This window comes from Aulonocara sp. 'chitande type north' Nkhata Bay, linkage group LG7, assembly GCF_057382095.1.
Source record: "Aulonocara sp. 'chitande type north' Nkhata Bay isolate Kocher_YH1m ecotype deep benthic linkage group LG7, A_spYH_male_GT1.1, whole genome shotgun sequence".
Taxonomy (NCBI): Eukaryota; Metazoa; Chordata; class Actinopteri; order Cichliformes; family Cichlidae; genus Aulonocara; species Aulonocara sp. 'chitande type north' Nkhata Bay.
The window spans coordinates 26,125,654-26,269,099 of record NC_141350.1 but is presented as its reverse complement, the minus strand read 5'-3'; the positions used below and the strand labels follow the sequence as shown (position 1 = coordinate 26,269,099).

The 143,446-nt window shown below is 40.1% G+C and overlaps 2 protein-coding genes across 4 annotated transcripts; one reads left to right on the top strand and one right to left on the bottom strand.

Annotated features, from left to right (window-relative positions):
- Nucleotides 1–2,329: 2,329 nt before the first annotated feature.
- ska1 (spindle and kinetochore associated complex subunit 1) lies at nucleotides 2,330–7,502 on the bottom strand. 2 transcript variants are annotated; one of them, XM_086302429.1, is made up of 7 exons: nucleotides 7,404–7,502; nucleotides 6,137–6,222; nucleotides 5,925–6,040; nucleotides 5,367–5,461; nucleotides 4,585–4,710; nucleotides 3,420–3,589; nucleotides 2,330–2,776 (listed from the first exon to the last, which is right to left on the bottom strand). In XM_086302429.1, the coding sequence occupies exons 2-7, from the start codon at nucleotides 6,216–6,218 to the stop codon at nucleotides 2,628–2,630; spliced, it is 738 nt and encodes a 245-aa protein (XP_086158555.1). In that variant the 5' UTR covers nucleotides 6,219–6,222; nucleotides 7,404–7,502; the 3' UTR covers nucleotides 2,330–2,627. The 2 variants fall into 2 exon arrangements, with proteins under 2 accessions (XP_086158555.1, XP_086158556.1); XM_086302430.1 differs by lacking the exon at nucleotides 7,404–7,502 and adding an exon at nucleotides 6,645–6,822.
- A 24,043-nt stretch (nucleotides 7,503–31,545) lies between these two features.
- agbl1 (AGBL carboxypeptidase 1) lies at nucleotides 31,546–127,513 on the top strand. 2 transcript variants are annotated; one of them, XM_086299657.1, is made up of 27 exons: nucleotides 31,546–31,776; nucleotides 40,305–40,378; nucleotides 49,317–49,380; nucleotides 51,213–51,359; nucleotides 52,312–52,443; nucleotides 52,747–52,840; nucleotides 55,768–55,805; nucleotides 90,692–90,900; nucleotides 94,613–94,775; nucleotides 95,493–95,560; nucleotides 95,774–95,890; nucleotides 98,241–98,409; nucleotides 99,493–99,583; nucleotides 100,167–100,433; nucleotides 101,010–101,093; nucleotides 104,124–104,204; nucleotides 104,414–104,562; nucleotides 106,986–107,073; nucleotides 107,910–108,042; nucleotides 111,613–111,766; nucleotides 116,568–116,748; nucleotides 118,425–118,554; nucleotides 119,004–119,135; nucleotides 119,299–119,361; nucleotides 119,758–119,871; nucleotides 123,499–123,653; nucleotides 124,180–127,513. In XM_086299657.1, exons 1-27 carry the CDS (start codon nucleotides 31,695–31,697, stop codon nucleotides 124,463–124,465), a joined length of 3,465 nt encoding a protein of 1,154 aa, XP_086155783.1. In that variant the 5' UTR covers nucleotides 31,546–31,694; the 3' UTR covers nucleotides 124,466–127,513. The 2 variants fall into 2 exon arrangements, with proteins under 2 accessions (XP_086155783.1, XP_086155784.1); XM_086299658.1 differs by lacking the exons at nucleotides 119,299–119,361; nucleotides 119,758–119,871.
- The last annotated feature ends 15,933 nt before the right edge of the window (nucleotides 127,514–143,446 follow it).

Here is a 143,446-nt window from a genome sequence, read left to right as displayed (position 1 = left end):
ACCTGCTTCATGCCCTGGAGGACGGGGCTGTGGCCCCCCCACACCCTCTAGCAGATCATTACATGAAGGAACCTTTTAAATACAAGCGCGCTCACGCTCACAGGTGTACACACGAGTGCTCACACACACAAACTACACCCTTTTTGGCTCCTACCTCAAAGCACACTGTGCGCTGTCGATCTTACGTGCTGCTCAATAATGTTTAATATTTAGTATTTACTGTTATATTCCCATAGATCATTGTGATGTTGTTTATTATACTGCTCTCTTTTTCTTCTGCTTGTTTTCTCTTTTTTCTCTCTCAACAGGTGATTCAGGTGATTGAGATATGTATTTTTTGTCTGCTTATTTTGTTGGTTTTTGTTTTTTGCCCTTTATCCCCATCCCTCTTTTCCGCTGTTATTCTTTCCCTCTTTCTTTCTCCCCTTTCTTTTCCCCAGTCAAGTCTGTCCCGTGTGTAGCAAGTGAAAATAAAATAAAATAAACAATAAAAGCAAAGGTGAATCAAATAGACCATTACGGCAAGGCTGGGATGGTCCATTTGGTAAAGTAAATCCGTTGGGCATCTTTCTTTGCCTTTAGACAACAATTCTGATGGCAAAAAAGCCAAACGGGACAGGCAAAAAAACCCAAAAAAACAAAAAAACATTGACTATGGCCGGGACTTCCAGGCCATACTCACACAAATGTTTCTGTACACTATGCCGGCCACTTGGTTACGGCATTCCATGTATGACCTGCCTGCTAGTATCTTGTACCCTGCTGTTTTGTGTGGATTATCTCAAGGCCAGCTTTGCACAGCCTGCACCTGGGGTATTGTCTGGTGTGGTAGAACCCACCCTCTATGGATCTTGTACTGTATCTTGCGTTTGTACATACTGTGCAGGGGCCTGTCCTTCTATGATGGCTCCCCCTCTTGCTCCTCTTCTTTCTCGGGGTTCTACCACCTGTGGTATTCACTAAGCACACAGTCAGTTGTGGCCATTTTCCTGATGTATTTGTGGATGTTCATTGCCTCATCCTGGACTCACCAGTCCCAGGCCCCCTTCCTTCCGCTTAGCATACAGTCTCAGGATGCTGAACTTGGGGTGAAATCCTTCATGCATGGTGATGAGCTTCCTCGTCTTGATGTCAGTGGCTTCTGTCTTCTCCTTTGGCCAGCTTATTATCCAGGCAGGGCACCTGATCACGGGCAGGGCGTAGGTGTTGATAGCCCTGATCTTGTTTTTCCCATTCAGCTGATTCCACAGCACTTGCCTCACTCTCTGCAGCTATTTGCAGCTTTTCTAGCGGCCTCTTTAAGGTTCCCATTTGCCTAGGATTTCCAGGTACTTGCAGCTGTCCGGTATTACAATCCCCTCAGTTCTGACTACCTTCCCTCTCTTTGTTACCGTCCAACTACACTTCTCCAGTCCGAATGACATTCAGATGTCGTTCCTGTAGATCCTCGTGGTGTGGATTGGACTGAGGGGGGTTCAGGCTTATGCAGAAAAGCAGTGGGGACAGCGCATCTCCTTTGTAGACCCCACACTCGATAGTGACTTGTGCTACAGGCTTGAAATTGGCCTCTAGTGTTGTTTGCCACATCCCCATTGAGTTCCTGATGAAGGCTCTCAGCATCCTGCTGATCTTGTATAGTTCTAGGTATTCCAGGATTCATGTGTGGGGCATTGAGTCATATACATATATAAAATTACTTATTACTTTCAGCCTGTGTGTTAGCGTCCCATTGATGACGTGAATGCCTGAGAAGCTGTTGCACAAACTGAGCCTGACCATAACTTCTGTTCTGAGTATCAAGAGATTGATCACCTTTACTTTAATCAACCCGGAGTGTGTTCTTCCAGAGTTAAGCATGCGAGTTATTCTACCAGTCACGCATTAAAGTAAGATAATGAATGACCATTGGAGCTCTGATACCAGGATTCACCATGGCACCAACAAAGAGAGCCTCCATTTTAATCCAGCGGCCTCTGGAATATAAAGTTTTCAGTGTGGAACAGAATTTTTATTTCATAAACCACTACCAGGTAACCCTGGGGTAGTCCCAGAGCAGACAGTATTACCCTTTGTCTAACCTTGTGGCAGGTTTGTGGTCTTTGGCTCTGATAGCGTCTTGAGAGCGACTATTGCTACAACATCTTCCATTCTTGTGATGTTTGTGTTGCTTACAAATGATATTGCAGGAGTTTCAGGAATGTTGTTGTAATGACCTCACGCACAATAGGTGGTACTTAATTGTAATGGAAAACGACTGAAACGGAGCTGAGCAGAGGTGCTAGTGTAAAAGGGCTATAAATCTCTGAATGAAGTCTCAAAAAAACCACAAAAAGCAATTTAATCATAACCAAGCTTTCAGACATGTAAAGATATTATTACATTATTACAACATAATGATACAGAAGAGAAAATGTGCCATTTATTATTACTAGTATCTATTATTACACTATATGACAATACAACATACATATAGAAGTTTAAGTACGCAAACATATATATATATACCAGAAGCGTGTTAAATGTTTGGTATGTCTACCTATCACAACAAATGACATTTACCTATGTAAGCCATTTACAAATATGGCAGTGTACTAGAGAAAAGGAAAAACTAACTGAAAGAGTCTTTTTCATAGCAGCATGTAGCGGGTGAGCCCTCCCCCTCGGAGCTCCCGCAGGCGCTGGCAGTGTCGCAGCATGTTCAGAATCCCCTGAAAGCGTTTGTCCACCTTCATCTGGGTAAATTCACGAATGTCATCCTCCACCACAAAATACTGACCTGCAAAACATTTAAGCACAACTGTGAAACTTTGTGTTTTACAAACAATCCTTTCTCAGAAACTGACCAATATGGATGTGATAATGTACTTATAAAGAGCCAGTTGAAAAAAGTGATCTCAAATATCTGAGATGTGGGTTTGCATTTAATGATTCGCCCACAAAGCTGAAAGCAAAAGAAAAACAAGCAAGTATAACACCGGTATCCTTCGTTTTTTAATTTTCAGGACAGTTTTGTTTGCTCTGTTTAGTCCAAAATGATTTTTATATCGCTTTATATGACTCATGAATACTTAAAAACAAACAAACAAATAAAATAAATGGCAGAAGAAAGGTCTGTGGATCATTAAAAGCCTATGCTTAGCTGAAAACACTAAAAAGACAACATATCAAATATTGAAGTCTAACATTTTCACTGTCTTGAGGGGAAAAACCCAGAGATGCTTTCAAAGTGATCAGAAAAACCTTCACAATGATTCTAAAATGTGATCTTAAAGCAAGAAAGACTTCTGTTGCAAACTAAGGAGCTTGGTAAGAAAGAAAGCTCTTTGGACTAACATGACCTCTATGACTGAAAACCTACACGCCCATTCTGTCTTCCTGAGACGTACACAAGTAGCACACAATTTTGGCTTGCAGGATACCTTTTGTATCTTTGGTCTCTTGGTCCTTAAAGCGCTGGTGCAGCTTTCGTGAGTGATTGTTGAGTGTTTTCAAGGACTGATGGACAATCTTGTACTTGGCTGCTACAGCAGTATTGATGCTCTCCACTGCTGCATTGAGCTGCTCATATGTCACACGTCCTTTCATGTACCTGTATGAACACACATCAGAAAAACACCGTTTCATGTTATGTCTTCAGCTATTATGGGAGCAATAGTGAGCGGTATGGGCATAATGAGCCAACCATGGTAGAAGAGAGCAGTGTAACTGAACTAGATGAGGCCCAGCCACCAATGACATCTGCTGAGCTGACTGTAGCCAGACTGCCCTATGATGACGGCTGGAAGTCATAAAATCAGAGAACTCAGGAAGGATGTCAGTCACTAACAGAAATGCAGAAGGGTGTCATGACACACAGGTCCTGCATGAATAAGAGGTACAAGAAGTCTCTAAATGAGCTCTGGCGGGTAGCACAAGCACAAAAGCACAAGGGCAGATCCAGCCAGAGCTTAGACGCTTAGTCCTGCAGGCCAGGAATAAGCGAGATATCGACTCACTGCTCCACCACACGAAGATCTAAGGCAAGGATATCGGGATGTCCTTTGGACTGGATAAGTATACCTGAATGACTGCAACGAAACGGAAGGTGATCCAAAGCAAAGGGGTGGAGCTACAGAAAGCAAAATAGTCAAATACTTCCAGAAAGTAAAACAGGTGCTGAGAAGCCAGCTGAACAGTAGGAAAAGATCCAAGCCATCAAATATTCTTTAGCAGATATCAGACACCCAGCTGTAATAAAGAGGAAATGGATGCCACTGATATGAAGACATGAAAACTCCTCATAATGAACAGACAGGTGTCCAGCATATTATATGATATTAACAAGCTAGCACGCACACACACACACACACACACACACACACACACACACACACACACACACACACGTTGCCAGATCCTAGCAGGCAAGGCATACATGGTACCCCATAATCAAGTAGCTGGCATTGTATACAGAAACATCTGTGCCAAGAATGGCCTGGAAGGCTCAAGGTCAAAATGAGATAGCCTCCCTAGATTGTTTAAGTGGGTTTCACAAAGGTTTCATACATAAGGTCATTTTGAATTACAGTGATTGATTATACTTACTGAGGGATGCTCTCAAACTCTGGCATAGTGACAAACTCCATCTCTCTGACAAAACTCTTGCTGCTCTTTTTTTCTGCTGGCTGAACCTCTACAGCTTCTTTCTGATTTATTGCAGGTTCGCTTCCTCTGGAAAATAACAGATCATAAGCATTTACTGCATATTTTGTAAGGTGGTGGGCTCTACAAGCAAGGTACAGCAACAGTTGAAAGCAAACATAATGCGTTTGTTTTTATGCTGAGAAGAGCGGGGGGAAAACAAAAAAAACAACCAAGCACTTTTTGATTAACAGCAGAGTAATGAAGTCAGCTGTCTTAATCCATCTGCAGTTCTGGTAAGCTCCACTTAGCAGCACATGAACTCTCCACCTGCTCACTGACTCTCCACCTCACGATGGATCTCCAGAGAGCAACAAGAACAACTGCTTCTTGCTGCCCCCCATGAGCTGGATGGTAACACCGGGAGTTGTGGTTCAGCATCTGAGTGTTATCAAAGACTGCTACAACAGCAGTCTGAGCAGAGAAGAAGGCAGTATGGAAATCCACGACAGGAAGGACCGGGCTGGATAGTTAGTGCCAATTTTTCAAACAAAGAGAAGTAAAAAATTGAGCACAAACAACATTCTGTTGAAAGGGTAACATAACAAAAAAGGTAAAAATGCTGAAGCGGGTTGCCAAATATATTTGATTCATAGATCATTAGAGAAATACTGCTTTATTCAAAATAAAATCCCCCATTTTCCATTAAAAAAAAAAGCATAAGTAAGCAATCCCGGTATTCTCACTTGAGCAGGCCCTTCTTCCGGGGCATGTGTGGAGGGATGTTGTTCTTAATGTGCTGAACATCCTGTAGATGCTTCTGGAAAACCTCATCAAGTTCCTGAGTGAGAAAAAGAGACTGTCAAACCCTAAAACCCTCCGCTCACTTAATGTTTTACTCTGGATGATTTCATTATTTGTTTTCATCTCTGCCATTTTTCCTGCATTCACAAAATTCTGGCATCCTCAAAGGGTGCTTTTTAAGGAAACTAAATGTTGTTTATCTAGGTTTTCATTTAGAAAGCATTAAAAAGCCATTTTGCTGATCAAACTGTCAGGAGAAAATGAATTTCTATTTTGTGCATGTAGTCACCCCTGAAGGTCCACTCTGAGCAAAGGAAAAGCAAGACATTCATGCTAAAAATTAATATCACTTCAGGGGCTTGACTGGATGGCATGTATCAGTGACTAACTGGTTTATGCAGTAGTTAAAATTAGTTATGGCGGTCACAGCTTATTCTTCTTTATTGGTGTGAATGTTAGACTTGTTTGTTCCAACAGATAAACAAACGCCTCTACTTTACCTTGAGATGCTTCAGGTGCTCCTTCTGCTGGTCAACGCCTTTTTCAAACTCCTCCAGAAGTCTCTCCAGGGCAAACAGTTCTTGTCCAAGTTTCTTCGTCTTGTTTTGAGGCAATTCTGTATGCAGAGGAACATTTTATGTCACAAAACTTAGCAGTGGTTCCCATGGATGCAAACACTATCATCAGTCTCATACAAGTGGACATGTCATACCAATAACTGACAGATCCAGCATGTGTTTTATAGAAGTTATTCTGTCATGAATGTGGTGGCTGATATCCTCAAGGTCGCCCATTTTTCTGAAACAGGGTCAAATTAAAACCATTAACATTGGAATTTAAAATTCTAACCTGTCAAGCATGCAGGTGAAGGTCATGCACAAAACTAAAGTAGAACTTTGATGATATCAAACTGCTTAAGGAGAAGAAAAAGCAACAGGCACGACAATGAAAATTGGATCGAAAAACATTGCCTCTCTAAAACCTTAAACATTTAAGTTGTAGACATGGGACATGTGAGACTGCTGCTCCAGCCATCTCCTAAAGCGAGCGCATTATGTCAGACACACATCACTTTTACACTGATGACCCTCACGGCTCCATTCAAACACTTCGACAATTTTGATGGACCAAGGTAGCATGAATATGACAATGCACTATGAGAGATCTGAAGAGTAAACCAGTGGAATAATACACAAATGGTCAGAGTTTTCTTAACGTACGTTATATTTTGACAGTTTCATAATTATGAACTCCATGTGCTGTTCGTAGTTACCGGAATACGTCCACACACGGATTAACAAACAGGTCAGACACTTATTAAAAGATCAGCTTATAAACTTTAATAGGCGTCAATGAAAGGACAGCTAAAACCAAAGGTCTGGCTCCTGCTTATATGCTGTCAAAACCCATATTACAGTCTTGTTTGTTTATACAAACTCGGCACTTCCGGTAGCTGTTTCAAATTAAAGGGGGGTTACCGTGTCAATGCACAGTCATTTCTTAACCAGGCTCTTATTCTGAAACATTTACAGGAAGTCTGTGGAACATACATAAAATTACGTGTTAAGACAAAGCGCTACACAAGGACAACTTATTAATTCATCATTACTCTGAGTGAACGAGAGCGAGAGCAACGACAGGGAAGAAGAAGACCACTGAAATGTAAGGGTCAAGAGCTATAAAAGCCAGCCACAAGCAGTGCAGTTACAGCTAACTGATGTACGGAAACCTGTTTGCTTCTACTGCCAGCAACCTAACCGTGCGCGCGATCGGTACGCTCGGGTTGTCAAACAAGTCTTTCTATATGAGAGCATATACAGCATGTACACTGTTTAAGGTACGAGCGTATGACAGGGATCTTATGAACCCATGACGTTAGTAACAAGTAGGAACAGACTGAAGGTGGAAGCGTAACCTTTGCCATAAGCGCCATCCCGTCCCCACACCTGTACACACAGTGTATTATTAAGCTCACTCACACATTTAGCTGCTCTCACTTCATCGTAGTCTTCCTCAGTTGCTACTTTCCCGGCTCATTTCAAATGTCACGTCACGAGACGTCACGGCCAGCGCATGCGCTGTTCTAAAACAGCGGAGTCTGGAAGATGGCAGCAGAGTGGTACAATTCTGTTTTGTCACTGTGACAACTGGTCCTGACCAATCTTTTGGCCCTTTTCTACAGTATAAGAAGGATGGACTATGTCATAATGTTATTTTATGTATAGCAAATTTTTTCATACACAAATGTAGATTTACCAAAACATCCCCAGGTTTGTTACTTTCTTATACAAATTGAAACTATATATAAAATCCTTAAGTTACTTAAAGGAAATAAACCACAAAAACTATATGATATTCTTAAGCATCTTCCCACTGAATCCAATAACTGAATATATGCTTCCCCTTTGTTTTTGTTTGTCTGTTTTGTTTTGTTTTCTCTAATAGGCAGCATTTCACTCAATTTTGCATCTTGGTCATTTGTACACATCTATATCGATGTAAAAATTCATTATTTCTGTTTTATATGGTTACATTGTTACTGTAATCGCTGTTCTTTCTGGCAATTCATTGTAATCCTTTGAATTTGTGCAGCACTGATTGCCGTATTTGTATATGTACTTGAAATAATAATAATTTTTTTTTTTTTTAAACTGTCCTGACCAGTGACTGTGAGAGACAGTTTAAACCCTCACTGGTTCCTGCCACGCTAAAATCAGTGCACTTCCTGTCACTGCTACATTTAAAGGAACCTTTTTCTTGCCAATATTGGATTAAAATTATTGTTGCCTGACGTCAGTGTTACAAACATGCATATGTTTTAGCTGGTATTACAGAGAGAGATGACCTTTCATCTGAATGTTAAATTCAAGTTATTAAGACTTGTCTCCTTGTGTGTGCATGTTTTTAACGCAGAAATCTGTTAGGGGAAAGTAACTTAAGCAATTTTTTGTAATGTTTTGTTTTGTGTTTTTTGTGTGTTTTTTTTTTTTTTTAAGGATTTTTGTTCTTTGTTCATGGATGATAAACAGCCATGAACAAAAACCATTTGTTCATCCAGTCTAATTTAGTGGCACTTGTCCAAAGATGTTGGATGACAGATGACTTCTTTTAGTAAATGCTCTGATTCTTTCGTCTTTGGCTGGGAGATAAGGCGACCCTTGTTCTCCGCCTGTTTTCAGTTTCTTATTATGTGGTTTCTTCCTTGAACACTATCATTCTCTCTTTCTCTCTGCTTTGTTTTCGTAGCAGTAGAGGCTTCTCTCTTGCAATGTTGTCAGTACTTGTTCCGCTGCACCTCAAATCTGTTTCCCTATAAAAAGAAATTATTCACTAACACATGCACAGTTGAAGAACAAGACTGCTCAGTTCATGTTTCATAAACCCAACATTAAGTTTACATTAAATAAAATCTTGGGCACAGTAAAGAAAATTTCTACACACAGTAATGGTTAATGCTCATTACTCCATTACCCCAGACAGTTGAATGCTGGAAACCCATCTTCAAAAAACTAAATCTAGCATAGTACATCTTATATTCACTCTAAAACACAAAAGGTGTCTTTTAATATTTGGCCGAAGGCACATCGATGTGTTCAATAACCAACACAGATGACTGACATAGACCTTTCAATTATGTTCACACGTGGTAATAAAAAGTGTTTTATTATTAATACTTGTTATAATTTTCTCCTTCTTTTAATATTTTATTTTTAATCTAATTTATTGATATTTTCTGATATAGTATTTAATTTAGTGAGATAAGATGGGGGTAGGGTTAGGGGGCAAAGCAAAAGCCCTCCGACAACATAGCCCCTGGGATCACTGGGGCACACAAACCCCTTACCACGATAAGGTGGCGATTCACTTTGACCTCCTTATCAACATCCAGCACTGTGTACAGACCTAGCATTTCAGAAAGTGTACAAGAAAAAATATAAGGTTAGACATGGTTAAAACTGAGGAGAAATTGACAAAGCATACACTACACATACATGTGTGAGGCCATTTTCAAGGTCACTCCGACATATAAAATGTAATGATATGGTGAAAATCATTTTGTCTTGGTAACTGTACAGGCTATGTACCAGAAGGTGGCACAAGCACCCAGACCTTGAAATAGCATAAGGCGGAGCACAGTGTAAATGATACATGAAGTGAAGAGAGGTCACTATGCCTACTTACATATCTTACATAAAGCAAAAGACCATCCTAATAAAACAATGTTAATTTTCAAAAGCTGAATTTTTTTAATGGATTCTTATAACATGTACAAATCACATTTAGGTTTCTGCACACAGTCATGTATAAATAGAAATCAAACCTTTCCACACACATTTGAATTAATTTATAATGTTTTATATTCAACATTACCATATATAATATTACTTATCCAAATACTGCTCTGTACTGCTCCTATTAACTTTAGCTAAGAAAGCGCTGTTAAACAACAAAGGAACAATTAGACCAAAGACTCAAAGTTTGCTTGTGTATTTTAGAAGTGCACTGTATCCCCGGAGAGAGGCTTGGGTTTCATGCCTTTTGGAAAGTGCTAATTCAGCCATGTTTGACTGAGCTAGCCTGCGTGTCAATGCAAGCTCATATCACACGCTCTGTACTGACGGAAAGCTGTATATGCCAGAAGAGCAGCTTCCCAGACAGCAGCTTAATACTCACTTTCAACCTGGGAGTTAAACTTTTTGAAGAAGTGACAAAAGCCTACTTTTTCAGAGGCGCTACAGTGTCCAGAGTTGTACGCAGTGCAAATGTAAAATTATTAATAAAGTAATCAACCTCTACTCGAGTAGAGAAAGACGAAACCTATTCCTGCATATTCTCCTTCTTTTATGTGCTCCTCCTGTTCCTGTTGCACACATAATTGTTTTCAGTGAGGTTAAAGTTGCTGTCCCTTTGGATAACTGTCCTCTGTGCACCAAGGGAAATCTATTCTATTCTAAAATGAGTGAGAACTTGTCTCCAAATTATAATGAGATGGTAAAATAGTTAAAAGGGACACTCAACAATGTAACGTGGACTTTCTATACTGCTGGAAAGCTTTCTCTCGTTTTTACTAGCTATCTTGCTCTTTGTGTTGATGTTTGTGGTTATCAGCACAGTAATACTTAAATAAGAGGTAATCAACAGGAAGTACTGAGCCGCACACTATCCCAGTCAGACAGATGCCATCATGCACCCAAAAGCTATTCAAAAGTTGTTAAAGTTACTTAAGAGGTTCAGCTGTGTGATCACATTTTCTGCCCTTTAATGCTTAAAGGTATGATAGCTTATCATATTGAACTTCGGAGTCATTTCAATCAAAAATAGCTCTAATAAAAAATGTAAATTCTATGTCTAAAATAATAAAATTCAGCTGTAGTTGGGCTTTAATGGAAAACCGATAATGTAGTTATGCCACATGTCATATTTAATTGACATCAATTGGCAGGCTCAGTGTGTTTAAGGCCTGCAGCTACTGCTGCTCTATTTCGTCTTGTGTCTCTTTCTGGCCTTCTCTGCTGGGGGGGATCTTTTGCAAAAAAAATTTTTTTTTAAGAATTCTTTTTTACATACAATTACAATTTCATGTCAATAGCACCTTTAGACATATATTAGAAAACTGGCAACATGTTCAACCCCTGTCAGCTATATCAATCCAGACCAGTTTAAAATGCACATTGTACTGGACATCTGAGGTGAACGTTATTAGTCATTTTTTTAAATGGCTGGATACAGATACACACCTTTGGTTCAGTCTGTGTTCTCAACTGTCAGAGCTGGCACACACACCGTTTTATCTGAGCAACTTGAAAAGGGATCCAGTTCAAGTGATGAAGTGGGGTATTTTCACCCAGGACTGAGTTACACCAAAGGCTATTTTAGGCAGTGTCACCTCTGTCCTTCCTCCTGGACTGTTGGACAATAAAACAGGACCTGAAAAATGCTTACACTAGTACAGAAGCATTTTAATTCTCAGATAAGTAAACATGTCTGTTAATATACCATGACGCTTTACTCTGAACAAAAATAAATAATAAGTTCATCTAAATAAATGTGTCCATCTGTACCTTTTATATTCTTGTTAACTGAGATATTTTACTTTTACTGAGAATGCTAGATACTGAAAGTCAGTGGTAGCACTTAAGTCTCCGTCTTACGGCTCCATACAGTATAGGAACTATTTGGTGAGAAACATTGTCACTAAGCAACCCTGTTAACCTGAACTGAGTTCACTGGAAGGAATTATTTTTACTGCTGGGTAACTTTAGCACAGTGAGAAGTATTGGAAACCAGTAGGACACTATGTTTTTCCATTATAAATATTTTAAACACATGGAAAGAACTTGTGGTATTACATCCTACTGTAAACATGGGGATATTTGTTCATGACACAATTCTTTTGGATGTCTACGCACTGCTTTAACTTTAGGTGTAATCTATCATGTCATGCAGCTCCTGAAATTCATGCATTGTGTTTACAGCTTTTAAATCCTACTCTAATAATCACTGCACTTATCCCCATATTTACCTATCATTAATCTAACTTTTCTGACTGAAACTTGAGACGTGTACCTGTTGAGTCATGAGGCAACATGAGACAAGACCAGAGCGTGGTTCACATGCCAAGATGATGTTCTGTTAAGTCTCGGAGATGACAAGCATTCAACTGTATGATTCTCTATTTCAGTAACCTAGACCACTGAAAACTCAAACATAACATGATAAAGTTAAGACAAAAAGCACCAAAATTGTTTGTGCTTTTAGTGGAACACACAAAACGAAACACAAGGTTTTCTCCACTGCAGTGTGATGACAGATGGGAATGTACAAGCCCATAACATGTAGTCTTTTACAAGAAGTTGGTCCAATATAAATCAAAGTTTATCAACCACTGAATTGAGCCAGACTGTCAGACTGACTAAAGGTGTTTTTTTTTTAAATGGTCCTTGAATCTCATATGTTCATGTGGCACATTTCATCTGCAAAAAGTGCTGGATATGTTCCTAGGAAATGTTCTTCATCAATCTGTCCATCCTTTAATTCTTAAAATGTACTAGTTAGATTTCCATGAAGTCATATTCAGTTTTGGTGACCTTACATTGTTTCCTGTAATGCCATAAGACCATAAAACTTGACTATACTATTACATTAGAGTAGGAAATAAATCTTAAAGCAGTTAAATGGTAAAAAATGGTCTGTATTTATATAGCGCTTTACTAGTCCCTAAGGACCCCAAAGCGCTTTACACATCCAGTCATCCACCCATTCAAACACACATTCACACACTGGTGATGGCAAGCTACATTGTAGCCACAGCTGTCCTGGGGCGCACTGAGTTAAGAAGATGGATGATTAGCAAATATTGGTGGTGTATTACAAAGTGCGGTTAATGGGTCAGAGAAATATGTTCAGCTTAAAGTCAGTTTTCAGAGTTACAAAGGTTGCTCTCTTTTTATCTTGCTAGATCACTATAGCAACTTATGCTGAACACAGAACCCGGAACAGGTTATATTCAGGTTGGAAGTCCCAGGGTTACACTGATGTTGACTTACAGTATAATTTAAATGCTATACAGAGTCTCTGCTGAACTAATATGTTTTATAAAAGCAGCCTGTTGAGCTGTATCTAACTAACACTACAGGAGTAAGCCATGCAGCAGGGCCACAGCAGCAGAAACTGCATCACAGGGATTTACACATATTCAGTTGATGAAAATGCATAAATGTTTTCAAGTTTTGCGCTAATCTGCTGCCAAGTCTGTTTGGAATTACAGCTGATAGAGCACAAATAAGAAAGCCCAGTTTGTTGGACATTTTTGACCAAAATATTTTATCAGTAAACTAGCTGGGACCACATCCTCATTTTAGGTTTGACAGCATTTCTAGTAGATAAGGGTAGATGGCTTAAGCGTGAATTGAGGCTGCAGTTTGGGGAAGGCCAGTAAGGGTACTGGTGGCGGCTCCTGGGACTGGGCAGATCCCCATATGAAAACAAGAATGAACAGCTTGTAGTGTTGGAGGGGTCATATATAGACCCACCTCCATGCACCCCCCTTCCGGTTGTCCCGCTCCTGAAATTCAGATAATTTATCTCCAATGAACAATTTTCCGCCAGCATTACTCTTTGATCTCTGTTACTCGTTCTTCTGTTATGTTTCTGATTGGAGTTGACTGGTTCTGTTTTCTGTGACTGGGGTCAAAAAGAAAGCCACAAAGAATTATTTACACCTGTAAAGTCAGAATGTCTCTTCCTGCTTAAGTAGATTATCCAATTTAACTGTCCATCAAACTGATTACAATCAGAACTGATAATAAAATAGCAGTGTTTATAGAGAGAGCACTTCCTAAAGCCACATTACAAAGTGCTTCACATAATGTAGCAACTTAATAACAAGCAAGTCTTATTACAGTACACAACATTCATAGTTCACTCAGGGATTTATAAACAACAGTCTATTGTTTTAACACATTGTTGAAAGTTTAAAATGTATAAACACTTAAAGTTATAGATACAGAAATTTCATTAATTTCGACTAGCAAACATCACCCACAGGCAGTTTTCTGGGCAGTCTTCATAGTGTATTTAATGGTGACAAAATTCTCATACAAATTTTGGTGGCTGTGAAGTTACATATGAGTGATGTGTGAAACAACACAACTGGAGAACCTTTGCAGGAATAATGAATACAAAAATTAAAAGAACTGGGTTTTAATGACTGTTTAAAACAAAACAAAACATATAGATGTGAATAATCGCTGTATGTGTGACAATATCAGTCGAAGGTTTCATTCAGAATGGCCTTTACTTAAATAGGAGATAGGGTATATGCATATATCAGTATAGTAAGATGATATGTGACAGTAAAGTCGAACACTATTTTTAGTGAGGCAGAGTGTAGATGTGCTTCTGAAGCATATTGTATCATGTCTGTTGGAATCACAATGTCTCCAATGGGTGCGATCTACTCCGTCAGTCATGTCATAGTCCTGATGTAGCACAGTTGTGCCCCCATTGTATTCCCAGGGTGAGCAAACCTCGCAACTAAAAACTGATTATTTGACCACACACACGTACACACACACAGTCACTCAGTCACTCTGGTGAGTGTGTGTGTAGCTCTTTGGTTGAAGTACTGGAGACAGGTGCCACGAACTGGAGCAGAGCCTCACCAACTGCAGTAATCAAGAGTCTACAAATATCCAGCTCTGCCACCACCTCACTGCCAGATCGTAGTCTCCAACGCAAATGTGCTTTAGCCATCCTTTGATCTAGTTAGTTATTCAAGGCGGACTTGCTGATATTCCCCTCCTGAAATAACTCTCTCCTCCCTCTTGCAGTGCCTCCAGGCCCTGCTCTCCTTTCCTTCTGGCCCACCCCTTCCACTGGAACCCAGTAATATTCTCAGACCAGTAACCGCAGCTTCTCAGTCTGGACAGTCACTCAGCTTCTTATCACCCTTTGCAATGCAAACCCAGTTATTTGCTACCAGCCTCCCTTCATTTGTGTCTCTTTTTAGGTTTATCAGTACAGCATATGAAGAGGGACGTTTTTAGTTGTTTTAGCCATTTTAACTCTTTTTAACTCCTGTAAAAAAATGAAATCAACCACATTTACCCTTTTATGTATTTCTCAAAGAAGTCAATGGCATTGTTGAACCAAGTATTTCAGTTATTAGGAGCTCCTAACCAAACACATTTTACCGCCCACTTTCTAAACCCTAGTCTGCTCTGTTGTTCATTTTTACATTCAGCTATCATCTGATGCACTGGTAATGTGTGACGTGAGACGTGCCAGCTCACCAAGCGTTTTAGTGCTTTTATGGGTGATTTTAACCATTTGCTGATTGATAGAACACAACTTTTGTCGTCAACATCGAGGACAGGCTGAATTAGAAGACCATCACAGAGGTTGTGTACAAGAAAGGGAGCTCTTTCAATATGTACAGCAAAATCCTGGAGGCTTTTTATCAGGCAGTTGGTGAGCACAGTGTTTGCTGATTAACTGCTGGAGTTTGCTGATTAACTAGCCACAGGAAGGCTGGCTCTGTGATTGGCTGTCAAATGGTGGCGAGGCCATCACTGAACAAACTGTTAGGCATCATAGATATTCTTGGCCATCCTCTGGACCACTTATTGAGCACACACTGATTCAGCTCACAGCCACGTGTAAATACTCTTTATAATAAAATATGTCTCTCTGGTGAAGAGCTATCTGCTCTTTCATTAATATTTTATTTCCTTTTAAAAATTCAGTTGTGGTTGCTTTGACTTTAAAGCAACCACAACTGAATTTTGCCAGCACCTGCTGGCAATCAGCTGTGATGACTGACCTGCTCCTCATCAGTGTTTTTTTTGTTGCTATGAAGTCTGACTCCCGTGAACCCTGTTGTGTGTGTGTGTGTGTGTGTGTGTGTGTGTGTGTGTGTGTGTGTACTAAACAGCCTGCAATATCAGACCGCTGTTGCTAGAACTCTTAACACCTGACCCTCCACTTTGTTATTGCCTTTGACCTTGCAAAATCCTGTAAATAAACCTGTTGAACCTTTACAGTGCTCGGTGATCATTCCATTAGTTTATGACATTAATACTGCTATTATTGTTACATTCATGTTGCTTTTTTATTATTATATGTATTATTTCAGCTGCAGTGACAGTGAGGTTCATGTGGTATTTCATTATAACATTATTTCTACATCATTTCAACTGCTGTGACAAAAGAATATCCCAATTATTGTAAACATGTATCATTTCATATATATACAACTTTCTTTTTGTTTCCTGCCCTCGCCAGGATAAATATCAACTTCTGTATAGCACTTCGCTGGGGACAGCACAACTTTCACTGCTCTCTCTGTGTACGCCACAGTCCATAGAGGCTAAAAACTATACATCACCATTGTAAACATATAGGAGCGCCTTCAAATCTAAGACACAAATCGTTTCAATTTTTTTAGTTTTATTTATATAGAGAGAAATCACAACAACAGTCATCTCGAGGAACTTGACATTGGAAGGTAAAGACCCTACAATAATACAAAGAAACTCTGGCAATTGGAAGACTCCCTATGAGCAAGTACTTGTGTGAAGGAAGAACTCTCTCCGGCAGACCCATGCTCAGTGAGGGCTGGTTGTCTGCCGCAGCGTTTGGGGGTGAGGGGAGCAAGACAAGACAAAATACTTACTGTGGAAGTGAGCCAGAGATTAATAATAACTCATAATTAAATTGAGAGGGGTGTATAAAGACACGGTTAGTGAAAATGGGTGAGAGAAGGAGAAACATTCATTGGATCATGGGAACCCCCCAGCAGCATAAAGTCTATTGCAGCATAACCAAGGGAGGATTCAGGGTCACCTGATCCACCTCTAACTATTAGCTTTGTCAAAAAGTAAAGTTTTAAGCTGTCACAGGGGCCCGGAGGTTGGTGCAATGATTTGGACCCAAGACCAGATTCAAACACGGAAGGCAATAGTACGATATAAGGGACTGGAGTGCACTGGTCCGAGCTGGGAGACATGGAATGTTGGTTGGATGCACATGGTAGCAGGAAGTTTAAGCTTGACAGCCGAATGACTGATTATGGACTTAACCTTGTAAGGACCGATGTAGTGGGGAGCAAGCTTGCGAGAGAGTGCCTTCAGAGGAATATCCTTAGCTGCCTTGGAGTATACCTGTTAGCCAATTGGCATAGTGGTATTGATGATTAGTGGCTTTGAGTAACGCCTTCCGAGTCTAAGCCCAGGCGCGGTGGCAATGCTGGAGATGGTGCTGGACTGAGGGAATGGCGAGGTCAGCCTCTTCCTCAGGAAATAGGGGTGGCTGATACCCTAGGGAGACAAGCCAGTTGCAGAAGATATGAGGGTGTTGTGTGCATACTCTATCCAAGGTAGATGAGAGGACCATGTCGCTGGGATGTAAGTGGTTAGGCAGTGGAGGTTAGACTCCAGCTCCTGGTTGAGCCTCTCTGTCTGGCCATTGGACTACCGATGGTATCCAGAACTGAGACTGACCTTGGCTCCCAGAGTAGTGCAGAAGGCCTTCCAGACATGCGAGGTGAACTGTGATCCCTGTTCCGAAACAATCTCCAAAGGGATGCCATGAAGCCTGAAGACATGGTTAACCAGGAGCTTAGTAGTCTGAAGGGCTGAAGGGAGTTTGTCATGGGTGACGAAATGAGCAGCCTTTGAAAACCTGTCGAATATGGACAAAATGACAGTTCCCAGAAGAGACAGGTAAACCAGTGACAAAATCTATGGCTATGTGAGACCAGGGGCAATGGGGAATAGTTAAAAGTTGAAGGAATCCTGCCGGTTGTTGAGTTCTGTTCTTACTCCTAGCACAGATGGTACAAGCCGCCACATGCTATATTTTTTCCAGTTTTCTCCCCCATTTCTTTTTCAGCTTAGACATCGTCATACTACATATATAATGTAGTAACTGAAATAACACTAAAAGAAATAACAAAGGGCATCCCTTTCCAGGGCCTCCCACCAGAAGTACCATTTTAATAATGAAATGGTCCTACCTACGCCGGGGTGACAGGCGAACTTAGCAGTGTTGATCCAGTTGATTACTGTGGAATGGGCTGAGGAGGGGACAAAACAGCAGTCAGGTGAACCAGTGCCAGGATCAGGTTCATCCTGGAGGGCCTGGCGAATTGTTTTCTCCACATCCCAGGAAATTAAACCCTCCCTGCAGGTGGCGGGTAAGATGGTCTCCCCTTGTGAGTGATCGGTGTTTGTGGCGAATTGGCGGGAGAGAGCATCCGACTTGATATTCAGAGAACCTGAACAGTATGAGATGGAAAAAGTTAAAACCTACAAAAACACAGTGACCATCAAACCTGGCGGGCATTTAGTTGTTTTGTGGTCCACAGGTAAGTGATATTCCTCTGGTCTGTCCATCTAAGAAAAGGCTGCTCGGCTCAATCTAGTGGGTGACGCCATTCCTCAAATACCAGCTTAATTGCAAATTATTTACGGTTGCCTACATCATAATTTTGTTCTGCCAGAATGAAACAATGTGAGAAGAAGGCACAGGGTTGCAGCTTTGAATGTGGCCTGGACCGCTGGGAGAGTACCACTCCTACACCAGTGTCTACCTCTACTGCACCTGTTCACATTCATCCCGACCCCATGATGTGTCATTTGTAGACCAATGTGCTAGAAACATTTTCAACGTTTTCTCGGACTTGCAAATATTTTACTGTTGCTTCACTTGGAACTACACTGCGTTCCACATTATTATGCAAATGATATTTTTCTCTGATTTTCCTAAATAGTCCATTCAAATGACAGTCAGCATATTTTTCGAGTCATCAACCGTTAGAGTATAAGTCAAATGTTACTGAACAAACCTCCCAATGAAAACAGTATGTTTTTCAAAAATAAAAAACTTAAAATGCACTGTTCCAAATTATTACGAACACAGAGTGTCAAAACATTTTATAGGTTATAGAGAATTGAAAATGGCTATTTGTCAAATTTGCAGCATTAGTAGATCAATTTTAGTGAAATCAAAAGCCATTTCAATCAAAAGCATCTTAACAGGTCAAGTTACATATTAACATAGGAACCCTTTATTGATAGCAGTTTCACAATTCTTGCATCCATGGAACTTGTGAGTTTTTGGAAAGTTTCTGCTTGAATGTCTTTGCAGGATGTCAGAATATCCTCCCAGAGCTGCTGTTTGGATGTGAACTGCCTCCCACCCTCATAGACCTTTTGCTTGAGGATGCTCCAAAGGTTCTCAATAGGACTGGGGTCAGGGGAGGATGAGGGCCACACCATGAGTTCCTCTCCTTTTATGCTGATAGCAGCCAATGATACAGAGGCATTCCTTGTAGCATGAGATGGTGCATTGTCTTGCATGAAGGTGATTTTGCTGCAGAAAGCACAGTTCTTCTTTTTCTATCGTGTAAGAAAGTGGTCAGTCAGAAACTCCACATACTTTGCAGAGGTCCTTTTCACACCTTCAGGGACCCTAAAGGGGCCGACCAGCTCTCTCCCTGTGATTCCGGCCCAAAACAAGACTCCACCACCTCCTTGCTGACGTCGCAGCCTTGTTGGGACATGGTGGCTGTCCACCAACCATCCACCACTGCATCCATCTTGACCATCCAGGGTTGCACTGCACTCATTGATGTTTTTAACGAACACCTTTTATTGCTTGTGATGCACAGACACACCAACAGAGGGCAGTAATATCTCTTCAACATACATTGTAAAATTACTATTACAACACTCCCACTTAATTTTACCATGGAGTTCACTTACTTGACTGCCATTGCTTATTTCTTTCAAAAAACAACATTATGCACCTATATCACGGTGTTACTAGAAAATAAACATTTTCTCTTTTGTTTTGAACTCACACAAAAAATGTACTGTGTCCATCTTAGACAAAACTATTATTCTTCATTACAGTTAAATGCTCACTATCTTAACATAAGCATAGTATAGGCATGTTAAGCATATGATAACCCTTTTAAACTGAACACAGTCCAATCTTCCCTCTGAGATACTCAAATTTTTGTCTAGGCAGCGGTTTGGTTAACATATCAGCCTTCATGTTTTCTGTACAGCAGTACTTCAGCTGGATTTGTCCATTTTGCACACATTCACGAATGTAGTGGTAACGAATGTCTATGTGCTTTGTTCTTGCATGATCGACTGGATTTTTTGCGATTGCAATTGCTCCTTGATTGTCCTCCAGGATCACTGTTGCTGTGGTTTCCATTCCAAGCTCAGTTAGTAGTCGTCTTAACCAAACTCCTTCTTGTGCAGCTTGGCTCAAAGCAATATACTCAGCCTCTGCAGTTGAAAGTGCAACTGTTGCTTGTTTCTTGCTAAGCCAACTGACTGCACCTCCTGCAAGTAGAAAGATGTTTCCAGTTGTAGAACGTCGATCGTCCTGATCACCTGCCCAATCAGCATCTGAATACCCAACCAAGGTTCCTGTTTCTGTTCTTTGATATTTGAGCCCCATGTTTAGAGTTCCTTTCAAATATCTCAGGATTCTTTTCACAGCTGTCAGGTGTGTAGTGTTTGGATTTGCATTGAACCTTGACACCACACTCACTGCTTGTGCAATATCTGGTCGTGTGGCCATGGCAGCATACAATAAACTTCCAACCATTGACTGATACATGCTTGGGTTTACAGGTTGACTGAGATCATCACTCTTTCTTAATTTGACATTTGTGTCAGCTGGAGTTGCTACTGGATTGGCACTGTCCATTCCATACTTTTGTAGTATGTTTTCAATATACTGCCTCTGATGAAGCATAACATGGTTTTTGTCCTTGTCTTGGACCACTGAGATGCCCAGAATGTAGGATAGCTCACCCATGTCCTTCATTTTGTAGTGTTTCTTCAGAGTGTCCTTTAAGGTCTTCATGCTCTCTGCTGATTCTGTAATCAAAATCAGATCATCAACATACACAGCCAATATTTCCAACTCCTGACCTGTTCTAACAAACACACACTGATCTGAAGTACTCTGTGTAAAACCAATACTTTTCATGAACTCTGTAAAAGCTCCAGCAACGTGGAGACTGCTTCAGTCCATATATTGACTTGTTTAGTTTGCACACTAGATGTTCCTGCCCAGGTTTGATGTAACCCTCTGGCTGCTCCATGTAGATTTCCTCTTCCAGGTGTCCATTCAAGAATGCAGTCACAACATCCATTTGATGCACATTTAGATTGTTTTGCACAGCAAATGACAACAATGTACGAATTGAACCAAATCGTACAACTGGAGAGAATGTTTCATCATAGTCTGCACCATAAATCTGTGAATAGCCTTTGGCAACAAGTCTGCACTTGTATCTTTCCACTTGTCCATCACTGTGATGCTTAACTTTAAAGACCCATTTTGATCCAACTGCTTTGCGATCCTTTGGTAGATCCACTAAATCCCATGTGCCATTTTCTAGCAGTGACTCATATTCCAAATCAGCTGCTTCTTTCCACTCCTTTGCATTTGGACTTGACATAGCCTCTTCTAGTGTATTTGGTTCTGTGACACAACAGATGTTTGCATAATGATCAACTGTAGCTGCATCAGCAAACTCCTCAAATCCATATCTCTTTGGAGGTCTTCTGATCCGCTGATCTCCTTTTGCAGCCTCACTGGTGACAGTCTCCTCAGTACTTGTTTGTCTTTCACCCGTGTGTAGTGTCACCTCATTCCCCAAACCGAGATCTTTTTCACTTTGTTTGCATTTAAACTCTGTTTCATTGAAGACCACATCTCGTCGAATCAGTATTTTTCCTTTTTCCTCATCCCACAGTCGGTAGCCTTTTGCATTGGTTGCATTTCCCAGGAAACGAACTTTCACTGCCTTTTTGTCCAGCTTCTTTCTCTCTGTGTCTGGAACATGAGCATAAGCAACGCAACCAAATACTTTCATATGGCTAATGTCTGGTTTTTTTTCATACCATCTCTGATAGGGTGTTTCGTTCTTTAAAGCAGATGTTGGGAGCATATTCTGTGTGTAAGCTGCAGTAGCAACAGCTTCTGCCCAGAATGTGTTTGGCAACTTTGCATGTGATAGCATGCTTCTAGCTGATTCCACTAGAGTTCTGTTTTTTCTTTCTGCAACACCATTTTGCTGTGGTGTGTGTGGTACAGTCATTTCATGGTGGATGCCTTGAGCTTTCAAATATTCTTGAAACTCTTTAGATGTGTATTCCCCACCATTGTCAGTTCTGAGTCTTATTACTCCCTGTCCACATTCATTTGAGAAGATTCTTTCAAACTCTTTGAACTTGCTCAGGACTTCTGTTTTTTCTCTTATGAAATACACTTTACAACATCTGGAGTAGTCATCAATGAAAGTCACAAAGTACTTTTTTCCTCCAAGTGACTCAGTTTGAAAAGGACCACAAACGTCACTATGCACTAATTGCAACTTGCGTTTTGTTCGTATTTCTCCCACTGATTTGTAAGGTTTTCTTGATAATTTGCCCTCAACACAAGCTTCACAAAAAATGTCCTCCTCTTCATTTGTAAAGCTAACTCCTTTTACCAAGTTTTTGACCTTTTTCAGATTTGAAGTGTGACCTAGACGCTGATGCCACATACTTGCTGGAACTGAAGCAGTTGACGCTCCATGACAGGTTGTGCAGTTTCCCTCAATATCCAGCTGATACAATCCGTCAGATCTTTGTGTTCCCATTCCATGGAGAGCTCCATTCTTTCCTCTTATGTAGCAATGAGTCCTTTTGAACTTCACTGTGTTTCCCTTCTTGGCAGCAGCTCCCACTGAGAAAAGGTTCATTGATAATTTGGGAACATACAGCACATCATACATTGTGACATCTTTTCCATTACTAACTCTGAATGACATTTTCATTGTTATGTTGCCCAGACCTAAAGCCTCAACTACTCTGCCATCACCGAGTTTCACTGTTTGTGGTTCTGAAAACTCTTGGTAGTTTTGTAGAGCTTCTTTATTCCATGTCATGTGTTTTGACGCTCCTGAATCAATTAACCATTCTTCTTGTTGTGCATCACTTTTACATGACTCATTTACAACAAAAGCTCCCTCATATGAGTCCTCTTTGTCCTTATACACCACGCTTTTAGCCTTGTGGGCCTTGTATTTCTTTTTAATGCTTGGACAATCACGCTTGATATGTCCTTCCTTCCCACATTTGTAACATCTCCATGAGTCGGAGCTGTTTGCTCCCACTGTTTTTGATCCACTCTGTTCATTTCTATGCATCTGAGATGACATCGCTGATACACTACTGGACACAGTGGTGTTGTCAGTAAGCACTCGCTTTTGTTCCTCATTTATCAAGGCTTGTTGAACAAACTGTAGTGTCAGACTGTCCATCTTTGTCTCCAAAGCAGTAACAACAGTCGCATAGCTGGGTGGCAAACTACCTAGAAGGGTGACAATTTGATCTTCCTCTTCAATTACAGAACCTATTGCCCCTAGCTGATCAGTAAGTTCCTTCATCCTCTTTAAATGATCATTGAGATGTTCTCCTTCCTTCATTTCACACCGGAAGTACTTCTTCTTCAGAAATAGCTTGTTAGCAACAGTATCTCTTTCAAACTGTGCTTTTAGCATCTCCCATGCTTCTTTGGGGGTCTTACAGTTTGTTATCAAGTACAATTGGGGTGTACTTACATTCAGTACCAGCACTGAAAATGCCTTTTCTTTCTTCCGTTCAAATTCAGCTCGCGCTTGGGCATTAGCATCCGCAGCTAACTGCTCCGTCTCCTGTACCATACCCCACAGTCCTTTTGCCTTCAACAGGTGCTCCAGTTGAAATTTCCACGTTGCCCAATTCTCCGGTCCGCTCAGCTTGTCAATAAACAGTCTATCTTCCATTGTGAATCCCACAATTCTGTTTATGACTCCCAAAAGAAAACGTGTTAGCAGCTTCCCTTGGCGACCTCTGGGCCCATAACCTGATGTTTTTAACGAACACCTTTTATTGCTTGTAATGCACAGACACACCAACAGAGGGCAGTAATATCTCTTCAACATACATTGTAAAATTACTATTACAACACTCATCACTGAACAAGACTGTTTAAAATTAGTCTTCATGTAGTTCTCGGTCCACTGCAGCCATTGTGAGCATTAGTTAGGGGTGGTTTATGCACAACTGCTAGTCTCTGGAGGATCCTACACCTTGATGTTCGCAGGGCTCCAGAGGCACCAGTAGCTTCAAATATGTGTTTGCTGCTTTGTAATGGCCTTTTAGCAGCTGCTCTCTTAATCTGAAGTATTTGTCTGGCAGAAACCTTCCTCATTGTGCCTTTATCTGCATGAACCCATGTGTGCTCTGACTCAGCCACAAATCTCTTAACATTATGGTGATCACGCTTAAGTTTTCGTGAAATATCTCTGGTTTTGGTTATGTGTCCAAGGCATTCAACTATTTCATGCAACAGCAGAGAGATCCTTTTTCTTACTCATATTGCTTGAAAATGGTGGTCTGCTTAATAATGTGGAACATCCTTCTTTAGTAGTTTTTCCTTTAATTGAGCTCACCTGTCAAACTCATGATCACAGGTCTCCGAGATTAATTCAGTGATCCACAAATCCCTGAGACACAATTCCATCCATGAGTTTAATTGAAAAACAACTTATTTAATCTTTATGACACTTAAACACAATGTGCATAATAACTTGGAACGCGATGTACAGCCAGGTAGCTGCACCTCTCACTCACCTCAAGTCCACCGAGATCCCCCTTCTACAGATCCCCTTCCGTTAAGTTAAAATATCTATTCACCGAATCCCAGAAAACATTGAAGATGTTTCCCAGATGTTGGTGTGGGCCATTACCTCACGACTAGAACGTTAGCTAGGTCTGTCTTCACCTGGCCTCCTGCTAGCATGTAGCCAAGAAGTGACTGAGGGTGAATGAAACTCACATATCTCTATTTTGACACATAACCGGCATTGAAGCATGCTCTGTCTTTCTAGTCCCTGTCAGTACTCTCAAGCAGTGATGGTCAAGTTACTTGAAAAAAGTAATCAGTAACTAATTACTGATTACTTCCCCCCAAAAGTAATTAGTTACTTAGTTACTTATTAAAAAAACTATTTACAACCTGAATAGGTAAAAAAGCAATAGATCTTTCAGCCCAATTCTATTTTTTCTGTATAATCCATCATATAAAATGTAATCAAATGAAAAAGTTTCTTTTTGAAACTAGTTTTATTAGTTTTAATCTTTTAACTTTATGCGTGAAGCAAACATTAAATGATATGCAACATTCTCTGACTGGAAGAAATTTGTTTAACATTTAAACCTTTTTTCTGCATATTCCAGCATATAAAATAAAATGGTTTTTTCAATTCAATTCAATTCAATTTTATTTATATAGCGCCAAATCACAACAAAAGTTGCCTCAAGGCGCTTCATAGATACAGAGAAAACCCAACAATCATATGACCCCCTATGAGCAAGCACTTTGGCGACATTGGGAAGGAAAAACTCCCTTTTAACAGGAAGAAACCTCCGGCAGAACCAGGCTCAGGGAGGAGCGGCCATCTGCTGCGACCGGTTGGGGTGATAGAAGGAAGACAGGATAAAGACATGCTGTGGAAGAGAGACAGAAGTTAATAACAGATATGATTCAATGCAGAGAGGTCTATTAACACATAGTGAGTGAGAAAGGTGACTGGAAAGGAAAAACTCAATGCATCATGGGAATCCCCCGGCAGCCTACGTCTATTGCAGCATAACTAAGGGAGGATTCAGGGTCACCTGGTCCAGCCCTAACTATATGCTTTAGCAAAAAGGAAAGTTTTAAGCCTAATCTTAAAAGTAGAGATAGTGTCTGTCTCCCGAATCCAAACTGGAAGCTGGTTCCACAGAAGAGGGGCCTGAAAACTGAAGGCTCTGCCTCCCATTCTACTTTTAAATACTCTAGGAACAACAAGTAGGCCTGCAGAGCAAGAGCGAAGTGCTCTAATAGGGTGATATGGTACTACAAGGTCATTAAGATAAGATGGGGCCTGATTATTTAAGACCTTGTATGTGAGGAGCAGGATTTTGAATTCAATTCTGGACTTAACAGGAAGCCAATGAAGGGAAGCCAAAACAGGAGAAATATGCTCCCTCTTTCTAGTCCCTGTCAGTACTCTTGCTGCAGCATTTTGGATTAACTGAAGGCTTTTCAGTGAGTTTTTTGGACATCCTGATAATAATGAATTACAGTCGTCCAGCCTGGAAGTAATAAATGCATGAACTAGTTTTTCAGCGTCACTCTGAGACAGGATATTTCTAATTTTAGAGATGTTGCGCAAATGGAAGAAAGCAGTCTTACATATTTGTTTAATATGTGCGTTGAAGGACATATCCTGGTCAAAAATGACTCCAAGGTTCCTCACAGCGTTACTGGAGGCCAAGGTAATGCCATCCAGAGTAAGTATCTGGTTAGACACCATATTTCTAAGATTTTCAGGGCCGAGTACAATAACCTCAGTTTTATCTGAATTAAGAAGCAGAAAGTTAGCGGCCATCCAGGTCTTTATGTCTTTAAGACCTTCCTGCAGTTTAACTAATTGGTGTGTGTTATCTGGCTTCATGGACAGATAGAGCTGGGTGTCATCAGCATAGCAGTGAAAATGTATGCTATGTCTTCTAATGATGCTGCCTAAGGGAAGCATGTATAATGTAAACAGAATTGGTCCTAGCACTGAACCCTGTGGAACTCCATAATTAACCTCAGTGTGTGAAGAGGACTCTCCATTTACATGCACAAATTGGAGTCTATTAGATAGATATGATACAAACCACTGCAGTGCAATACCTGTAATACCTACAGCATGTTCTAATCGCTCTAATAGGATATTATGGTCAACAGTATCGAATGCTGCACTAAGGTCTAGCAGGACAAGCACAGAGATGAGTACACTGTCAGAGGCCATAAGAAGATCATTTGTAACTAGAGCTGGGCGATATATCGAGTTTTTAAAAAATATCGATATATTTTTATACGAGATATAAGATGTGACAATATCCTTTATATCGATATAGTCTATGTTACGTTATAATTATACTTGTGGAGCCGCAAGTTTCCCTCTCTTTCGTCCACTTTCGTCTTTTCGCAACGTTACTCGGACTCGCCTCTCCTTCACTGAACACAACTCCCCCTCCTCCCCCATCGCTTCACCTGCAGGAAGCGACAAGATGGACACGGCAAATCTCCGTTAATGAGTTACTGGACGGTGTCAACGTGTTAGCTAGCTAACCACGCTAACGAGCTAACCACGCTAATGCCATGCAGCCCAGAGGTGCTGCACGGACTAAAATCCTTTCATTTTCTCAAATGTTGACAGCGCGCCTTATGTATGAATTTGGGTTGTGCTTGATGGCCGTGAACCGATTTTATGTAGAACACGGCGCTCAGCAATCTGTCAAAAAATGTTTTAGTACGACTTTGGTAAGCTACGGAGCTGCACCGCTTGATGGTTTGTCGGAGCATTACGGCTGAGCCTTGCGGAGTGATACGTACTGTGCTTCAACGTAATATTACCTTACTGTTAAAATGGCACTTGTTAAGAGACATGGTTGCGAAGCAGATTTCAAACTCCAGGCTGTCAGTCACGCAGTACAAGTTGGGAACAGAGCAGCTGTGAAATCTGTCTTTGTTATTGTGCTCAGCGTCTCTTAGTTTACATTTTGACTGCACAATTGTGAGCTTTTTGTTATGCAGAAAAACAACATTGTTTTCTTTTATTTATGGAGCGTTATTATTTAATAAATGCTCATAATTTATTTTTGAGTAAATTTTATGTAGGGGAGACCGGGGATAGTTGTAACGTGGGTCAGTTGTAACACTTCCAATTTCTCCAATCAGGGCTAAGTTTCAAATGATGTGACTCATCCTGTGCATGCCCAATTCAGTTCTGCTATCACATGTGAAAAATCAGCACATTTTGTCAAACACAGACAATTTAACACGAAAAAAAGTAATTTGTATGCCAAAAAGTAAGTTTTTCTACTTTATTTCAATTTGTAATAGCATTATCTGCTTTGCAGTTAAACTCATCAAACTTAAATTATGTTATTTGTATGTCTATGGGGATATATTCTGTGTAGGTCTTTAGTGCTAATGTTTTAGCCGTTGGCTATAATGTTAGCTAGTTCATGGCTATAGGAGTCTGGGTCAGTTGTAACAGCAACAGTCTGGGTTAGTTGTAACAATAATGCAGATGTTACAACTTACCGCACTATTACTTTAACTTATATTAAACAAGTTGGGGCAACGACATCAGCAGAGAGAGGTCCACTGGTCACTTTTGTATATGCGGTTAATGCCATTGGCAACACAATTCCTCCACTGTTTGTGTTCCCACACATACATTATGCAGACCTCTGTGTCAGAGATGGACCAGTAGGAAGTACTGGTAGTGGAAATAAATCAGGATGGGTGCAAGAAACAGATTCCCTCATCTTTCTGAAGCACTTTGCAAACCACACCAAGGTAAGCCATGATAAAAAGTAATGGAATTGCAATGCTGGTGAACAACTACATTTTTTCAGCTTCATTGTTATGTTCAAAATTGGTGCAAGAGTTGTAGGTTATAATGCCCACTGAGCCAATGAGGCCAAACTCAAGGAAGACCAACCAAAATGAACGAAATATTCAGTTGCAGAAATTTCCATAATTTGTCTTTTTTGGGGGGTTGGAATATGTTCAAAAGCTAGATTTCTGCATTCTGTCACACACACACACAGCTACACAAATGGCTCTAAGTGCATTCATGTGTTGAATAAACAAAGATTACATGTTAATGTTTTGTTAGTACCCTTATTTCATTGCGTTACATTTTACCCCAGGATATGTTACAACTAACCCAGACTATGGGGTTAATTGTAACATTTCACTCTTCGTGTTTGAGACCATACCATGCAATGGGTAATTGTGCTGCAGAGAAAATAGCTGCACTATTTAATAGCAGAGACATGAAAATACTTTGCATTACATTTTGAATCCACTACCTTAAAAGAGCTTCAATTTACAGACAGAAATGTCAAAAATGTTACAACTATCCCCGGTCTCCCCTACATCTATGCTCTATGTTAATAAAAGTGCCTGTGTGACATCTGGGACACAGCTTTGACTAAGAACTCTCTTTTTGTTCTTACTTTATGGCTTTAAAAAATATATCGAGATATATATCTTATATCGCCATCCAGCTAAAAAATATCGAGATATAAATTTTGGGTCATATCGCCCAGCCCTATTTGTAACCTTCACTAAAGCTGTTTCTGTGCTGTGATGAGCTCTGAAACCTGACTGAAACTCTTCAAATAAACCATTCCTCTGCACAATGTGTTGGTCCTTTTGTGTTTACACACACTTTTTCAAATAGATGCACGTAAAACACAGCAAAAAATAAATAAAATCAAAGACTCAGCGGCCCTGTTGCTCTATTTTCACCTGTATAGCAAGAGTGGGGCAGGCGGAAATTTGCCCTGGTGCAGGTGTGTCGTAGCGGTCAGTGGAAGGATCAGGCAGTTTCTCTGTGAATTTCACATTCCCGTGGCAGCTGTCGGTGCTTGCTTGGAAGTTTAGGGGGTTTTTTGCTGTAAAAAGAAGTTTTCTTCCCATGCAGTGAACAGCGACGCTAATGTTTTTGTCACCTTTTACTGAATCAAACTCAAAGTAAGGTCAGTACTTCCACTCTTTAAAAGCTGCACGGTCATACTCTCTCCCGCACTCGATATATTATCCATTGTTGATCTGCACACAGCTGTTGCCACGAAAGTCACACTCGCTTACGTCACTGTCATGGAACACTCTCGCAAAAAAATCACGGTTTTAGTAACGCAGTAATGCAGCGTGCTTACGGGAAAGTAACAGTAATCAAATTACCTTTTTTGCAATAGTAATCCCTTACTTTACACGTTACTTGAAAAAGTAATCAGATTACAGTAACACATTACTTGTAATGCTCTCAAGGCTTTTTAGGGAGTTTTTAGGGCATCCTGATAATAACGAATTACAGTACAGTGGTCTCTCGTTTATCGCGGCAGTTACGTTCTAAAAAATAACTTGCAATAGGTGAAGTCCGCGAAGTATCCAACTTTATTTTTTACAATTATTATATATGTTTTAAGGCTGTAAAACCCCTCACTGCACACTTTATACAGTTTTCTCAGACAGGCAAGAACATTTTCACACTTTTCTCTCTTGTTTAAACACTCTCAAAGTTCAAAACTTCGTAGAAAAATAAGTCCAGTATTATAGAATGAAACCAAAGGCGCCTGCGGTTGCCTTTGACGATGCAAAATGTTTCGTCAACATTGTTGTTGTTTGTTGGGGAGAAAAATTACAAACATACAGTACAGCACTTCAGAGTCGCACTGCTAACGATCGAAGATTTATGTAAATTTGAAAAGCTGAATGCATTCTGTACTGTACAGGAGACACGCCACGAGATTGATTCACAATGGTCTACAGCCAATCAGGACGCAGAACACAATGCGATGTACAAAAAAAAAAAAAAGCATGCAAAATTGCACAAAAAAATCCGTGAAACAGCGAGAAGGGAGACCGCGTTTTAGCGAGGGACCACTGTAGTCCAGCCTAGAAATAATAAACATACGAACTAGTTTTTCAGCATCACTGAAGGATGTTTCTAATGTTAGAGATAGTGCATAGAAGAAATGCACAAGGGAAGAAAGTCCTACAAATGTATTTAATGTGCGCACTGAAGTACATATCCTGATCACAAATGACTCCAAGAAATCTCACAGTGTTACTGTAGGCCAAGGTAATGCCATCCTGGGTAAGACTGCTCACTCAAAGCTGCAGAGAAACACAACAGAAAGAAAGAAGTCAGAGAAGGAACTTGAGTGAAAGACCGGAAATGATGGGCTTATATAAGGGAACAAACAAGGGAACGAGTAAGAAAATATCATGCTGAAAAGAAACAACAAATTCAGCTTGAACAACCTTTAACCCTAAAGCCTGGTGTAAAAAATATAACCACAGAAAAATGAGGAACAGACCAAGTAAGACATGCAATCCTAAAAGCCCAGAAGGTAAAGGCTACAATCCTGAAATCTAATGTTGAGAGTGTGAGATCAATTAAAACGCCTTTGGAAGAAAAACCTTGAAAGCTCTAGCAACAAATTTATCCAAGGGTCTTGAATGGTTTGAATGAAAAGCGTGCAGCATGTATAGGAAATTTTATTCAAATGTCTAGAAATAATGATAAAAAAAAGTAAAGCAAAAATGTATACACACACACACACACACACACACACACACACACACACACACACACATATATATATATATATATATGTAATGATCATCTCCCCACCTCTCTCCAGAGACAGAGGTGTCAGTCACGCACTCAGTGTGAGTGTGGAAAATCAGCATGTATAAGTAATGCAGGTACAAACACATGTGCACACACACACACACACACACACACACTATATAAATTCACCCCACCTGTCCTCTTGCACATACTGGTGTGTTGTTTCACATTTAGGCTACTAACCAACAGCAGTCAAAAGACAGAAGGGCACAAGGGCACCCAATCAGGCGCTTATGAGTGCTACTAACTCCACACCCTCTACCTCCAGTAGTGCACACCACACTAAGTTTCCTTCACACTAACACCAAGTCAGAGGAGAAAACAAGAAAGGAAGGGAAAGAATCTCTTTTTATTTCCCATCTTTTCATTTAGATCCCAGCGTATGTGGATTAGACTGACAAATAAATAACCAGACAAACAGGGCAGCTGTTAACAGAAATCAGTGGAAGCAGTTACAATGTCTGTTTATGGCCAGAATCACTTTACTTGGAATGGTACTCTGAGAGATCTGCATGGCAGCTATACAGGCTTCTGCACAGGTAGGTAAGACTAAGTGTGTTTGTGTACATGTGTATCAGTCACATGTATTTTCATTTGAAATTAAGAATACCTTTAAAAAAAAAAGCCATAGACAGTAAAGTTATGAGGAATAGCTTTTATTTATCAATGGACTTCATGCAAACTGCAGTAAAGAGAAAGTCTTCTGTTACTCCTCTGAGGTTGAAATCAAAACTTGTGGGGTCCATACCATTTATTGGATGTTCTTGTGTCCTTCTGGTGATTCTCTGGGGCTCTTTAAAATGCAGTAAAATGAATCTAGGATTAAATGAAACTTTCTCATGCATATGCAAACATACAGATTGCATGTCTATGCTTACTCTCCTGATGAGAACACGGACAGGGGGTGGGGGCGGGGGTGGAGTTGACTTGGCAGCCTGTGTAAGGTTGGCATGAGTGCCTGTATGCTTGTACACATCAAGACCAAGCAGAATTCTGACTTGGCATTACTTGCAAGAGCATTCAGTTGCAGTTGACACATTTAATTGTGGTGTACTGTAAGGCTTGGAATTCATTACACATCCATTTATGCATAAAATACTTTTTTTTCCACAGACAAATCTCAGTTTCCTCAGTTTCCTTACTTATAAACATTTGAACCAGACCACCAGTGCATTGATATGACTTCTGCTGTGATTGGGTACTCAATAAATAAATAATTTAAATCTAATCTCTTGTTTGTTACTATCACTTATTCTGAAAGAAGTAGTCATACTAACAAACTGCAGCTGTGAGTGTCAAAATGCAAAGAATGCCAGTTATGAAAAGCAACTTTTGCTTCTGTAGTCATGGAAAGGTTGCTTGAAAATATCTAGTGCCTCCAGTGCTAGTCAGACTGGAGTGCTATCTCTGCTATGTGGCTGTTATGTGCTCAATGTTACTGTGCATGCTGTGTCAACTCTCCACAGTAATAAGATGTCAGATCAGAGGCATAACAGAGAGGAGCAAAGTAGCATCCAGTGGGCTAATGACACATAAGTGATTTGAGTATGCTATAGGGTAGTCAAGGAAACTGTCACTCTTATTTATGGTTTAATGTCTTGGTAACGATAACATACTGTTTACTTGATAACAGTCTGAATTTACTGTTTGATATTTCTTTTTATGATCTCAGATCCCTGTGTACATTATAAGTTATCTAAAATCATATGAATTATGTCAGTGACTCATACACTTCTTTCTAGTTAGCAGTTAGTGAATGCAGTTCACCAGATTTTAGAAACCAACAGTGTCAATGAGAGTCTTGTAAAACTACAACTGAAGATGAATCCACTCAGCACACATCCTTAATTCTTATAGATGCAGAACATGAGTCAATAAACATGAGTAAATGTTAACTTGCAAAATAAGGGGCTTTGAGACAATTGTTGTTGTGTTTTAGTGCTGTAGAAATAAAGTTGAATTTAACTGAATGAGTCCATTCAACTGAGGGGAGGCCTTGCAATAGTTTTTGTTCGTTTTCTGTCATGGATCACTAGTAGACTTAACAGAAGATGAAAGAAAAGTCTGGAAAGGTTTAGGGCTGAACAACTACTAACTTGTTCGGCAATTTGAACTACAATAGCTCATTTGTTGAACTGGACCACATGGACTAGCCTTTGCTCGCTAAATGTGTTGGTGAGCCTTGGCCACCAATGATCTTATCACTGGTTTGCCACTTTTCCTTCCTTGGACTACTTTTGATGGATATTATACCACAACTGTAGTTCTGGAGATGCTCTGATACAATCATTTAGTCCAGCGGTCCCCAACCTTTTTTGCACCACGGACTGGTTTATGCCCGACAATATTTTCACGGACCGGCCTTTAAGGTGTCGTGGATACATACAACAAAATAAAACTAGTACCGGTACCGAAAAAAAGAAGATTTATTCATAACACACGTGAAAAGACCCAGGAAAACCGAGTAAACGATAAAAACGATAACAAAATAACGCTGAAAACCGATAAAAACCCTGAAAACCATACATTTCACACCTGAGCCTCAACTCTCGCGGCCCGGTACCAAACGACTCACGGACCGGTACCGGTCCGAGGCCCGGGGGTTGGGGACCGCTGATCTAGTCATCACAAGTTAGCCTACTCAAAATCACTCAAATCCTTAAGCTTGTCTATTTTTCCTGCTTCTAATACGTCAACTTTGAGGACAAATTGTTTACTTGCTCCCTAATGTATCCCATCCACTCAAAGGTGCTGAAATTTTATGCCTGTATATGTATATATATGTTTCCCACTCATCCTGCAAACGGTCTTTGTTGGTCCTTTAAAGACTTGAGGTCCTCTACCAGATGCCTGGGAGCTGAGAGCATAGTATCTTTGTTGTTCATAGGACAGAGATCGATCGATAGATGTCGTTCCTGAGATCTGCTGGAGCCACTTGCCCAGTTTGGGGGTCACTGCTCTGAGTGCCACAGAAACATTGTTGTCTTCACCCTCTACATCTTCTCGAGCTCCTCTCTCAGCCCTCCTCTTTAAAAAAATTCTTTCACTGTACAACTACACCTACCACTATGGCTGTCTTCATTTTACCATGAAATTTTGAGATACTGTCCAGTAATGGACAGTGTGAATAGAAAAGTGCTATGGTAATGCAGATACACTGAAGGAGAATATTGTTTTTAAATAACATTTCATTTACTATTATGTGAAATAAGGCTGTGTAAATGCATATCTGTCCTTTTGCTTCTCCCTTGCTCTGTCTGTCAGTCTGGATCATCTAGCCCGTGTGGATAAGGGTGGTGATTTATAGGTACATTCAATCGGAAAGGGCCTCCTTTGCTTCAAGTTTCCATTGCAGTGTGATTTACATCTGGGGGGAGGGGGCAGGGGCTTTAAAACTGGCATGCTTCAGATGCCGTGGGACTGTGGAACTGTTGAATCATGAGTAAATAAATAAGTCTGACAGTCCACTATCAGCCCCTAGAGGCTGAAGGGCTCAATGCCATGTGCCAATAATGTGCCAATACAGTGCAAAGCAGCTACCTGAACTGTACTCCCAGAGAGGCTGATTATCTTGTTGATAGTTTTACATCTTTTCTGCATACGACATTTGTGATATTATTCGAAGTGCGTTCCTGAGATAGCGACCGATGCCTCCCTTGCGCAAGTAAATCGATTGATTGCTGTTACCTTGTTTTTTCCTTCACGGGAATAAGTCTCTGAGTCAGCGGGGTCTGAGTTTAGACTCCACATTGTGTTTAGGAATCTAAGGAGCTTGGAAAGAAAAGCATCTGGACTTCTTTAAGTTGCTTGAAGACATTTCACCTCTCATCCGAGAAGCTTCTTCAGTTCTAAGGTCAAATGGTGTTAAGTCCCCTCTTAGGGGCTGGGGATGCTTTCCCTAGCCTGGGATGCTAATTGGGGATGGGGCTTGTGGGGTGCGTCAGGTGACCTAGGTGCTGTGCGACTCACACCTGTGTGTCATGGTGGGATCTGGCCCTTTTGGGGCTTGGGGAGGGGATGGATTGGGCTGATCATGATTGCTTCTGCCAGACATGAGGTGACCTTGATGCAATTTGCGTTTATATGTCTGGCAGGCATTGTTCCATCCCCTCCACTGTCCCACCTCCCTCCAGTTGCTTGCTTTCGCCTCACCAATTTGACTGGACCAGTTGGCAGACATATCGGTGGGACTGGTTGTCCTGTACCTCACCAATGTGGTTGTGCTGGCTGGTGTCTTTATTATCCTTTGGGTCTGTTCGCTGTCCCTCTGTGCTGTAGGCCTCAGTGGGGGCCTGGAAACTGGTGGAGACTTTCCTGCTTGTGTCTGGCAGAGCACACAGGTATTCAGGGCTTCTTGGTCTTGGTCTTTTGATTGGAGTAATGATATCTTTACAGTATAACTCACCACAATGCTTGTTTTTGTCTTTGTGTCATTGTGGTACATTTTGCTACTGAAGTGATGGTGATAATGTGGAAGATCATAGGCATAACTTAACAAATGGAGGGAACAAAATGATACATCACAAGTATATCAGTTCACTGATGTCTCAACCTGGCATGTTTGGACCCAAAATGCAGAACTGAAGCCAAACTTAATGAACAAACTAACCTTTATTCATGTGAAGTTGGGAACCAAATGTCCAATGAGCAGAAACCAAACATCCATGAATCCAAAAAAGAGAAAACACATGGCGGAGCGGAGACCTCTGGCAGAGACGAAGTAAAACCAGCAGACGAGGAAACTAGGGGTGCAACGATACACAAAATTCACGGTTCGGTTCGATACTTTGGTGTCACGGTTCGATATTTTTTAATTTGTCATTTATTAAAATTATAAATATATATTTTAACTCAAAAGTACAGTTTTTAAATTTAATGTTGCTGAAACAACAAAGTAATAAAAAAATAAATCTATCTGATTGAGAAATCACTCATCTTTGGAAAAGAGAGTTTATTACAGAGAAATGGCTCTTTCCAAAATAAAAGCAATACTATACGCTTCTTCTGGGCTATATTCTCAGCAGCATATTAAACATATCAGGTCCCCATAAGGAGAATCATGTGCTAACGGCTGTCTAAATGACTCGGGTAAAGTTTGTAGCATGCGTGCTTGTTGTTTTTGTCTGCTTCCACTTGTCTTTGCACTAGGATGATGTCGGAGTAAATGTGCAGTCATATTCATTTTGTTCCCACTAGTGCTGTCAGCGTTAATCTCGTTGAAATGACGTTAACGCCATAACACGGCAAATCTCTGTTAACGACCTACCGCGGATCACCCCGTGCGTGGGGCTGGACGGCCAACACGTTAACGAGCTAACTGCGCTAACACACTAGTTCCCACCAATGTAAATGAGCATTGCGTGGCACATCCGACATACTGTTTTACTGTAGTCCATGACGCGCTTACCTTCAGGGTCATACGTCACATGAAAACCAAAATAGTTCCAAACGCCACATCTGAACTGGGGGGGGGGGGTCAATTTGCCATGTTGCAATAACCGTATGACTGTTCCCACCACTAACACATGACCCTACGCTGTGTTCACTGCATCATTCCATGTTTTGGCACTGATCACCACCTGCACTCATGTATATATCTATCTATCTACTTAGCACTTTTAATTCTTATTCCCATTTTTATTTTCATGTCTATTTAAGCTTAATTTATAACAGTATGTTTGCACTGAAGCACCGCAGCAATTTCCTAATGTTGTAAACCCGCTCAACATTTGGCAATAAAACCCTTTCTGATTCTGATTCTGCAACGAGAGCTTACCTTCTGTCTCGCTAGCTTGCCCTGCGCTCAGTGAATCTGCGTTCGACTACTCCGCCTAGGCTGCACTGTCGAGGGCAGATCCACTGAGCGTTCAACACAGACAGCAACGTAAGAGGGAAAGTTGATAAAATGAATTAAAAATTTTGTATTGTTCGATACATATGCGTACCGAACCAAAAGCACTGTATCGAACGGTTCAATATCGATACGAGTATCGTTGCACCCCTAGTGGAAACCTGTGGCAAAGACGAGGCACGGCCAGCAGGTTTGGAAACCTCTGGCAGCTGCTGCTGGGGCATGGGAACCTGGGAGTGGATGCATTCAGCTAGCTCCAGAGCGTGAATCCCTTCCCTGACTTCATGCAGATGTTTAATAAAATCAATAAAGCCTTACTAATTTTGGTCCTGAAGCCAGTCATTTCATCAAGTTTGGGCTGCCGACACCGGCACCCACAGTTTCTGTGTTGCTGCAACATGTTTTGCGTTTAGATGGTACTGTAAGGTTGAAGTGCTTCGGTGGTATGCAAACTCCATTTTGCACAGTTTGCACAAAATCACGCTTTTATCAAGGCTTCCGTCGAGCAGTCTTTTGCAATGAAATTCGCCTCTGATCTATGGCAAGCCATTAAAATGCCGTTTAATTATTCCGAAAACAGAGTTTTTTCTGCCACTCAGATGGGGTGTTCAAGGCGCCAGTCTGTGGCGTAAAAAAATGGTGTTCTGTTGGGACAAACTGCGGGGTTTTTCAGCGTTTTGAATAATTAAACAGCGTTTTTTACGCCATTTCTTAACCAAACGGGTTAGAAAAGTGGCGATTTTTGGCTCTAATGGCTTGCCATACTGATCAGTCCTAGCGCTTTCTTCTGATTCTTCCATTTTTGAAGCCATGTGCATCAGTGTAATCGGTATACCAGGAAATCATGCATTGACAAAAGTTCCCCATTGCTTGGAATGCAAAGTGTGATTAAATGCGTTGATCTTTTTATGCTTTTTTTTTTTTTTTCAAATTAATTAATCACAATTAACGTATTAAATTCCCACCCCTAATAATTATATAAATGAATCAGTTTGGCACCTGTCATTTAATAGTGATTTTATTCAATTGGAAATATGTAATTTTACTATGACATTTTATTAAGTGGGCAAATAGTGTTTCTTGTTTCTGACCTGTGTGTTATCAGTAATTTATACACTGATTATAATGAGAAAATGAAATAGACTACATACTCATGAGTGTTTTGTTGCATTTTGCTGAACAAGTTTTACCTAGCCATTGCAGTCTTGCAGCAGTAAACACATGTTTTTCTATAATTTTAATTGAAAACTAAATTAGTAAATAAAAAATTAAATGTAATGTTTCTAAATACCATGAAACAGGCTTACTGGGAGAAAATGGAAAAAAAAAAACACCACTGGTTTTACAACAGCAGTAGTGAGTTGTGAGCAGCGTCTATGTGTGCTGCTCTGCTCAAATGAGTTATACATGGAAAGCCAAGACGTGCATATCAGTGTACCAGCCTGCTGTCTGAAGGCATCAGTGAAACTAGACAGCTGGAGCAACACTCAGGGTTCTCCCCTCATTATTGTGGAAATGGAAATGTGCGTGGGTGTGCAACATATAGCTGTGTCAAGCCCGGGGAATCCTCTCTGGGAGAGCAGTATGTCTTTGATTTCACCTGTGGATTAGGAGTTCCTGATGGGAATGTTATGGCATTTTTCAGTTGTTGATGTGATTTTCTTTTATTACCTATGTGTGTGCGCTTGTGCGTGTGTTTGTGAAATAGAGAGAGAGAGAGAGAGAGAGAGAGAGAGAGAGAGAGAGAGAGAGAGAGAGAGAGAGAGCAAACGAGTGAGAGACAGTAACAGAGAGACAGAATGGCACAAGCTGAAGGGCACAGTGGTTGAGAATGTTCATCCTTAATCCCAACTTTCAACCAGCCAGCTCAAAGCCAGCTCTCCAGCCCATATGAACTTTAAAGCATGTTGACTCTTCTCATGAAGTCATAATGCACATATGTTTGCACACACACAGACACACACTAACAAGATAAGAAAGTAGTGACTGAAACAGAGTAATACATAATATATAGATTCCTTCAGGGTAGACGAGGACAACAGAATGAAACCAATGAAAGCACAGGTGTGGATTTTTTGGGTGGGACACAACAACTCTGACCTGTGAAGCAGTTATGGGCTGTGCTACCTAATTAGTCAGTCAGACGTTTATTCTGGTCAGCGGCTCTTTCTCCACAGTTCTTGGTATCTTCAAATGTAGTGCTGCACCAATGGTACTGCAGCCTGCTCCTCCTGGAAACTGATGTGGTTGCCTAGAAACAATGGTTACAACCCGCCATCCTTTAAAAGCAGTAAATTACTTTCCACATTGTCTTAGAATTTTATTTTTCAGAAGAGCTGTCAAAAACCAAATTGTGAACCCAAAAACCGAAAAGTGCTCTGTGTCTGTCAGTCTCCCTTACTGGCTGCCTTTCTGATTTAATTGTGTGTTTAGCATCACTTTTTTGTAAGTAGAATAAATTTAAAGGTGAATAAATTATTATATGGATCAACAGATGAGTACTTTCATCCTGGGAGTTAGTAAGACTGAGTCAGATAAGCAGCATTGAATACACTGTAGTGTTTTTTCTGGGTTAGAGTACGGTGGTACTGAATATAGTCTGTGCCCTGCAGCTGCCCTGCTGGTCTTGTCAAAGCCTTTTTATAGTGGCAGTCTTCTCAGCACCACAGCACAAATGTTTTCTGGAGCTCTTTATCCTAGAGGGGTAGGATTACACATGCAAAGTCACGTGTGCGTACTTAAACACAATAACACACACATATAATCACTTTTCTATAAAAATATTTTTCTTGTATTTTATGGTAGGAGGAATGTGTTTATTGTTATGTTTTTTGCATGTGTTTTATGATCGTGTAAAACAGACTGAGCAGAAATGACACACACTCTCAGGATGACATTAACTTTACTAATACACATGTCCAGCAATGACACACACACCAGCACGCGTGCCCCCTCCCTGGCCCTGTGAGTGTCACTCCGCTGTGTTTAGACACAGTATCGTTACAGCCTGTGCAGAGAGAAAAGCACACTGATGCTATAAGTGTGTCTGTGTGTGTTTGTTTGAAGTACTGCTTGCATGTTGCTGAGGAGACACTTCGGCTCTCAGACTGTCCAAGTCCTCATTGATGATCCCGTTTCATTTTGTCGTTTGTCTGTTTAAAAGTTTGTTCACCTTTCCTTCACTCTTTTGATTCGTCCATCTGTTGACTGGAACAGGACGAGGTCGACCAAGTATGACGGCCACCTTAAGCTCCTCCAGCGGCTTAGAGGTCCTCCTTTCCACTCTGCAGGTATGTGCTCCTGTATGTGACGTGTTGGTATAAAACACTGAAATAACAAATCAAAACAATTACTTAACTTCCATATTAGCTTTAATGTATGCTGAGCCCCTAATAGTCTGTTAGGGATATAAAAAAAAGGAGAAAAATAAAAGAAAAACTAAAATATGTTTTGCTTTGCCTCAGCTGATTTACTGAGAGGAATATCTGAGGTTTGCGTGTTTGGAATATTAACAAGATATGATTTTTGTACTTTGCGTGTGGTATATTTTGCAGGCTCGCATTGGGAAATTGCTGCATCAAACATGTATCAAATATACATCAAGCTCGATCCACATTCATATGCTGTATCATGTTCACATTATTTGGTTTGTGGTTGACACTGGATCCTTAAAAAGTTGAATGACGTAAAAAAAAATGTCAATAATATTGGACATAAACTTGGGTCCTGCATCAGCATTAAACTAGGATCTTTAAATAAAAGACATGTAACTGCAACACACTCATATGGAGCAGTGATGAAAACCTATCTATCTATCTATCTATCTATCTGTCTGTCTGTCTGTCTGTCTGTCTGTCTGTCTGTCTGTCTATCTATCTGCTTGTTAAGGTATTGGTGAAAGGGACCGTGATGGTATGATACAAAACATCCCTGGGGTGCTACAGTTGGATACTGGGGGGTATAGGGGTGGAGAGATTGAAACAGCAGGTGGCATTACTGGCTGAACATCATTCTTTAAAAAGTGGCGGACTAACCTCACATTTTTAATGACAACACATTCTGACTACTGAGTCTGGGCAGTTCTTTCAAATAGTGTTTCATACCCACAGTCCTGAATTTACAGTTCAGTCAGTCTAAACCTAATCCCAGCATCTGAGAATGAACAGATTTCCTGAGTGTGGATGGACTGCCAGAAACCATTCTAACTGCAGATGAACCCTGAGTTGCTGAATCGGACTTAATAATACAATTCAAAGTACAGTTTTTAGTGACTGATCTTTATTAAGTGTTCCTCTGAAGGAACCTCAAAAGCCACGAAAGGTGGTCATATAGGATATCTCCTCTACAGAGAAAGTTTCTTTCAGCACTCCCCTATTAGCACAAAACAAACGAGGAAAGGAATATATTGGCTTTACATTGAACATATTCATGCAGCTCTTATCGATTTTTTGTTACTGCTAAAGGACACAAAGACAGACAATGTGAAAAATGAAGCGCACTACATGATTCAAAAGCTTGTAGAACAACCTTCAGCAGCATTATCCAGAAGCTATCATTTTCTGTAGGACTTTATCAGTCTCTGTGATCACTGAGGAGGAATTTTGTTCCATTCTTCTTTACAGTGTTGCTTCGCTCATTCAGGCTTGCAAGCAGTCATTTATACGCAGCTCTCTGAAGGTCTCAACACAGCATTTCAGCCAGTTTCAGACAAAGTTTAGCTGTCTGACCGATGGCCTCTCCTTTGACTCTAGAATATTTTGGTACACAGAGGAGTTCATGTTAGACTCGGTGACTGCACCGTTCTTGGGTCCTGTGGCTGTAAATCCAGCTTAAATCATCCCCCCTCCACCACCGTGCTGACAGCTGGTATGAGGTGTTTGTGCTGATATATCGTATTTGGTTTTCTCCAAACGTGGTGTTGTCCATGAACACCAAGCATCTCCAGTTTGGTTTGTCCAAAGGCATTGGCCTTCATACCTCAATTTGATTTTACTTTACAAATAGATTTAGAAGTCCATTTCACACTTACAACCAGATGAAGACCTAACTGTGCTGGGAAAGTAAAGACAAATCTTTAAAATGAATACTACTATTACTACCACTACTACTACTAATAATATTAACAGTACCATAGCACTTAATTTACAAAGCACTTTTAAAAACAACAACCGGGCTGACCGAAGTGAGCAGTTTTCTAAAACATCATAGGCCACAAAATGTACAGAATTACACAAAAAAATACAAGGCATGTAAGGAAAACAAAGTGATAAAAGTAAAGACGTAGGCTTTATCCTTTTAATTTAAATATATTTAATTAATCTCACTCGTCTTAACTTAAATGGTCTTATCTTTCTTTCTTTCTTTCTTTCTTTCTTTCTTTTAAAAAATTGCAGTAAGTTTCTCATCTCAGGCTAACAGGACACTTACTTGTTCTCTTTCTTTTAGGGGAAATGACATCGAGCTTTCCTTTTTTTTTTTTATCAGGTGAAGCCTTTCTTTGTTATTTACTTAATTTTAAACGGTCATCACTCTCATAGAAACACTAAGAATGTTGTCCATTTTCTGGCTGAGTAGCTTTTCTACTCAGACTTTCTCCTTCTGTTTTGCCTTAGAGACGCACACTTCTCTCTTACATCGTCACCTCCAGATGAACCTGTTTCTTTGTATAGACAAATGGGGAGGGGTGGCTTTATGCAGATTATAGGCAGTATGTAGGATTTAAAATGACTGTGATTTATTAATATACGCACAGCAGTAAGAAAAAAACTGTGGCATAAATCTAACATGACTTTAATTGCAAACTCTTTTTTTGTAAGAAATTTCTCGTGCATTTATCAGCAAATGAGGCCCATTGTTTCAGAAGTCTTGTGGTTTGTTCAGGTTTCAGCTTTGCAAACCTATGTTACCTTCTGCAACCCTTCCTAACCTCCTTGCTCAGGGTTAACATTTATCATTGCTAATTGAGGCCTGTAAAGTTTTTTGCAGGTTCTCTTAGTATTGCATGCGCTGACCTTTGGGTGAAAATTTGCTGGGATGTCCACCTTTGGGAAAATTGTCAGCTGTCTTAAATGTTTTCCAGTTGTGAATAATAATAATAGCACTGTGGACTTCAAGTTGTTTGCAAATGAGCTCATAAAGGTTCCCAGATTATTGGGAATATTTATATTTTTTGTTACTGCCTGTTAAAGCAGCTCTTGCGGAATCAAACCTGTAGACATGATTATTCAATTTTGTGTTAGGGCAGTTTCTAAAAACTGTCAGATGAGAATCACAGTCTGAGGAACAGACATATTTAATTACTGTCACAGAATTTCCTCCCTTCTAAACATGTGAAACTTCAGAAGGGTAGAAATATTTCATGGGTAGACAGCCTGAGATACTGGCTCATTCAGTTCTCTACATCAGTGTAATGGGTCAACTTTGCTGTGAGTGCTCTTTTTTCACTGAGAGGGTGAAAAAAAAAAATTAAAGCTCATTTAAAATTATGTATCTCAGTGTTAACTGAAAAGTCACACGTTTTCATATATGTCTGGACTATAAGACCTGAGCCAAGAAGCCACTGTCAGAAGCCTCATCATGGTTAGAATAGAACAGAATAATCCTTTAATTGTCCCAGAAGGGGAAATTTGGTTGTAACAGCAGCCAGAAAGAAAGGTTGAGTGCAGCACAAGCACCATTTTTATATGCAGGGTTTAAGTTACAAAAAAGTAAAGACAGTGCAAAAACAAAGCTCCCTCATCAAACATAGGGCCTTTTTTAAAAATAGCTTTCAGGCTGTCACCCACTTCAGACTGGAACATGTGGTTGCAGTGAAAAGTGGCAAGTTGCTTCAACTGGTTAAGTTGACATAACCTGTCTATCCTATTTAAGATGTTATTACCTTTGTGTAGCAATCTTTGCTCAACACAAGCCTGTACTATTTTATTACTTTTCACACTGAATAGCTAGAACTAAAGACCAATGCAATTTGAGAAAATTCCAGTCGAGTGGCGTGTAAAGAAACACAAATTTACGTATTTACCGACTACTACACAAGAAAAATCTCGAGTCTTTCTTGTATAGCCCAGTCTGTTCCACTGGAATACCAGATGAGATCAGTGAGTTTGCAGGAAAATAGATGAGCAGAAGCAGCAAGGCAAGATCAGACTCAAGATTATGAATTTTACAGGGTAATGTGGAGGATTAAACATGAGATGGCCTCCCACAAGACCTCAAAATATTTTTACCTTAAATTTGACCATGAGCTAAGGTTGTTCCAGTGGTTCCTAGTCCCTAGGGAAAGATCCTGTTGCGGAAACAAGACTATAGTTTCTATTTGAACAGGCAGATTGCTGGCCATCTAAACAGCCTGTCTGGATGCAACACATTAAGTTATTTATATCTGGCATCAGATATTCATCAGCGGCCTCATTTGGACATTGGAGAAGGTTTCTTCATACAACGCACATTTTAACGAGGGAGATGTTTGGCCACCTTAAAAGATTTCTGTTGAAACGGCAGAATTTAATCAGCCAGATTGGGTAGTTGATAAGACCAGCAGACCTCTGCTCAGTCGGATCGTTTTGAAAATGTGGGATTAGAATCTCTGAGAAAATCCATCTGCATGTACATGTGGAGTAAATGTGACATAAGAAACATGTATATAAACTAATATCCTAGTGTCCATTAGTTTGGAAATATTGGACACATTTTATGTATATAAGGCCACGAGTCCGTCATGATTGGCTCCAGCTCCCCTGCAACGCTGATAAGGATAAAGGGAAGAGAGGTGTGTGTATAAAAGGTTTTTTTTAAATATGGTGTCATCCACTGGAACTGTTTGTGCTCCATTACATGAAAGGAGCTGAATTTAACAGGAAGTAGGAAAAAATGGAAAAGCCTAAAAATATTGCCAGTGTAATTAATATGAAGACATTTCACAGCCAGGATTTCAACAGGCTATAGAAACATTTCTTCACAGTAACATGTCAAGGTCAGTGCCACTTTCTGCCCTGTCTGCATATAAAGTCCTGAAGCAAGCTATGCTCACACTGTGTTCCAGGACGTGTCAATGCAGGATGCAGAATTTCCATGAAACACATCTACTTGTTCAAATTCAAATTTTATTTGTCTCACACACACACACACACACACACACACACACACACACACACACACACACACACACACACACACACACACACACACACACACACGGGTGAAATGCTTGTAGCTGTACAATGCCCGACCATTAAATGACAGAAGAAAAGTTTTACAATATTTACAATTTACTACAAAAATTTACAAATTAACTTAGGAATTTACAGTAAAGAACGTGCAAATAGCAGAAGAGATTATAAAGATAAGGATTATAAATTATAGGAATTATAGGATTATAGGAAATGTGTGGTGACGTGTGTGAGAGTCCAGTCTTATAGTGACGTGTTTGGGAGAGTCCAGTCCTACACCTGGTTCAGGCCCCGAATAGCCTGGGGGAAGAAGCTCCTCTTCATTCTCTCTGTTTTGGCCTTAAGGGAGCAGAAGTGCTTCCCAGACCTCAACAGTGAGAAGAGTCCATTGTTGGGATGGGAGAGGTCCATCATAATCTTCCTAGCTTTGGACTTGCACCGCTTGGTGTAGATGGACAGCAGGTCAGGGAGCTCTGATTGAATGATGCGTTCTGCCGAGCGCACCACCCTTTGCAGATCTCGTCTATCCTGCTTGGTGCTGTTCCCAAACCAGGTGCAGATGTTTGACGTCAGGACGCTCTCGATGGTGCAGGAGTAGAAGTTCTTGAGCGCCTTCAGTGGCAGATGGAAGTCTAAGTCTTCTGAGGAAGAAGAGACGCTGACGGGCTTTCTTAACCAGGGTGTTGATGTGACAGGACCATGACAGGTCCTGAGTGATGTGGACACCCAGGTATCGGAAACTGTCCACTCTCTCCACTGGCGTGCCACTGATGATGAGGGGTTTGTAATTCCTCGCCTGCTTTGTAGTGAAGTCCACGATCAGCTCCTTAGTCTTGCTGATGTTTAGGAGGAGGTTATTCTCCTGGCACCAGGTCTCCAGGTTCCTAATCTCCAACAGGTAGGCCGTCTCGATGTTGTCGGAGATTGTTAGGTGTGGCTGTGTGCAGGCAGGAATAGGACCCAAGGTGCAGACTCCGGAGACAGACGTGAACTCAAAAAGGCTTTAATTTGGTACTCAAAAATATAACATAACTGAAAAAACTCAAAACAAACTTAAACCAGAGGAATGACAGAACACACAGCTAAGAAAACGGTAGATCACGACACAGACACTAAGAAACACAGGGCTTAACCCTTGTGTCATACTGGGCCCTTTTTGGGTCCCTTTGTGTGTTTGCATGAAAGCCATTTTCACTGTGTTGGGTGTAATATAGCCAAACTTGCCAAACGGCTTCGTTTTTGTAAAATATTTAAAATTCCAGTCTGATTTTCTTAAATCAGCCTAACACGGCTGAGCAGCAAAAATACTCACACTGATCACCCTAGGGACCGTTTTGGGCCCATTGACTTCCATTATAAACGCTATTTTTCACTGCAGAATTATTACCGTTAACATCTGGGTGACGGCTTAGGTTTCGTTTTTGTTTTGTAGAAGAGGCCTTAGAGTTGTAATTTTTTTATTTGTCCACCAGGTGGCGCCCTTGCTCCACATTTGACCCCGGGCTGGAAAACAGCGGGCTGCCGTAACGGACCTGCGGGAAATGAAGCCTGATTCCCCGCGTGCAGCAGCGGCTTCGCCCGCTGATCGGCCGGGACCATTTTCGGGCCCTAGGGTGATGAGAGGGTGTAATTTTTTTTTAAATCAACAGGAAATGACGTATTTGTTGTCACGTGATACCGGAAGTGTGCGCTGGAAAAAGGAGTCCGACGCAACATGCCCCGATCATCGTCGCGAGTTAACCCGGGAGAATGCACTCATTTCGGCCTAGAGGAGGAGCATTTGCCGCCTGGAGACCATTTTCTGGTTCTGGAAAAAAAAAAAAAAGGCGATCGAAATGACTGTTTGTGCCAATCTTTAGTCCATCTAAAGGCCTAATTATAATAACAATAAAATATTACTTCAAATGTTTTTTTTGGAAAATATTTTATGTTTTATGTTTTATGTTTTTGGGGCAAAAAAAGCAGTGCACTCATGTGACGAAACCGGGATATAAAGGGTTAAAATCCGCGAAATGTAATTAAAACTTGACATGAATATTTCAGGGAGAAGTAGTTTTAAAAGACTGACCAATTTAAAGTGAAAAAAAAAATTAATATTTAATATTTTTATTGCACTTTTTGGGCGTGGTCGATAGTGTGCATTTTATGAAATGCGCTCCTGGAAAAAAAAATAAAAGGCGATCGAAATGACTCTTGGTGCCAATCTTTAGTCCATCTAAAGGCCTAATTATAATAACAATCAAATATTACTTCAAATGTTTTTTTTTGAAAATATTTAGTTTTTTTGTTTTTTGGGGCTAAAAAAACAGGGCGTTCATGTAATAAAACTGGGATTTAAAGGGTTAAAACAACGAAAATATAATTAAAACTTTATGTGAATATTTCAGGCAGAAGTAGTCTTAAAAGACTGACTCATTTAAAGTGGTAAAAAATATTAGTATATAACATTTTTATTGCACTTTTTGGGGCGGGACCTTTTTGGGTCCCCAGGGTGATCAACGTAAGTTTTTTAAAGGATGACACAAGGGTACACAGAGGGAGCAATCAGGGAATGAGTAACAGGAGGGAAACACAGCTGGGGCAAATCAGAACTGACGAGACCAAAGAAGCGTAAAATGAACACACTGAGAAAAGACGGAGACCTTCAAAGTAAAACAGGAAACACATAACACAGACTGAACAAAGACACAGACTCACATGCAGGCACTACAGAGGGAACAGAGACGTGGGAACAGGGCAGACACAAACACTGACTGAACACGGGGATATAGGAACTTAAGATACACATAGACGCGAACTAGACAAGGGGATGCAGGTGATAGGGGAGACAGAGCAACTAAAGAAGACAGAGACCTAAGCCATAAGACAGAACTCAAAGAAACCAAAAACTAGACAGTATAAATAATATCATAAACTCAAAAACCCTGGGTCGATGACCCAGGCATCCTAACACTACTACACTCACCGTGTTCCATCTGGTCATAATCAGCTGACTGTGCTCAACTTTGGGATTGCAGGCCTCAGTCCTGACAGCTGATGACATGAAGACAATTATAAGAGATTCACAAAACATGAGAATTTGCAAAACAAATTGCAATCATTCCACTTTCATATAAACACAAGCAAGAAAAATCAGCTTTGTTGAGTGATAAAATCATTCAACAAAAACAAGAATAACAATATGTAGTGACAGTCACTAAAAAAGTGCAAAAACCACAACCATTAGTAGCAGCTGGGTTGTTTGGATTGTATATGGAGTCCACATTCTGATTTAGATACTGTGTGTCATGCTTCTCTGAGGTTCATCACTAACTGTAAATTTCAGACACACCACAGTTATACTCTCAGGTGGGAGGGGCTGCTTTGGCCAGTCGGAGGAACTCTCATTTATACAGTTTTATATATAAGGCAATACTCAGATTGCTGCCTTTCTATATGTGTTCCCTGCTTGCAATGAAACATGCTGATCGTTATTCTCTTCGTCCGCAAGGTTACTTGTTGCTTTCGGTTCCATTTGCCCGAACTGAACTTGGCAAAAGAGCTTTTGTCCATTTAGCACCCTTTGCTTATAACGAGCTGCAGAACGACTGGAAAATGACTGAATTCATTTCATTAAGTGCTTTTGAATCTAAACTAAGAATCCTTGTGACCAATTCCATAACATGCAACTGTTTCAATAAGATTGTTTGTCATTTTAACTGAATTTTAGAATTTTTATTTAATTTTATCTTTATTTATTTATTTATTTAATTAATTAATTAATTTTTCATTTATTTTAGAATGTCTGTTGTTGCTGCCTGTGTTTAATTGAGTAATTTTTGTAACAGTGAGACATTTGCTGCTGCCTATCTTAGGCAGGTCTCCGTTCAAAAATAGGTTTTTAATCTCAATGGGATCTTCCTGGTTAAATAAAAAAAAAGTAGGTTAGATGCATTCTAACTTTTTTATTCTTTTATTTTGTGGGTTTAAATGTCTTATATTCTCTCTCTCTCCCTCTCTCTCTCTCTCTCTCTGTGTGTGTGTGTGTGTGTGTGTGTGTGTGTGTGTGTTGTCTCTGCAGAATGTAGGGGATGTGGAGAGCACCTTAAATATCCTCAGTGTCTTGGATGAACTTCTGTCAGCTGGTAAGATCATCTTCTCACCATTTGGTTTCCATCCTTACGTAAAAAGTTGTTGTGCTATGGAAAATGCCAATAAACACACAAAGCCTTTAAAGGCACAGTCTGTTTTTTTAATTAAATATACTAAAAACTAAGTTACTAAGAACTCATAACTGTACTTAAATTCATGTGTAATTACATCTTCCAACAAGCAGATGCAATCTTTTGAACTTAGAATTCATCCGTTCACTTTTTTCCTCCATAAAGATGACATTTGACGACCTCCCCTGTACCTTTAAGATGAGTTTTGACTCCTCATTATATATATATCAATAAAAACATGACTTGATGATCATTAATAAAGTTTCCAGGTTTTTCCAAGGGTAGCTGCATAGTCAGAAACCTAGAAGCAGGTCTGAAATATGACAGAAACCTCTCAATTCAGAAAAGTTCTTCAAGCATTATTCCTACTAGCCTTTCAGGGAGTAAAGAGTTGAAAATACACAGGAGCGGGCAATGGTTTGAAGTCATCGTGCTGCCTCATCATCCTGAATAAAATAGCCGGGATGAACGTCACTGTTCCAACTAATTGCAATTTATGTACGAGGCTAGAGACCAGCTACAAATATAGTATACCAAGGGGGAAAGGAGAGGAGAACTCGTAGGCATTTGTGCTGGAGAGGCAAATTTTAATATGTGTCTGCACCTTTATGTCACAGTGTGGCAGAAGCAGACTGTGTGGATTGACAAAACGGACCCAAAACACAGATTCACAAAGTTTTAGATGAGTAAAAAAACACAAACAACCAACATATTGACAGCTGAGGTAAATAGTGGAGCCGCAACCCACACTCAGAGTGACAGTCTATGCAGATAAATATCAGCCACAGTTGTTTGTCATACAGCGGCCACTGTAGCTAGGATCACACACTTTAATTGGGAGGTAGAAGAAAACAGAGCTCATTTGACTTCAGCTGGCATCTAGGGCTGGGTGTAGCATGTGCCAAATGAATGGATGACAGTAATCCTATTTTTAGTAATGCAGTTATGTAATGCGTTACTGTACTAAATTCTGTAAATACATTAAAATTAATATTATTTTGTTACTTGCGTTACTTGTTTTTTCAGATATATGCACCAGGAAGGATAGGAAGAAAACAGCATACACATGTATGCTGGGAAGACAAAAAATATAGAGTGGTTTATAGCTTTTGAGAAGTGGCAATATGGACATTAATTTTATTTGTATTGCATGAAAGGACATAAGTGCAATGGTGAAATCCAAACAACATCCAAGACAGAAACAACTGCAGTATACTGCTAACAGAACTGTGGCTCTTAGACAGATTGCTAAGAAGCTAATCAACAACAAGTGATGTCAAAGCTGAGTGTATTCAGACCCCAGCCCAGCAGCCAGAGGCTGAACTTCTGCAGGTAACAAAGGCAATGATGTGTCTATATATAGACATATAATAGGATCAAATGTGGAAACTGGTTACAGCTGAGTACATAGATAGAAAAACAAATAAAATAGGGGAATCGCAAAAAAGGTAAATAAATAAAAGAAGGGAAAAAAAAGAGATTTTATTATCAGATAAGTAATATTTTTCAGAATTAGAAGGTGAGGGCACTTGGAAGATATCTGTGGCTGTCACACCCCTCGTATTCTGAGGATGACTAAGGTTTAAGTCTTCATTTGGAGCAGTAATGTCCTTTGCAATAAATAGAAGTACTTGATGAATGCCCATTTGAATGCGGCTTGTAGCATCCTTTATATTTTTTCAAAATAGTAAAAAAAGGCACTATTTATATTTCAGTCCCTTTCAGCCAAGCACTAACCTCTGCTCTCTGTTCAGGTACAGATCGGCGCATCCACTATATGATCAAGAAAGGTGGTAGTGAGGCTCTGCTGACTGCACTGGTTAAATATGGCCACACTTTCAGTCCCAACTACACTATACTCATACCACTCCTGCACCTGCTAGCTAAAGTTGGACACAAAGGTGGGAATGAACAAAACAACATGTATTGTGATAACTCTTTCTAACTCTTAAAGTTTGTTTAGGAAAGGTGAGATGATCTACAAAAATAGCACAGTGGTTCCTGATTCACTGACAGCTATGTTTGTGTGTGAATAATGAAAGCTTCTCACAGAGATATATCTGTGCTTATTTGTCTGACCAACAATTTAAATCATACTGAGGGTCATTGTATGTTACAATGTACATGGTATGAAGGCATATTCATAACATACCTTCATACCGTGTACATTGTAATATACCCATAATAGACCCATTTTTGTACCTTCATACCTATAACAGACCCATTTCTGTAATATATCTATATACCTATATTATTGCTAATATGTATTTTGTAATATATTTATATCATGGCTAAAGCACTTCCGGATGGATGCAAACTGCATTTCGTTGCCTTGTACTGTGACATGTGCAATGACAATAAAGTTTAATTCTATTCTAGTCTAATTCTATGTTGCAATATTAAAAAAAAAGCAAAAGGTCTATAATGGAAATACAAAGCAAACTGCTAATACATTTAGGTAGCACTTAGTTATTATTAGCAAGTGCTTAATTCATCATTTACATGTCATTACGAGTCCTTAATATGTCATTTAGAAATGCAGATATGTTTCGCCATCTGCTAATGTTACACCATGTCAAGCGATCACTGCTTGGTGTAACTATGTAGAGCTATTAATGCTACTACATCACTGCTAGTAATAATCACAATTACACTCATGGTAATTTTCCAAAGATGGAAAAAAATCATATAACTTTAATATTTGAATGCTACTATTTTAAGTACTTTTTCATTGGGGTTGCTGTTATTTTTGGATGTTTTTGGATTCTTGCATTCTTAAAATTTTCATCACTTACTTTCACAATACTTACTGTCACCATGCGTATTCATTGCAATGTATATATATATATGTAGACCGTCGTATTGGTATGAAAGCAGAAGAGGCAGGTGCAGTGCTGCTGACTCTGAATCTGCTGAAACACAATGGCCAGCATGCCAGGAGAACTGCTGCCTGCCTCTGGGTGATCCAAGTCTTCTGTTCATCAGGTAAACAATATAGTTGTTTTTGTCACCAGCTTGGAGTTAAATTCATATCCTGGAGGCTTACCCTAAAAATAATCATAGCTGCTATTTCTCTAAATTCTAATCCAAACTTTACCCTTATCCTAAACCCTACCTTATACATTGTCATCCAGAGTACTTTATTATTGAATTCTTCATTAACAAGTAAAGCCTCCACCTTAATTTTTAAGGGGAGAGTATTTCAGAAGCTTTACCTGTTGCTGTGTTTAAACTTATATGTTGATAATCTTAGTAACAGAGTTAAAGTCAGTTGTGTTGTCTTGACAGTTTCTACAGCAAACCTCATAGGAGAAAACCATGGACTGGATGTCATCTACCGCCTCATTCCTCAATACACAACCAAGCATCTGCATGCTATTAAGTAAGTATCCTAAGGGCTTTCTGCATTTTCCACTGATCAGTTTTACCATATAGATACAGTCAGGGCCATAGGCTTTTGAACAATTTTTCATCCAGAATCCAATAATGTTTTTGACACAATTTTTTTGTAATTTTGCTTTCTGCAGTACCGCAGTGGACTCTAAATTAAACAATCAAGGTGTGATTTAAGTGCAGACTTTCAGCATTAATTCAAGTGGTTTATAGAAATAGTTGATGAATTATAGCTAGCTGTTTATAATACCAGTTTTGGAAGCTAGGGATCGGAGTGCCAGGACCTCTCGATCCACTAACACTGAAGCCCTATGTCGACTCCTGCGGGTGGTGGGCCCACAGGCGGACGGACCCATGTTGCTTTTCTGGCCCGGCCACCAGATGCTCACCAGACATTCACTCGAGACACTACCCTGGGCCTGGTGCGCTGGACCCTTGAATTGTTCTGGATGAACATTTTTGCAGCACATGATTGGCTGAAGTTCAGAATTCATGGACTCCCTTGGGACGCTCAGCTAGACTTTAACTGTAGATGCTTTCAGTTGCAGCTTGTTTGGGGATCTCTCTGACTACAGTACTGTCTTCAATACTGAAAAGCATGACTGAGATGAGGTTGCTGACATGGAAGAATATCCTATTTTTTTGCCTTGAGAAACCTTTGGGTGAGAACTGCGATAATAAATAAAGCCAATGACAACTATGATAGGCTATATTTGGATAAATAGTTCAAGTAATGGTTTTATTAAATCCTTCGAATTAAAGTCTGAACTTCAATACAATGTGACGGCATCAAGAACCAAACTTATAAAATTGTGTCACTGTCTACTGACCACTCATAGTTCTTTAAACTACAAGCCACATTTAACCATATATGAGAATATTTAACTGCCCCCCATTGATCCATCCATTTTCTTAATCGCCTGTCCAGTTAAGGGTTGCAGTGGGACCAGTAGCCTGTCCCAGCTCTCACTGGGTGACAGGCAGGGTGGTGGTCACCCATACGGAAAAGAAATAGTAAAAACTTATATGTGATTTACTCATGAAAGTGGCCACTTTCGCATTACTTTCATACATTGTTTTAGTAAGTATCCAAAACATACACGTTTCATTATATAATTTTTCAAGGGATCTTATATCTGTTTTCACACTTATATGCTTTTCATACAAGTTTCACACAAGACAGATACAAACTTTATAAGATTTATATATATCTTTTCCATATGGGCAGAGAAACTGAGATTTTGTTATAGTCCAGGTATAGTACACTGTCACGGAGAAGTGTAGGCTTTAAAGATATTATCTCCCCCCTGCTTGTAATGCAACATCTGCATGCAGTAATACAACTTCTGCATGTGTGTCTATTTCCAGTTTTAAAGCAGCAAAGCATGAAATGGACATGGTGGACCGGCCTGTCTATTACATGTTTTCCTGTTTCCTGTAATACTGGGTTGGAGATTCCTGCTGGACCCACGTACTCGGTTTAAAAATTCATGGGGATATGACTTTTTGGGCAAGGTTGTGGATTTTTCTTCCACTGCCTTTACTCTGTAAACTCCACTGATTCATTTAAAAAACAGCTGAAGGCATACTGACAACCTTTAGGTAAATTGTTGTTTTATGTTTGTTTTTTTTGTTCATTCTTATGATATATTTTATTTCTGGTTTTATTGTAAAGTATATTGTGATTTTTACCTGTAAAAAGTGTTTATAAATGCATTTTACTTACTTACTTGACCTCAGTGTAGCATTTGACACCACAGACCACAAAATGTTAACACAGTGATTACAAAATGTGTTAGCCATTAAAGTTACTGCCCTGCAGTGGTTTGAATCATAGCTCGCTAATATCATTAACTCTAATTTGTTCGTGTAAATGGAGAGTCAAACACTAAGCACTGTTATAGAGTACCACAGGGTTCTGTTTTTGGACCAATTCTGTTTAAATTATACAGGCATAATACATTAGGCAGTATTGGTAGAAGCCATAACATACAGTGCATTCTCATTGCTATGCAGATGATACCTAGCTTTATCGATCCATGAAGCCAGATGACATACACCGATTAGTTAAACTGCATGAATGTCTTAAAGACATACAGACCTGGATGAACTCTAATGCCTTGTTTCTAAATTCAGATTAAATTGACTTTCTTGTACCATTTTACAAACACAATTCTTACTCTAGATGGCATTACCTTGACCTCCAGTAACACTTGGAGCCATTTTTGACTAAATGTCCTTCAATGCGTATATTAAAACAACCACATCTGTGTTATTAGCACAGTTATATTTAATATCTTAGTTACCGGTATATCTAAGGCAGTATTCAGGGTCAACTAATCCAGCCCTAACTATATGCTTTATCAAAAAGAAAAGTTTTCGGGTTAATCTTAAAGAATAGAAAGTGTCTTTTTCCCAGATCCAAACTCTACTTGGTTCCACAGGCTCAGTAAGCCAGCAGTTTGAGAGCAAAGTGCTCAATTGGGACAATATGGTACTCTGAAGCCTTTAAGAAAAGACAATTCAAGACCTTGTATGTAAGAAGAAAGATATTAAATTCAGTTCTGGAATTAACAGGTAGCTAAGACAAGGCAATACAGGAGAAAAATACTCACTTTCCAGTCCTTGTCAGTACTCTCACTGCAGCATTTTCGATCAACTGAAGGCTTTTCAGGGAGCTTTAGGACATCCTGACAAAAATGAACTACAGTAGTCCAGACTGGAAGTAATAATGAAGATGAATCAATTTTTCAGCGTCACCCTGAGTCAAGATGTTTCTAATTTTAGAAGTCAAATAATTTCATGTTCACTCATACATAAAGATTTACTTTGACAATTACAAATGCAATTCGTTTTTTATTTTAATTTGGTGTTGATTCAAATGAGTCAGACGTCACTTTTCTGTTTTTTTCCTAGGGCAGCCATTAATGCCTTTTCTGCTCTGCTGTGCACAAGTAAGTTTTTTTATTACCTTGAGCATTCCTCAGCTGATGTTTCCATTTTCATCATCACCATCTTCATTACCATCATGTCACAACTGTTTCTCCGGGGACACATTGGCAATGCTTGATTTGTGAGGTCATTTTGTTTTCTTATGATTTTTGTGTCTAATTTCAAGGACCATAAAGATACCTTACACGGCATTTAGTGCAATGAAAATAGATTTAAATAGATATTGCATTTTTTTATGTACTATAGAACTTAACAGGTGGGGATCAGGCTAATATAAACTACTGCTTTCACAAAATAAAAAATAGGGCACTAACAAGAGCTGCATGCTTACTTGAGTTTAAGCTGGTTGACAAAAATGTAAGGCTTATACATTGGGGCAGTTTAGAACACAGCTCTCATATCTGTGGCTTCAAGGTGGAAGAGCCTAAGAGGAAGAGCTTTCCACATGATTCCAAGATAGTGTTTAAGTTATAACTACAGAAGGAATAAGCTAATGCATGATACTGTGCACAAGAACAGAGTCTGCAGAGAGGGATCAAGACAGGCCCATGAATGAGGGTTTAAAATGTTTGGTTAATTGTCACAAATTGACAGAACTTCCAGGAACCATTAAGCAGTTCATTTAAATGCATAAATACAGATGAACAGAACTGCAATTCAACGTTATTACATTTCAGAAGTTATTGTCATTAAAATCTTCTAATCGACAGTTTTGACATATGATCTGTTACTGACATGATCTGAATTTGTTGTTGTTGGCTTTTGGAGGTGTAATAAAAGTATATGTGCATTGCGCAGTGTCATTTTAAAAACTGGAGGTGAAGACTGAATTTACTCTCTCAGCTGTCAAGCTTTTGCTACTATAGTCAAAATTACATTACAAAAAACATTGGAAGTGCAGCTTAAAATTGAAGAAACAGTTTGTTTTATTTAAATTGTTTTCAATAAAATGTAGACAAAATAGATTAAAATTTGACAAGGGGTGGACCTCATCAACCCCTTTCATAAAGATGGGAACCACCACCCTGGTCGGCCAATCCAGGGGTACTGCCCCTGATCTCTATGCAACATTGTAGAAGCGTGTCAACCAAGACAGCCCTACTAGGACTCCTTCTTCAGTTTGGTGGCTTCCCTCACCTCTCCAAACATTTTTTTTACAAATAAATAACTGAAAAGTGGGGTGTGCGTAATTATTCAGCCCCCTGAGTCAATACTTTGTAGAACCACCTTTTGCTGCAATTACAGCTGCCAGTCTTTTAGGGTATGTCTCTACCTTTCCATTGTTGCCCTGGCTTTATGTTTAGGGTCGTTGTCCTGCTGGAAGGTGAACCTCCGCCCCAGTCTCAAGTCTTTTGCAGACTCCAAGAGGTTTTCTTCCAAGATTGCCCTGTATTTGGTTCCATCCATCCGTTTGCTGTGTCCCCCACATGGCTTGTGGCAAACTGCAAATGGGACTTCTTATGGTTTTCTGTTAACAATGGCTTTCTTCTTGCCACTCTTCCATAAAGGCCAACTTTGTGCCGTACACGACTAGTAGTTGTCCTATGGACAGATTCCCCCACCTGAGCTGTAGATCTCTGCAGCTCGTCCAGAGTCACCATGGGCCTCTTGGCTGCATTTCTGATCAGCGCTCTCCTTGTTCAGCCTGTGAGTTTAGGTGGACGGCCTTGTCTTGGTAGGTTTACAGTTGTGCCATACTCCTTCCATTTCTGAATGATCGCTTGAACAGTGCTCCGTGGGATGTTCAAGGCTTGGGAAATCTTTTTGTAGCCTAAACCTGCTTTAAATTTCTCAATAACTTTATCCCTGACCTGTCTGGTGTGTTCTTTGGACTTCATGGTGTTGTTGCTCCCAATATTCTCTTAGACAACGGTCGTGTCCAAATTCATGGGCTGCATCCTCCTGAGGACCCAGCCTTCGCGGTCTACGTGGGCCGGGTCCTCAGAAGGTCGGGTAGGCCGGAAGTAAACGGCTGTGGAATTGGACGGTCTAGCCTTCTGATTAGCGTCACCGCTATCTCGGTGGAGTTTAATAAACTCAGCCGTCTGCTCCTTTCTATCTAAAATATAACAGGACACTGGAGTAAATTCTCGACCATCTCACACTTCTGTTTAATCAGTTTTCTGTTTGACGTTTATTCAGCTGTGTGAAAACCAAGGAGGAGGGGGATTAATAAAGTTTTATTTTATCTAATCTAATCTAATAACTTTAATCTCAGCCAAACCGATTTACTCACAAAAACAAAAAAACAAAAACAAAAAAACACTGAAAAAAGCCCAACAATAACATTTTTAGGTTGTCTAAGTGAATTATATATCACGTTTAACCTGAGTAGCGAAAGTCTGCGGTGATCTGAAAATGATGTGCTGGGAGTTGTGCCGTTCTCAGCGGCTTCAGTAACCCTCGAGCGCTCGGCTAGCTATCGAGCTGGTGGGTAACAGACGTCTCCGAAAATGTCGAACCACTTTTGCAAATATGCAATGTCTTGATAAACCGAGCAGATATTTGAAGTTTACACACCCACATTCTCGCCTGAAAATATGTTAAAAGTTTATTTTGTGACCCAGAACGATTAATAAGAGTAATTTTAAAACTTAGTAGCGGCCGCCATTGCTGGAAACTGGAGTTTGGCTGGGCCGCGCTACGAATTCTGGGATATGATAGGCCACGAAGGACACACCCGACCCATCCTTCAAATTCGGAGAAAAGGAGGACCCATTTGTCGGCTGCATTCGGAGGAGTCTACGAATTTGGACAGCCTTCGGTGCGTCGCTGTGACGTAATCGGTCTACAAATCCGTCCTCAGGAGGATGCAGCCCATGAATTTGGACACGACCAACCTCTGAGGCCATCACAGAGCAGCTGTATTTGTACTGACATTAGATTACACACAGGTGCACTCTATTTAGTCATTAGCACTCATCAGGCAATGTCTATGGGCAACTGACTGCACTCAGACCAAAGGGAGCTGAATAATTACGCACACCCCACTTTTCAGTTATTTATATGTGAAACATGTTTGGAATCATGTATGATTTTCGTTCCACTTCTCACGTGTGCACCACTTTGTGTTGGTCTTTCACGTGGAATTCCAATAAAATTGATTCATGTTTCATTCATTAATGTTTCTTTTGGCTGCGTTTCAACTAGCCCCAGATTTATTAATAATATTTATGTGACAATGCAGTTCAAACTATACTACGGAATGACATGAAAGTAATGTGACAAGTAGTTATTTTCTCCAATGAGTAATTAAGTACTCTTTTTAAGTAATGCATTGCAAAATGTAATGCATGTTCTTCAGCAAATGAAAAACCAGACAAAAATATTCAAAATAATCAGCTCAGAATTCATCACTAATTTCCTTGCACAAAAAGGAGGTTTCATGGAAATTTTTGAAGCCTGTACAACCAGCTCCAATGGACCATCACCCATGAAACTCTAATTATGAAAGCCTTTTTAAAGCCTTGGAAAAAGAGAGCAGCAGACATATAGACACATTTTATGCTTGAGCTCAAAGAATACAAGATGCCCTACCATGTGTCGCAGGGGCGACATTTGCAGACAATTCACCTTAAAAGGTAAGTGTGTTGAAGCTAACATAATGTTATGAGCTACTGATGCACTTTTGCCAAGCTATGAAGGAAAAAGCGCTAGTGGTCATCTAAAGTAAACATAACCGATCTGAGAAGTAGCATTAACTTTACATGAGATATGAAAAACTGTAACGCAGTTTTTACAAAAAAAAACAGAACTTTATTTTTATATCTCTTATTCACGTCACAGTTAAGAAAACCTCAAATGACAGCAGCTCTTCTAAGTGATTCTAAGTAGTAACAGGAAAAAGAGGAAGCTACTGTAAAAATTGATAGGATTATGCACAGGATTATCAGTCTGTACTATTAAAGACCAGGATCATGTTCATATGATGGAAACAGAAGTTAGTAAGATGACTGTTCCATAGAAAAGCAAAGAAACCTGATAGACAAACATTATGAAGATGAAATACAAAACTTCAGAAAGAAATAACAAAAAGGTATACAAGTATGTAAACAAGAGAATATACACATGAAGACAAAATAATCCCCAAATGGAATTGACAGATTTTGACAAAATTTTCCAAAATTGTGTCAAAAACAAAATAAATCAATTTAGATTAGGGAAAAGGACAAGTATGTATGTGCTTCACTAACTGCACATTTTGTCATATTACAGTCCTATTCCAAAATGGATTAAATTCCTTTTTCACCTCAAAATTCTACACACAATACCCCTAAATTGGAAAGAGAAAAATGTTTGCTTGACATTTCTGCACACACACACACACACACACACACACACACACACACACACACACACACACACACACACACACACATATATGTGTGTGGTTTGTGTTTGTGTTTTGTAAAACCTCTCCTCCTCCATCAGGTTGGAAGGGAAACACTAGTGCACAGCCATTTTCAGATCTCTCCAGAGATTTTCAATTGGGCTCAAGTCTGGGATCTGGCTGGGTCACTCAAAGACATTCACAGAATGGTCCCAAAGCCACTCCTTTGTTACGGTTGTGTGTTTAGGGTCATTTTCCTGTTGGAAGATGAACCTATGCCCCAGTCCGAGCTCTCAGGAGCAGGTTATCATCAAGGATGTCTCTGTACATTCCTGCATAAATTTCCCTTGACCCTGACAAGTCTCCCAGTTCTGGTTGGTGAAAAAAGACATACGCACAGCATGATGCTTCACTGTAGGGATGGTATTGGCCAGGTGACAATTGATGTCTGGTGCAGACATAATGCATGCCATTCAGGCCAAAGATTTCAATTCTTGTTTCATCAGACCAGATAATTTTGTTTCTCATGAACTGAGAACCCTTCAGCTGCCTTTTGGCTAGGCTGTTATGTGTCTTATGGCTTCTGTCTGGCCACACCATCATGGCCTGATTGGCAGAGTGCTGCAGGACAACCATTTTTATAGAGCAATGCTGGATCACTGTCAAAGTGACGATTCGGTTTTTGGTCACCTCCCTGACTAAGGCTCTTCTACTCTGATGGCTCAGATTGTTTGGATAGCCAGATCTAGGAAAAATCCTAGTGGCTCCCAACTTCTTGCATTTATGGTTGATGGAGGCCACTGGGCTCATGGAACTGTCAAAGCTGCAGACATTTTTCTGCATCCTTCCCCAGATCTGTGCTTTGCTAAAATTATTTTTAGAGCTCTACAGACATTTCCTTAAAAGTTATGGCTTACTTTGCTGTAGCTTCAGTACCTGAACAGCGATATATGCAATTTTCTCTGTAAGTGCAGCTGCCAATCAAAAATGATGTTGCGCATCAATTTAACAAATTAAAATCAAACTTATGATAAAGGAGACCCCTCAACATGATGAGAACAACTAATAATAATTGCTGAAACCATCTTTTGGAAAAATTTATCTCAGGAGAACTTTTACTTTGTCCCCGTTCCATCTTCTAATGTCGAGGGTGTGGGGTTTTTGAACAATACTGCAGCCAGACACCAGGGGGCGATAGAGACACTTTTGTGGAGTTGTTGGGTTTTCCATATTTTCTACACCAGTGGTTCTCAAACTAATGATGTGCGATACCACTGATTTCTTTTCCAATCCGATACCAAGTAAAATTCATGGTGGTATCGACAATACTGATCCGATACCGATACTTTGGAGTCACACAAACCACCTGCAACTCAACACCTCAAAGACTAAGGAACTGGTTGTGGACTTCGGGAGGTCCAGAGAAGGTCCACTGCCGGTTCAGATAGAGGGGGAGGAGGTGGAGGTGGTCAACAAGTACAAGTACCTCGGGCTGTGGGTGGACAATAAACTGGACTGGTCATGCAACACAGAGCACCTGTATAAAAAAGCCCAAAGCCGACTGTACTTCCTCAGGAGGCTGAGGTCTTTTAACATCTGCAGGAAGCTCCTGAGGATGTTTTACCAGTCGGTGGTTGCTGGAGTACTTTTCTATGCTGTGGTGTGCTGGGGGAGCAGCACAGCAAAGAAGGACTCATCCAGGCTGGAGAAACTGATCAGGAGGGCTAGCTCTGTGGTCGGCATGAAGCTGGACACTCTGGTGACAGTGGCAGAGAAAAGGACATTAAAGAAACTGATGGACATTATGGACAATGCCAGGCATCCTCTGCACACGGCCATAAACAATCAGAAGAGTCTGTTCAGTGACAGGTTGCTTCTCCCAAAGACAAGAACTAACAGACTTAAAAACTCCTTTGTCCCACACGCCATCAGACTGTTTAACGCCTCTCTGGAGGGGAGAGGGAGGGGAAACAGGAGGACAAAGGAGGGGGCAACAACTAAGCTGTAGTGCCTCTTCACCTCACTGTACAATACCTTGTGCAATACTTTTTGTAAATAGTCAACAGTGCAATAGACTCAATACTTGAAATGTGCAATTCACTTGTATTTTTATTTTTTATTCCTATTTATTCTATTTATCCCCTTTGTATATTTTATTTATATTTGTCTCCGAATTTATATATATATGTGTGTGTGTGTGTGTGTGTGTGTGTGTGTGTGTATATATATATATATATATATATATATATATATATATATAACAATTCTGTAACTGTAACTTTGGTCGTTGCTGTGCTTTTTTTTGGAAGTCGAATTTCCCAGAGGAACCCACCCGAGGGATTAATAAAGTTCTATCTTATCTTATCTTATCTTATCTTATCTTTGTACAAAAATGTATTTTATTTATTGTATCTTTTATTGTATCTCAAATGATAGCGTCATCATGATTACAGGACATCAGATTACTTATTCTTATCACTTAATAATGCAGAATTCATCATATAGAAATAAAAAAAACTGAAGTCGTGCGCTATTTGGACTCCGCGAGAGATGTCTGTCTCCCCCTAGCAGCACCTGTCCCTGTCCACTCCTCCTCTTCAGTTCGCCTCAACATACGCTCGTCATAATCTGTGATATGATTTACTCTGAGGTGTTTGAGAAGGTTAGTGGTGTTGCCACAACACCTCACTGTCTTGCCACATGTATCGCAAACTACGTCTCAGCTGTTTGTGGAGGTAAAACACGTCCACACATGACTCCATTTACGCTCAGCCATTGTTGTGAATGCGCACGCCAAGGGGCTGCGACACATTTATACAGCCGTATTTTGCACATGACTATGGAAGGCAGAAGAGAAAGTAGTTCCTTCCAACGTAGACAATCCGAATGATATAGTTTCTTTCCACTCTGTTCCTGTTAATGATAAACTACAAATTTACCCTAAATTACTAAAATATCGATATTTTAATGTGAGAATCGATTCTAGAACATAAATGACTGGTATCGAAGGAATCGATATTTCAGTATTGATCCGCACATCACTATCTCAAACCTTTCACAATGAGTACCACCTCATAAAATATGTGGATCTTGAAGTACCACCCTTATGACCAACATTAAAGTACAGTAGTAGAGGCCTATTTAACACCACATACAGTTTACATGTGGTATCACTTATATGAATATTATTTATTTTAACTGTCATAAACAGGATGTGACAAGTGATAATAATAACAGCTGTACTGCATTAAAACATTCACAGCAGGTAGATTATCCAGTCTCCAAGTGATGATGTATGAATCCTGCTTCCGGGTCCAAACTACTCTGCATTTATCAAGGCTGTTGTGTTTTTAACATGTTTTAATGCTTTATATTTTGTTCTATTTAATCTGAACAAGACCCTAAAAAAGGCAGTGATTAGATTAGATTAGATTAGATAGAACTTTATTAATCCCTCGGGTGGGTTCCTCTGGGAAATTCGATTTCCAAAAAAGCACAGCACCGACAGAAGTTACAGAGTTAAAGAATATTATATATATATATATACACACACACACACACACACACACACACACACACACACACACACACACACACACATATATATAAATACAGAGACAATATAAATAAAATATACGAAGGGGATAAATAGAATAAATAGGAATAAAAAATAAAAATACAAGTGAATTGCACATTTCAAGTATTGAGGTCTATTGCACTGTTGACTATTTACAAAAGTATTGCACAAGGTATTGTACAGTGAGGTGAAGAGGCACTACAGCTTAGTTGTTGCCCCCTCCTTTGTCCTCCTGTTTCCCCTCCCTCTCCCCTCCAGAGAGGAGTTAAACAGTTTGATGGCGTGCGGGACAAAGGAGTTTTTAAGTCTGTTAGTTCTTGTCTTTGGGAGAAGCAACCTGTCACTGAACAGACTCTTCTGGTTGTTAATGGCCGTGTGCAGAGGATGCCCAGCATTGTCCATAATGTCCATCAGTTTCTTTAATGTCCTTTTCTCTGCCACTGTCACCAGAGTGTCCAGCTTCATGCCGACCACAGAGCTAGCCCTCCTGATCAGTTTCTCCAGCCTGGATGAGTCCTTCTTTGCTGTGCTGCTCCCCCAGCACACCACAGCATAGAAAAGTACTCCAGCAACCACCGACTGGTAAAACATCCTCAGGAGCTTCCTGCAGATGTTAAAAGACCTCAGCCTCCTGAGGAAGTACAGTCGGCTTTGGGCTTTTTTATACAGGTGCTCTGTGTTGCATGACCAGTCCAGTTTATTGTCCACCCACAGCCCGAGGTACTTGTACTTGTTGACCACCTCCACCTCCTCCCCCTCTATCTGAACCGGCAGTGGACCTGCTCTAGACCTCCCGAAGTCCACAACCAGTTCCTTAGTCTTTGAGGTGTTGAGTTGCAGGTGGTTTGTGTGACTCCATGCGACAAAGTTCCTCACCAGACTTCTGTACTCCTCTTCCTGATCATCCCAGATACACCCCACGATGGCTGTGTCATCTGCAAACTTCTGAATGTGGCATAATTCAGAGTTGTAGCAGAAGTCAGAGGTGTACAGGGTGAAGAGAAGAGGGGACAGCACAGTTCCCTGTGGTGCTCCTGTGCTGCTGACCACAGTGTCAGACGTGATGTCCTTCAGCCTGACGTACTGTGGTCTGTCGGTGAGGTAGTCGGAGATCCAAGCCACCAGGCAGGGGTCCACCTCCATCCTGTTCAGTTTTTCCTGAAGCATACAGGGCCGGATGGTATTAAAGGCACTGGAAAAGTCAAGAAACAGGATCCTGACCGTGCCTTTTCCCCCATCCAGGTGTGAGTGGGCTCTGTGTAGGAGGTACAGGATGGCATCCTCCACTCCGACACCCGCCTTGTATGCAAACTGTAGTGGGTCCTGGGCATGTTGTACCTGTGGTCGGAGGAGGTTGAGGAAGAGCCGCTCTAGGGTCTTCATAAGATGTGACGTCAGTGCCACCGGTCGGAAGTCATTCAGCTCATTGGGCCGGTTCTTTTTGGTGACCGGGACGATGCAGGATGTCTTCCATAGGGCGGGCACTCTCCCCAGTCGCAGACTGAGGTTGAAGACTCGTTGTAGCGGCTCCCCAAGTTCAGCAGCACACGCCTTTAGCATCCTAGGACACACCTTGTCTGGGCCTGCTGCCTTTCTGGGGCGAAGCTTCCTCAGTTGTCTCCTGACCTGATCCACTGTGACACTGGGAGATGTTTGGGAGGAGGGGAGGGGGGGAGATGTCTTGCTGCTGAGAGAGGGATTGGAGGAGGGGGGTGTCATGGTGTCAGGAAGGGGGGGAAGCGAGGGAGGTAGGAGAGTGGGGAGAGGACTCTGTAGTGAAGGTGAGGGTGAGGGTGGGGGGGTTGTGGGCTGGTCAAACCTGTTGAAGAAGTTGTTGAGTTCGTTTGCCTTCTCCACAGTCCCCCCGCTGTGCTTTTCTTGGTGTTGTGGCCTGTGATGGTTTTCACACCATTCCAGACCTCCCTCATATTGTTCCTCTCCAACTTCTGCTCCACCTTCCTCCTGTAGGTGTCCTTTGCTTCCCTCAGGCAGCGTTTCACCTCCCGCTGTGCTGCTTTCATCTCCTCCTTCACTTTGCTCCTGAAAGCCTTCTTCTTCATGTTGAGGACAGCTTTGACTTCCTGTGTTACCCACGGTTTGTTATTAGGATAACACCGTACCGTCTTAGCAGGGGCGACTGTGTCCACACAACAGTTGAGATAGTCTGTAAGACAGTGTGTCGCCCCCTCTATGTCCTCACCATGTGGGCTCAGGAGCACATCCCAGTCTGTGGTGTCATAACAGTCCCTCAGAGCATCCTCCTATTAATTTTTTCTGGGGTCCATCTCCGGATGGAGCGCGTTGTGACCGGCTGCCTTTGGACGAGGGCTGTGTATTGTGGCTGTAGGTAAACCAGGTTGTGGTCTGACTTCCCTAGTGGGGGGAGGGGGGTGGCTCTGTATGCATCTCTCACATTAGCATACAGTAGGTCAATTGTCCTGTTGCTCCTTGTGGGACAATTCACAAACTGGTGAAAAGCAGCCAGAGTAGAGTCCAGTGTGGCATGGTTAAAGTCTCCAGATATAATAATGAAAGCCTCGGGGTTTTGTGTCTGAAGTCTTGCTGTGACTGTGTGTATTTTCTCACAGGCAGCTGTTGCGTCGGCCCTCGGAGGGATGTAAACACACACACAGATCACATGACTGAACTCCCGAGGTAGATAATATGGCCGCAAGCTAACAGCTAGCAGCTGTTAAGGTTCAAAATTGAGGAAGGAGAGTACAAACCACCCATGGTCCAGAAGGTCTTGGTCAAACAATGATTTTAATGAACACACGTGTGGGAAGAACACTCTGTACGCCGACAGCAAGTGATCTCCAACTTAATCAAAGCATGAACAGATATTTTATAGCATCAGGGTTTGATTTACTGACGCCCCTTCATGCGTCACAGATACATTTTATACATAGATCAGATCAACACCACAATGGCTTTTAACCCAGAAGATCATCTTCTATTTTCATGGCTGGTACTTTCCGTTCTTATCTTAAAGTAAATTGTTCCTCTTTCTTGCCGAGACAACAAGGACGGTTCCTCTTTTACCGAGACACTTTTGCAGTTACAACCAGACATGACTAATCTCTCCTCTAAATAAATTTAACTCATGTGTGTGTGTCACGACCTCACATGCTCTTTCTCAATTCACCTGTTGCACTTCTGACCTTTCACTAGACCAGAAGCTCACTGAGACTATGTGTATGTCTTCTACTAAATAAATGTTTTAATCAAGAACCCCTACTAAAAGCTTAATACAAGAATATGAACATATAAAAGATATTAAAATGAACTGTTGTGTAAGCATGTACTGCAATTCCTTCTATGTTCTAGTTTTCCCTCAGCATGGATCATCTAGACACTCTCACTAGATGAAGCTTAAGACCATTAATGAACCTGAACATCAACTCAAATAAGCACAGATATGCATTGTGTACACAATAGTTATAACTGCACCTGAAATACAAGGTCAACATAATAACTGTATGCATAACATCTTAAGGCCTTCTTAAAGCTATCTGTTACATTGTTAAAGCCTCGTCTTAGCCTGCTGCTCAAAATAACTTTCACTTCTGCAAAACTCTCCAAGCCTGTTTCCTGTCAGCCTGTGACTTTTAGCCTTTCTGAAAGACACACACTGTTCAACCCCTGAATGCAATATAAACTCCAGATTATATTATTAATGCAATGGTAATGATGACAATTATTTAACAATAGCAGTAAAATAATTTCCCTGCTCCACACTCCCTCTCTCGACCTCTGGAACACCAGAGGTCGCAATACATTGTGTCCTCGCTCAGACCCTCTCTAGCCGTCCTCTGGCTCAACCAGCTCCCATTCGAGAACACTCCATGTGTAAGCTTAGGTTTTCTCGGTCCCTCTCTGGTGGTTCAGCAGGCCTCGAGATCTCCAGGATCCTCGCCCCTCCTGTGGTCGCCGAGATCGATCTTCTGCAAAAGAAACAAAACACCTTTTCCTGCATCTCCCTAACTTATCCTTTTTGGGACTCTGTAATCAAAAGCCTGATCCTAATTATGTTCTTAACTTATTGACTTATATTTTATGTATATTCTTCAATGTTACTCATCACTTTAAAACTCTTTAAGCCCTGCTTTTAGGTCCGGTTGCTCGCTCTATTTTTCCCTTATCTGATCATCAACATCCTGTGCACAAATTGTCGCTGCTGCAAGTTCCTCTACTCTAAAAGATCCAAAAGAAAACAACCACTTTAATCAATTAAGTTTAAGCATATAAGCAATTACTCCTGTATACATTTCATCATAGCTAAATGCTGCCTTGAAACAACTCCTATGTGTTAACACCAGAGATGGGCAGTAACGCGTTACTTGTAACGCGTTACTGTAATCTGATTACTTTTTTCAAGTAACGAGTAAAGTAAGGGATTACTATTGCAAAATCGGTAATTAGATTACCGTTACTTTCCCGTAGGAACGCTGCGTTACTGCGTTACTAAAACCGTGATTTTTTTTGCGAGAATGTCTCATGACAGTGACGTAAGCAAGTGCGACGTTGGTGACAGCAGCTGTGTGCAGATCAACAATGGATAATATATCGAGTGCGGGAGAGAATGTGAGCGTGCAGCGTTTAAAGCGTGGAAGTACTGACCTTACTTTGAGTTTGATTCCATAAAAAGTGACAAAAACATTAGCGTCCATCGTGCGTGGGAAGAAAACTTCTTTTTACAGCGAAAAAAACCCCTAAACTTCCGAGCAAGCACCGAGTAGCTACGACGTGATGGGAAACTCACAGAGACACTCGCGCGGATTCTTCAACTGACCGCAGCACACCTACACCAGGGTAACCCTCCGCCTACCCTGCTCCTGCTTTACAGGTGAAAATAGAGCAAAAGGACCGCTGAGTCTTTGACTTTATTTTCTGCTGTGTTTTACTTGCATCTGTTTGAAAGAGTGAGTGAAAACACAAAAAATATTTTATTTTATGTGCTGGAATGTGTAGAAAATAGGTTTAAATGTTAAACTAATTTATTCAAGTCAGAGAATGTTGCATATAATTAAATGTTTTGCTTGATGCATAAAGTTAAAAGATTAAAACTGATAAAACAAGTTAAAAAAGACTTTTCCATTTGATTACATTTTGTATGATGGATTATGTAGAAAAAGTAGAATTGGGCTGAAAGATCTATCACTTTATCACCTCTTCAGGTTGTAAATCGTGTTTTTAAAAAGTAACTAAGTAACTAAGTAATTAATTACTTTTGAAAATAAGTAATCAGTAAAGTAACGGGATTACTTTTTGGGGGGAGTAATCAGTAATTAGTTACTGATTACTTTTTTCAAGTAACTTGACCAACACTGGTTAACACTAACTTCATTTTAAAACCTCACATTTCCTATTGTTGGGGGAAAACTCTGTAAAAGACCCAGGAGAAATAAAGACACAATGAGACAAAGTTACTTTCTTTATCAAACGTGTACACGGGTGAGCTGCTAAGAACAACTCACACCATGCACAGTGGCTTGGTAATTTTTATAGGAAAGACAGTGAGAACAGGATAAGAAAATACAAAACAAATAAAATAAACAACTCCATATGTGGCGCTAGTCTCGTCAGCAGAGAGCTGGGAGAAGGCTGTGAGAGATAAAACAATCTAAAACAATATGTCCCAAAACAGTATGTCTTTGCTGAGAAAGTCTAAAAAGATAATTCTAAACTAATCTAACCATAGACAAAAGGGCATGCTTGCACATTTAAAAGAAGGTAAAGAAACATTGAAACATTTTTCCTGTAACATTCCCTCCTGTTTAACTTATTTTAAATGTATACAACAATTGTCTGTGAAGGTTATTTATTAAGTATCTTAAGCAATTTTTAATTTTTCAAAATGTCAGCATAGCAGAAATGGCAGTCATTTGGTCTAAAGAATAAAACAAAAGAAAATAATACAAAGAAAAACATAATAAACAAGAAAAATAACAAAACTAAAACTACAAAAAATAAAGGAAAAAACCTTATATTTTAAAACGAAAACTTACAAAAAATAAAAGAATGAAAAGTAAAATGAAAACTTTATATTTTAAAAATGATGAAAACCTAATATGTAAAATGAAAACTTCAAAAAAATACAAGGATGAAACCTTATACTTAAAATGATGCAAACCTTAAATTGAAAACTTTATGTGTAAAATAATGAAAACTTCATATTTAAAATGGAAACTTTATGTTTAAAACTGAAGACTTCAAAAAAATAAAATAAAAGCATGAAAACGTTATATTTAAAATGAAAAACTTTATGTTTAAAAGTCAAGACTTCAAAAAAAAATAAAAGCATGAAAACTTGCATAACCTACTAATGTTTTAATCAGTGCATGATCACTTGACAAGTCATTTTTAATCACCACGTCATTTATTAGCAGCTAGTACAAGTTCTCCTCTAACAGAATTGCAACGGGATGTTGTTCTTCTTCAGGCACGGCAACATAAGCAGTCATTGTAGTTGTTATCATCTGTGAAATCATTACTCTTAGGCATGGCAACACACACAACACTAATATGAGCAGTGCTATCATGATGAGACCTAGAAGAAAAAATGGCTTTGCTACAGCAGCCAGCCATGAACCGCTGAACAGCCAGTCCAGCCAGCTTTGTGCTGTAGCTGCTCCAGGTGTGTGTTCAGTGACATATTTTTGCAGAGCGGTCAAATTCTGCAAAGCTTCATAAATGTCTCCTCCAGTTTCGTATCCATCAGGGATAAAAGTGCAACATGTTTCCCCGATCAGCTTGCAAACTCCTCCTTGTGATGCTGTTAGCAGGTCTAGTGTCAGTCTGTTCTGCAGCACCATCGTTCTGATGGCCTGCTGTTCTCCTGCTAAGGCCGTTCCCAGGGCCTTAGTTAAGTTGATGTGTCGCAGCAGAGCATATCGGTTGATTTCCACGTGATCCCGCACCTCGGCAACTCCAATGCCGGGGATCAAGCTCTGTAAGAATTTCACTCCTCCTCAGATGCGAAACTCTAGTTCCTTTACTGCTTGGTGCCGTCCGTGCACATCCTGTCTGGTAATGAGTCTTTGTTTGTAGTATCATTCGGTAGCTGTAGTTGGAGCGACAGTTGAGGCTCATCAGTGTCGCGTTACTGGCACAGGTTTCGTTGAGTGAACAGTCCATACACTTCCTCTCGTTCCTCGGTGGGCAGAAAGTGTATTTGCATAGCAGTCAGTTTTATTATTCAAGTAAGCTGTAGTGTTCATAAACTGCCACCAGAAATTAGTGGCATAGCCATGGGGAAACTTGGTGTACTTTCCTTTGTCATACAGTGTCTGCCTTTTCTTCATATAGCGTGACTTATTGTCCCTCACGGAAGCAAAGATGAGGAGCCCGGCCATGGTCAGGGCCGCTGCAGTTGTTAAGAGCCACCACCTCATGACGATGGGACACACCCTCCTGTCGCGAGTAGACCCCCCGGCCAGGAAAGCTGACCCCTCCACCGGGCGAGATCACAACAAGCGGGCAAGCCTGCCGTCAGCTGTGTTTAGATGGCTTCACTGACACGCCTGCAGTGACTCTGATGGATCCAGGATGGTCGTTCCGCAATTTTGCAAGCTCCAGTTTTTCCTTTGGAGCACTTTGATCAGAACCCAGTCACCGGGCTGTGATCTGCAAGACACTTGATAGACATCATTACATTCTTCGTCATTTACAATCATCTCTTTATTTTCCTACAACTTAGACATACATTTTGCTACTGAAATTGTATCTGCCTTTTTCACTGGGTAGATTTCTGGCCACTTTGAGAATACATCTATAACCACTAGGGTGTATTTTTACCCTTGGCATTCATTTAGCTCAATAAAGTCCATATGGATTGTGTGGTCTCAGGTTTCCCTGAGCATTACATTTTTGACACGTCATGCATGTTCTGACAAATTGTTTTGCTGAGGTTTCAAAATTTACAGTGTAGAATTTACAGTGTAGAAATGAGAGTTGACAATACTGGTCAGTCCCCCCGTTGACAAATGCGTACAGCCATGAGTCACTAATGCCGCCATTTTGTGGAGGAATTTTGGCAACACTGGCTTGCCATAACACATCATTAAGTCGTTTGTCAGAACTGCACCGTGTTTTAGCCATTTTGCCTGCTCTGCTGTGCTTGCTGCTTTTTGTTCATTTTTCAACACATCCAGTGGAATCTGATGTGTGTTTACTGCCATCAATGTGATGTTTGCCTGTTGTGCCGCCTATTTTGCTGCTCTGTCAGCAAAATTGTTGCCTGTAGTAATGAAAGAGTCAGTAGGCGTTGTAAGAGGTTGGCATGCTGGTTTGCCAGTTGGTGTAATCATTCCTCTGGTTTTCCAGATTTTTTGCAAAATGATGCACAGCAGAGAAAACATACTGGCTGTCTATATAAATGGTTATTTGTTTATCTTTGTGTATTTCACATGCGCAACAATCTTGTGTGAAGTGACCTTCCTCTCCACGGTTCTAGCAGGCGTTGTCTCTATGTTATCTGCTGTTTCTGCGTGGCTGTCTGCGGCCTTGGTGTTTGTGACTTTGCTCGCCTCTCTGTTCCTGATAGCCACCTGCGAATTAGTGTTTTAGTCTGTTGTCAACAGTCAGCCTTATTTTTAAGTTACAGAATGCTTCTCCCTTTTTTTGGTTTTTGTTTTTTTTGTTTGGGAGAATAGATGCAACTCTACATTTTCACTTAAGGCAGTTTTAGATAATTTCTAGTTCTTCAAACAATGCATGGATCTCACACATTTCAAACTTTCAAGTTAGGGTTGTTTCCCATTTATACATATATATATATATTTAACTTTGCATTGCTCACAGCTCATAGCTCACAGCTCTAAACCTAGGCATTTTTCAATCATATGCCTATCACTATGTGTCACTGTGATTCTCAAGTATGGTCACAAGTTCGTTTAAATTCGTTTCCAAAACCAACAAAATAATCAAACAAAAACAAAAAACATAAACGTGTCAGGACACAAAAGAAAAAAGAAAGATGCTGCCACCCGAACAAGGCAGAAGTCTGCATATGTTGGCTTGTAATAGCATGCAGCTTGTAACATGGTAGACTAATGTGCCTGTGTTAATTCAGCTCCATATTATTGTGTGAAGTTGCACTGGGTTGGGAGTGGTTTTGTGTGTGTGTCACATTTTTGGTGAGCCAATGGCTGGAATGGGGTTGGACTAATTAGAGGCAGGTGTACTTGATTGCACTGATACACTGGTCTACATATAGCCCACACTACAAACACTGCTGTGTTGTTTTGTCTCTCTGTGCAGTCCAGGGCCTATTATATGCCACAGCCTAAAGGCAGCAGAGTTGCAGAGGCTTGAGTGACCACTGACTATATGCTTGCAGGGTGGTGGGTCTCCAAGGACAACTTCTAACCCTGTTAAAGGCAACATGCGGAGTGCAACTTGGCCGTGTGTCATAGCTGTCTCTGGCCTTGGGACTGTGTGTTTTTATACAATTCATAAGTGGGACACTGGACTGTTTTATCTTTTATCTCTTGATATATTTTTCATCAATAAATTATCTTTTAGAATTTTATTGACTGACATCTTTTTGCCCACGACTGAGACGGTTGGTCAGACCTAGAGTCTTTCTTTGGGTGTGTTACAGCAGCTTCTGCTCTAAAAGAAACAAATAAATAAAAAGAAAAGAAAATGTGTAACATGCTCATCAGCTTAGCAGTGTCTACATATTTAATTCAGCTTCTCAATCCTGTAGTTGTAGCTGTTGTCTACAGGGTTTTGCTTATTGGTTGTTATTATAGGTGTGCTCTATATCTCAGCAATGTGTCATTCTAGAATGATAGGTTTCAAGCTGGTCAAGTGCCTCTATGCACTTCATTAGTTTAGTTATTCTCCGTATTGTCTTCATCTCACATGTCATTACACTGAGTTTCAGCAAACCTTAAGCTTGATGCAGACTACTGCTTAACAATTATCCACCTCACATCATAACCGATTAAGGTGCCTCTTCATATTAATATTATGTCATTGTTAATATTATCCTCTTTGTCTTATATAACAGCAATAGCATATTATAATATTTTATTAGTGTGTACCACTATACTACTCCTGAGCCAATTTGTTAGTTAGGATCATCTTATTCAGCAAACAGATAATTTAGAATTCATCCAATCTGCGGTCACATTTGTTCTCTCTGTTGCATGGCGGACCAGGCAGTTCTATTATAATATATTATTTATATTTTATTTTGTATCCATCAAGGGCTTCAGATGACCTGCAGAATCATCCTTTTCCCAGGGTGGAGACAGTTACCTTTTCACACACTGTCCTTGGCTGAACAGTGACACAGCCTTAATATACCTTATTTATTTTATTAAAATATTTTCGTGTGAATTATTTGCTTTATATTCATTTTATACATTGTGGGCATGGTCATCATGCCAACTGTGTTTCATTGTTAATATCACTTTACAGGTTGTTATCCTTGCTATTATTAATTTCAAATACTCTAAAGATAATTTCTACTGTAATTTTCCCTTTGTTCATCTTTATTTCGTACTTTTTATATTTATATCTACTCAGTGGGGTCTGTTTTCAACCCTTTTAAACTACTTCAAACTACTGTGATCTCTAGTTTTCACTTAATAAGGGATTATTAAGTTCTTCCTGATATGGGTGTTGCTGCAGATGCGGCTGCAGGCATGAGTGTTGGTTTACTAAAAGGATTGTGGGCACTGCACAGTGTCTCGTCTTCTGGTTTTACTAAACTGGCAGTTGAGTTCTGTTCTTCTGACTGTTTATATTTTGTTTTCTTAAATCTCTCAGTTTACAGACACTGTTTTTGTCCGGCGTCTGGACTTTTCTTTTCTCACCACTGCTCGTCAGCAGGAGTGAGTTTTAATTTCACTTGCTTGATTACCCATCTTATTTATGTATTTACTTATTTTTGTTTAAGTAATACATACACAATACAGCTGCTATCACCTTCGCTGGTATTAGAGACGAGAGTGGTTGCTCACACGCCCTTCTACTTTCGGACTATTTCCAAAAGCGGTGTGAACTTTACGAGACGGAACTCGACCGTTCTCTCAACTCACCAGCACGTCAGTGAATAGCAGTAAAAGAAAAACACAGTAGGAGCAGCTCAGTCTCTTATCGGACCGTGAAAAGTCAGCTTGCTCCGTAAATTAAAACAATACACACACACATTCACATTCACACCTATTCGCGCGATCGGAACCCTTATAATAAGGGGAGCTGCCAGTCTTTCTGTAGACGAGCTACTTATTCCCTTGACCCAGCTGGGGGAGCTACCCAGAGCTCCAAACCTAACCCACAAGAGTGGGGAGCTTCCAGTCGACGAGCTCCAAGCTACCAGCCGACGAGCTACTTTAAACCCACAGAAGTGGGGAGCTTCCAGTCGCGACGAGCTGCTTTCGCTATTTTAAATTCCCTGAATTTAAAATACGATTTTACGCAAGATTGTGTCAGTGTGTCTGTATCTACCTGGTCAGTGTCGCCGGGTCTGGTCCACCTCGATCGGGCCCCACCACCGTGGGTCGCTTTCTAAGACGTTGGCCAAGACCCGAATTTAACGCTCTTGGTCTTTTTCCACACACCTGGTGTGTGGGCTGTCGACAGGCGAACAACGTGGACTGGTCACGGAGATGGGACACGATGGAGGTGATCCGGCTGTCGAAGGACCAAGAAATGTTGGGGGAAAACTCTGTAAAAGACCCAGGAGAAATAAAGACACAATGAGACAAAGTTACTTTCTTTATCAAACGTGTACACGGGTGAGCTGCTAAGAACAACTCACACCATGCACAGTGGCTTGGTAATTTTTATAGGAAAGACAGTGAGAACAGGATAAGAAAATACAAAACAAATAAAATAAACAACTCCATATGTGGCGCTAGTCTCGTCAGCAGAGAGCTGGGAGAAGGCTGTGAGAGATAAAACAATCTAAAACAATATGTCCCAAAACAGTATGTCTTTGCTGAGAAAGTCTAAAAAGATAATTCTAAACTAATCTAACCATAGACAAAAGGGCATGCTTGCACATTTAAAAGAAGGTAAAGAAACATTGAAACATTTTTCCTGTAACACCTATGCTATAACCCGTTTTTGGTATAGCCTTTTTATTTCATTTGCTCCCTTTAATGTAACAATACCTTCTAATTCTAGTTTATCAGACTTAACCAAAATATATGCTTTCCTTCCTCTTTGGTCCTTCTTTAAGTTCAGTTAAAAGCTAAATGAATTTGAGGCCTTTTGCCTGGAATCAATACTGTCATGTGTGTTTCTTAACTCTGTGTCTGTAAGCGTGTGCAATCCTTCAATAACTTCAATAACTCATATCAAAAAATGCAATATGTATAAAAATCATTTCTATTTATAAGCTCTCCCCTTTATCCTAAACATACCACCTATGTAATATCTGTATGTGTAAGCCTACATTATAACCACTACTTCTAGAAATCAAAAAGAAATCAAAGCTGTTCTACTCCTTCAACCCTCACTAATTTTCCCTCTAAGATTTATTCACAGCTTTGAACCCTGGTATTGTATCTTCTAAACAGGATTCAGTTCTTTAATCCTTTAACCTTAACATAAAAATAACAGTTTCAGTTTTACCATATCCAAATGATCAAAAACCCCAAAAGTCCTAAAATGATCCTAAATTATTAAACAATTAAATTAATAAACCCTAAACCCCCCTTTATCTTGATACATTTCATGTGTCAAGATACTATACAAAACTTAAAAATGCTCAGTTTCCCCACTCATGTTCCAATCTATGTCATAAAAATAAACTTAAAACAGAACAATTATCAGTCATGTGTTTCTACAATTAATGGTAACTGAGTTACATCAAAATGTTTCCCCTTTAACATTTGGCATTCTCCCAACAATATACTATAATCCCATAATCTAACCCCAGTCAACAAAACAAAACAGAAATTTTCTCTGGTAAAAGCAAATTGTTTGTCCACATTTATTCATCCTCACATTCACTCACACATTCACTCCATATTTTTGCTAATAGTGGAGCTTCCCGCGTCAGATTCTCCACCCTCAGCAAAATGAGCTCAGTCATTTTTTATTTTCCATAGGAAAATATTTCTTTATGCTTTTGGACTGGATTGACTCGCATAAAATCCTTTTTACAGGGACTTACGACCTGAATAGTCCCCAGGTAGCTTTCTCCTCAGCCAATTGTAATCTGGAAAGCCGCCTTATATTTGCTCCTCCCGAGAATTTTCAGCGCCGTTATTCACTGTTGCAGGCCTGCTTAAAACAGAAATGAAAAATAGAGCTGATTATTAGCTCATAAGAACACAAAACAAAATCACCTGACAGGTTTTCTTTAAGTGCACTGTTACAAAATAATGGGCCCCTCCCAGACATGTCCATGTTTCCTAAAACTCCCTCTATTAAAAACAAAAACAACAACCCAAACCTAACTGACAAAATCAACCCATCACCACAACAACCTCAACAACCTTAAACACACAAGTCTTGCCACCACATAATTTCACCTCCTCAATACACCGAAAGTCTCATTAAAACCACACAATTTGCACACAAAAATCACCCCCTTATGCTCTGTAACATACTTACATTCAGCATAAGACCCCCTTACAACAACATATCACTAAACTATAAATTTCCTACCCAAATCTGTACTTCTCTTGTGTCTGCTATGCTTCCTCTTCTAAAAGTCACTTCCTCAGTCACACACACACACACAGGAAGTTCCTTCGTCACCACTCACTCCAACTAATTTGCATACTGAGTCATCTCTCAATGAGTTGCTGTAACAACAGAAACATATGTTTAAACATTACCAACTCATTAAATCATTTTATTTCTTTCTACAGTGATCACTAGTGTTGATCACTCAGTACGAGAGAGCACTCCTAAGTCACTCTTTATTTTAAAACTACTTTAATCACTTTTTGTTTACATAACTCACTCCCTTTGTCATATGGCTTCTTCTATTCCTCAATTACAAACTCAAATGCATTTTATTAAACATTCACACCATTGTATCATTCATACAAAATAGCAAGCTGTTCTTCATTGCATATGTTTGTGTTCTTAGCCAGGTTTAATCTGTATCTATGCATTAAACTCCATGAGCTTGTCTTGTCTTTATAAGGTTAATGCATTTTCTGTTTGTGTATGTGAATTTGCATATGTTGCTTTTGCAGTGTGTCAGACTCCTGCACAATTCTCCACTCAAGCCGTCAGTTGTCTTTCCCAAATTTGCTAACCCAAATTTTAAGTTCCCACCTTATTAACAGCATCCCTGCTCCTCAGCCAGAAGTTAGGGCCCACTTGTCAGGTTTATGGAGACATGGCGCTGTGAACAATTCAACCAGAAACTTGCCTTGGCATGTCCAGTCAAGTTAACCTACAGGTTTCTTCCGACCGCTGCATGGGGAGAATTGATCCAGGTCTCTTTCGCCCCTAAAGAAACACAACTGAGACATTTTCATTATTATCATAAGTACTTAAACTACCCGTTTCCCTCTCTCTGGTCAGAAATCCCAACTTATGTCATGTATATACGTGTAAGCAGGTCTTCATTGCTTTTCCTATGTATTTTGTTAATGTTCAGTGAGTGTAAGCTGCTTTCTTCATTGCCTCTATATGTTATAGTCAGGTTTAATTCATGCATCTTTTCCCTGATTTCTTAATTCAAAACTATCTCACTTCTGATTCTTTCCAGAAATAATTTCACATGTAACACTTTGTCTATGTGTGTTTTCTATTCTTGTTTACCTCTTTGTTTGTGACGGTGGACATCTCTAAACCATCATGAGTTCAGGCTTTCATTTCAATCCAATTACACCCTGTATTCTCACAGTCGAACTCGTCCGGCTTCGCCTCTCACTGGTCACTGTCCTCTTCTCTCAGTGTCCTTTTGTTGTCTTGAATTCCAGCAAACACAGTCTGTTTCGTCTCTGTTTCTCTTCAGTATTTTCCTTTTGGATCAAGTCCCAGCCTGGCAAAATACCACATTCAGTGCCTTTAAACAGTCATGTCACACTGTTCTTACCAGCCTGCTGTCCACCGTGCATGTTTCATCACGTGGTTTCTTCTTTTCTGTTGATCCTCTCAGTCATCTCTTTCAAGATTACTCCAAGCATGGCAAATCTGACAATCAATGTCCAGTGCTTTCCACAGCTCATTATCCCACTGTTCAACTGCCCCGCCTGTAATTTACAGTACATGTTGCACCGTGTGCTTTTCCATGCTGCTGCTGGTCCCGTCAGTTTGGTTTCAGTGTTAACGAGTCAGTTGCACTGTCTTTTGGCTGCTGTTAATTCTTGAAGTCCACGATGTTCTGTCGGTCTTCATCAGGAGATTAACTGTCCTTTGAGCTTCTTCTCAGGATGGGGACAAGTGCGAGGTCAAGCTGTAAAATTTTAAGCCAAAATCTGGCCTGTTTTCTCCCAATTATGCTACTCTAGTGGTTTTGGCGCCGTACTCAAAATTCCAGGTTGAGAGAAGTCCACCTTCATTTATCTGTAATCTGTGTTGACACACTAAAACATACAATTAATATCCTTTTCATTTCTTTTCTCAAAACCTCCATTCGCTTTATCTGCCTAGAGTTTAACTCATCTGTTTCTCTCTCTGGGTGCTCACTCGTCACAGTCACTTCCTTTTATGCGCATGTAACTTCCTGTCACACACACACAGCTTCTCAGAGCAGCTCAAGCTGCTTTTCTGTTTCTACAGGCTAATCAAACTTATTTTGTATTTACAATCTACAAACCCTCTGTAATTCTACTAACTTTTGATCTAAAATGTAGCATCATTCACACAATGATTTCATAATCCTCTCACACACACACCTTTTAAATAAACTAAACTCTTATAACATCACTCATGCATCTCTTAAATTAAAAACACTTTCAAACTTTAAAACATCCTACTTTACATCACCAAAGAAATACCTCTCACACCTTTATTCATCATTCAAAACCTTCTAGTCACCGCATTCACACACTTAAAGTGTGACCAGAGTTGAGGAATATAACTCAAAACACACTTTCCTAAGAGTATTTTAGACATGGTTGTCATAATCAAAAAGAGCAAGTAAAAAACAAACAAACAAAAAATTGAAACCTCCATTAATTCTCACCGCACACACAAGAAATTAAAAATAAAACACACCAGCAACTATTGCTGGAGAGAAGTTACTACTGAAAGTAATATGTTAATCTTAAGTATACACAGTGCACTCAATATATTTATATATCTACATCCAACTTCAGTCAATTACTATACATCCCCTACGGCAACTCAAAACTTTATTTATAGTCCTCTATTGAAACCAACTGTGGTTTAAACAGTTCACTACTTACTCATTTGCATTTTCACACTCACACACACACCTCTAAAAATAGCAGCAGGCAGTCAGTGCATTACTGACTCGACACACAGAGATCTCTCACACCAAATTTTCTTATTCTATATTACAACGACGTCTTATATTTACAACCACTGTCAGATCTGTCAGCTTTAGCGCCTACCCAATTTCGACAAATTTAAAATAACCGCCCAGCGGATAAACTCCCTGAGTTTTTTGCGACCAATTAACCAGTATCTGTCCAACAGTTTCTGGCCTCATCTCTAAAGTCCCTAACACAATTTAAAAGCGTCAACCAACCCAAACTTTGCCTGAAGCTCTATTTTTGGCATTTCACAGCCAAAGCTTACCCCGAAGTTTTAAGTTAAAGTTACACGCCCAAAGTCCAACTTCTGCTGACCAAAAAAGCGCAGACTACCGTTCCAAACGGTAGAGTGGTCCAACCACTAGCTTATTCCAGGATGCCCTGTACCCCACAGTTAAGCCACACTGAACTAACCCTCTTCGCCGAGAGGTCAATGTCGCGCGTCCACGACAAGGAGGGAGCGTAACCTCCGGGCTCTGCGCTTCCTAGAACCCCCATGGTTCCGTTCTAAGATAATTTATAATACTTTGGAACAACAGTAAAACACCCAACAAAGTGTAAGACTGAAGCAGGTCCAACCTTATAACCAAAAAATAACCAAATTCCCTAACATACTAAAATCATTGAGCAGTCCAACTGCTTACCACGGTCCAACCGTATTAAATCCTTTTAGCGGTCCAACCGCATTCAATCATTACCAGCAGTCCAACTGCTTTTAAATCCTCAGTACTGTCATGAGATTCTCATCAAAATCAAAGCAGACATTTACCGGCAACTTTTACTGAATAGACATTTAATTTTATCATCCAATTCAGCACACTTCGGATAAAATCAACAGGCCTGTGCCTACCTCTTTTTAAAGGCGCCTGTCCCCTCAGTTTGGTTGCCGGGTCACGCCTGCCTGTCTGACCACAACGGACCATACATCACCGTCTACACCTCCAATCCTCCCTCCTCAACCACCGGACGAAGCCCCCAAATGTTAAGGTTCAAAATTGAGGAAGGAGAGTACAAACCACCCATGGTCCAGAAGGTCTTGGTCAAACAATGATTTTAATGAACACACGTGTGGGAAGAACACTCTGTACGCCGACAGCAAGTGATCTCCAACTTAATCAAAGCATGAACAGATATTTTATAGCATCAGGGTTTGATTTACTGACGCCCCTTCATGCGTCACAGATACATTTTATACATAGATCAGATCAACACCACAATGGCTTTTAACCCAGAAGATCATCTTCTATTTTCATGGCTGGTACTTTCCGTTCTTATCTTAAAGTAAATTGTTCCTCTTTCTTGCCGAGACAACAAGGACGGTTCCTCTTTTACCGAGACACTTTTGCAGTTACAACCAGACATGACTAATCTCTCCTCTAAATAAATTTAACTCATGTGTGTGTGTCACGACCTCACATGCTCTTTCTCAATTCACCTGTTGCACTTCTGACCTTTCACTAGACCAGAAGCTCACTGAGACTATGTGTATGTCTTCTACTAAATAAATGTTTTAATCAAGAACCCCTACTAAAAGCTTAATACAAGAATATGAACATATAAAAGATATTAAAATGAACTGTTGTGTAAGCATGTACTGCAATTCCTTCTATGTTCTAGTTTTCCCTCAGCATGGATCATCTAGACACTCTCACTAGATGAAGCTTAAGACCATTAATGAACCTGAACATCAACTCAAATAAGCACAGATATGCATTGTGTACACAATAGTTATAACTGCACCTGAAATACAAGGTCAACATAATAACTGTATGCATAACATCTTAAGGCCTTCTTAAAGCTATCTGTTACATTGTTAAAGCCTCGTCTTAGCCTGCTGCTCAAAATAACTTTCACTTCTGCAAAACTCTCCAAGCCTGTTTCCTGTCAGCCTGTGACTTTTAGCCTTTCTGAAAGACACACACTGTTCAACCCCTGAATGCAATATAAACTCCAGATTATATTATTAATGCAATGGTAATGATGACAATTATTTAACAATAGCAGTAAAATAATTTCCCTGCTCCACACAGCTCCAGGTCTGGACGGCATACCGAAACTTTAACGGAGACGTGTCCAGGGTTCACTGTCGGCCTCTGACGGTTTTTATTAACACTGTTTATTTTAAAGCCCAGTTTTTAAAACCTTACAATGTAACTACAGCCCAGCCCATGCAGCAGTATATTAATGACTAACCTCGTATTGTGATGAATTATCTCAGTTGTTCTCCTGACTGAAGTTTGGTCCGTTTACATCATCCCGACATGCGATTGCATTTGTCCCTAACCATCGGGAACTGTTATCGAGTGGAAAATAGTTAGTGTTCATGCTCCAGCTTCACTGTGCTAATGTGCTTATATTAAGCTAACCATAGCTGTGTAGCTAGCCACCACGCAGGACATCGTTTTATACCAGCTAGCCCAACTTCAGTAACCCTACAAACGTCACTGCTGTTTAGTTTCCATTTATGAAGTGATAACAGAGCTGTACGTTTTAATTTGTCAGAAATCCCTCAAGCAGAAAATGGTATATTATTTAATCATAAAAATTTTATTGGAGACTTCCCACGTACCACTAGAGGGAGCCCGTGTACCACAGTTTGAGAACCACTGTTCTACACGATCACATTGACATGGATATAGAATAGATCACAAATAACATGGCATGAGACAACTTGCTCACTAGTGAACAGCAAGAGCTTCTGCTGCCTTTTGCAATGGATACAGAAACTCTTCAGAATGACATTATATCTCTGGCGGTTCATTATCCTCTTTGGTCTGCTCAGCCACTTTGCCAACTTTTAAGGTCTTTATGGCAAGAACACTAGCCATCACAATTTTTCCACTCTTGTGCATAAAATGAAGGCTCCCTCTTTTTTGAACTTGAATTTGTGCTAAACACTTGTTGACATGACTGATGACACTATACAGGAACTGCTGAAACAGGAGTAAGAGTATGTGGTTCAATCCATTCAGTCACATTCACAAAGTGAGGATCAGTCTGAAGATAATGGACAAAGAATAGGAAGGAACCCTGACCCTAACCCAGTTATTAACAATTCAGATTACTACTGTAAGAAAATCCAAAACTGGTTATCTGTTACTGATGTTAAATAAATCTAATGATGTAATCTTTTGATGCCCAGTTTAATTTATGATGATGTACAATTGAGTTTTGTTAAATGTCTTACATTTCAAAGTAAGTTATGGCAAAACTATTAGCAAACTTTCATGAACCATTGAGAAGCTCCATAATCTGCTGTTTGTGGGAGGAGGCGGGGGTGTCAGTTCAATCCATTACAGTCAAATGGTTGTTGATATGAAGAAAATTAAAATAACAAAAAGCATAAAAGTGGATATTTCGCTGATTGATTTACAATTTGTAAGTAAAAAGGGCTTTTTCACATTTTTATTTAAAAGATACACACTGAAATGTTTTACAGTGAGACCAGACCCATGGCTTGGGTGACATCCATAAAAAATTCAACCTGCAGTTGACAGAGAGGGAAGACGGTAAGATTTTTAGATTAGATTCAATACAATTTACTCAACTTCTTGTTCACTGATGAGATAAAAGCTGAACTTTTTGAAAGATTTGACTGTGTTACATTGACATTAAATTATCACAGTATTTCATGAAAAGAATATCGTACCAACAGTGAAACATGGTTGTGGTAGTGTGAGGGTCTGGAGCTGCTTTGCTGCTTCAGGACCTGGATGACTTTCTGTAATTGATAAACTATGAACTCTAATCCATCAGTCCATCAGTTCATGTCCTGAAGCAAGACGTTAATCTAAAACACACCAACTAGCCCACTTCTAAATGACTCAATAATAATAATAATAATAATAATAATAATAATAATAATAATAATAATAATAATAATTTTGGACAACAACAAGTCTTCCAATTCATGCTTGAAACCCCTCCACTGTGGCTGAATTAAGAAGAGTGGGCCCAAATTCCTTCTCAGTGATGTGAAAAATTAATTGGCAGTTATGACACTTGATGGCACCTCCTGCTTTAGATCCAGTTATCAACAGTATTATTCCCTTAATTTTTAAATCCGAATGAAAATTTAGAACAGTGTTCTGGCAAAACATCTTATTAAACTTATTAATTTATTTAACTTCAGCCAGGATAAGTCACTAGAAGCTAAAGACTGCCACTTCTACGACTAAAGTCATTTGACTACTGTTGCTGACAGAACAATCTGGTGGAGAGTTTGATGTGGATGTAGCTTTAAGTACTCCACGTACTGATAAAGTAACAGTCAGGTGCCAGCCAGCGTTCAGTGGGAAAGCAGAGTAGAGCCATATTTGTTCTTGATGGTAATGTTATGTGGCCCTCTTAAAGCTTTGCAGAAGGTAAGGTTTTATTATCTGTGAATAAAAACAGAAACCAAGACAGACAATACCTGTAACCAGGTCATTGATTTATTTCTCTATCTAATGAGTCAAGATGAAAACTAGACAGAAGAATAGTAACAGATTGCAGGTCTATGGCATTGTCATAACAGAACTGAAGGGTGATCTTTGCTAAATACCTCCCTGAGACAATGCATCAGGGGCTGATAAAAGGGTAGGAGGCTTTGCAGCTGGTGAGTCCCACTGATTGCTGAAATTCAGACTGGAAACAAGTATTATTCTCCTAAAACTAGAGTTAACTAGAGTTAATAAAGTAAGTGTGCACTTGCTTTTCTAAAGACGATAATGGCTCTACACAATCAAAGACCCTTCGCCTAATCAGAGAAATGAACCAGTGGAGTGATATATACAGTGCCCTTGATAATGTTTGGGACAGAAAAACATGTTTTGAAGTTTTGTCTTTGTAAACCACCACAGTAGATGTAAATCAACATGATTGAAGTGCAGACTTTCAGCTTTAATTGAAAGGGTTTTACAAAATCTTTGCATGAACTAACATCCACTCACATCCTGGGCCATTTGACCTCAGTAAATTACATGATAGGATTGGGCAAGGTTTCACAATGGGTCCACCTAAAACCTTGGCTGACTGTGACCCACACCTGTTTTCACACATTGGCTTGTGCGATTAGGTAGAGGGTGAATAGGGAGTCCATGACCCTCTTGTGGACACTTCCATAGGGCTTACAATCTGGGACTTTCCACCAATTGCACTTAGAACTGAAGAAGCTTCTTGGATGAGAGGTGAAATGTCTTCAAGAAAACTTAAAGAAATCCAGACGCTTTTCTTTCCAAGCTCCTTAGACTACAATGACCTGGATGACTGAGAACCTTTACACACAACCCAGTGAGTTTTTTATGGGCAAATGCCCTGTATATGGGGTCAATGTCAGCTGAACCAGCTCAACCTAATGAAAAGTACATTTCAATAATGATTTCTATAATACTAGTTAACAGTAGTATTATGGACAGACATTACCATATCAAGTCCGTGTTCCTGTGTTCTGTTACTTTGTGTTTTATTTTGATAGTCTGTCGTCTCATGTGCATTATGCTCAGATTGGCTTCCCTTGTCTCATTCTTTAGATTCAGTTTAGCTGAGTGTATTTTCCCCGCGTGTTTCCACTTCCCAAATTACCCTCCTATGCATATCATATATTATGTCAGTGTTTCTTTGTCAAGGCATCTGTTTTCCTTCCCCAGTGTTTCTCAGCCCTAGTGAGGTTTTTAGTTTCTGCAGCTTTCAGTTCCTAGTCTAGCCTTTATCGATCTGCGGGATCGATAAAGGGACAAAAAAAAGGAAACAAAAAAAGTAAATGGCCACAATTTAGACTTTAATTACGTTATATTTTATAAGTGGTTTAGCAGCAACAGTAATGTGACGCAAAAGCAATTTGACAATATGTATTGTTTTACAGTCAATGGCCACCTAATGTCTAGAACCCATGGAAACCAAATCTCTCTTGAGATGCTTTGCTCGTGGGCCTCTGTCTTCAGTTTTATATTCAGTAACTGAAACGTATGCTCTGTTCGGTTCAAGTGACTAAATTGGCAATTGGAGAATATTCTCTTTTCTTTCCTTGTCGTAAATGCCCTTCATTTGTATTCATGATGGCATTTTTGATTGAAGACTTTTTCAGTGATATACAGTGGGGCAAAAAAGTATTTAGTCAGCCACCGATTGTGCAAGTTCCCCCACCTAAAATGATGACAGAGGTCAGTAATTTGCACCAGAGGTACACTTCAACTGTGAGAGACAGAATGTGAAAAAAAAATCCATGAATCCACATGGTAGGATTTGTAAAGAAATTATTCGTAAATCAGGGTGGAAAATAAGTATTTGGTCAATAACAAAAATGCAACTCAATACTTTGTAACATAACCTTTGTTGGCAATAACAGAGGTCAAACGTTTACTATAGGTCTTTACCAGGTTTGCACACACAGTAGCTGGTATTTTGGCCCATTCCTCCATGCAGATCTTCTCGAGAGCAGTGATGTTTTGGGGCTGTCGCCGAGCAACACGGACTTTCAACTCCCGCCACAGATTTTCTATGGGGTTGAGGTCTGGAGACTGGCTAGGCCACTCCAGGACTTTCAAATGCTTCTTACGGAGCCACTCCTTTGTTCCCCGGGCGGTGTGTTTTGGATCATTGTCATGTTGGAAGACCCAGCCTCGTTTCATCTTCAAAGTTCTCACTGATGGAAGGAGGTTTTGGCTCAAAATCTCACGATACATGGCCCCATTCATTCTGTCCTTAACACGGATCAGTCGTCCTGTCCCCTTGGCAGAAAAACAGCCCCATAGCATGATGTTTCCACCCCCATGCTTCACAGTAGGTATGGTGTTCTTGGGATGCAACTCAGTATTCTTCTTCCTCCAAACACGACGAGTTGAGTTTATACCAAAAAGTTCTACTTTGGTTTCATCTGACCACATGACATTCTCCCAATCCTCTGCTGTATCATCCATGTGCTCTCTGGCAAACTTCAGACGGGCCTGGACATGCACTGGCTTCAGCAGCGGAACACGTCTGGCACTGCGGGATTTGATTCCCTGCCGTTGTAGTGTGTTACTGATGGTGACCTTTGTTACTTTGGTCCCAGCTCTCTGCAGGTCATTCACCAGGTCCCCCCGTGTGGTTCTGGGATCTTTGCTCACCGTTGTCACGATCATTTTGACCCCACGGGATGAGATCTTGCGTGGAGCCCCAGATCGTGGGAGATTATCAGTGGTCTTGTATGTCTTCCATTTTCTGATGATTGCTCCCACAGTTGATTTTTTCACACCAAGCTGCTTGCCTATTGTAGATTCACTCTTCCCAGTCTGGTGCAGGGCTACAATACTTTTCCTGGTATCCTTTGAAAGCTCTTTGGTCTTGGCCATGGCGGAGTTTGGAGTCTGACTGTTTGAGGCTGTGGACAGGTGTCTTTTATACAGATGATGAGTTCAAACAGGTGCCATTCATACAGGTAACGAGTGGGGGACAGAAAAGCTTCTTACAGAAGACGTTACAGGTCTGTGAGAGCCAGAGATTTTCCTTGTTTGAGGTGACCAAATACTTATTTTCCACCCTAATTTACGAATAAATTCTTTACAAATCCTACCATGTGAATTCATGGATTTTTTTTTCACATTCTGTCTCTCACAGTTGAAGTGTACCTCTGGTGCAAATTACTGACCTCTGTCATCATTTTAAGTGGGGGAACTTGTACAATCGGTGGCTGACTAAATACTTTTTTGCCCCACTGTACCTGTCTCCTGAAAACTGTTCTTGGTTTTCCAACATGATGTGAAAGGTGTTCTCTTAATCAATGAAAGATTTGTAATGATCTACTTTATTTTTCAGGCCATTTTAGGCCAAAAACTCACATTTGCCTAAGAAGCAAAGGAGCAGCTGAAGGTTGCTTTCACCTTGGTTGTCTTTCAGGGATTATGTTGGTGAGCTGTTTAGTCTGTTGGCAATTCACTCTATTTCAATTTCTTGTCTTGTCTTGTTAGACTCACATTGAAAATTCCAGCCTGCTAATTCCAAGTTCAACAGTAAACGATTCCAGATATTTAATCAAAATGTTTGCAGTTAATGGACTATCTGTTAAAAATCACCGAATTAAACCTGGAAGTGTGCAGTTCAATCGCATGTTGATCTTTTTTTCAAATCCACTGTAGTGTAAACACAATGAAGCACACAAAAGAAATGACACAGAAAAAGTATTTAAAATCTATTTAATATTTCGTGCAAAAATTCCAAGACATCTCTTGTGTAGATAAACTCGTAACAAGCATTTCTCATGTGTGATTTTGGCACATTTTTCCACACAAAACAACGAGTCTTCCAATCCTGAAAGTTCTGTGGGCTCCTTCTATGAACTCCAATTCTTAGCTTTAATCCTTTGCATAGATTTTCAACTGGATTCAGGTCAGATGATTGGCTGGGCCATTCTAGCAGCTTTCTTTCCCCTTTCCCTGAGACCAATGGAGAGTTTCCTTGTGTGTTTGGGATCATTATCTTGCTGGAACGTCCACACTCGTTTCATTTTAATCATCCTGGAAGATGGCAGCAGATTTCTAATCAAGAATGTCTCCCTACATTTTTCCTTTCATCCTTCATTCAATTGTATGAAGTAAACCAGTGCTGTATGTTGAAAAATGACCCCATGATTTTCCCACCTCCAAACGTCACTGTTGGTATGGTGTTTTTGGGGTGATGTGCAGTGCCTTTTGACCTTTGAGCTACAAACATGGCGCATTTTATGGCATCCAAACAGTTCAATTTTGGTCTCATCTGACCAGACTATATTCTTCCAGTATTTCACAGGCTTGTCTAAATGTTGTTCGGTTGTTCGCAGCATCCTTTTTCTTCAGCTGTGGAGTCTTGCATGGTGAGTGTATATACAGGTCATGGTGGTTGAGTGCATTACTTATTTTTTTTCCTCTGAAACAATTGTACCTGCTGCATCCAGGTCTTGCTGTAGCTCTTGGACAAGTTTTCTGAAAAGTCTTTTCACTCCTCTGTCTGACATCCTGTGGTGAACACCTGGCTGTGGCCGGTTTATGTTGAAATGATCTTTCCACTTCTGGATTTTGGCCCCAACAGTTTCTCACTGGAACCTTCAGTAGTTCAGAAATTGTTCTGTAACCAATGCAATCAATAAGGTTTTAAAGACCTTAAGAGTATTCCTCTACTTGTATTCCTTTGTAATATTTCTTTTATCCTTAATTGAACTCTATTTTTCTGTAATTCAGATTTATGTATTTCCCTTTCCTGTCTATATTTCCCACATTCTAACATGTTCAAACCTTTCCTCTTGTCCACAAAATTCACAATTCCCTGTTGTGTGACACCTTGGTAATAGGTGGCAGGATTGCTTTTTAATTACTGATAGATTTCAGCTGGTGTCATGGCTTTTCATGCCTTTTTGCACCTTTGTTTCATCATGTGTTCAATACCTTTTCCCTGTGTCATTTCTCATTATTACACATTTGAATTTACGAAATTTATGGATTAATTTTATATCATTTGGAGCAATGCTTATTTATCTGCTGTGTGTGTGGATTTGGTTTGTCAAGATGTGATATGTGCACTTCAGAAAGATGCAGAGAAGGACCGAGTGACATTCTGAATGGCATCTTAAATATTCTGGATTTTCTTGTAACCTGGAGAATGATGCACTTACTAGATGACTGACCCAAAAATATGCAAGTGTGCGGTTTGTGATGACACTGACAGATAAATATTTTTTAAAAGGCTTAAAGTTTGTGTAAGTTTATTTTCCTGATTTTCAAGCAGGTTCAGTAGTCAGATTTGGGGTTCAGATTGGGACCCACAGTGTGGAGACTGAAATCAGCCAATACCTCAGTTCAGCAAGTGTCATTGTTTGCATCTGTGTAAGTCGCTGTAACTAACTGAACTTGAGCAGTGACCTTTTAGACAGTCACTGCCCTGCCAGAGACCCTGATGGCTTGCAGTTTTTTTGTGTGATTTATTTTACATAAAGAAAAATGTCCATGTTTCCACCCAATTTTATCCGCTTATCCACTTCAGGGGTGCTGTAGCTTATTCCAGCTGTCACAGGGTGAAAGGAAGGTTTCGTCAGTCGGAATCCAAACAGTTTTCCTCCAAGTCTAAATTGTTCAGACAAAATATTTAGGCTAATGTTTACAGTATTTCAGTGCTTCAGCATTTAACAGAGTATAGAAGCATTCACACCAGCAGCATTTAATATATATATATTTGAAATAGTTAAAATTGTAAGATGAAATATTTACTTAATATTGAATCATTTGGGTCTACATGTCTACTTCTGAGGAATGCAGTCGTCTTGTTAAACAATGTAAGAACTGCAAAAAACACAGCACTACGTGAAAAGTGGATTTTCTTGTTTGTTGGTTTGTTTTGATTGCTAAAAGTGAACAAAGTTACACACTAATGAGATTAGAAATAGTTCAGACTATTCAAAGGGCATTCTCACTTTTCTAGTTTATCTGGAATACATAGATGCATTTCTGCACTGCTTCCAGTCAGTTATTACTGAAGTAATATAGTATATATTAAGAAAAAATGATCCAAAATGTTAATGTACTTATGTCCTTTCCTGCTTTTTTTTTGTCTGTTTCTCCTTCACAGAGGCAAATGTTTGTTCTGCGGTATCTAAAGGATACATCTCTGGCTTCTTGTGGCTTTATGAGGACTGGCATAGCAAAGATAACCAAGATGTTGCCATAGCAATCCGTCATGCGCTCCTGTGCTGCCTCCTTAAGGCCACTGACAGCACTGCAGGCAGGCAGGCTTTTCTATCCCAGGGAGGTATCAGACTCCTATATCAAACTGCACAGGTGAGTTCAAATTGTTTCTAGGTGAAGTTAATCTGACTTCATGAGGTAGAAACCAAATGCCTGTGTGCCAGTATAGTCCTTTTTCCATTAGTACCTACTTAAATCGACTCGACTCGGCTGTATTTGATCAACCTAATCTAAATGCATTTATCATGCTAAATTGCAAAGATTTTTAAGTTTTTGTTGAAGGGTGTGTCCATGGTGCCAAAGTGAATATCGATGTTGTTTAGCATCAGGAGATACAACTTTATTGGCAATAAACAAAACACTTTGATTGGATCAATATGTGATCCTCATATTTAATTTGTATGTTGACTAAGTTTTTTAACCCTTGGCTGTAAAAGGGTATTGTTGACACCCTGCTAGGTAGGCAGGCAGGTGGATAATGTGGACACCCAAGTTTGTGAATGCAAGAGCAAATTAATGGATTTCTTTTTAAATTTAGTTTCATATTGATACCATAGGTGTAGCTACTAAAAATCACGGACTAGTTTGAATCTCTGTGTCCTAGACATCAAGGTCAGGGGTCAGAGGTCACCTTTCCGAAAAAAGATTTTCTGAAAATCTTGCATCTGAGGGGTACCCCTGGTCACTGCCAGTAATTTTATATTTATTTTATATATCAGAACAGCAGGGCTGAACGTGCATTCAGCCAAGTCAATGACTACAATTAAAATGTTTTTTTTACCACTCAGTGTGCTAAATCAACAGATTAACAATTTCCTGCTGCATTAATACTGTCCTTTTAAAAACCAGGTTGCATTTTACTGCTACTTGTCTTATGTTCTCTACAGTTATTATTTGATTTGCCACTTTGTATTTATTTTTTTTTGTACTATCTACCATGACATTTATTTAAGCTCTTTTGCTATACAATGGCAGCAATGATTCACTAATGCCCTGAGGAATTTGCAAGCTTGCTCATTTACTAGGAAATGAATATGCTTAAATTTTATAGTACTTTCATTTTAATAAGATAAGATAAGATAGAACTTTATTAATCCCTCGGGTGGGTTCCTCTGGGAAATTCGACTTCCAAAAAAAGCACAGCAACGACCGAAGTTACAGTTACAGAATTGTTATATATATATATACACACACACACACACACACACACACACACACACACACACACACACACACACATAAATACAGAGACAAATATAAATAAAATATACGAAGGGGATAAATAGAATAAATAGGAATAAAAAATATATAAAAATACAAGTGAATTGCACATTTCAAGTATTGAGTCTATTGCACTGTTGACTATTTACAAAAGTATTGCACAAGGTATTGTACAGTGAGGTGAAGAGGCACTACAGCTTAGTTGTTGCCCCCTCCTTTGTCCTCCTGTTTCCCCTCCCTCTCCCCTCCAGAGAGGAGTTAAACAGTCTGATAGCGTGTGGGACAAAGGAGTTTTTAAGTCTGTTAGTTCTTGTCTTGGGGAGAAGCAACCTGTCACTGAACAGACTCTTCTGATTGTTTATGGCCGTGTGCAGAGGATGCCCAGCATTGTCCATAATGTCCATCAGTTTCTTTAATGTCCTTTTCTCTGCCACTGTCACCAGAGTGTCCAGCTTCATGCCGACCACAGAGCTAGCCCTCCTGATCAGTTTCTCCAGCCTGGATGAGTCCCTCTTTGCTGTGCTGCTCCCCCAGCACACCACAGCATAGAAAAGTACTCCAGCAACCACTGACTGGTAAAACATCCTCAGGAGCTTCCTGCAGATGTTAAAAGACCTCAGCCTCCTGAGGAAGTACAGTCGGCTTTGGGCTTTTTTATACAGGTGCTCTGTGTTGCATGACCAGTCCAGTTTATTGTCCACCCACAGCCCGAGGTACTTGTACTTGTTGACCACCTCCACCTCCTCCCCCTCTATCTGAACCGGCAGTGGACCTTCTCTGGACCTCCCGAAGTCCACAACCAGTTCCTTAGTCTTTGAGGTGTTGAGTTGCAGGTGGTTTGTGTGACTCCATGCGACAAAGTTCCTCACCAGACTTCTGTACTCCTCTTCCTGATCATCCCAGATACACCCCACGATGGCCGTGTCATCTGCAAACTTCTGAATGTGGCATAATTCAGAGTTGTAGCAGAAGTCAGAGGTGTACAGGGTGAAGAGAAGAGGGGACAGCACAGTTCCCTGTGGTGCTCCTGTGCTGCTGACCACTGTGTCAGACGTGATGTCCTTCAGCCTGACGTACTGTGGTCTGTCGGTGAGGTAGTCGGAGATCCAAGCCACCAGGCAGGGGTCCACCTCCATCCTGTTCAGTTTTTCCTGAAGCATACAGGGCCGGATGGTATTAAAGGCACTGGAAAAGTCAAGAAACAGGATCCTGACCGTGCCTTTTCCCCCATCCAGGTGTGAGTGGGCTCTATGCAGGAGGTACAGGATGGCATCCTCCACTCCGACACCCGCCTTGTATGCAAACTGTAGTGGGTCCTGGGCATGTTGTACCTGTGGTCGGAGGAGGTTGAGGAAGAGCCGCTCTAGAGTCTTCATAGGATGTGACGTCAGTGCCACCGGTCGGAAGTCATTCAGCTCATTGGGCCGGTTCTTTTTGGTGACCGGGACGATGCAGGATGTCTTCCAGAGGGCGGGCACTCTCCCCAGTCGCAGACTGAGGTTGAAGACTCGTTGTAGCGGCTCCCCAAGTTCAGCAGCACACGCCTTTAGCATCCTAGGACACACCTTGTCTGGGCCTGCTGCCTTTCTGGGGCGAAGCTTCCTCAGTTGCCTCCTGACCTGATCCACTGTGACACTGGGAGATGTTTGGGAGGAGGGGAGGGGGGGAGATGTCTTGCTGCTGAGAGAGGGATTGGAGGAGGGGGGTGTCATGGTGTCAGGAAGGGGGGGAAGCGAGGGAGGCAGGAGAGTGGGGAGAGGACTCTGTAGTGAAGGTGAGGGTGGGGGGGTTGTGGGCTGGTCAAACCTGTTGAAGAAGTTGTTGAGTTCGTTTGCCTTCTCCACAGTCCCCCCCACTGTGCTTTTCTTGGTGTTGTGGCCTGTGATGGTTTTCACACCATTCCAGACCTCCCTCATATTGTTCCTCTCCAACTTCTGCTCCACCTTCCTCCTGTAGGTGTCCTTTGCTTCCCTCAGGCAGCGTTTCACCTCCCGCTGTGCTGCTTTCATCTCCTCCTTCACTTTGCTCCTGAAAGCCTTCTTCTTCATGTTGAGGACAGCTTTGACTTCCTGTGTTACCCACGGTTTGTTATTAGGATAACACCGTACCGTCTTAGCAGGGGCGACTGTGTCCACACAAAAGTTGAGGTAGTCTGTAAGACAGTGTGTCGCCCCCTCTATGTCCTCACCATGTGGGCTCAGGAGCACATCCCAGTCTGTGGTGTCATAACAGTCCCTCAGAGCATCCTCCTTTTCTGGGGTCCATCTCCGGATGGAGCGCGTTGTGACAGGCTGCCTTTGGACGAGGGGTGTGTATTGTGGCTGTAGAGATAAAATAAATAGAGATAAAGGAGAATATCAACCAGAAAATCCAAAGAAAATGGAGAAAAGAAAATCACATAAAAATGATAAACTGTAATATACAAAAGACAAAATGAATGAAAGACAAATGTGAGTTTGGGAGGGTAGGTTTCGGCATTCTGTTGGTACAATATAGCTCATTCATTAACATTAAACTAATCTGTTAGCTCACATTTTTCTGGAGTTTTCATGTTGTTTCAATTTTCTTGTTTGTTTCTGTGCAGACATGTTTATTAAGCAAAAATCTGGAGTGTTTGGTGGAGCCATCCGTGCAGCTGATGAGGAAGTGTCTTCCTAGAATTCCTCTACCAGTCACATCAGATCAGTCTGCATATAGCTTTCTCCTGCCTGGTACACCTGCTTTCACGGATGTTAGTGAGACACCAGGTAAAGTCCCAGGATTCATAGACCTCCAAAAACTGTTTAGACCTCAGGAGCCCCAAACAGACTAATTAAATCTTTAGTTAATCTTATGTAGTCTGAGACTGGCCATTTTTATTCCATTAAGGGTTAATGGGGTATTTTCGTCACCCCACTGCGTGAGCAGGCAGCGTGGACACCCACGTTTGTAGATTTAATAACTTGAGAATGAGGCAACGTAGCACTTTGATATTTATACCATAGGTGTATCTACTGAAAATGAACAAGACTGAATCCCGGTGACCTTGACCTCAAGGCCAACGTTTAATAAAATTAAATGTAATTAGGAAATGATGAGACATAAGAGGGTTTTCGGAATTCTGTTCCATAATCAGTTCCATAATCAGTTTCAGATCAAATTGTGCACATCCAACCTCGCTGCACATGGAGATTACTTCTGATTGGATCAATTAGAAGCTCACTCCACCTCTTTACACAACTTGATGTGTTCTGATTGGATCTTGTCTCTTCAGAACATTTTAATCTAATTTTTATTCATCAAAGTGTCAATACATTTCAACATAGTTTTTGTCCTTTGCATTTGTTTAAGTTTAAACCTAATTGAAGTTTAAGTATAATGAAATGTGCTATATAAATTAAATGTCCATTATGATTGTAATTTTACTTTGGAGTCAACAGTCACTCTAACTTATCGGTTTTCTGTTGTGTATATATGTGTTGTAGATGAGAGCAGTGATGAGAGCGATGCTGAAGAAGCTGAAGATAACCATGAGGCCAACAACAGAGACTATGTGAGTCTATGCAGATGGAGTGCTTAGGATTGTCACCTCACTGCAAGAAAGTTTATGGTTTGAAATCTGGTTTTTGGCCTGTGCATACCTTCTGGGTACTGCAGCTACCTTCCACAGGTAGGTAGCTGCAGTACGGTGGATTTGATATATGCTGCTGTGAGTATATATTGAAGACTCATGAGTCATTATGCATTTGTGTGCATCTTTGTCCAGGATGATGACTTGGAGACTGACCTAAACAAACTTCGTCTTCCTCCTGACCCTGACAGACCTAAAGAGCTGCTTACACAGTACAGCTGCTTTTGTCCTGAGCTGTCACATGATTTCCAGGTATGCACCTCTCTCTCGCTCTCTGTCTTGTGTTTGTGTGTGTGCATTTGTTTGTTAGATGAATAAATTGTTAAATTCCGCAAATGTGTTGTTTCTTTGGACTTCAATCATCCCATTCAATAAAGAACACTAAACAAAGTAGTAGAATAAACTGTTTGGCATTGGCAACAACGATTCAGCAAGTTTCTCAAGCACCATTTAAGGTGAAATAAACAGACTTTCCACCAGTATAATATTCATTGCCAAGAAACATTGTTACAAAGAAATAACTGACCAAAGACAAACTTCCTTTTGTGCTAAGTTTATTTTTTTAAAGGCAAAAGATGTTGGCTTCATGTTTAATTCAATAAAAGTAATACGTGTGTTGTATTTTTTTTTGTCTCAAGACACTGCCGACATTTTTCTGTATGAAGCCAAACCCTTTGTCTAGATTAACTTTAAACACAACCATAAAACTGAAATGTTACTAAGTAATTAAGTAGAAAGTAAGAAAATGGTACAGATCGATGAAAAAGATTTGATATTTTCTTAACCACTTGTCCAATTCAGGAATGCAGGGATCCTGTGCCAGCTGTCTACAGATCACCAGTCCATTACAGGGCTGTGTTATGACCTGGTTCATAAACCACAACATAAAATGGAGACTGAAACCACAACTTTATTTAAGCTGAAAAATGACAGCAAAAAGGAATCAGTTAGGAGAGCATAACAAGGTCCACCCTTTGTCAAGTACAGACAATTAGCAATTAAACCCAGTCAATTGGCAGTGCCACTTTAAAGGCAGGTAGTGCTTGCAGAGGGGTGTAACACCTCCCCCAGGAACTCAAAATGAATTTAGAGAAATCCCCCTGGAGTCTTTTCTAGTTGTTGACCTAAAAGACAAAATGGGGAAAGATGGAAAACAAGTGTGGCTCACAGCAGCCACAAACGAAGTTACTCCAATCAGTGGACACCTACAGCCAAGACACAGAGGCAGAATATCATTCCTGCCTAAGACCAATTTAAAGTCACCAATGAACCTTCTATGCATGCCTTTTGGATTGTGGTTTGAACCTGGCATACTGGAGAGATCACACAGTAAGAATATGCCAAGTCCACACAGCAATGCTTCAGGTAGCTGGCAGATTGAGACCTAGAATCTTCTTGCTGTGAGGCAACAGGGCTGACCTCTACACGACAGCTTCAAGTTGTATTTAAATTTGTAGTTAATTTCAGACATTTCTATGATATAGTGAAGAACAAACAAAACACGTGTTCGTATTGGTCATGACTGTACTGTACCGCATGAAATGGAATATGTTGTCACCTAATTAAGATTTTTCCATCTTGTAATGATACACTAAAGAGCCAACAGTAAAATCACTTATGAACTGATAACCTTTATCATCTTGTTACAATGCAGGGATGCACCTGCATTGAAAAACAAAATCAGACAAAATATTAAAGTGACGCTGAGGTTAGCACTGTCACTTCACAGCAGGAAGAGTTCTGATTCAAGTCTTTGAGATATCACGGCCTTTCTATATGGCATTTCCTGCACTTGTGCCTGTGTGAATTTCCTCACTTCGTGTTCCTCCCACTGTCCAAAGACTGCTCATGGATGTGAGGTAGATAGTGTGCTTAAATTATATAAAATAAAGCACTGTGTGGTTATGTGTGGCTTGTAGTCTGAAAGACTTTGAGTGGCCAGTTAGACTAGAAAAACACAATATAAATGCTGTTACTGGCAGCTGATGTCACCGTGACGTCACCACGCAATGATTTTGTAGAGTGACAACAATATTGTCTGTAATATTTAACCACTACATGTATTTTCAGGTTTTAGAGTCAGTTTACCTGTATATATGTATAGTATGATCTATGTGGACCGGAAGCAAACAATGTGATGTCTAGAAATGTCATCTCATCACCCTCAGTGTGGAAGAAGGAGGCTAATAGGTAGACTCTTGTTTAACATGGCATACTTATTACGCTGGCAATCACGATTTCAACATAATTTTTTTCACTTTTGCACACATCATCCACATAATTTTCTATATAATCAAAACTTTGTAATGCCACATAGCCAGGTAACAGTTTTTTCAAAAGGCTCTCTATTATGTATTTGCTAGTTCCACACTCACCTCACCTTGGAAATAAATGATGCAGCATTGACTCTATAACTGAACATAGCTCATGTTTCAAAAGACCAAGGTATGTTTGTACATAGGCTACTGACTGGGTTAGCTCTCAACTGCCCACATGTTTACACAAAGCCTCTTCAGAAAAAATCAAGCATCTTTTGTGAGGTCTTGCAATGTACAGTTGGTGTTTTGCCAGAGTAAGACGTGACTATATCTGTGTTTTTCAGGAGCTGGATCTGAGTTCAGAGACAGGGGATAGTTCAACAGCATCATCATCATCAGATGATGAGGTAGTGCTGCTTAACAAGGACAGGACAAAGACTACTGCAAGTCGAGATTCCTCTACCTCTGATGGTTCTTACTCAGAGATGGAAATATCCAGTAGAGACATGCCAGGTCAGAGCCAGCTTAAACACACAGCAACACTGGTCCAAAAGTAGGGTCTCTACTTTACGAAAAGTTGCATTGAGATTTCTGTTGTGTTTTTGTGCTACGTAAAAAAATTGAATTGAACTGAAAAATTATGATCAATTACAAAAAGATAGCTCTGGATAATGACATCAGCCTATAGAGAAAGTGATGCATATTTCCAGCTTATGCTTATCCCTCTCACAAACAGAAGCAGAATGAGTAGCACTCTTTACCATCTACTTTTAAGAGCAAAATCATTAATATATTTGAATGTTTATAACAATGTTTTTAAACACAGCTTTATAACGGCTAAAAATGTTAACCTTTATTTAACTAGGAAAAAACTCTTGAGATTTAAAATCTCTTTTACAAGAGTGTCCTGGCCAAGGACAGCATACGATAAGTTATATAAATTTATAGCACCTAAACATGCAAAGTTACCAGTTAAGTACAGTCAAAGAGTAAAAAACACAGCAAAGAAACCTTCTAATGAGGTTTTAACAACCTCATCAGAAATATTAAAGCAGCTTATTTACATTCATTCTTTATTATTGTTAGTTGTTGACAGATTTTTAAAATCAGTTTTTAATGATTAAATTATTCACTTTAATTAAAAGTTTAAAAGTTGACATTTATGAAATACTGAGCCAATTCTAAAACTAAAACAGACTAAAAATGTCTGCTTGAGTACCTCACAGCTAGTGAATTGAGTTAGTAACCTGATTACCGTTGATTACTGACCATGCCTTAAACTAATAAATTATAAGTTTACAATTCTGCCAGCAACTAATTGCTGGTCAAATATCTGCAAAATAACACATTATTGTCTTTTTCACTCAATCGTGAATCTATTTTGTTTCTTTTGCAAGAAATATTGCACATTTCTTTTCATTCTCATTAATTCCACTGATTTTTATTTGCTCTGCTAAGTAAACAATACTCGGGACCTCTTCTAAGAATTACAAGTTAATTTCACAAAAATTCTTTCACATCACTGCATTAGCTCCTTCATTTGTTTTGTGGGAATTTAAAAACTCAATGGATTATTTTCCCTTTCTCACTCTTCAGCTGCTGCCCATTTAGAAGCGTGTGATTTCCACAGTCACAGCAGCATCCTGGGCACAAGCCCTGGGTTCAGGACCATGGTTAGAGGGGCAATGTAAGCTCAAAGTCTTCATGCTAACTGCATGTACTGCATGGACTAAGGTTCTGTCGAGCTGTTTTAACTGAAATGTAAATTATCCTGACAATGCAAAACAAACTGTCAAAAACTTAAATCTACTGCTTGTTAAACTGACAAGCGGCATGAGGCAGATTCAAGGCCAGAACTGTGGCATTTATTTACATGATGCAGAAATCCAACTTGCCTGATTCATCCATTCACACCTTCATTTTGTCTACAGAAGTGCTTTCTATTTAACATTCACATACTCGAATGGAATTGCAACTTGAGCAGCTTGGGGTTAGTATCTTGCGCGAGGATATTTGGGGTGTAGACTGGAGCAGACAGGGACCAACCTTCCAATTAGTAGAGGACATGGTCTACATTGTTATTCTTCTTCCAGCAGTACTATCACCCTAGTCCCGTCAGCCTAACTTTTATTTGGTTTTGTTTTGTTTGGTTTCTGGTGTTCGGCGACTAACTCCGTGTGCATCACTGAAAGAATTTAAATCTTTCTGACTTTGCTGTTGCTTTTGAATTCTCATCTTAGGAGTCTGACCTCATTCCTTTTTAATTCTAGGGGAGAAGCCTCCCCATGTCAGAGAGAAGATGAGCAAGATAATGAAGAAGATGGAACAGAAGAATTTTATCATCATACAATAATAGACAGGTTACTGGAGCGGCACGGAGCCGGTATTCCCCACCATGATCCCAAGCTATATTGTGCTGTAGCTTCCAAAACCAAATCCATTCCAGATTTTAGCATCCTGGCCTTTCCTGATTTCTGGGGTCATCTTCCACCACCAGGACATCAACCCATGGCCCCACGCAAACCCAACATACAGAGGTATTAGTTCATGTAACAGGTACGTAGAAAGTTAGACCTCTAAGCATTTTTATAGTGAAAAGAATGGAGAGCGTTCACTCCAGAGGGCCACATGTTTACCACCAACCGTATTCCTAATATGGTAAGAAAAGCAACAGAGGCGATGACAGGGTTTTAGTACTGGACAATAGCAAACTATTAGCATGTAATATAATGAAACCTGGTGTAATGATGTGAAACACCTATGTCCAATCACAGCAAGAGGTGGCAGCAGGGGAAATGTTTAAACCTCCTGGATTGCTTTTGTATTTGATCAGCTTTATCCATTATACCATCACAGCTGGTGACACTAACAGACTGAATAAATTGACCAAAAACTTTTGTGAGCAGAAAAGAACAGATGACTGACTGATGTTACAGCCTAAAGAGGAAGTATAGCGATCACAGCAGGAGGTATATAAGTATTTGAGCAATAAGTATTTAATAATGACTCAGATATTTACTGCTGCTGTAAATATAAAGGATAGGTTTTTTAAACATATTTCAAGGACTGTGATTCGAGTATTCGACGCTTGACTATGCTTGTGTGTTTATCAGACAGAAAGTGTTTGAAGATATTCAGCGTTTTCTGAAAACTGATGACATCATTAACCATGTTGTCTTTGACCTCGAAGATAGCAAGTAAGTTACCCTCCCCTCACCCCCTGCTCCCCATCTCCATTCTTTCTTTAATTGGTTGTTTTCCCGGGACGGACTTGGACTTGACGATTTGAGCTTGAAAGATTAAAACCTTAAACCTGAAACCAACATGTAGACTTGTGTTTCTGAGCTGATTAAAAGCTGTTGTGGTCCTCACAGCACAGCCTCTGCAAAACCTATGATTTTATTGAATATGAAGGTTTTTTCGAACCATAAACATCCTCAGCAGTAATACTGATCAATGTAATGCTGATGGGGAGCATTTTTCAGGAAAATAAATACTTCTATTTTTGATACTTGTAAATGTTAAATTTGACAGTAATACAGTTTTATGTGTTGTTTTATAGTATTTGTTGCTTTTGTTCCAAAATAATTCCTTCACCACTCATAAGAGAGTGTGAGTGATGTTTGAATCTAGTACAATTTGTCTTGGGAAAGACTAATAGAAACTTTATTTTTATCTATGCATCAAGCCATTTTCTTCTGCTTATTCAATTCAGGGTCAGGGGAAGGAGGAAGGCGGGGTACAAGCTTGGACAGCTTACCAGTCTGTGGCGGGTCTAGAAAAGGCAACCATTCATTTTAACTTAATTACATTTTTTTGGAGGGGTTGCACCCAATGTTCCCACTAAGCTGCGCGTGCGCGCAGTTGCACACTGCTGGCACGGTCTCTGTGCACAGAAAATCTGCGTTGCGCACAAAAAAAATCTAACCTGAATTGAAATTAAAATTAATACTTTAACAATTCTGTTTGGCAGTGTTAGTCAGTAAGTGTCTGGCTGCTCCCGTATAGGATTAGAACGATGCCCAGTGTTGGGAAGGTTATTTTTAAAATGTATTCCAGTACAGATTACAGAATACATTTTATTCTGTTACGTTACTCAATGAGAGTAACGTATTCTGAATACTTTGAATTGCTTAATATATTATCATGCTTTTTACAACTACATGAATGTCCTATTGCTGTGTGATTTATTACTATTACGGCTCCAAACCGTAGTAAAGGGACCTCTGGCTAATACGGTGGGTTCCGTGTCGGGCTCGTAGCCGAAAAATAGCTTTACTTTGTTGCCTGGGTCAACTTTGCTAGCGAGAGAGAGACAGAGAGAGGCATTGAAAGACTGCTCCAACGGAACTTATTGTTTTCGGAGGAAAACACGAACACGGTGTACAGTCGAGTCTTAATAACTTACTTACAACTGGGCTCGGCAGGCACTCTTTTTGTCTGCAGTGATTATTATATTTACATGCTTCCAGCTCTCGTTTCTGCTCGATGTCAACTCGTACTTTTCTACCATCCTTTTTCTCCCTCCTCGCGCTCACAAACACATAACGGGTATGGCAGTCCATTCTCCCTGCAGCACGGACTACACTGCCCATGAAGCTACATTCTTTAGTGCTATGCATTCTGCCTGTTAGCTTAGCACAACAACAACAAAAAGGTGCTCTCTCACCCAGGAAACACAGTCGCAGAGAGAGCGTCACCCTGTAACCATGGCAACCGTAACGCTGCTGCCTGGAACAACAGAACAAACAAAACCCAAACAGTCCTGACCCGCGACAATATGAAACAGGGAAGTACCGCCGTGTAATCCATTTATTTCAACAAAGTAACTGTATTCTGAATACCACCTTTTTAAACGGTAACTGTAACGGAATACAGTTACTCATATTTTGTTTTTTAAATACGTAACGGCGGTACATGTATTCCGTTACTCCCCAACACTGACGATGCCACCTTATCCCACAGTCCAGCCAATGATGCGATTCACATTCGCATCATTGGCTAATCAACGCAGCTAATCAACGTCGTTGACAGGCTATGACAGCGTCCTTATGTGCCGACACCGGTGTTTTAGCTAGCAAAGCGACGTGGCTGATGTGGAGTGAAGCAACGTTAATGACAACGTACACAACCATTGGAGATGTGAGCAGGACAGACTGAACAATTGACGGAAAAAGTGTGGACTTTATACCAGTTTTTAAATTGTGTTGATAGGCCACGTAAAACCAGAGTTACGATAAAAATATCTACAATGTTTGGTTTTCTTCCTGAATACTATGGCGTTATTTTTGTGCCACTATTCTGAGCGCACGTAAAAAAAGTTTGCAGGTGCAAGTGTTGCATTTTGAGGAGAAATTTATTTTGAGCGAAGACAAGCTGAATTTGAGTGAAGAAAATTCATTGCTGCGTGAAAAAAATTTATTTCAGTGTTTGCTATTATCCACACACACACACACAATAGCAGCCCCTCTCGCTCAGTTTTTGCATTTGCGCTCGCTCGCAATGTGTTGCTCGCGCTCTCAACATTTCTTTCTCTACACTGTTGTATCTGTTGCAACGGATGCAAAAATATCTGATTGGCTGTTCTGGTCTCCAATCAGCTCGAAATGACGAAATGCAATATCCCAGAATCCATTTCGTCCAAAGCTCAAACGAGGCAGTGGCGGAGGAACACAGAGTGTTTGAATACTACTCTTTCTGGATCACAAAATAAACTTTTAAGATATTTTCATGCGAGAATGGTGCTGTGTAAACTTAAAACATTTGCTCGATTTATCAAGACATCACATATTTGCATAAGTGCTCTAACGTTTTCGGAGATGCCTGTTACCCACCAGCTGACCGGGTGGTCACTCGGGTTAAACATAATATATAAGGCTGAACTGACAAAAACCAGGTAGGCTATTATAGGAAAAACCATAAAGCCTTTGAACTAAAACAAACGCTCTTGTGACACTGATGTACACTGTCGTGTTGGTATATATGCATGATTTGTATCGCCTTCAAGTTTCCAAACCGATATCATGAGCAGCAGCTTTTACAGCTGTGGCTCCAGCAAACAGCTGATACTAGAAATTAATTTTAAATAACCTAACCCTAACCCTCTTGCTTACTTTTTTGCAAAAATCACAGCAAGAGACAGACAGATAGGTGTGTGTTCATGTAGGAATAGGGTGGTGTGTGTCCTAAAGACCGTCTGTGTCTCTCTTTGTTTCTCCGTCTTTCAGTCTTCAGTGTCACTCTGATTCTTTGAGGTTTTTTTCCAAGTTTGAATCTGGGAATCTGAGAAAGGCTGTTCAGGTCCGCAGGTATGTTGTGTTGAGACACACACACACACACACACACACACACACACACACACACACACACACACACACACACACACACACACACACACACACACAGTTTAGGAGATCTAAGCTTACATTTCATTATTACTAATTACTGAGAAAATAAATCATATTTCATTTTAAATGCAGTACAAAGCAACAATGTTCTCTCTTCTCTTCTCTTCTAGATATGAATATGACCTCATATTGAATCCAGATGTTAACTCTTCTCAGCATACCCAGTGGTTTTACTTTGAAGTTAGTAACATGGCAGCCGATGTCCCATACCGTTTTAATGTCATCAACTGTGAGAAGAGCAACAGCCAGTTCAACTATGGTGAGGTGGTTTGTGTGTGTGTGTTCCCTCATTTAAAAAATTAATTTGTCACTATTGTCATTATTGCTTTATACATAAATCAGTGATGTCACATGGTACTTATTTACTCTCCAAATAGGCGCGCAAGTGTTTGTGAAGAAAATAAGCACTCTGTGGCATCATTTCATTTCATGTGTGACGAGAAAAAAAACTTTGCATTTAAGCATGACTGCAACTTTCCACACTGCATGATTATACAACCATGAAGCTGAAAGAATAACATGCTGGAGAGAGAGCCATTCACAATCACAACTGATTTAGTATCACCATTTTACCCAGTATGTACAGTGGGGCAAAAAAGTATTTAGTCAGCCACCGATTGTGCAAGTTCCCCCACTTAAAATGATGACAGAGGTCAGTAATTTGCACCAGAGGTACACTTCAACTGTGAGAGACAGAATGTGAAAAAAAAATCCATGAATCCACATGGTAGGATTTGTAAAGAATTTATTCGTAAATCAGGGTGGAAAATAAGTATTTGGTCACCTCAAACATGGAAAATCTCTGGCTCCCACAGACCTGTAACGTCTTCTGTAAGACGCTTTTCTGTCCCCCACTCGTTACCTGTATGAATGGCACCTGTTTGAACTCATCATCTGTATAAAAGACACCTGTCCACAGCCTCAAACAGTCAGACTCCAAACTCCGCCATGGCCAAGACCAAAGAGCTTTCGAAGGACACCAGGAAAAGTATTGTAGACCTGCACCAGACTGGGAAGAGTGAATCTACAATAGGCAAGCAGCTTGGTGTGAAAAAATCAACTGTGGGAGCAATCATCAGAAAATGGAAGACATACAAGACCACTGATAATCTCCCTCGATCTGGGGCTCCACGCAAGATCTCATCCCGTGGGGTCAAAATGATCATGAGAACGGTGAGCAAAGATCCCAGAACCACACGGGGGGACCTGGTGAATGACCTGCAGAGAGCTGGGACCAAAGTAACAAAGGTCACCATCAGTAACACACTACAACGGCAGGGAATCAAATCCCGCAGTGCCAGACGTGTTCCGCTGCTGAAGCCAGTGCATGTCCAGGCCCGTCTGAAGTTTGCCAGAGAGCACATGGATGATACAGCAGAGGATTGGGAGAATGTCATGTGGTCAGATGAAACCAAAGTAGAACTTTTTGGTATAAACAACTCGTCGTGTTTGGAGGAAGAAGAATACTGAGTTGCATCCCAAGAACACCATACCTACTGTGAAGCATGGGGGTGGAAACATCATGCTATGGGGCTGTTTTTCTGCCAAGGGGACAGGACGACTGATCCGTGTTAAGGACAGAATGAATGGGGCCATGTATCGTGAGATTTTGAGCCAAAACCTCCTTCCATCAGTGAGAACTTTGAAGATGAAACGAGGCTGGGTCTTCCAACATGACAATGATCCACAACACACCGCCCGGGCAACAAAGGAGTGGCTCCGTAAGAAGCATTTGAAAGTCCTGGAGTGGCCTAGCCAGTCTCCAGACCTCAACCCCATAGAAAATCTGTGGCGGGAGTTGAAAGTCCGTGTTGCTCGGCGACAGCCCCAAAACATCACTGCTCTCGAGAAGATCTGCATGGAGGAATGGGCCAAAATACCAGCTACTGTGTGTGCAAACCTGGTAAAGACCTATAGTAAACGTTTGACCTCTGTTATTGCCAACAAAGGTTATGTTACAAAGTATTGAGTTGTATTTTTGTTATTGACCAAATACTTATTTTCCACCCTGATTTACGAATAATTTCTTTACAAATCCTACCATGTGGATTCATGGATTTTTTTTTCACATTCTGTCTCTCACAGTTGAAGTGTACCTCTGGTGCAAATTACTGACCTCTGTCATCATTTTAGGTGGGGGAACTTGCACAATCAGTGGCTGACTAAATACTTTTTTGCCCCACTGTATGTTCTTAAACAGGAAGCTGGAGCACTGAGGGAGAACCCATGGGGACATCATAAAACTATACACTAAAAGTCACCCACTGACCAGTGTATTTGAACCCAGGAACTTCTTGATGTGAGCAGGCAGTGCTAACCGCTGGACCACTGTGTCACACTAGAAAGAGCCCATTAGATAAAAAACACTAATCAGAATATTCCATACGCAGCAATAACAGAATGAAACAACAGGTTTTGTTTACTAGTCTGTCTCCACAGAGACTTTCAACCTAGCTGTGTTTTTGTTTTTGTTTTTTGCAATAGCTGGCTTGATAAAACCTAAAACCCCAATCAGAGATAGTTTTTTACAGCAGTTATCAGCTTTGTCTGTTACACTGGTCTTTGTGCATCAGGTTCAGTGTGTGCTCACCTACAGACATGGACTAATTTATCAGTACCCTTACACAATATGAAAAAATGTGTGTGTGTGTGTGTGTGTGTGTGTGTGTGTGTGTACTGCAGGAATGCAGCCGGTCCTGTACTCAGTAAAAGAAGCCCTGGAAGGTAGACCACACTGGATCAGTACTGGAACGGAAATTTGTTATTTCAGGTATGAAAACATTTGACATATTTTTCATTAATTAGAGACATGTTGGAAATCCAAGTGTTGGAGAGTAGCTTTAGCAGGCTGCTGAAGGCAGGTCAGACCTCGAAAAACATTTAATTAGGGGCAAAAAAAACACACGGGTTTGAAACTTGTGTAAATTAGTCATAGGTCAAGCACAGAACTATGTGTGATTCTCCAATAGATACTTCAAATGAAGAAGTTCATTCATTAAAACCCCCCACTGAGACTAACTGTAACTGACAGCTGATTTCAGCTGTTCAAAACAGATGTTAGCAGTAGCAATTACCAGAGGCCTATCCATCCAAAGAGACAACCATTCACTCTCAATCTAGAAGCAGCAATTAACCTACCATGCATGTCTTTGGGAGCAAGCCAGAGTGCCCAGAGCAAAGATGCAATCTCTGCACAGAAAGGCCCAAGACTGGATTCAAACCCAGGATATTTTTGCTTTGACACAGCAGTCCCAATCGCTGCACCATTGTACAGTTTAACTTGGAAGCAGCAGTATGTGCAAAATACATTCCTCACATTTATCTTGTCATGTTAAAAATCCAAAATAAGGCCACATGTTTTATTTAAACACAGAAGAATTTCTCTCATACCTCCATCTCTGTTTTACCAGCTTCAGGCACACTGACCTCACTAGAAAAACAGTCAATAGCACCATCTGATGGACTGGGAAAAAAACCTCCCAAAACATTGTATTTTTGTACGTGTGCTATAATATTACCTACTGTTCGACTATGTTGTATCAGTTCCCCTGATTTAGATAGTCTACATATAACAAAACATTTTTTTTTCTCAATTTTCTCCAACAGAAACAACTTTTGTCCTGCACAGGGCAGAAGGAGAACTACCTTTTACACCCTGACCTTTACCATCACCTTCAAACACAGTGAGGATGTCTGCTACCTGGCCTACCATTATCCCTACACATATTCTGCTCTGATGGTATTTTTTTTTCATATAATAATCCCGTTTATTTACTTTGGTCAGAGTTTAAACTTAATGTTTTTGTAGAATGTTTATAACCCTATCACAAATAAAGCTGTGAAGCTGTGTAAAAGTGTAAACAAACTATGATGAGTTTCAAATCATACAAGTCTCAGTTAAATAATACAGTATAATTCACACTTCTATATACTAGCATATGTAAAAGTGTGACATATATAGTGTAAAAAATCAAGAATCTAATTAAGTTCATGAACATTAAATCATAAAAGTGACATATTATAGTCATTACACAAAGAAATACCTTAACACCTTTTTTGTTTGTTTGATTTTGATGATTATAGCATATTACCCACATCACTCAAAGCCTGAATATCTATAAAGTCTGTCAGCTGATGGACTCTTGTAGTGCCTTAAGATCTCCTATAATGACTTAATAAAACAGAGGACCAAAACCAGCCGATGACATGGCACCTTATATCACCTTAAACTGCAGAAACTTCACACTGGACTTCAAACGTTTTGGATCCTGTGTCTGTCCGTGCTCCCTCCAGACTCTAGGACCTTGATTTTCTAAATGAAATGCAAGTTTTACTTTCATCTGAAAAGACAACAGTTGAGTTCTTTCTCTGGCTCAAGAGTTTCTTGATATTGTGACATCTGCTGTCCCTGTCCAGAACATTTCTGTTCATGGTGGCTCTTGATACTCTGACACCAGCTTCAGTCCACTTCTCGGGAAGCTTGTTAATAGACAGTTCAAGGCTGCAGTCATCCCTGTTGCTTGTGCATCCTTTCGCAGCACACTTTCCCCCTCCAGTCAACCTTTGGCCGATAAGCTGCCAGTCTTTTCGATAGTAGCTCACCTTTCTTGTGGAATTTGTTGATAATTGTTATCTGGACTGTATGTATCTCTTTTTTTTTTTTTTTTTTTTCTTTCTTCTTGAGTGAGATACATACAGGACTGTATGTATCTCACTCTAATCTTTGTGTACAGATATCGATACACATGTTGGGAAAAGCTGCATCAAGCCACGCAGATGACACAGTTAAATAATTTCAAATGTGAATCCATCTCTGTTATTTTAACAGCGACCATAAGCCCCATAACTATAACCTGAACATATTTTATAATATTTTATATTACAAAGACAGATAAGATGGTTACTAAGAACTCTTTTATTACCAGAAAAATCGTTATTTTTTGTTTTCTTTATATTTTAGATCATGCGCTGCCATCTGAGATGTCACAAGCAGGCTAAGTCAATATAAAATCTCTTCTTTCAGCTGCTCCCTTTAGGGGTTACCACAGCAGATCATCTGCCCCCATCTCATCCTATCATAGTATCCTCCTCTGCCAGACCAACCCCCTTGCATATTCTTCACTACATCCATGAATCTTTCAGTCTGGCAGCTCCATTTTCAGCATCTTTTATCCAGTATATATATTTACTAGTTCTCCTCTGCACATGTCCTGATCATCTCAGCCTTTACTCTCTAACTTTGTCTCCACCTGAGCTGTCCCTCTGATGTAATCATTTCAAATGCTATATCTTCTTGTCATTCCCAATGAAAGTCTTAACATCTTCAGCTCTGCCTCTCTGTACATCATAGCAGGTCTCACTACCTTCTTGTAAATCTTGCCTTTCTCTCTTGCTGCTGCTTCTTTCACAAATTACCTCCGATACTCATTTCCACTTACTCCACCCTGCCTTGACTCCCTTCTTCACCTCTCATGTACTGTCCGGTACTTTGGATGATTGACCTCATTTAAATTATTCGGCGTTCACTACCTCAGCTCAGCTCCCTCTTATTCACACACATGTATTCGGTCTTCTGGCTTCTAATGTCTTTCATTCGTTCTCTCTCCAGTACATACCTCCACCTCTCCAGGTTCTCCATATGCTCCTTATAGATCCCATGTCATCTGCAAACATCAGAATCCACTCCTGCCTGATTTCACAAGTCAACCTGTCCATCATGACTGAAAACGAGAAGGGGCTCAGACCAGATCCCTGACCAAATCCCACCCCCAACAGCTTTATCCCCTGTAGTTACTACAGTTCTGCACCACACTCTTGTTCTGGAAAAACTGATCAATATGAAGCAGAAAATGTAATTTTATAGGTTCTATGTGAAGTTGGTTTATAAAGACTATTTTGTCTCAGACGACAAACATGAATTTTGAGTTTTTTAAGCTATGAGCAGTTCAGACGTGCAATCACTGTTTTTATGTGCACCCTTGTTCACCCTCATTTGCATCCCCTCCTATGTCATCTTGTTATTCAGGCTATGGTAAATCAGCTTTTTTATATTTAAACCTTTTTTAAAAAACTTTGTCTGCATTTGGGTCTTCCCTACTACAACTGAATTACTATTTTAGCTCTATTCTCTAAACCTCTGGGGGAAAATGTAACTCAATAAATAAGTACAATGTCTAAGTCTAATGTAAAAACAATGCAGTATAGATTTTGTACATCTTTTTATACATCATTTTCTTAAATGGCTGGCTGTGGAGTGCTTACTCTTTCTGTTGCTTTTCAACATACTGCACAACTTGCTCTGTGTTTTTCCCTCCACAGCTGCTATATAGTGAGGAAGGTTAATCACCAGATGCATGTCAGGTGTGTCATCCTCTCTAGCTGGCACCACACCTTTCCCTCCTGCAGTCACACCCCACTGGCACATAACTCCCACAGCCTGACTTTGGCTGGGAACCATCAAACCACCATCACCAGCAAATCTTCACATACCCTACCGGAAGTGTGAAGTTTTTCTCTCAAGTCCATAAGATGCTGAATTGGATATTTACTAGGACTTGGCACTTTCTCCTAGTTTTCTTTAAGTAGGTCAAAAATCCTGAACTGTAGTTCAAAGGGAGAAAATCCTGTCAAGGACCGGGGCACCCAATACAGGATCAAACCACTGGTCGCAACTGGTTTTAATGTCACTAATGAAATTTGCAATACTGTATTTTTATCCTATTCAAACCCTCAACCTGATCATCAATCTGTGGAGGAAACAAACGTGAAACATTAAATACAGTTCTTTCACCAGGCATGATATGAATGACATGCCCTGAGCCATCAAAACTGATGCAGGATATGACCAACTTGAGCTGCTGTGTTTGGAGGGAACAAAATGCAGACCCAAAGAACACAATCCCCACAGTCAATCATGGTGGAAATATTATGCTTTGGAATAGTTTTTCTGCTAAGGGTCCAAGGTCATGTATCATAAAAGTGTAGACGAGAACCTCCTTTCCTTCAGCCAGAACACTGAAGAGGAGTTGTGGATGGGTCTTTCAGCATGATATGAACCAAAACATATCACCAATCAAATATCCAATAATTATTTTACCCCACTGTACAAAATTAGCTGTAATTCTTAAGTAGTTAAGGTAATACTCTTGTTAAACCCCTTGAATTAAATTTGAAAGTCTGAATTTCAAAAACATCTTGATTGTTTGACTTCAGCTCCGCTCTGGTGGTGTACAGAGGCAGAATTACAAGAGAAATATATCTGTTTTATAAATAATTAGAGACCTAAGTATATATTTGTTATTTTTGTCAGGCTCACTTGAAAATACTGCAGAAATCAGTGGATCCGGCCAAGGTGTTTTTCAAGCAGCAGACTCTTTGTAGCACTTTGGCTGGAAACTCCTGTCCAATAGTTACCATCACTGCCTGTCCAGTCAGCAGAAGGTGGAAAGACCTGCACCAGATGCGTAAGTAGTGCTTTGTAGTCCAGGAACTACTCATGTCAGGGGTACTTACGTGTTTACACAGCCACATTGGAATGGTAGAGAGACTGGTACTTATGAAGGACCTTTCTATTCAATTTGAGCACTCAAATAACTTTCTATTACAAGTGTCATTCACCCAGTCACACATTCATAACAGATTCTTCAATTTCATGGTGAACACATGAAATTGTCAACCTCACTCACTAACCCTATATGCGTGGAGAAATGTTTACATTTTTTCACATATAATTATCACTGGAAAATATTGTTATTTTCAGTTGTTAGACTCAGACTCTAAGATGCATATGTATACTGTCATGTTTCTCTACATGAGAACATATTGGAGCAGCTTTGGGCCCTCTGTGCAGAGTTTGAACATTCTCCCTGTATCTGTCTGGGTTCTCTCCACGTACTCCGCCTTCCTCCCAAAAACATGCAGTTAGTGGATTAATTGGTGACTCTAAATTGCCCATAGATGTGCAGAGTAGGCATTCTAACTTTTTACAGCAGAGAGTCATTGCCTCAGACTTATAAGTGATAATTCTCATTACTACTGCTTCATACTTTGCTGCAAACTGCTCCAGTGGAGGTCACCTACCAATGAAGCCAGAAGAATCACCAAATGTCTTCTTCAAATAAATTTTATTTTATTAGCGCCAAACCACAACAGTCACTTCAAGGCACTTTATCTAGTAAAGATCCTAGAATAGTACAGAGAAAGCACAAACAGTCAGACTAACTCCTATGAAAAAGCACTATGGCAACAGTGTGAAAGGAAAAATCTGTTTAAACAGTGAGAAACCTCCAGCAGAACCAGGCTCAGGAAGGGGCAGTCATCTGTCACGACCAGTTGGGAGTGAAGGGAGATGGACAGGACAAATAAAAGAAAGAAAAAGCACTGTAAAAGAGAGCCAGAGATTAATTAATCATTAAATGCAGAGTTATGTATGAAGACATGGGGAGTAAAAAGAGGTGAGTAAAGAAGAAACACTCTTACTGCAGTGTAACTAAGGGAGAATTCACACTCACCTGATCTAGACTGAACTGTAACCAAAGGAAAGTTTTAAGCCTAGTCTTGAAAGTAGAGAGGGTGTCTGAATCTAAACTGGGAGCTGATTACATAAAAAGGGGGCCCGAAACCTCAAGGCTCTGCCTCCCATTCTGCTTTGAAAGACCTTAGAAATCACATATTCCTAGGGTATTGTATCATCCAGGTCTTTATGTCTTTAAGACATTTCTGCAGTTTAATTGATGTGTCTCATCTGGCTTCATGAATAGACAAAGCTACACTACTAGCCAAAAGTTTGGACACACATTCTCAATTAATGTTTTTTCTTTATTTTACTACTTTCTACATTGTAGATACAAACTGAAGGCATCAAATATATGAAGCAAGATATATGGAATTATGTAGCAAACAAAAAAGGATAAATAGCTCTAAATATGATATGTTAGATTCCTCAAAGTATCCACCCTTTGCCTTGTTGACAGAGCTGCACACCCTTCTCTTCTCTCAATGAGCTCCATGATGTAGTCACCTGAAATGGTTTTTAATTCACCAGGTGTGTCTTGTCAGGGTTCATTTGTGGAATTTTCTTGACTTCTTAATGGGGTTGGCTCCATCAGTTGTGCTGTGCAGAAGTCAGGTTGGTACACAGCTGACAGCCCTATTTGACAACTGCTAGAATTCATATTATGGCATGAACCAGTCAGCTAAGTAAAGAGAAACAACAGTCCATCATTACTTTAAGAACTGACGGTCAGTCAGTCTGGAAAACTGCTAAGAAACTGCTACTATGGAAAAGAAACAAGCAGAAGAGATTTGTTTGGGCCAAGAAACACAAGAAATGGGCATCAGACCAGTGGGAATCTGTGCTTTGGTCTGATGAGTCCACATTTGAGATCTTTTGGTTCCATTGGCAGTGTGATGCAAAAAAAGTGAACAGATGGTCTCTACATTCATGGTTCCCCACTGTGAATCATGGAAGAGGAGGATGTGTGATGGTGTGGCAGAACCACAGCATCCTGCAGCGACTCAGGTCAGTGACCCCAACACGCACCTCCAGGCTGTGTAAGAGCCTTTTGAAGAAGAAGGAGAGTGATGGAGTGCTGCACCAGATCGCCTGGCTTCCACAGACCTAAACACAATTGTGATGGTTCAGCACAGTACTTCTAATTCCCCTGGCTTCTGACCTTCTTTTCACTCTAAAAGCAAACATTGCATCTGTAGTGCCATAATGCTCCTCACTAATTGTCACCTCTTTTTAGCTTAGCTTCAACAAGTCTTTGCCATATCTTTATGGCATAGCTCATTTTTTGTAGTCAATGCAGCTCACATCATCGTTGTTCTAGCATTCTTGGTGGTGCACAGGTTGGTCAGTCTGGTGTTGCAGTCTCAGACGACTGCTCTATCTGCTGGTAGCTGGTGTTTTGCCCCTATGGTATTCCTGCCGATTCCTTGGCACATACGACCCATATCCACAATGAGTGACAGGTTAACTTAAGAAAGCACCAGCAATAAGAAAAATGCTGCAAAAGCACACAAAACACAACGGAAATAGGAAAATTGAAAACGGAAATAGGAAAGAAAAGATGTGAGGTAAGAAAAGATGAGAGGTAAGTGTGTTAGCCTAACTATTAGCCTAAAAAATCCGTCATCAGTATTATATGAATCATGAGATTAAAACACACTTACCGAGCATGTTTTGGTTCCTGCAACTGGTCCGTAGGGTTATTGTCTCCCCAGTCACTTCCCTTGTGCTTTTGGAAATCTGTTTTTTCCTATTTCCATTTTCGTTTTTCCTATTTCTGTTGTGTTTTGTGTGCTTTTGCAGCATTTTTCTTATTGCTGGTGTTTTCTTAAGTTGCAGTCAGTTTGGCCTCTCAGGGCCACCGTATAAATTGGATGAAAACACTATACAGCTCTCCAAATGTGTCTGTCAGGACAAATGATCTTAAGATGATCTAAGATAAGCCTATATGCTGATGATACATTACTTTCCTTGGGAACACAAACCTCTCTTCTGAAGACAATCAGACTCACTGCTAAAATCCCATTCATATCAGACTACTCTGCTAACTGGAGTAAATTGACATTTCTGCCCCTAAATTGTAAATTTCAGAACACCTCCACCACTACACTACAGTTGGGTAACATTAATTATCTTCATGAATAAAAAAAACTGTTTGTATTACTCAATGTAGAAATGTACTTCTAGATCACATTAGTTTGTAGAAAATGCATGCCTCTTTAAAAATTTAATTGGATGAATTTATTTCTCTCTGATCTCTCTGATTAATTCCAGTGCTTAGTTGGCGTTGGTCGACTGTAGTCACATCTCCCTGTGTGTCTTGCACGTGGCTGGTGGTGGACACGGGGTCAGTGGAAGTCTAACAGTCTCCTGCGGGGGTCGGTTGGTGTTTTGGGGCATTGGTGTGTCTGCCTTGATTGCTGGTGAAGGTGGGTGGCTGGGGTGGGTGCAGGTGCTGTCTTGCAGTCTTGAGATGTGGAGCAGGTCCAGGTCTGGGGACTGGGGCCCTAGTTCCCAGGAATGCCCATTCTGGTTGGTTCCTGGTTGTTCCACCACATGGGGTGGGTTGGCCCACGTCTAGATGTCCAGTCCAGGTGGACTAGCCTTTGTGGTGGTGATGATGGGTGCTGGCTTATGGTGCGGCATTGCCCTGGGTTGCAGTTGACACAGGTCTGCTCTTCATCACCCTGTAGCATGATGTAGCATAGGCCACAGTTGGTAGGGCCATTGATGTGGCTTTGCTGGGTGTGCTGTGCTGCCATCCGCTGTCTCATGTCACATATCCTCCCTCAATTTTAATAACATCTGTGAGCTGTCAGCTTTCAGCCCTGATGGTGTGTCCGTGCCGTCGGGTGAGAAAGCTGACACCTCACTCACTGATCCTGATGCGGCGGGTCAGCGCTTTGTGTTTATGTCTTTGTGCAGAATCCGTGTACCTGCTCTCATTTACTGTTTTAGCTGTTTGGTGGTTGTCGAAATTTTGTGAGGTTTAACCTGAGATTCTGGTATTTCGGGCAAAACACATTTATATTTAAAAAGCGATTCAGGATTTTAATGAATCGATATCGCGTAATTCAAGCTAGAATAGATTTTAATCAGAAAATCAATAATCAAAACCCACCCCTACCACTACTCCATTTCTCTTCCTGTCTTCCAACCAACAGTTGGACTCCACCTTCACTCCATCATATCAGCCACCTTTCTCACTTTACCAGTTATAGCCCGTACTCTCACCTCCAGACTCCAGCACCAGTTGTACTGTTTAGTTCACAGATCTGTTTGCTTGCTCTTTGTAGATCTTTCACATTAAAGTCACAGACACTCAGCTTGTTAACTGTATGTTAATTACGACTGTTCCACAGCCGTTGTAATCGGCTTCTGGGTCTCACCATCTTTGACTAAAGCTAAAGATTTTGTTAAACTAAAAATCTGATCTGGATAACTATGTTATCCTGATAGACATTATTAGTTGGTTTTAGATGTGAGCCATTAACATGCCTTGTTACATAGCATTTTTCTAATCTGCTTTAATACGTTGTACTTTATAAAAATGCTTGAAACGAGACCCAGTAAGTGGTTACAGAAAGAGGGTGATAGATTGCCAGAAGCAGAAAGAACAAGACAATGCTAGTGGCCAGACCTCATACAGGCTACACCCAGGGGAAGATGCTTGATGTCTAGAAACTAACTTCCTTGTTCAATATGTTATATCATTAGGCAAACTGATGATTGTGTAATAATAATTTTCCTAGGTAATCGCCCCTATATTGTACTGACCAGCCGTGTGCATCCTGGTGAGTCCAATGCCAGCTGGGTGATGAAGGGCACTTTGGAGTTTCTGTGCAGCAATGACCTGGTGGCCCAGAGTCTCAGGGAGGCCTTCGTCTTTAAGATCATCCCCATGCTCAACCCAGATGGAGTCATCAATGGCACGTGAGTGAGGAGCAGGAACATTGTTGGAATGGTTAAAAAAATGATATAATATACACTTTTACTTTACTTGAAACATGTAAGGAAACAATGCCCTTGGCTGCACTTACACTAGGCTTCTTAATAATGAAATGCTGCAGGTAGCATATGCTAATGTAACTACAATACAATATTACAATAACATTCACTGTTGATATAATTTTTGTCATTTTTGTGCTTTATGAGTTACTGACAGTTTGAACATTCTCATAATTTTACCTCTGAAATCCACTGTGGTGGTGTACAAACAGTTCTGATGCAATTGGAAAGCACACACTTTCAGCTTTAATTGAAAGGATTTAAGAAAAATATGGCATTAACTGTTCAAGAAATATATCAAGTTCTATACAAAAACTTTAATTTTCAGAGACGCAAAACACATTTCAAAATGAGGACCAAAGAAATGAAGCAAGGAGTGAAGGAGGTAAAAAAAAAAATCTATCAGAAATAATAACGTCTTTACTTAACCTTTACTTAACCAAATCACAGTCAGGCTACGAAGTCTGCAATCAAGGGATGCATTTATGAAAGTAAATACGAAAAAAACAAAACAAAACAGAACCCCAGATGAACTTGTGCCAGAAAGTAAGGAGGAGGAGAGAAACAGTTAATAATCTAAAACATCACATCATCTGTCAAACATGGTGGAAGCAATGTTATGGGATGGGTATGTATGGCCGCCAGTCAGCCTCGGCACTGGTGTTCATTGACTGCTGATAGAAGCAGCAGGATGAAGAGTCTACGGGACTGCACTCTGCTCACATTCAGACGAATGCTGCAACACTGATGGGACAAAGCTTCACAGTGCAGATGAATAATGATCCAAAGCAAACTGCAAAGTAACCCAACAGTTTCCTGAGTTTCCCAAGAAGCCTGGCAGAGCGTCTTGATCATACAGATATATGGTTTTGCTGAACCAGAAAGACTGTCATTAGAACATTTTGTCACGGTTCAGTGAAAAAAATACTTGAAACGAGACCCAGCAAGTGGGTACAGGAAGAGGGTGATAGATTGTCTGAAGCAGTCAGAACAAGAAAATACTACTGACGGAACCTCATACCACAGGCTATACCCAAGGGAAGATACGCCAAGTCTGTATGGTTTACTAAAGATACATAAACAGGGTGTACCTTTAAGACAATTAGTCTTAAAGGTACACCCTTTAAGTTTCAGACTTATTTCTGAATTCCAAAAAGACTTTTCCAGATATTGCAAACGCTTGATTGCAGTTGTTGCTTCCAAGGGCAGCCCAACCAGCTATTACATTTAGGGGCAATCACTTTTTACATGGGGCCATGAAGATATCTCCCCCCCCTATCATAAACATCTTCATTTAGAAACTTCATTTTGTGTTTACTTGTGTTATCTTTGTCTAATATTTAAATGAGTTAAAAATAGGAAATCAGGAAAGGGGCAAACACTTTTTCAAACAACTCTAGATAAACTCAATTATAGCACTTCATGACATCCATGTCTCTCTGTCCCACCTCTCAACAACAAACAGTACTTTGCTACTGAAGGACACTATTATTCAGCCAAACAACAAGTAACGTTACAGTATTTGGTATATATCACAGATTTACCCCTCACAAATGAATTACAGTGCAAGTATTTGTTTTTGTTGTTGTCTGTCTCCTCAGAAATCGCTGTGACCTGAACAGCAAAGATCTGAATCGTCAGTGGAGTAAACCAGACCCTCTTCTGAGTCCAACCATCTACCACACCAAAGGCTTTCTCTACTACCTCAACATTATAGGACGGACTCCAGTGGTGAGATACACATGCTGTTATGTAATGTTTTCTTTTTGAAATGTTAAGCTCTTTGGTTTTGCTAAATATCTGTCCTGCATGTTTGACACACTTTCACACATTAGTTAATCTACATACATTAGATCCAAAAATTATTCACAGCTTTATTAAAAATTCTAATCAAAAATGCGTTGTAAAATGTACCATACAAAAAAAAGATGTGCGTAAGTATTCGCAGCCTTTCAGTTCTTGTCTTGGAAATTCTGAATTTGTCGTTTAAGTATTAGGCTGTAATATCTAAACAGTGAACACTTCAGTTGAACCTGTTAAATTAAAATGACAAGTCTGTACTTTAATCACACATTAATTGTTTGATTTAAAATGCACTGTTTGGTTTCATAGGCAAAATCACAAATCAAAATATTTTATTGTCCAAATGCACAAGCTCTTTCTTTCTTCATATTTACTAGGTTTTCTGTGACTACCATGGCCACTCTCGAAAAAAGAATGTGTTCCTGTATGGCTGCAGCATTAAGGAGACTCTCTGGCAGTCTGGCTCTGCAGTTGACACTGTAGGATTGAAAGAGGATCCTGGATATAGGGTAAGAAAAGCACACACACAAAGCCAAGCAGGCCATAGGGGTTTCTGTTTTTGTTCTACTCGTTCACCAGCAGCAGTATTTCAAATTCTGAAACCAGATAAAATGTTTTGTTCCTCTCCATCTCTCTCTCTCGCTGTCTTTATCATTCTCATCGCCTTTCTAGACCATTCCAAAGACCTTGGATCGTATCGCACCGACCTTTTCTTTCAACAGCTGCAACTTTTTGGTAAAAGTTACAATACTAATAATAATTCTCATTTTGAAAATCACTGCATATAATAAATCCACAGCGTAGTTGTCAGTACAACTAAATACAACTACTAATTAATTCATATTGTTATCCTTCTCAGTATTGTAAGCAAAGTTGTACTTGTTGTCACTGTTAACTTCTTTATTATTAACACTGTCAGTTGTATAAAATAAATATCTCTGCCTGGAACAGCAGGTTAAATAAAGCATTATCTCAGCCATCTTCATGTATCATACCTCATCAACACCACTATCACTGTTATTGTCAGTAGTGTTTATATTTGTTAATGTGTGAATAGTTACATTCATTATTTTTCTTATTATATGGGCCATATTCTCTTACCTACCCTTAATTCTGATTTTAACCTGTCAGGTAGAGAAGTCTCGCTCTGCTACAGCCAGAGTGGTTGTCTGGAGGGAAATGGGAGTTCTGAGAAGTTATACTTTGGAGAATACTTACAATGGCTGCAACCAGGGAATATACAAGGTGTGTGTATGAGAGAGAAATTGGGTGAATTAGGGTACTCTAATAGAATTACTTAATGCTACTGTGCACTTTGTAACTTTTTACCATTCATTTTGTGCCATGTGTACAGGGAGTAACTATGTGACCAGTTTAAAGCAGTTTTATACCTGTAGCTCTGTAGAGCTCCAGAGTGGCAGGGTTGGTGTTGATAAGGAGATCCTGACCATGCTGTGCCAATAATACCTCAGTGGGTAAAGTGTTTCGCTGTCAGCCTGCACAGAATACTTTGTGTCTCTGCTCAACTTGCCTGATTTATTAGACCAGACATGGTCAGAACTGCCAGCCCCTCTTTTTTTATTGTCACACCACCAAACACCATCTTCTCTACATGACACATGTTGAACAAGGGTGGTTAGCAGAAGGAAAATCTGTTGCAATGCTGAATCACTGAATCTCATCTACTTGCTAATGCTATGTGTATTTCTCTATAAAGCCCAGGTCGTAACAGATCTCAGAGCAGCCAAAGATAACCCGTGGCACTTTCCTTCGCACGCTGCTTTCCTCTCAGTTTACCAACACAGACCAGGGGTTTATTCACAATGCGTCTGTGCAAACCACTAGAAACAAGCTGCTGATCTCTCAGCTTGCCCAGCTCCAGTAATTGTTAAGGGGTAATGGACACACCCTCAGAGAGAGAGAGAGAACTAGACTTTGTTATGAGATTGAAATATGTTTTCAGGGACAATAGCTGACTGCGGCCGCAAGATAGCAAAAATGTAAAGGCTGGATGCACATATTAATTGACAGGTCTTTATGGGAGCACTGTCATTGGTTCACACTTGTATGCAACTTTGTTTTGTTCTTGATGTTTTTGTTTTTTGGAGCACAAGTTCCTTTTGAGCTGGACCACTTAGCCTATGCACTTATAAATCTAAATCAAAACAGAATGTAATGATATGCAAATTTCATAAATATGGTCATTTCCCAAAGATTGAGATGTTTAGCACCGGGTAGCATGATGTCTTCTTTTAACAACAGGCCATAAAAGTCTATAAACTGAGGTGAGCAGCTGCTGGACTTTTGGATGCCTCATTCTTGTCTGAGAGATGATTTTTTATTTTTATTATACAGGGAGTGCAGAATTATTAGGCAAATGAGTATTTTGTCCACATCATCCTCTTCATGCATGTTGTCTTACTCCAAGCTGTATAGGCTCGAAAGCCTACTACCAATTAAGCATATTAGCTGATGTGCATCTCTGTAATGAGAAGGGGTGTGGTCTAATGACATCAACACCCTATATCAGGTGTGCATAATTATTAGGCAACGTCCTTTCCTTTGGCAAAATGGGTCAAAAGAAGGACTTGACAGGCTCAGAAAAGTCAAAAATAGTGAGATATCTTGCAGAGGGATGCAGCAGTCTCAAAATTGCAAAGCTTCTGAAGCGTGATCATCGAACAATCAAGCGTTTCATTCAAAATAGTCAACAGGGTCGCAAGAAGCGTGTGGAAAAACCAAGGCGCAAAATAACTGCCCATGAACTGAGAAAAGTCAAGCGTGCAGCTGCCAAGATGCCACTTGCCACCAGTTTGGCCATATTTCAGAGCTGCAACATCACTGGAGTGCCCAAAAGCACAAGGTGTGCAATACTCAGAGACATGGCCAAGGTAAGAAAGGCTGAAAGACGACCACCACTGAACAAGACACACAAGCTGAAACGTCAAGACTGGGCCAAGAAATATCTCAAGACTGATTTTTCTAAGGTTTTATGGACTGATGAAATGAGAGTGAGTCTTGATGGGCCAGATGGATGGGCCCGTGGCTGGATTGGTAAAGGGCAGAGAGCTCCAGTCCGACTCAGATGCCAGCAAGGTGGAGGTGGTGTACTGGTTTGGGCTGGTATCATCAAAGATGAGCTTGTGGGGCCTTTTCGGGTTGAGGATGGAGTCAAGCTCAACTCCCAGTCCTACTGCCAGTTTCTGGAAGACACCTTCTTCAAGCAGTGGTACAGGAAGAAGTCTGCATCCTTCAAGAAAAACATGATCTTCATGCAGGACAATGCTCCATCACACGCGTCCAAGTACTCCACAACGTGGCTGGCAAGAAAGGGTATAAAAGAAGAAAAACTAATGACATGGCCTCCTTGTTCACCTGATCTGAACCCCATTGAGAACCTGTGGTCCATCATCAAATGTGAGATTTACAAGGAGGGAAAACAGTACACCTCTCTGAACAGTGTCTGGGAGGCTGTGGTTGCTGCTGCACGCAATGTTGATGGTGAACAGATCAAAACACTGACAGAATCCATGGATGGCAGGCTTTTGAGTGTCCTTGCAAAGAAAGGTGGCTATATTGGTCGCTGATTTGTTTTTGTTTTGTTTTTGAATGTCAGAAATGTATATTTGTGAATGTGGAGATGTTATATTGGTTTCACTGGTAAAAATAAATAATTGAAATGGGTATATATTTGTTTTTTGTTAAGTTGCCTAATAATTATGCACAGTAATAGTCACCTGCACACACAGATATCCCCCTAAAATAGCTAAAACTAAAAACAAACTAAAAACTACTTCCAAAAACATTCAGCTTTGATATTAATGAGTTTTTTGGGTTCATTGAGAACATGGTTGTTGTTCAATAATAAAATTATTCCTCAAAAATACAACTTGCCTAATAATTCTGCACTCCCTGTATGATGCTTCAAATGTTTTCAAATGGATAAAGCCAGTCTGGACTGCAGGCAGGCTAGTCCAGGTCATCTGCTGTTAGTGAGCAATGCTGTTGTCACAGTATGAGGTTTAGCATTGTCTTGCTGAGTCATGCAAGGACTTCCCCGAAAAAGCATCTGTTGCTAATCTTCTGGAGCCTTTCCAGATATGCAAGTTGTACAGTTCTCTTCAACTATTTGGTGATTAGACTCAAATGACCCATCATAGCAGAACAGAATCCCACCAGTGATGGGACAGCACCCACCCCACACATCCACAGAAGAGCACTGAGATATAAAAATGTGCATAGACGAAGCTGATTTTCTTGGAAAAGGTGGGCAAAACATGACTGGGCTAGAGCAGTGATGTAAGAATTGAGTTTGGCAGCATGATAAAACGAATGTAAAGTAAAGAATAGCTAGTAGCTGCAAACCCAGGATAGCAGGGAGATGAGTGATTACAGATCTTCCTTATTGAACTTTTGCATAAGCTTTGCTTCAGAGAATCTTTTCCTGACTAAGATGCTCTTTTCATGCCCTATTATGTTACTGACATCTTGTCAGTTGTTCCAATTTGATGTAAACTGTTCCTTCTGCTGTGCCTCAGAAGGGCACTTTTGAGTCATGTTGGTCCATCAAATTAAAAAAAAAGATTAGTATTTTTAATTAAATAGTAAAATGTCTCAGTTTAAGCATTTACAATATTCTCTATGCTCTATTGTGAATAAAATATGCTTTTATGAGATTTGCAGATCTCTTTTTGTTTTCATTTGACACAGCATCGTAGCTTTTATTTGGATTGGGTTTTTAAAAAATCCAGTAGGGTGTTCCTAACAGATGTCTCTCATTGGGCAGTGTGCACAAATTTTCAGGATGTATAATATACTTAACTTGGCTCAGGAGGGGAGCGTGTCTGTGTGTGTGCCTGTGTGTTGTTACAGGGGCTGCAGACAGGAACCCAGGAGCACCAGGAAATGGGGATGAAGTTCTGCCACAGTCTGTTGTCTGTAACCAAAGACACAAGGATTCTATACAGCAGGAAACTCATCAACCATATTGACCTGGACCACAACATGCTGGACCACAAGTCTCACAAGTAAGCTACCGTTCTAGGGCGGCTTATCACATGTGGGTTTTCCATGTGGCAGCAGGGAGGACAGTGCTTAAACCAGGGCAGTTCGAGTGGAATTCAGGTATTTATGGGAAGAGGTGATGAACTCTTTCCCAGTTAAATTTAACCTTCATTCTAATTTGTGTTGTACAGTTATTTCATTTTTAACTTTAATTTTTATATTTTATTTTATTCCTTCCTAGTTAAATTTACCCTTTTTAATTCTCATATTTATTTCCTATCTTATTCATAGCCTTTTCTTTTTTTCTTTAGGTCACGAGCAGTTGTCTAAGCATTTCACTGCATATCGTACTGTGTATGACTGTGTACGTGACAAATAAAAATTTGAATTTTGAATTTGAATTTGAACAGCTGCTGATGCAAAACACACCTGATGCCACTGCTGCAAGCAAGCAAGCTGTGTGTTTACACAGTGTGTTTTACATAAAACTTAGTTTGTTGTTTTTGGTGAACAAGACTTAACATGGCAATTCTTTCTTCTTTCATGCAGCTGTTTTGAAGACGATGAGCCTCCGTGTGCTGAGGAGATCGAGTACTCTGGTGGCTGTCCCACACTTAAAGGCAGTGATTTGGATTCAGACATTGACAGCAACATGGCCCATGTTGATGATGATGACAAAGAGCACAGTGCTCAAAAACATCAGCAAGACAGCATCAGTCAGTCTCAGCAGTCAAGCATAAAGAACCACCTGTTTCCTCCACAAACCCGGCAGCCATCCGTTGATACACCTAGTGAGAGAAGAGACTTGCGTAATGGTTTGAGGATTTCAAAATGATAACTCACAAGTTTAAAGGTTTTTTTTAAATAATTTACTTTCTTAACGATAGTAAGAGAGCATCAGCTAATATGAGCTGTAGTCCTTTAAACACAGCAGACTGTTCTGGATGAAAATAATAATACTTGGGTTTGTAATTCAAAACCAGCTTAACCAGAATGTATTACTAAAGACTGAAAATACCAGGCATGTGATCAATACTTCATAACAGACTTTAACATAAACATGTATAGCCAAGTACAGCCATGACTTAAAGACTGGCTGTTTTACTTAGACCTAAATTTTCAGGAAAGGAATCTCATAACTCCACCAGTTATGAGAGGAAATGACAATAGTTTCAATGAATGATGGATTAAAACCAGTTCTTATTGAATATTTATGTATGTAAAAGGTCATCAGCATAGTCTTAATGATACTGATAACATCACCAGTGAACAAAAATGCATGCTATAACGAATGAAAAATGCAACTATAACAGTGATCTGCATTTTGTCTGTCTTTGTCATTGGGTGAAAATAATTTCGTGTTAGCCTTTTTAGTTAATATCTACAACATCAGTTTAGTGTTCCAGCATCTTATTGTGACTGGCTTTTTTCTGTCTGTACTTCTGCAGGCACTACTTTGATTATTAGTAGGTAATTAGCAAACTGAAACAAACTTGATTGTTGCTGTGTAAAACTTTTAAATCAACTTAGTTGTATTAATTACATGAAATACTGGGGACTGGTACTTATCTTTCCTCTTCTGTATCTTTGCAGAAAGAACAAAAACAAAAACAGGTGAATAGGTTTAACCTGCTTGGAGGAAAGAATTCGGCATGTTTCCCAAAATGTTCTCACCAAAATGTCAAGTTCAAATGTTATGCTGTATGTTATAGACTTAAAATGTGTAAACTGTAAGGCAAGGGGTGGTATTTGGCTTCTGAGTAAATATCAGCGATTTACTTTACAATTAATATCCTGCCAAGAACACATCCTGTACACAACTCCATGTTTTATCTTTTCAAGTTTCATTACAAACAAATCTCATAAAAGGTCAAAGAAACTCTGATGACTGATGGTGCATTTATTCAGAAGAACATTAATATTGACTGTAATATTATCACAGAACTGCAACTACGCTGCCTTTACAGCAGTTGTAGTTTGTTTTGTAATCCACAAAGGCACAATGCTGCTCTCAAGCGTCATGTATGAAATTATAAATGTTAAAATTTTCCAGAAAGAATTTTTTTCCCAACATTTTTTGCTTAAACAAGCCTATGCTGATGGAATCTAAAATTTCTGAAAGTAGGTTAGCCTTTTAGCCTAAATTTGTGCAAGTGTACGATAAATGATATAGTTTATACATTTATACAGTTTGGGGATTCCATGGATGGAGGATCCGAACACAGAGCACACAGGGAACACAATAAAGCCCCAAATCCAAATCTTAAATCCAAAAGTAGACATCCAAGTAAAAGCAAACAAGCAAATAAATTCAGCAAAGCTAGGGAAAGGCAAAATCTAAAAATACTCCAAAGATTATAGATGAGAAGCTTGGAAGTCAGAACAAGGTAAAATAGAAAGAACATACAAGGTCTCTTTGTTTACATTGTACTGTATATACTGCACATGTTGTACTGCTGTGAGTACTCCTGCTATTTTTAACTCTTTTAACTCCATTTTGACTGCCTCCAGTCATTTTGCACCTTTAAATCACACTGGATCTTTTCCACTTTGAAGAAACAATTTGAACTTTAGAATTTTATTGTGAAAAGAGGATCACCCGCAGGAAGTCAAATCAGTTGATATCCATCCATTTGAGCTCAAGTTTGAAATTGCTGATGCAAAATACAAGTGGTCAAAACTGCGCTTGCAGGAGATGAATAAGCAGCAATGCCAGAAGTGGTCAAAAAGTTTACAGGGAGATTTTTAATTTAATTATTGGTTATGGGCAAAGTTAGGTGGGAGAAGTAGAAGAAGCTTTTATCACACCTAAATCCCATTCCTCCTCCCAGCTGTGAATTCTTTTTCTGCCATGAGACAGGGCATCTCATTGCCCACTGTCCCTATCTCCAGTGCAAAGAGCAAAAGTTGCCAACTTTTTTTTCAAAAGGTTCTGTATTTTTGATGGGCAAAGAGGAGGCTTGTGTTCTGATTATGGTTTTGCATGATATTGGAGCCATCAGCCCGACTCTTCTGGATAGGGGAGAAGATGTTGAGCTAATAGTAATGTGGGCGGATGTCTCTCCACTCTGCAGTGGTTGGTTGCATCAGTGGAGGTGATGAGCCAGAGTAGTGGGCTGTGGTAGACTCCTTTGTCATGTGGTGCTGAAGACGTTTTTTTGTTTTTGAAGCCCTTCAGTCTCAGATGCCGTCTGACGGTTATGGGACTGCAGTCAGCATCAGTAACGGCCTTAATTTGGGTTGAGGATCGTCCAGTGTCTTGACAGACGGCCAATTGGATCCTCCGGCTCAGTGCTGATGAATTTTTCTGGGGTCTTCCACTTGACGTTTTTGTTCCATAACCCTCAGGAACATTTAAGAAATTCCAAATGACTGTCACACTGCGTCCCACCTCAGCAGCGATGGCGTGCTGCAAGCTTATGCAGTTCAACAACCCGACCACGTTCAAAAAGGGAACGTTTTTGTGCCTTTGCCATCAAAACGTCATGACAGTGTGACAGAAATTGACAATGTGGTTCTAAATTTTTGATCAGCTGTAAAACAGCCTGTTTCAGTTTAAGCATTATTTTCAATAAATTACATGCTCAAAAGACTGTTTTGTCTCACTCCCAAAATAGGATTTTTTGCCATTGATCGGGACTGTAGGATGTACTGATTTTTCTGACATGCTCTTACACATGTTCAAGACTCCGGCATAGTCAAGATACATCCCTGTTTGAATATATCCATCATATCTACATCCCAAGACCCTCAAAACGACTACCAGATGTGTGTTAGCACAAGTACAAACATCTGCTATTTCAATGTGACAGGCTGCAATTGTGCTATGTCCAAAGCATGTTCCTTGATTTGCAAAATACCATCAGAAATAAAGGGATTTTAATGCCCCCAAACTGGCTGGGATACTTGATTTTGTTGAACTAACAAACATTTTAGGAAGGTTTATGACTTTTGCATTGGAGATTTAAGAGAGTCCAAGAATTTTATTTGATTGTCTCTAATATAGTTAGGTATTCTGAGTTTTACCATAAATTGGTGACTCAACCATTTGGTAGAGACCTCTATCTAAAAAAAAAAAGACGGGGTTGTTTGAACAAAAGAATAAAGATTATATTTACTGTGGCCCCAAATGAGGAAAAAATACAGTGAAAAAATGTTTTCATGTTTTTTTTCTTGCCGCTGCCTTTAAAGGCTCAAGGTCACTGAAATTTGATCTCGTTCAAGATTTTTAGTAGATACACATATGGTATGAATTTGAAAATCCTGTCACTTTGTTCTCGAACTATCACGTTCACGAGATTGTCAGAAAACTTGACCTCTGACCTTAAGGCTGAGCTGAAGGTTTTTATAAGCTTAAAATTCATATGAGTTCAATTCAATTTTATCTACCGGTATTTAGCGCCAAATCACAGTGGATTAATTTGCTGATTAATTTCCCAGGTAACAGACTGATTGAAAATAATGAGAAATTCTAATGTCTAAATCTAAAAGAGCAGAAGTGTGAGAGTACAACAACAGCATGAACAAAAAGGTCTGAGGAACCACTGGAGCATAAATAAAAAGCAAGTGAACTTGGTTATCTTTCACCTCACAATGTGAACATAGAAATTTATCTTGGTCCACTTTTAGATCCATTTTGAAGAGGACTGTATGTAAAAACAAGATTTCAGGCTGCAAACAAGGTTTACAGTGTGCAACTTAAATGACAAACCCATGGACCCTATTTCAGAAAGCAGATTTTGTGAAAATTTGTGTTATTATTGCCAACAATGTTCTAACAGTGATCAATCACTGTGACAAAAAAAGACACACAAACACTGAAAATACATTTACAGGCACAATGGAGGCATACAGATGAACATACACATGAGACTGTGGTTCAGGGAATCATCTTGCACCCACAGACATCAATAATGGTGGACAGACATTTTAATTATTAATGCTCTGAATTAAGTATCTTTCTATTGCTCTACACTATGTCTGTGTGTGTGTGCGCGCGCGCGCACAGGCAAGGACATGGAACTCTACAATGCAGCATGCATAGTATAATACACGTTTCTATCTATCTATACACACACACACACACACACACACACACACACACACACACACTTCTACGCTTTTTGACAGAGAGAGAGATAAAGCACTAAGGTGAGCCTAACTGTAAAATAAGGGGCTATTTTTCGTACAAGGCAACAACTGTCTAACTGTGCATATTAAGTACATAACAGTAACAGATGGATAAACATGTCGTAAATTACAAACTAAGGAGAGGTAATGCCATATAAATGATGTCTTAAGCACTTGCTAATACCTTGTTAAAGCTTAATAGCGTGACATTATTATGTGCTACTGTGTGGCTTGACTGTGTGGCTACAATTACAGGAGGAGATGTGTTATCACAGAGCGTGATACGACTGTCTCTGAAACACAATAAACAATACACAGGGCTATAATAGCTCTCTTGATACAATAACAGTTAATTAGGCTGGTGAAGTGGGAGCTGTATTGATTGGCTCAGTTAATTGGTCATTTAACTCTGCAATCCCACAGGCCCATTCAACACAGCTAGTGTTACAGGTAGTGTGTGAGAGAGTGTTTGGGAGTGTGTCTGTGTTTGTAAGAGTAAGCCTATACAACAAATAGTCTCATGCCTTTAAGCTACTAATGTTCTGCCTCACTGCTCTTATTTTTGCACAGAGTTGTTGTTGATGTCTAAGTTATAATTATGAATACATGGACTGGACTGGCGAATACGATTTACTCTAACTTTGCATTAAGCACTTTTTACTGCAAGCTTTATTCATCCAAGCAACCTAAATCCAGCCTAAACTAAACCTGTTTTAACCCATTTAAAGCCTTATGGACAATGGTAATGATTTAAAGCTGTATACATAATTTATGCACTGAATATTTAGATCTCAAATCACAGCATGCATTACTTCCACCGTCCTTCCAAGTTTTCAGTAAGAGACAAGATTTTTGTTTGCCATAAAAAAATGTTTGTATCAAGAAAAAGAACTTCAACTTTAAAGCCTAAAGATCCTTTCAGTTCACAAACCAGCTTCTGACAAAGGTACAGTGCTCTGAAAAAGTATTTGGGCCTCTTTATTTTTTACATAACCTGAGTAAATACTGAATGCTTTTTAAAATAATTTTTCACAGTGCTGTAAACACAGAGCAGATAAACTGTTAACAAAGGCCATGTTTTAGTTACTTTGGGTTAATACTTCTTGGATTTTTGGATTTTTCCATTGATCAGTAAGATGGTAGAAGACAGGTCTCACTCTTGGAAAAATAAATGGATTTCTGTTAACTTGCTGAAATTTTTTAAATTATTTACACATAAATAACAAATAACTGGTATGTTCGCTGGCATTGGAAACTGTTTTTTTTTAGGCTAAATTTTATTTTATTTCATTTCAGTCCTCTGAAGTCATCGTTTCTTAAATAATGGATTATTTTTTAAAAATATAGCTCAGCATGCAGAGCCAAAAAACGTAGTTGTCGCATGCATAAACAAAATAAAACATTGCAGTAATAAAGCTAAATTTAAACATTATCACAATAAATTAGCTGATCATTTGTCTTTTAAATCAGTTATTATATAATGTGTAAAATCAGAGGACTGTCCCACAACAGCTTCACTCACTGACACGTAAACATTATACGCTGTACTGCTATTCATATATTATTATTCAGTTAGAAAATACATCTAAAATGTGTGACTGCAGGGAAAACGTGTGAGGTGGAAAAAGCGAGTCAGAAGAACAAAAGAGAGTAAGGAAAGAGATATAGGAGGCTGCTCCTCAGAGGACCATCATCTACTATATCAGGTTTTTAACATATCAAAATATGAAACTGGAGCATGGGGAGTGAAATCTGTTCTATGCTTTCTGAGTAGTAAATTATTTATCAGTCTGAAAGCCCCTCTAACTACGGTAAGACCTATTGCCAAGGGGGGTTGTGAGTCATGTATATGTAATACTGCCTAATACCAGTGACAGAGACACTGACTGAGAATTACTCTACAGGTTTATATCTGCACTATGTTCCTCTGAAACTCATGGTGATGAGAAGACTCCAGGATGTTATTGCATACAGGCAAGAAACAGGAGGACATGTCACAGCTACCTTGGGTGATTTCCATTTCCTACACTGACAGTATACTTCCTATACACTTTATACTAGACCAATACAGTTAGTATAAAGGTGGAATTCGGTGAAATAATTAAGCGTCATCAGCTTAAAATGCAAATTATTCTGTAACACTTGATGTAACCAAACACTGACCATGAGCCTCACAGCCAGTGTTCAAATGTCCAACACAACTATAAATTCACTACAGTACGATAATCTAACATGTTTATCATGCACAAGACTACAAAGTATTTTCATGCAAGATTTGAATAACACAAACTTGATATGCTTTCTTTCACGTTTCATGATATGAAAAAACATAATTTGGCAAAACTCATTATATACAGATGCAATGTGTGTGTGCAATACTTCATACCATCCCTCAAAGCTTCTTAAATTTTATTTTTGCATTTAAATTAAACACAACATGCTTATACAAAATCAACCAAGAACAATTACTGTTTTTAACATTTGTGAACTTATAAGCATGAAAGGAAAAAAAAAGAAAGGAAAAAAGAAGAAAAAGAAGAGGAAGAAAAAAACAAAAAAAACAAAACAAAATAATTCACGCGGAGTGTGAGGCATGAATTATGATCAGTTATTTTTTTAAGAATTCTAGAAATGGTTGCCAAATCATACAAAAACTCGCCAGTTTCCCCTCTCTATCAAATCTTATCTGCTCCACCCTGGCCACAGACACCATCTCATTAAGCCACCTGTTAAAACACGGGGCCGAAGAAGACCGCCACTGTAAAAGAATAAGTTTCTTTGCAGCCAGCATACCCATTGTAATTATCTGTTTTTGTGAAAAGGAAAAAGATTCGACTGATGCAAATGATCCAAGTATAGCCAACGTACCATCACGTGGTACTTTTTTCCTAAATTGGTTTGAAAACCACATAAAAATCCGGCTGCAAAAAGCATTCAAAACCGGGCAATGCCAAAATAAATGTGCAAGGGAACCTTCACCGACTTTACATCTGTCACATAAGGGGGATACAGAATTATAGATCCGGTAGTTTAGAAAAGTGTAGTCTATGAATGACTTTAAACTGGATTAGTTTATATCTGGCATTTATTGAGCCTTTCTGAATATTGGACAAACAATTTGACCATTGGTCTTCAGACAGAGGGACCCCGAGGTCTTCAGCCCATGTTTTCTTAATTCGGTCGGAATCAACTGGGATTGTAAAGCACTTAACAAACTGAGATATCAAATGTTTAAAATCTGCTTTCCGAATTATATCAAAGTAAGTATAACTTCGTGGCTTCAGTGGAAAGTCTGAAAAGTTTTGTTGAACAAAATTCCTTATTTGAAGATAACGAAAAAAATGTGATTGAGGTAATTGAAACTTTTCTTGAAGTTGAAGGAAGGACATAAATTTGTCATCTGTATATAAGTCCTCAATGTATTTCAATCCCTTTTCCCCCCATTCTAAAAACACCCTATCCATTTTACCTGGTTTAAACAAGTAGTTATGTATTATTGGCATTCCTACTGAAAAATCAGGTAGTTTGAGAGATTTCCTAATTTGACTTAATATCTTTAAGGAGTGTTTAACAACAAAATTACGACTGAGCGAATTGTTAAAAGAACCCGTGTTAGAAAACAATGAGACTGGTAATGAGGCTTCAGATACTGTTGCTGCCTCTACCTGGAGCCAGATCGGAAGCTTGTCATGACAATAATCAATAGGCGAACCCCACTGCCAGTGCAATAGAGCTCTTGAATTTGCTGCCCAATAATAATGTCTAAACACAGGGAGACCTAACCCCCCCGCAGGAAGTGTTTTTTTTGAAGATGAGCCATGGATATCCGAGGGGGTTTTCCTGCCCAAATGAATGAGTGAATCAATGAATCAAGCTGCTTAAAAAAGTTTAAGTGGCAAGTGAATAGGAAGGTTTTGAAAAAGATATAAAAATCGTGGCAAAGACACCATTCTAACCATCCCTCAAAGCTAACTGGTAAATGTGCTGGTACTTATATAATGCTTTTCTACTTAATTTGAGCATTCACAGGGCTGTCTTACTGGAAGCCTCATTCACCCATTTCCAACGCATTTTCTTTCTATGGCTAAGTGCTTTCAACCTAACATGCACCACACTCACACTTTGATAGATGCATCTGGTGCAACTTTGAGAACAGTATCATGCCCCAGGATACTTCAGCATGCTGTTTGAATGGTTAGAATTCAATTTATTTCAATTTTATTCATATAGTGCAAAAACACAACAACAGACGCCCCAAGGGACGTAATCTTGTTAGGCAAAGACCTTCCAATATTAGACAGAAACCCCAACAATCAGATGACCCCCTATGAGCAAGCAGAGTTTTATTTATTTCTGGTTAAATAAACATTAAATAAAAAAATAAAAAAATAAAAAAATAACGTGGCAGCTGTCGCACAAACCATATACTTCTGGACATCCTCGTCTCTCTCTCTTATTTTCTTCTTTCATGAGCTTCTCAGAGTAGTCCTATCTTCTTAGCACATTTCTATTTCTACCCTTAATCACCCTAACCTGCTGCACATCCTTTCAAAATCACTCAAACTCACTATAACCCTTTGCCACATCTCTCTTTGTTGTACATCTTAACTTCAATTACTAGTGTATATTTCCTGGGTATCCCACTTTTTCTTTTCTAACCTCTTCCTTTGAATACTTTCCTGTACTTCCTCATTCCATAACCACGTCTCCTTATCGTCTTTCCTCTGTCCAGAGGATACACCAAATACCTTCTTGGCACTTTCTCTCATCACTTCAGCAGTCCTTTCCCAGTCATCTGGTAACTCTTCCCCACCCTAGAGCCAATCTTAATCCCTTCCTCTTTCCTAAATGACACAAAGTTTTCAGAAACATTATTTGGCTATTGCAAGGTTCTAACCTGTTGCAATATTATATTATCATTTCAGTGATAAAGTTTTATTTTCATTTATTTTCATTCTTAAATGCACTGGTTGTAAACTACTTTTGGTTGCTCCCTTATTCACACAAGGGTTTACTACAACAGTAGCTCTGCATAGATTTAAGAGATTTTTACACTGGACACTATTCCTTATGCAAAGCCTCCTGCTGAACTTATTATAGACTCAAACAGCACTGCCCTCATCATAAATGGAGAATGGGTGGAATCTGTCTCCAGCTTTAGGTTTCTGGGCACCCACTCTCTGCCAGTCTCAACATTGGTGTTGTGGGTCACCAACAGAGATGGGCAGTGACGCGTTACTTGTAACGCGTTACTGTAATCTGATTGCTTTTTTCGAGTAATGAGTAAAGTAAGGGATTACTATTGCAAAAACGGTAATTAGATTACTGTTACTTTCCCGTAGGAACACTGCGTTACTAAAACCGTGATTTTTTGCAAGAATGTCTCATGACAGTGACGTAAGCGAGTGCGCCGTTAGTGACAACAGCTGTGTGCAGATCAACAATGGATCATATATCGATTGTGGGAGAGAGTATGAGCGTGCAGCGTTTAAAGCGTGGAAGTACTGACCTTACTTTGAGTTTGATTCCATAAAAAGTGACAAAAACATTAGTGTCCGTTAGGGCTGCCACGATTTGTCGACTAGTCACGATTACGTCGACTATCAAAATCGTCGTCGACTGATTTAATAGTCGACGCGTCGTTTGAAGCTTTGTAAGATCACAAAAGACGCAGGAATAAGTAGTAGGATTTAAGAGTGTAATAACGGACTGAAACAGAAGATGGCAGCACTGCATGTACAAGGATGCCAACTGCCGTTAAACCCCGAAGAAGAAGAAGCTGTGTCCCAGAATTCATAGCGCAGCCCAGCTCAGTTTCCAATAATGGCGGCAGCTAGTTAGTTTTGATATTACTCTTATTATTCTTTCTGGGTCACAAAATAAACGTTTAACATATTTTCAGGCGAGAATGAAGCTGTGTAAACCTCAAATATCTGCTCAGTTTATCAAGACACCACAAGCGCTCCGACGTTTTCGGAGACGTCTGTTACCCACTAGCTCGATAGCTAGCCGGGGGCTAGGCTCGCTAGAGCCGTGAGAACACCGGACTCCTGGCAAATCGTTTTCAAACCCACCGCTGTCTTTCGCTACTCAGGTTAAACATATATAAGTCACTTAGATAACTTAAAAATTTTATTGTTTGGCTTTTGTAGTATTTTATTAGTTCCTGAGTAAATCGGTTTGGCTGAGATTAAAGTTATAGTTTTTACACAGCTGAATAAACTTCAAGCAGACAGCTGATTATCAGAAGTGTGAGATGCTCGAGAGTTTACTCCGGTGTCCTGTTATATTTTAGATAGCAAGGAGTTTATTAAATTTTAATGAAATTTGCAGATTGTTTCGGTGAAGTTTAATAAACTATCATCTTGTCTTTATTTTTAGTTAGCACAGACCTTAAACACTTAAAGCTGTAAGCTAATGATAGTTATATAAGAGCAGATGCTGCTGGTGCAATAAGCTGTACGTTTTACGTCCAATGGATGATGATCTGATTAGTCGACTAATCGCAAAAATAATCGGTGACTAGTCGACTATCAAAATAATCGTTTGTGGCAGCCCTAGTGTCCGTTGTGCGTGGGAAGAAAACTTCTTTTTACAGCGAAAAAACCCCCTAAACTTCCAAGCAAGTACCGAGTGCGCAACAACATAATGGGAAACTCACAGAGAAACTCGCGGATTCTTCCACTGACCGCAGCACACCTGCACCAGGTTAAACCTCCGCCTACCGCAGTGCTGCTTAATAGGTGAAAATAGAGCAACAGGACCGCTGAGTCTTTGACTTTATTTATGTTCTGCTGTGTTTTACTTGCATCTATTTGAAAGAGTGAGTGTAAACACAAAAAATATTTTATTTTATGTGCTGGAATGTGCAGAAAATAGGTTTCAATGTTAAACTAATTTATTCAACTCAGAGAATGTTGCATATAATTAAATTTTTGCTTGATGCATAAAGTTAAAAGATTAAATCAGAATCAGAATCAGAATACTTTATTGAAACTAATAAAACAAGTTTTGAAAAGAGACTTTTCCATTTGATTACATTTTGTATGATGGATTATGCAGAAAAAGTAGAATTGGGCTGAAAGATCTATCGCATAGGTGTCAAACTCTGGCCCGCAGCCTAATTATATTTGGCCCGCGAAGCCATACCAAATTATTGTTAGAGCTGGCCTACTGGTATTATACAGCTAATATATATATTGTTTAGTATTAAGCTTTGCTTGTTCCATATTCAGTTTTTCAGCAAAACTTGTTTGAGTCCATAAGAAAAGATTCATTCTTATATCTAGAGGAAGATTTTTTTTTCAATAAATATTAACGTTAGCCCGCGACTTTGTTCCAGTTTTGAATTTTGGCCCACTGTGTATTTGAGTTTGACACCCCTGGTCTATCGCTTTATCACCTATTCAGGGTGTAAATCGTGTTTTTAAAAAGTAACTAAGTAACTAAGTAATTAATTACTTTTGAAAATAAGTAATCAGTAAAGTAATGGGATTACTTTTTTGGGGAAGTAATCAGTAATTAGTTACTGATTACTTTTTTCAAGTAACTTGACCAACACTGGTCACCAATGCCCTGGTAAAGATGAAGTGCAGCAGAGGCTGAACAGGAAGGCTGTGAAGAGGGTAATTAACACTGCCCAAAAATTCATTGGCTCTACCAGGGGTGGCCTCCATTGCCAGCTGCTCCTGTCTCAGGAAAACTAGGGCCAACAAAAGTTACCCCTTGCACCCTGCACACCGGTCCCACCCAACCCTGGACACACACACACACACACACACACACACACACACACACACACACTACCCCTGGGCCACCCACCCACCAATCTGAGACAACCTTCGTAACCCTCATCACTCACACCACTCACATATGGACGCTACTCAGACTGAGTCCCTTGCACTACTTCCAAGCACTCTGCAGCCTGTTCTTTAATGTGCCTTTTCTATTGTTTGTCTTTTTCTTATTTTGTATATATTTTTCATGTTTGTTATTTATACCTGCTGTCTTTCTATATATATTTCATTCCTGCACAGCTGATATGGAGCTCCCAAAATTTCGTTGTACATGTACAATGACAATAAAGGGCATTCTGTTCTATTTACTAAGTTTAATTAGCGTTTTTGCTATTACATCACTTTTATTTTTTTTGCTATTTTTAATCTATAATAATAACAATATAGGGCTGTTTACCACACGCCTGACCCAATTATGAAGAAGTTCTGGTTAATATCAGCTCAAATAACAAAATCAAATCTGACATCTTACCAGCACCCCTCTTAGATCACAGACCCACAGACGTTTCTTGAGATAAATGTCTCGGCACAGTACAAAACAAGAAAGGCAATATGTTGGAAAGCTGGATTTGTGCGTGTGTGTGTGTGTGTGTGTGTGTGTGTGTGTGTGCGTGTGTGTGTGTGTGTGTGTGTGTGTGTGTGTGTGTGTGTGTGTGCGTGTGTGTGCAGGAGAGGTGGTCTAAGTAATGGCAGATTGTGTGTCACTTAGGCAAAGAGACTCCCGTGGGATGATGTGATAAAAGAGAGAAAATTTGATTAAAATACTGACAAGGCACTCAGAAGCACAGACACACTTACACACATGTAGAGTAGAAAGACAGAGCAGGAGATGGAGCGATAAATGCAGTAAATGGAAGGAGCATACAAATATGGGGTGAGTGTGGGAAACAAAGACAAATACTTGACTTAAGTAGAGTGAAACTAATTGAAAAGAATTTCAGTTCATGCATAACAATAGATTGAATTTTCTGAACATTCAGATCCCAGTTTTAACATTGGTCCATGAGTTTGTGAATAACAATACCCCAATAGTTCTCGTTCAGGTCACTTACTCGTTTAAAGAATTTTATTTTTATTGCATGTTACATGCATTACAGTACAGTGGCATGGTGGTTAGCACTGCTGCCTCACAGCCAGAAGGTCCAGAGTTGGACTCCACCATCTGCTCAGAGCCTTTCTGTGTGGAGTTTGCATCTTCTCGTGTTTGTGTAGGTTCTCTGTGGGTATTCCAGCTTCTTCCCAAAACCTAAAGACATGTTTGCTTAGGTTAACTGGTGATTCTAAATTGCCCATAGATGTGACTGTGAATGGTTGTGTGTCTCTCTGTGTTATCACTATGTTAGACTGCCAACCTATCCAGGGTGTACCCTGCCTGGATAGTGTATATATACATATATATATATATATATGCAGCTGTTTGCCGGGGTTACTTGCGTAGTAGCATTCCAACAACGCCCTGTTTTCGTCTCTTGCCCACCGATGCCTTCTTGTTCCAGTAGCCCACTTTTCATCAGGGTGCCCTGGTTCCTCAACACCTGACGTGGACCTTGTTGATCCGGGCGACGTCCGAGCCGGCATGCCTTCTTATTTATTTGTCTCGCTCATGTCTGCGGTAGGCTCGCTTAGCATAGGGGGTCTAGCCTTAGGACCCTTACTGGATACAGACGCCCCAGGCAGGAATCGAACTTGCGATCCTCTGTTCCAAAGGCGTGTAGTCTAACCACTACGCTATCCAGCTGTTAAGGAACACGAGAAGCTGGAAAAATACCAAGGGCTCAGAGAAGAGCTCGAGAGGATGTGGAGGGTGAAGGTAATGGTGGTCCCCGTGGTAATCGGAGCACTAGGTGCGGTGACTCCCAAGCTAGGCGAGTGGCTCCAGCAGATCCCGGGAATAACATCGGAGATCTCTGTCCAGAAGAGCGCAGTCCTGGGAACAGCTAAGATACTGCGCAGGACCCTCAAGCTCCCAGGCCTCTGGTAGAGGACCCGAGCTTGAAGGATAAACCGCCCGCAGGGGCGTGCTGGGTGTTTTTATATATATATATATATATATATATATATATATATATATATATATATATATATATATATATATATATATATATATATTTTTTTTTTGAGACATTTATCTCAAGAAACGTCTGTGGGTCTGTGATCTAAGAGGGGTGCTGGTAAGATGTCAGATTTGATTTTGTTATTTGAGCTGATATACATATATTGAACGAATTTAGCAGACAGAGTAGTAACGCTTAGTAAATCTTAATGGGAGCTGATTCTTTTAATGCTGCTGTTTATTCCTAATGTGATGGCTACAAATGATAGCTTTCAACTGGATCCAATTAAACATCAAAGCTTACTGCCCCATGGCCTTAAGGAGACATGGAAATCACTGTAGTTTGGAAGCTGATCAAACATGATTTGTAAAGGTGTATTCATGTGGGTCCATGAAGAGTGTCAATGAAATGTTTATTCTGTCAACAGACACAATGTATATGTTCAGTACACTGACTGACATCTCAAACCAAATTGTTTTTCCAAAATAGTCCAAAAGAATTTTTTAAAAAGTGTCCTTGTGCAAACATCCAACCGAGGTCCAACAGCATGATGTAGTTCTGCTTTCCTGTATTGTAAAAATTATATCTAAACACAAGAATTAATATAATTTGTGATTTCTTTTAATAAAATACACACACATACAATAGCACAACCTAACCCACTACTATTATAGTAGCAAGCTGCTTTCATGAGCTGCAGTAAATATGCCTCTAAAAAAACATTAAGAAGAGAGCAGCAGTCTGTAGTATGTGGTCAGTCAGTTGTATCATGTCTCCTTTAAAAATTCATTGGCACCAAAAGACTACTCCCTTATTATTGCTGATAAATTCACTCCAGACCATGTGGAGGCTGATAGGCAAGCATTTACCATGCAACTCTATACTTAAAGGTCACAAAGAGCAGTACAAGCCTGTGTGTGGTGTGTGCTATGCAGTAAGGATTCCAACTTCAGTTAACAAATGATATGGATTTGCTGTGTCTGTGTGTGACTTGGCTCATGTCCCTTCTGAGGATCAAATTTCATGGTTGACAATCTAGATAAAAAACCTAATGAAAATTAAAATGATAATATAATGTGTCCCCCTTGTAATACATAAATCCTATCACAGTTGGCACAGCTGTCAAAAAGACCAGTGCTGAATCACGCCAAATCACAGTAATGGTCACCTCAAAGTGCTTATTGTAATGTAAAGACCCTACAGTAATAAGGTGTAAAATGTAGCTGGCAACCTCTAGTTAGATACATATAGATAAAGTTGGGCTTGTCTAAATGCACAGGTTGAGCTCTGGAACCAGGTGGTGGAGAGGGGCTGGACCAATCTGGAGTTGCTGAGATGCAGATGACAAGGTTGGGTAGAGTTGTATCTGTACCTCAATTCAACAACTGAATCTGTTTTCCCTGGTGTATTAGAGATTTGCTTCTCCACGCCCTTGGCTTGGGGAAAAGGTCAAGACTGTTGTTTATGCTTATGTGACAAATAACAGTTCAGTGTACCCAAACTTCTTGGAGTCACTAGGCAAGGTGCTTGAAGATGTTTGAAAGTTCCCTGCTTGAGACTTACTGTGATATTGAAACCTTGATTCTATCTGTTCACACTGTTAGATATTTCAAGGTTTGGACACAAGTTTGATTTAGAGCCCTGCCTGTGTTTATGTAAAATAAAAATGAGTACGTCATCAAGGTGCATTGCCAGTCAAAAGTTTGGACATAACTTGTCATTTAATGGTTTTTCTTTATTTTGACTACTTTCTACACTGTAGACCAGGGGTGGGCAACTACTGGCCTTGAGGGCCAGTGTCCTGCAGGTTTTAGATGTTTCCTTGATCCAACACAGCTGATTCAAATGGTTAAATTCAGGTGTGTTGACCCAGGGTAATAGCAAAAACCTGCAGGACACCGGCCCTCGAGGCCTGGAGTTGCCCACCCCAGCTGTAGACACATACTGAAGACATCAGATATATGAAGCAAGATATATGGAATCTTGTAGCAAAGAAAAAATTGATAAATAACTCAATAACACATGCATTGCCTTATATTTTAGATTCCTCAAAGTAGCTACCCTTTGCTTTATTGACAGCGCTTTAAACCCTTGGCCTTCTCTCAATGTGCTTCATGATGTAGTCACCTGAAATGCTTTGCTGGTAACACTGTTGGGGATTTATTGAAAATTGAAGGCACGCTGAACCAACATGGTTACCACAGCATCCTGCAGCAACATGCCATCCTATCCGGTTTGCTTTTAGTTGGACCATCATTTATTTTTCAACAGGACAATGACCCCAAGCACACCTCAAAGCTGCGTAAGGGCTATTTGACCCGGAAGGAGGGTGATGGAGTGCTGCGCCAGATGGCCACAGTCACCTGACCTAAACCCAATTGAAATGGTTTGGGATGAGATGAAGGCAAAAGGGCCAACAAGTGCTCAACATCTCTGGAAACTCCTTCAAGACTTTTGGAAAACCTTTTCAGGTGACAACCTCATGAAGCTCATCAAGAGAATGCCAAGAGTGTGCAAAGCAGCAATCAAAGCAAAGGAGGGCTAATTTGAAGAATCTAAAATATAAAACATGTTTTGAGTTATTTTGCACTTTTGGTTTACTACATAATTCCACGTGTGTTAATTCATAGTTTTGATGCCTTCAGTGAGAATCTACAATGTAAATAAAGAAAAACCATTAAATTTGAAGGTGTGTTCAAACTTTTGACTGCTGGAGTGCTTGTTAGACTGAAGGGCATAACCAGATATTCAAAGTTACATAAATGTGTTTTCTTTCATCTCCTTCCTTTATCCTAACGAAATGGTAGGTATTATGGAGGTCCAGTTTTTGTGAACATAGTAGCACCTTGGAGGAATTAGAGTAGGGAAAGTGGATATTTTACCATGACTTTATTTAGGCCATGAAAGTCAAGGATGGAGCGATTTATCTTTCTTTTCTACAAAGAACAAGTCCCAACCAAAAGACCCATAGATGGACCCAGTGCTTGGCAGTTTGGCAGTGACTTACTCCAGTAATGATGTCAAGGAAATTAGTCTGAGTTATGGCCTGAGTTCTATGTGTTGTGTCCAGCAGACAGGGAGAAAGGTTCAGGAAGCGGAACGGGAGATAAATATGAATGAGCAGCAAGAGAGTGATCAATACTATTTGACTCCGGAATCAATTAAAGCTTTGAGGAAGTACGTTTGACCGCTGACTGAGATTTTAGCTAGAAGCATGAGTCTTGGCATGTTTCCAGCAAACATGAAACACTAGAGACTTTGCCCGCCAATAACCCCATCGTTATTGGTGGGCACAACTTTTGGTATGGAAAACCCCCATGTTTCTCTAACTCACCATCTTTCTCTAACTAACTCAGGCGTAGGTAAAGGCCTTTTCAGAAAATTGGGTGGCGGCGATGGCTGCAGAACAACAGGTGGTGCGGGGCTGTGACGAACAGGTAGGTTAACCAGAAATTCAGTTACATGTGTTTGCATCATACCTTTCACTTCACCCAAGTGAAGGGTGATTGTGTTCATTTCTCCTGAGATGTGCTGCAGCATTTCTTCGTGCCAGCCCAGCTGTTCTTGTTGGTTTGCAAGGGCGCAACTCACTTGACCCGAGCCGGCTGGGTCCATCGGATCATTCTGTCAAGGTATGGACACAAATTGGATTCACGTGGAGTTCCAAGTCAAAGTTTAGTGTGCTAATTCACTAGCTGGGCCCACGTCCTCATTTTAGGTTTGACAGCATTTTAGTAGGTAAAAGTAAATGCTTTGACATGAATTGAGCTGCTGTTTGGGGAAGGCATCGAAGGGGACTGGCAATGGCTCCCGGGCCTGGCAGATCCCCGTGCACTAAACAGAAATGAAGAAGTTAAAGAACTGAGAACAAGGAGGGAGGAAGGGAGGGTGGGGCACGTAAACTAGAATGAACAGCTTGCAGAACTGGGGGAACCTATACAGATGACAACTGGAAGGAGCGTGTTTGGAGGCGTGGTCCCGCTCCTGAAATTCCGATACATAATCTCCAATAAAAATCAGAGACTCTAGTATGGCTGTCCACAGTTTTTAAACTATTTGGCGAATGTCTTTCAATCCAAACATAGCTGACCATTCTGTAGCAGGGAATTCTCCAGTTGGAAGGCAATAATGCTTGGAGGACTTTTAAGTTACGCCTGTGAAAAGTCTCTAGCTGAGGCCTGAGGTCCTTTGTCCCCATGGTTAAGATGCAGAAGAATTGGCCTTCCTTAGCCCGTAGAGCATCTGGACAGGTAGGAAGAAGGTACAAAGAGGTAATCAGAAGCAGGTGAGTGATTAGGCCAGGAACCCCGAAAGTCCCACTTCTGCACCAAAACCAGAACACACACACAACAGAGTAAAGAGAGAAAAGGAGAGAGAAAGAAGGAGAGAGAGAGAGAGACATAAAAAATGGTGAGTTGACCAATGAGGACCGAGGGACAGTTTTCCATATGTACAGGGTATGTTCATATGTACATGTATTTATTTATAATTCTTTAAGCTTGCCTGGCTACGCCCCAAAGCACAGACTAATCAGACCTCATAGTACTGTATCACCCCAATAGATTACTTCTCTCTCAGACTGCAGGCTTACTTGTGATTTTTAGGTTATTTAAAAGTAGAATGGGAGGCAGAGCCTTCAGCTTTCAGACCTCTCTTATGTGGAACCAGCTCTCAGTTTGACACACTTCTTATCTTCCTGGATTCCTCCAGATACACACAAAACTCTTAAGGTTGAAGCTCACACACACACACACACACACACACACACACACACACACACACACACACACACACACACACACACACACAAACAAAACTCAGCCATCAGAGCAGTCA

What these genes read in the sequence shown, in the direction of transcription:
- ska1 (XM_086302429.1), bottom strand. Translation starts at nt 6,218, where the DNA reads ATGGGCGACCTTGAGGATATCAGCCACCACATTCATGACAGAATAACT. An exon ending in GAGTTTGAGAGCATCCCTCA is followed by an intron (nt 3,590 to 4,584) that starts GTAAGTATAATC and finishes GTGTTCATACAG; the next exon opens with GTACATGAAAGGACGTGTGA. An exon ending in AGAGACCAAAGATACAAAAG is followed by an intron (nt 2,777 to 3,419) that starts GTATCCTGCAAG and finishes AATGTTTTGCAG; the next exon opens with GTCAGTATTTTGTGGTGGAG.
- agbl1 (XM_086299657.1), top strand. Translation starts at nt 31,695, where the DNA reads ATGTCTGTTTATGGCCAGAATCACTTTACTTGGAATGGTACTCTGAGA. An exon ending in GGATGTTAGTGAGACACCAG is followed by an intron (nt 94,776 to 95,492) that starts GTAAAGTCCCAG and finishes TATGTGTTGTAG; the next exon opens with ATGAGAGCAGTGATGAGAGC. An exon ending in CTGGACCACAAGTCTCACAA is followed by an intron (nt 123,654 to 124,179) that starts GTAAGCTACCGT and finishes TCTTTCATGCAG; the next exon opens with CTGTTTTGAAGACGATGAGC.